The sequence below is a fragment of the Bos mutus genome, chromosome 22, assembly GCF_027580195.1.
Source record: "Bos mutus isolate GX-2022 chromosome 22, NWIPB_WYAK_1.1, whole genome shotgun sequence".
Taxonomy (NCBI): Eukaryota; Metazoa; Chordata; class Mammalia; order Artiodactyla; family Bovidae; genus Bos; species Bos mutus.
The window spans coordinates 59,327,349-59,452,984 of NC_091638.1; the positions used below are offsets into that span (position 1 = coordinate 59,327,349).

Here is a 125,636-nt window from a genome sequence, read left to right on the forward strand (position 1 = left end):
TGACTCTGGTCCACGTGTACTGAACTTCTCTCGTGTGTTTATCATCTACCGGGCTACATCGGGCCTGAGCTGTGGCGTGCGGGCTCAGCAGTCGCAGCGCATGGGGTTGCTTCCCTGGATGCACGTAGGCTCTCAGCTCCCAGAAGGGGCACTGAGCCCGAGTACCTGATACTGGATGGCAGACTCCTCAACCAGGAAGTCCAGTCCCTCCATCGTGGTTTCAATTGGCATTTTCCTAGTGACTAACAATTTGGAGAACATTTTCTTCTAATTCTTAGAAGACAGTTTGAATGTCTTCTTTGATAAAATGTTTAATTCTAGTCTTTTTCCCCATTTTGTTTTCTTATTATTGAGTCATAGTAAGTTATTACTTTTCATATTGTAGACGCAAAGTCTCCATAAGATACATGATTTGCAAATAGTTCCTCCTACTTTTGGCTTACCTTTTCATTCTGTCTAAAGGTGACTTTTACATGCATGGTTATAGCACTATTAAATATCTATTTAAAAAACAAGGTGGGTCACTGTAAGGATAATTACTGGTTTCAGGAGGTGGTTGAGGTCAGAGGTTCAAGTCCATTTCCCCGACTTGTTCACGGTCAGGACCAGAGGGCTACAGCCTGGTTTGTGAGGTAAGCACCCCTCGGGGTCCACTCACCACCACCCGGCACCAGGGGAGGCCGCTGGGCCCCCAACACCCAGCCCAGGAGGCGGGGCCAGAGCACAGGGAGCCATGTGCCCGACGGGTGCTGTCGTGGTCATGAGCATCCAGGGGGTGAGCCCAGAGCGGCCAGAGGAAGCAACCCGCCGAGGACCTGAGACGTGGGGTGCGTAGAGCCCCAGGCGCGGTCCTGCCATCCTCCACCCTCCCACCGACCGACACGTGGCCGTTTCGTAACACTGATCCTCACGGCATCTGCCATCCCAGCGTGGCTCATCTGTGCTGGAACGCGGGCCCTGCTGCCGAACCCTCCTGTCCTGTCAAGAGTCAGAAACCCAGAACCACACAAGGGCCGCGTGTCAGCAACCACGTGGGCTAAACCACCACAAACCCAAAAGCCGCTCACGCTTGCTGCTCACAGCCCCGCCTCTGCAGGGACAGCGCTCTCCAGCCGGGGTCCCCGGCCCCCCCCCGCCACTCTGATCAGAAACACAGACGGCACACACCAGGGGCCGGTGCTGAGGGGCTGGACGGAGGAGGCCTGCGGACTGTGCCGGCGGCTGCCGCTCGAGAGAAAGCGCCGTGAGGGCGACCAGCTGCATGGCTGCCCGAGCCCCAGGCCTGGAGGAAAAGATGGGGCGAAGACAGACGGTCTTTGTTCTCGGTACATTTTATTGGCATCACGTTCGTCTCTTACAGAAGAACCTGGCCCACACCCTGGGACGCAGGCCCTTGGAGGGGAGCTCTGTGAAGCAGGCTACAGTGCAGGGGGTGGGGGGTGGCCCCGCCAGGAAGCGGGGGCTCGGGGGCTCCACTGGGGAGTCGGGGGGCAGGGGAAGGTGTGCTCACGGAGGACGCCACACCCCAAGAGGAGCGCCTTCTAGAACAAAGGTACCGTCGCTAGGACAGGTCTGGGAGGCCTCCTCTCCCTCTTGGATGTGGATGCGAATCTAACAGGGGAGTTTTAAAGTGTGGAGCAGGAAAGAAAAAAAGGGAAAATGAGAGTTTTAATTTGTGAAACAGCTGTTTCTCCATTGCACACAGCAAAGTATTATGCAAATGGCCTCTTGGAAAATTTAGGTGCAGAGGGAGCTGGACAGTCTCCCCTGGAGAGGTGCAAAGCGTTTGGCTCTGAAGTCTTGATAAAAGGCGTAATGATTCTCGTGTCTACTGTACAGAATACTGCCTCCTGCTGCGCTTCTCACCTCGAGATGCTGAACACGCTGCGGTCCAGACCAGGTTCAGCCCTCGGTCTCTACGCCTGCATCACAGGACTTACACACGTAACCCAAGAATTTCTTACACTGATTTATACATTTTAATTGGTTGCATATATTAACATGTACTATAAGATTCTTTTCTACGAAGCATTACATAATAAATGGATACTGTAAAAAGATCTGATTAGTTAAAAGTAACAAGCATTAACAGGTACATACAAAACTCAGCCTGATCAGACTGGGTGTGAGCCTGTGATGGAGCGCAGGGCACCAGCCTTCCCACATGGTGGCCTTCACAGGAGGGGGTGGGTAAAAAGACCACAAGACGGTTAAAAAAATCAGAACTAATTAGACACAGATTAACTGTAAACAGTTCTCTCTCCAGTGGACAAAAGGAAAAGCTTCCAGCGCAGACTCCACCCCAGGCGGGTGAGCGCAGCCGGCAGTGCTGCTGCCGTGGAGCCCGCGGGGCGGGCGCTGGGCCTGTGGGGCGTGTGCGGGGGTCGGCGGTGTGCTGGGCTCTCCGGGCAGCTGGGCGAGAGATGACTGTCTGTGTGGAGGAGGGGCTCGTGGAAGAAGGCCTGTACGTGTGTTCTCGGTCGCGAAGGACTGTGCGCTCTGCTCTCTGCCTCTTCAGCAACTGCAGCCCTCGGCCGAGGGCTTGGTGCGGTCGTTCTTGTCCAGTTTGATGGGCTCGGGGAACTCGTTGTACAGCTCCACCTCCGTTTCCTGGGCAGGGAGAGAGGTGGTGACTGCGGGCCGGGGGCGGGCCCCGCAGCGGAGGGGCCAGGCGGGCAACGAGGGACGCTGCAGGGCAGGGGCAGGAGGGATAGGCTGATGCCCTCCGCCCGCATGTGCCCGCTCTGGGACCTTCTGCCAGCGCCTGACGAAGGCAGGGTCTGGGGCCCCGGCCCTCACACACCCCGCGAGCTCGCCCCGCGCGTCTCTCTTGGATCCAGGTCTGTCTGCCATCTCTTCCAGGCCTTCAGGAGAGCTTGCCCCCAAGGCTGCACACGCCGGGCCCGCCCAGGACAACTCCCTCACTGTGGGGCCCACAGGACAGGGACTGGGGTCACTTCACGGGGACTGGGGCTGAATTAACGTGTTTCCAGCAAGGGGCAGCTTCCTACTTCCTAGGGAAAAAATTCACCTGTCCCTTAGACATGAAGCACCCGCGGGTCGAGGTCCTCTGGGGAAACCACTCTGTTCACAGGTGCTGTACAAGCGACCGCACCCAGGACTACCTGTATTTTAAGGAGGTCCTCTCCATGAGAAGTGAGCATGTGTGCGTGTGGCCTGGTCTGCTCACTGGTCAGCGCCATCAGGACCTTCCCGGCCCGGAGGCGAGCCGGCTCCAGCAGTGGCAGCCTGTCCCGCCCGCTGCTCCCAGCCCTGACCAGCGCTCATCTGCTTTCTGTCTTAACAAAGGCCTCAGCAGAGATCGGACTTGCTGGCCCCTCGACTGCAGACTGTGGCCCCGAAACCGACAGGAAATAAAAGTGTGTCCGTGAGCCATGCGGTCTGTGGAGTCTGTCAGGGGCCCGGTGCTGGCTGACACAGCTGTCGTGCGGTTCAGTTAGAACCTCAGGAAGGTTTATTTTTTGCGGGGTGGGTGGTGGGGAGAGGACGAGGGAGGAAAAGGTTGCACCTGGAGTGAAAGTCTTAGTTTAAATGGATAACGAACCAAACACAGCCGAGGAGGAGGACACCACCAGCGAGGGCAGAGGCTGCGCAGGGAGCATGCGGACTGCAGGCAGGCCGACGCGGGGAGGGCCCGATGCGGGCAGCGTGCGCCCCACAGAGGGAAAGGCACACCCACCGGCAGGTTCCTCACTGTGGCCAGATGGGCTGAGAAAAAGGCCCGCCACACACAGCTCACCCCCCACCTCTGTGCACGGCTGAGGCCCGGGCAAGGGCCCCTCTGCAGAGTGTGGGCACTGTGCCGGGGTCGCCACCGTGGTGCCGGGACCGAGGGTCACCACTGTCCCCAGGGACAGCCGGGGGCCACCTTACCAGTCGGACAGTCTTACTCCCACGACTCCAGCTCTAGGGGCAAGAGTGTTCAGGGAGGAAAGCACTGCCCTGCCGCTGTGGGGTCAGAAGAGCCTTCACCTGGCACATGCCAACAAGATGCCACTGCTATTTGGGGGGAGGGGGAACATTTGAATAAACACAGAGAAAACGCAGGAAAACCTTACCTAAGGAAGATGATTCCTAGAGCCTTTTGGGTTAACCTTTATGAGGATCGTTTAGGATAATTCCAAAAGTTGGTACACCTCACTGAATCTTCACAAACGCCCTGGAAGCAGGCAATCTCACTGTACAGCTCAGATAGGATTTAAAAACTAGACCAGATCCCAAGACGGGCAGCAGAGCTGGGCTTCAAACTCAAATGTACCCTCAAACGGGAGGAGCGTGCCGAGCAGGGCAGCCCCACACGAGGCGGCCTCAGTGGCCCTGTGGAGCTGACCTAAGGACAGCGGGACAGGGCTGCTCTCAAAGGCCCGCCACCGCCTCTGGCTGCACATACAGCCTGCGGGGAGAGGTGCAGGCCGAGGCAGCCAGGCCGGGGCTCCGGACCCGGAGGTGCTGATGGCTGCACAGAGAGCCCACGGGGAGAGGTGCAGGCCGAGGGTCTGAAACCGGAGGCGCCGATGCTGCAGACACCAACCTGCTTGAGCGCGTTCCGGGCAATCGTCTGGAAGGCCTGCTCCACGTTGATGGCCTCCTTGGCGCTGGTCTCGAAGTAGGGAATGTTGTTTTTGCTGTAGCACCAGGCCTGTGCCCGCTTGGTGGCCACCTGAAGGGAGAGGCAGGGCGCAGGTGCCAGGAAGAGCAGGAATCCCACCGGAAGAACCCCGGGCTGGCCACCACCCACCAGCCCCGCGCCAGCTAAGCACAGTACAGCTGGGCTTTCCCCTCAGCCCGCAACCCTGAGCTGCACTTGGAAGCAGCTTGTGAAGGGAGGCGGCGGCCAGCCCGGGAGGAAGTGCCTGCCGCTCCTGGGGCCGCAGGGTCCCCCGGCCCAGGACAGGCCTGGGAGCTTGGTCTCCAGGTCTACAGCCCCTCCTGTGACTGCTCAGCGCACCTGCCTGGGCCCCTGGCCTGATACACCCAGGCCCCAGAGCCCCCAACCCAGCCACGTCCTGTTTCCTCACTCCCCACCCAAGCCTGTTTTCAGGAACGAGACAAGAACCAATTCACTTAGGAATCGAGTGACTGGTCAAAAATAAGCTCAGCTAAACTTAAGAATAACTTTGTCTACACTCCCCAGAGAGATGCTACTGGAAAGGAAGCCAGAGCAGTTTTACTCAAAGCCCAAAGCACCTCCTGACCCGTGGGATCTGGGGGGGCCCCGCAGCTTAAGGATGACAGCTGAGGGCAACTGAACCCTCCTCCCGGGTCAGAGGCAGAGGCGCCCACAAGCCCGAGTCATGGCCGTGCGGGTGGTGTGGGGATCTCAAGGGGCCTCCTGGGCCCCAGTCCCCAAGGGCAGCCGGCCTGGAGATGGTGCCCCTGTGCACCCCCAGAGCCACGAGGCGCTCAGCACAGACCCTCCATGTGCACAGGGCACCTCAGAGCAGGAGGCCCAGGCGAGAGAGCAGGGCGCTGGGCAGGCCCTCTGGGGCCCCGCGGCCCTGACCTCCGCCCAGGGGTGTCCTCAGCTCAGCAGTGCGTGAGCCAGACCAAGGGTAAGTCTGCCCCACAGCCTGGAGACTAAGGTCCCACAGGGCCTAGAGGTCAATCCCGGACCGGAGCCAGGAGGGCTGGCAGGGGGCCGCTCCACAGGGCGCTCCGACCCCACACCCTCCCCGCTCTGCTCCTGGGGAGCCAGGCGCCACCCCAGGGCGACCAGGTGCCCCCCCGTTAATTGTACCCTTCCCCGGCAGGAATCACACGCAGACAGAAAGATGGGGTGAACCTCGGGGCACGCGGTTCTTTACCAGTTAAACCTGAACACTGGCGCCACCCCCTTTAAAAGGCAGCCCCCCACCAAGGACCCCGCCATGGCCAGCACGCACCTGTCTGTTTTCGAGGTCAATCTTGTTTCCCAGCACGACAAAGGGGAAGTTCTCGGGGTCCCGGGGACTGGCCTGGATGAGAAACTCGTCTCTCCAGCTGTCAAGGGTCTTGAACGTGTTGGGGGCGGTGACGTCGAACACCAGGACGCAGCAGTCGGCGCCTCTGTAGAAGGCCACGCCCAGGGACTGGAACCGCTCCTGCCCCGCCGTGTCCCAAATCTGCCCAAGACACACCGTCACTCCTGGGGGCGCAGCCCTGGACGGGGCGCTGCGGACGGCAGGGCTACCCCGAGACTAGCACCGCAGGACTTGGGGAGTGTGTGGAGCACGCTGACCGACAGCACCTGGGTGCATGTGCCCGAAGCCCAGGGACCCAAGCCTGGGTCCTGATCCAGGTGCAGGTCACACAGGGAGGTACGTAAGGAAAAGCTACACCGAAAACCTAGGCGTTCCGCACTCGGGGAGCTCCCCGCAGGGAGCGTCCGCTCAGGGCACGTTTACTTTATTTGGCCACACCGTGAGGCCGGCAGGATTGTAGTTCCCCAGCCAGGGACTGAACCAGGGCCTCAGCAGTGAAAGCACAAGCCCTGACTACTAGGCCAGCACGGGACCCCCGAGTCGTACGTTTCTTTACATCTACGTATTTTACTGTATGTAACATTCACCTTAAAACACCCTTCTTTTTATCATATCTCAAGAGACAAAGAAAAGCACTGTGTGAGGAGGGGAAGGGGAGGGAGAGAGCAATGAAGGCAAAGGCGGGGAGGACTCGGCACGGAGGGCAGGTGCTGACCGAGGGCACAGCGGCACCCGGCTCTCAGAGCTTCTGACCACGCGCTGCCCCGCCGGGATGCAGGCCGGGATGCAGGCCGCACCTCCTGGATGCCCCAGACCCCAGCAGGGCCCGGGTGGCCGGGAGGGACGACCAGTGTCCCCAGGACAGGCCCCAGTGCCGGGGCAGAAGGCACGCAGTTACCTCCAGCTGACAGCAGTCGCCACCTGCTGGACCCTCTGTCTGTCTGTCTGCAGGAAGCACTTAGCTTCAGGACGGCATGAGACTGAACATCCTCACAGCCCAAGTAAAAACTACGTCCACAGCGCCGGCCAGGACTCAAGGGCTGGGCTTTAGGTCAACACGGAGTGTGGGCTGAGCCACCCGTCTCATCTAACGAACCAGCCTCTGCAGGAGGCGGCCCAGCCTCCGTGCAGCCGGCCTGGCCTCCTGAGACCCGTTGCACTGGCCAACACGCCAACCTGCCGGCACCACACGGACGGCCGGGTCAGGGAGGACGGCCTCCTGCACAAAACCGGACCAGTGTCTGCCTGGAGAGAGCGAGCCCACACGAGGACAGCCCAGCGGCACAGGGCGCGTTAGGGGACTCCCGTTTCTGTCACACCAGCAAGCTGCAATAGCGTTGCGGACCTTCCCCCCTGCCTAGAGTGCAGCTCTGAGGCTTTCTGCACCGAGTCGAGGGAGGCGCACCCTCCTCCTCACAGCCGGGCACCTCAAGGGCAGAGCAGCCTGCCCAGAGAACAAGCGGCAGCCGCCGGACCCACTGCAGCCTCGAGCAGCCTCACCGCTGCACTTCCTAGTCATTCTTGTTCCTCTCGCTGCTTTCAAGTTTATCTCGAATGGATTTTTCTTTCAATGTGGTTTTTCCAGTCTTTTCCTTGGAACGTGGGCTCCCCTGAATCCGTGGATTTGTACCACATCTACCATGAAAACTTCCTAGCAAATACTCATCTTTGACCTTCTCGCTCTTCAGAGACGATGAAAAATCTGCGCTGCTCACCGAGTCCTGTTTCTGCCTTTTCTCCCTTCCCGTCACTCTCCTACCTTTCGGCCCTCATCTGCTGTATCCCATCTGCTAAACACTCTCTAATTTCTAATTCTGGGTTACCGTGCTTCATTTTCAGCAACCCTACTGACCCATGCCACCTGCTTAGCTTCTCTGCAGATAGACAAGATGGCTTGATTTCTTTCAATACAAAAACCACTCTGAACCGCCAGGGAGGTTTCCACTGGTCTCCGCTGTGTTGCCCTTTGTGAATCCTCTCTCTTTTTTTGGCATGCTGCTGAAGACGCATAAAAATAGGGGAGGATTCCTTAAGACCTGGAATGAGGATGCCTTTGTCCGGAGATGGTGTTTTCATTTACTTCCAGTCTTTTAAGCTGGCTGCAGAAGCCTGAGCACCAGCCTTTTGTTTCAACCCGAGGACCACATTTTCTTTCGCGCTGTTTCCAGACTGCTCAGTGCCCTGGGTTCTCAGCGGGTGCACTGATTTCAGAAACTCTTAAGATCTGAGCTGTGGGGCTTCATCAGACTGGCGCCGAGCCGGGAGGGGCTGGGCCTCCCTTCTGCAAGCCCTCGTGGCTATTAGAACCACCGCTGTCTGTCTGCTCCTGCTCTGGGACGCGGGGGTCTCCAGGCAGCATCTGAGCCCAGGACCTGAACGCAGCCCTCGGCCACAAGGCCAAGAGCTCACCTGTCCACCTGCTGTTCCTGCACCCATCTCCTCTCCCCAAGTGCTCTGAGGATTCTGCTTTCTGGCATTCCAGTTTTCTTTGAGGTGATCTGCTCAGCTCAATCCTAAAGCTCACTGTTCCCTTACTGAGTTTAACCTGAGCTTGGCCTGTGCAGTCTGTCTCCGTTTTCTCGGCTGCCCACATCCCATCTCTCAGGGGCCCTCTTCCTCACAGTCTCCATCCCTCGTCCAGAAGCCTCCGGTCTCTGAGCACTTTCTGTGGCACACTACTTCCTCAAGGGCTCATCTTCTGACCGGAAGTTGTGCATCTTCCAACAGGGTGGTCTTATCTTTGTCCTCACCAGGAGTGGCAGAGGTTTATGTCAGATCCTGCAGACAAAGCTCTCCGTGCCCTGCGGACCAGAGACGTGCACAGCGAGACGGGGTGTCCCCCACTAGGAGCAGGGCAGCAGAGCCCCAACCTGCACCCCACAGGCCAGGTGTAGCCCTTCCGGGGGCTGAGGCCTGGGGTCCCGTTTCCACAACCTCCAAGGCCCCAGGAGCCCTGTGTGTCTGTGTCCAATGGGGTCTCAGTTTCGGAGCCCACCCTGTGTAGGCCACTCTTGTCCTGAGGATGGGCAGAACGCCAGGCCCTGCTGTGAATCCACGCACCACCGCGGCAGGAGCCCAAGCTTGCCACCAGCTCCCGCTGTCTGCACCGCTGTCCAGAAGTCCTTTCCCTCGAGCGTGGCTTCCTCAGGCCTCAGTCGCACGCACACGGGGGCCTCGCCGACTACAACGCCGCGTCTGTCTCAGGTGTGCCGCCCTGGGTTTGTATGTTCATGTCACACGAGCTCCACCACAACATCCAGCGCTTACAATTCTGCCACCTGGAGAGCACCCACCCCCTACCGCCTGTTTACCGCACAACCGGAGGTCTGCACCTTGGAACCTGCCCACTCCCGCATGCCGCTGCGTGTCTGACGCAGTGGGCGGGAGCCACGTCGGCCCCACCTGGAGGAGCGCGTGCCCCGGGAGCACGGGACACGCTCCCACCACAGTCTGTACCGTCCAGACGTCTCAGGGAGCGGGGTGTTGGCCAGGACCACACGGCGTGGTCTCCCCTGGGCAGCACTCAGGGCAGAGAACAGGCTCAAGTGCTGTGGCGGCAGCGGCTCCCACACACCACAGCTGGGCCCACAGCTGGGGCTTCCGGATGCCCGAGGCTGGGGCGGAAGGGCCTGGCGGGCAGAGCCCCGAGTGAGCACACGAGGCTGGCGGGAGCTTAGCTCCTTCCCAGGGATCAGGCCCACGCCCTACAGTGGACGCGTGGTCAGAACCACTGGACCGCCAGGGAAGCCCCAGAACGTGAAGCCTCTTAAGGAGCCACGTGAAGGAATCGTGTTTATCCCAGGTGTTGAAAGGGAAGCCCCTGAAATCAGATTAAGGTGCTACGTGAAGAAGCCAGACCGGCTGAACAGAAACACAACTCAAAGGGCCATGGAAAGCGCAGATCAGAAGCCAGGAAGGCCACTGTGACGGCCGCCGTAAGGACCCGGGCGAGAGGCAAGGGTTTTTCCGCCTAAAGCACAGGCAAGGGTGCTGAGAGAGGCACAACTTACACATTTTGGAGACACAAGTCAGGAACCTGTAAGCTGCCAATTTTATAGCAAAAAACTAACCAAAACAACAAAACCCAGGGAGGCCGGTTAAATTCGAACTTTGGGGAAAAAAGGAAAATTGCTGGTGTGCCTCGCGGTGCTGAGGACGCCCTCGGTGTCCCATGCTGTATCTGGCAGGCCGCTGGAAGTGAGCTGCCCATGAACACAACCCTGAGATCTGAAAGGGAGGGCGGCGCCAAAACAGAGGCAGGCACTCAGACGGGACGACCGGGCTGGGCCGGCAGAGGGGAGGCGCTCACCTGCATGGTCACTAGTCTGTCATCCACCATCACCTCCTTCGTCAGGAAGTCGGCCCCGATTGTGGCTTTGTACTGGTTACTAAACTTCTTGTTCACGTACTGGTTCATGAGTGAGGTCTTCCCGACTCTGAAATTGGAGAAAAACCACAATAAGTCAGGCAGGTTGGCACTGCACACCAACTCCGACGTGTGCAGTCTGGAAGGACTGTCTGTCTCGCAGGAGAACAAGGCCTGCCCCTCCCAGTGGGGCGAGGCCTCCAGGTCACCCAGTGCCGATGCGCGCTCACCCGGGACGGACATGGGCTACTGGCGGGGTCAGGTCCAGAGAAGCGCTTCTAAGCTCTGGTGCAGCCGGCAGAGCCTCGTGTTTCCATTTCTCTCCTTAAAAGGAGGCCGGCCAACGCTCTCCTTCTAAAAGAAGCTCCAGCAGGAAGACCCCTCCACTTGTCCCCAAGTGTCTCTGCCGTCTTGGGTCTCTCCGTTTGGTGGTGGTTATTCAGTCCAAGAGAGTAGTGGCCAGAGGAAGCCACTGGCTCCCAGCAGACATTCACACAGCCAGCCAGTCTGCTGCCGTTGGCTTAGTTGCTAAGTCGTGTCCGACTCCTGTGACCCCATGGACTGTAGCCCGCCAGGCTCCTCTGTCCGTGGCATTTTCCAGGCAAGAATTACTAGAGTGGATAGCCATTTCCTTCTTCAGAGGATCTTCCTGACCCAGGAACCCAACCCGGGTCTCCTGCATTGCAGGCAGATTCTTTACCGACTGAGCTATGGGGGAAGCCCAAACCAAGTTTAAAATCTGAAGCAGAAAAAGCACCAATATTCCGCCAAATCGGAGTCCACCAAAGCAGGCTCCCCAGAGGTGTGTTTCAGTAAGAGAACTCAGCAAGAGACTGGGGCGACTCTTCGGGTGACGAGGCAGCAGGACAGGCAGGTAACACCTTCCTTTCCACACAGGCGAACACTCGCTCCACCCGCAGAGGACCTGGGAGCACAGCCCAGGGCCGTGCTCCCCACCCGGGCAGCTGCGCCCGAAATCTCCAGCGGAACAGACAGGAAGTCTGTCTTCAGGCAAGTCTGCGTAACGGGCCGAAAAGCAGCACTTTCAATCCTGACAGTGGAGCAGAGGAACCGGAGCGCGCGAGCGCGGGAGGAGGTCCAGGGAGAGCGGAGACGGACGGAGCGTGTGTGTGGAGGCACGGATGCCAGCCAGCGCGGGTCCGCGGCTCGCGGCGGACGCTCACTTTTAAAGGCTTCTCAGGTGATTAAGGAAGCCAGCCAGGGTAGGAAAATCAGTGCCTTTTAAAAAAAACTTTGGCATAGAAGGCACACTTGCATTATTATATGATTTTTAAAAGCATGTCGCCTCCAGTCTAAGCTTTCAAGGGTCACTTCAGATGCCAAGTCCAAAAACCTCACCCGCACCCGCCTCGAGTCTTCCCAGCGATCACAGAACTAGTCAGTTACTTGGTCAGTGGAGACGCAGGCCCAGCCAGAGGCGGGTGCAGGCATGCCTCACTTTCAGGCGCTCTGCAGAAACTGCCTTCCGCTTGCGTTTTCTCTTTCTTGCAGACTGCACGTCTGTGGCAGCCCTGTGCCAAGCTAGTCAGGTGGTACCACTTTTCCAGTGACGTTTGCTCCCTTCATGTCTGTGTCACCTTTTGATAATTCTCGCAGTAGTTCTAACTCCCATCATTACTCTGTTATGATCTGTGATCAGTGATCTTTGATGTTACTACTGCAAAAACATGAAGACTCACTGAAGGGTCAGGGAATGGTTAGCATTTTCCGGCAGTAAATTACTTTTAAAGTGCAGTATGTACAATGCTCTTCAGACACACGGTTACTGCACACGTAAGTGGTGACAGCATAGTGCGAACACGACTCTCCTACGCCCCGGAAACCAGAAAGCTCACGCGGCTCGCTTCACCGCGACACTGACGCTGCGCAGGTGGTCTGTAAGCGCCTGCAGTGTCTCGGAGCTCTGCCTGTGCCACACAGCATGCCCCAAACCTCCAGCATGGGCATGGCACGCTGCCCACGGCAGCAAATCCACATGAAAACTCTCCTCCCTCCTCTCACCAGCTAGGAAAAAGGAACCGCGTCAAATTATCACTGAGTTCAAACAGCCACCATTTTCTCCAAACTGGGGACCAAGGGCCCCACGGAGACCAGCGAGAGCAGCACCAGGGTGTCCGCTCACGTGCGGGGACACTCACCCAGAGTCTCCCAGGATGATCACCTTCAGCAGCACTTTCTTCCTCGAGGTCATCCTTCAAGCTGGAAGGAAGGAGAAGGCACGTGAGCAGGACGGAACTGCCGAGGGGAGCCCCTCTCTTGGCACATGCACTGATGCGGCCTGGGAGCTCCGCGCCCCAGCCTTCCGGACGGCTCTCCGCTGCACCCGGGGCCTGGATGGAGCGCAGGCTCAGCACGGGACCCGGGCCAGGAGCACGCCAGGGAGCACCCGGAGGAGCCTGCAGGAGTGCGCGCCGCCGGGACGCTGGGGCGGCGTGGGTGAGCCTGAGTGCTGCTCACAGAGGCCTCCTCGCGGTGAGCCCTGCGTCCGCCGTGGAGCAGTCCGCCTCTCCCACCGCTGTCCACCCCTGCCGCCGCCCATCCGTCTCCGGAGCAGGGACCCTGCGTGCAGCTGGAGGCCGCGGACAACCTCACAGCTGGCCCTCGGCACCCGCGGTCCTGCCTCTGCGGCTCAACCACGTGGGCTGTGCAGTCTGCATTCTCTAAAAAACCCTCACGGGTGTCCCTGGTGGGCCAGGGGTTAAGAATCCACCGGCCAGTGGAGGGGGCACAGTTTCCATCCCTGGCCCAGGAAGATCCCACGTGCGGTGGAGCAACTGAGCCCTGAGCCACAACCCAGGAGCTGCGACCACTGCGCCCAGAGCTGAGCTCCGCCCTGGGGAAGAGCCTGTGCGGCGATGAAGCCCAGCACAGCCAGAAACCCTCCTGCACGTGGCCGCGCGGACTTGACATTTTAATGTGTGACATTCGTCTCTCTTTTCCTAACAATTTCTGTCCAGACCATTTTATTCTCTATCCCCAGTGCCCAGTACAGAGTTATCAAATACTGGCAGCAACAGCGTTTGACTCTGCAGCTCGAGACCATCTTTCCCCAGAAAGCCCTTCAGGAAGTCTTCCGGAGCCTGGACCAGACAGCATGGAAGAGGCCCCGCTGACGCTCAACCCCCTGCCTCAGCCTGACCCCGGATCACTTTCCTTATGGGCACAGGCCTTGTGGTCCTCAGGAGTTCCTCAGAGGCCTTCAGGGGGAGAGCGGTGGCAGGAGGGCAGCGGTTCTGATCCTGGACCGGTGTCGGGGCCGCACGTGAGGACCGCGAGGAGCACCCCTCGGCGCTGACCCCCTGGGAGGGCTGAGGCTGCTGCCGCCTCCAGAGGCAGCAGCGTCCTCAGAAAGGACCCCATGCCTTCTGGGGACCCCGAGCCCTGGCCCCTCCTCAGGAGACACCGGAAAGGCCGGATGGAGACGACCAGGAACCAGCAGGGGCGGCGTCCACCTCCCACCGTCAGTGGAGCAGGGACCTCGGGGCTTACACGGGACCGAGCGGGAGGGTGTGGTGTCCTTCCAGTCTGGGAAGACAAGATGCTCCAGATGGGGCCTGAGCAAAGCTGCCTTTGGTCTCTGCTTCACCTGCCTGGCTTCCTGAAGGCTGAGGCTAACGGCACTGCCTGCCACAGGGCCGTGACTCAAGAAGGGGATTCCTGGCCCCACACTCCCCAGCGCTGTGACCTCGGACGCGCCGGCCAACCCCTCTGCTGGGAGAAGGAGAAACAGCTCTTAGGTCGGAGGAAGGGTGTCAGGCGTGGATGAGAAAAACGCACAGGACAGTGATGAGAGCCCAGGCAGCGCTCAGTGAATGCCGGCCTGCTGATTCCAACCTGCACCGAGTGCAGAGCCGAGTACACAGCGGAGTCCAGAAGGCAGCGAGCACGGCAGGAACTCAGAGCCGGCCACTGCGCACCCCGTTTCCAGACGCTGGCTGCCAGCTGCGCTCCACGAAAGGAAACGGCAAGGGCTAGAACGGTCAGCGCCTGCAGGGCAGGGTTAGAGGGAGGGCCCCGTGCCCCTGAAAGCAAGGCTCTCCGCAGCTCTGCTCAGTGTGGGGATGGGAGGCAAACTGGAGGTGGTGAGCAGGCCCCACAGCCGAGCCCGGGGCAGGCTGTCTCAACCCCCCAGTTCCTTCTACACAGCACCCACCCATGCTAGTCAGGAGTGGGACTAGACGAGTCACGCCAGGCCTGCTTCCTGTAGCGTTTTCTCCATCACATCCAGGCTGGCGTTGGCTTTTCCTACCTGCAGTGAGAGGTTCAGCCCCAGCATCTCCAAACACCCATGAGACCGCCAGCCCCACCGGCCTCCCGAGGGACTGCCTTGACCAAAGTTGAAGCGTCTCACCAGGAGGTCTGAGGCTGAATAGGGGCCGAGATCAGAGTGTGATGGCTGGGACACGCTTCAGATGCAAAGGGCAGGTTAAGGAAAGGACTGAAAAGATGACTTTGCAAAGAAATACATCGATTCTCAGAGTTCAGTAAGTTTCACTTCGCATCAAGCGCTCTTTCCTAACATCAGAAAGACAACATAAGAAGCACGCCCCACCCTCGCTGCCCCCAAGACAGCTCGCGTTCCCTCCTCTCGGTTCTGCTCACAGGTGGCAGGCGGCCCCGAGTGCCTTTCCTCCCTGCACACCCCATCACAGGCCTGGGGACCCACCTGAGGCGCGTCCGGGAGGCCCCTCCAAGCTCGTGTGGCCCTGCACACAGGCCGGAACTGTCTCTCCCATAGTACTGGTCAGCCACTGTCTCAGTGTCTGGTATTTCTCTGACTGCACTAAGCATTTAAACAGTCGTTCCTACCTTCTGTTTGACATACCAAAACTCTAGGGAAAACAGTGCCCTAGACAATACCTCTGAGCTTCCACCCATGGGGTCCTTTTCTGGGACACCGCAATGCCCGCTGGGTGGAGGTCTTGTAGGCGCTCAGGCTCCTGAGACCCTTGCCAGCCACACGGAGCTGAGGACCAATGGCCAGTTCACACAGCAGGCAGCCCAGGCACAGGGAAGCGGCCTGGCCTCAACACCTCGACTCTGAGAGCCCTCATTCCTGGGGGCTCCCCACAAGAGACACGTCCAGCACAGGAGCCACTGTGCTCCATGAAGCCCAAGGCTGGGGGCCCATCGGGTACGCCCAGCCCCTCCCCACCCATCAGATGCCATCACGAAGCCAGACACATGACCACAAGCAAGCTTCCCACAACAGAGGCGCTCATGTGCCTTCAACAGGGTTCCCAGGCAAAGGGGTAGGAAGTCAATGAAAGGTCAAATTCTTACTCAGGGGAAAGGTTTCTGTCCATCTTAACCCAAGATGTTTAAGAATGGGATTACTGAGATTAAGAATGGGATTAACTGTTTAAGAATGGGATTACTGAGTCAAAAGTATAAAAGCACTTTTATGACTTTTGCCAATTCACTTTCCTGAAGGAGTTTCCAAATGTAACTGCAGCCACTGTTGCAAAAGTTAACAGAAATAGGATCTAAATGAGAAAAATTTTACTGAGACAAAGAAAATCAGAATAAATGAAGAGATATCTCCTACAGGAAGCCTTACTGTAAAGATAAAAGTTCTTCCCTATTTAAATAACTGCAAGGATTTGGGGGGATGTGATGAAGTCATTCTGTCTGTCTTAGTAAAAAATGAACAAGAATCCCTCCCAATCTTTTCAAAAGAGTAGTGACAGTGAGCTGGCCTAACCATCTTGGAAAGTATGCCATCAACACAGAGTATTAACAGGACGGGCTGGAACTCCAGCAACAGAACTCAGCAGTGCAGGCTGACCCCACTCGGCGGCGAGAGCCAGGCTAACACCCCTACAGCTCGTCTTCCCAAACAGACTCCCCAGCAGAGCAGAGGCGCAAACGCAAGGGACACACAGATCAGAAGGCCTCTCCTGGAGGGCGGCTCACAAATGACTTTCTTTTCTTCATATTCACTTACTGTCATCTTTCCAGGGGCAAACGACCCTCAAACTCAAAAGGCCATTTCCATTTTGGAGGAAAACGTTCACTGTTGACCTTCTGGTCAGTTCTGCTTCCAAGAGCATTCCTGTCCTGCAGGACATGCGCCCCTGCGCGCACCAGTCAACAGGCAAGAGGGATCATGGCCAGGGCCAGCCCAGAGGGTGCCACCGGCTTCACACTGGCAACCGCTAAGAGCTACGCTTTTGTACATCATGTTCTCTGGGATCGGAGCGCGGGACGCTTGTTTCTAGAAAACAGCAAGGAAAAAGCAAAACCAAAGCAACCCTGGACTCTGCCCCAAGGAGCAGCGCCTCCAGAACCCTCACTGGCAGCACCTGCTTTCTCTCACCCTCTCCCAGCACCGTCTCCACGGACTTCTGTAGACACAAACTGCTCTGAAAAACCCTACAGAGTTAAAGTGTCCCCAGGGCCTGGGACCGGGCGCGGAGAGGACACCCACCAGCCCAGGAGTCTCTCCCAGAGCCTTTCTAGAAGAAGGGATACTCGCAGCACATCCCCTTCCTTCTGTCCTCAAACCCAGCATGGTCAGTGCACATCACTGTTCCACGTGCTGCATGGACTCCTTCCCCCAGGGACACTGTTTCTCAGGTGGGAAATCAAAAGCTAGACTCCCCCCCACACACAAACCTGGAGTCACTGCTCTCCTCGCCTTTGAAGCTGAGCAGCCAACTGGCCATAAAAGCAGAGCCACAAGCAGGCAGGACCATCAGGAAAACAGAGTGACCCAGCCCAGACTGTGGGCAGGGCCAGTGAGGACAGCAAGGGGCTGCCAGAGAAGGTGGGCGGGGCCCGGGGACACGGGGCGGGGCGGGGGCGGGGAGGAGCAGGAAGCCGGGCCACCTCCACCTCTGCCGCCAGCCCGAGGGCGGCCCCTCAACCAAGGAACTGCCCCCGTGCCGGCCACGCGGGGGCGCAGCCTGCGCTGAGTCCTCGGGGTTTATGCAACTTGAAACCCGGGGTCCACTGATCATACAGCCTGTGTGCTCCAAGCAAGCCTTCCGCTGTGATGGTGTCAGCCAACAGGCTGCTGCTCTGATGTCCCATTTACTGAACCCCAGGGGAAACGCAGCAGGCAAGAGCTCCCAGAAGGCTTCAAGAGGACACTGGGAGGCCCGAGAAGACGCAGGAGACACACGAGCGAGAGCAGCACACTGCCGAGCTGCGTGGGCACTTCAAGGGCAGTGACCTCAGCTGCGGAGTGAGACAAACTCTGCTCCAGGAGATGACGAGCCTGGACTGGAAGGAGAAAAGGGCACCAGGATGTCCCAGGCAGGACAACCCGCTGACCCGCCAACACTGCCCCCAACACGCCCCGTCCCCCCCAGTGCTCCTTCAAAGGTGTGCCTGCCACTCCACACTGCCCCCCAGGTGCCCTACGCACATGAGGACGGGGGACAATCCCGGAGACGGACCTGAGAGTGCAGGTCCAGGGGCGGCCCCGAGCACCGCCTCCTAGGCTTGGCCTGCAGTGACGTGCCAAGCTCCCCATACAAGCACAAGGTCAGCACTCTCTGAGATGAGGACTTCTAAACCCCCGCCCACTGCTCACCAGGAAAGGCCTGGCTGGCATTCTCACCAGGGCACATTCTCTGGAGCCGCCACAGCATCAACTTACATCATGAGGGAGCTAACGTTGGTGGGGCAGGGCCTCTCTGGCGTGTGGGGCGGGGCCTCTAGCTGCAGTGCACAGACTCTCTAGCAGTGGGGTAGGCTCAGTTTTTGCACCACGTGGGATCTCAGTTGCCCGACCAGAAACTGAATCTGCACCCCCTGCCCTGAAAGGCGGATTCTTAGCCACTGGGGAAGTCCCTATGAGGGCTTTTCTAACAGTGTGAAACACGTACCTAGTCAACCAGTCGGAGAAGGCAATGGCATCCCACTCCAGTTATCTTGCCTGGAAACTCCCATGGATAGAGGAGCCTGGTGGGCTGCAGTCCATGGGGTCTCTAGGAGTCGGACACGACTGAGCGACTTCACTTTCACTTTTTACTTTCATGCATTGGAGAAGGAAATGGCAACTCACTTCAGTGTTCTTGCCTGGAGAATCCCAGGGACGGGGGAGCCTGGTGGGCTGCTGTCTATGGGGTCGCACAGAGTCGGACACGACTGACGTGACTTAGCAGCAGCAGCAGCAGTCAACCAGCATTTCTAGTATTATCACTTCACCTTCCAAATCTCATCACCCCAGCCTCGCACACTAGCGCGCTGGCTCTGCTACACTAGCACATTAACTCACACAAGTGTGTCTGAGGTCCTAGTCAAACATCTAAGACAAACCACAGCTTCATTTACGTGTATCCTAAAGTCACTGTACAAACCGGGACTGCGTCAACACCAGCAAACACTGCGGTGGAGGTGTGTCGCCGACAGAAGACGCACGCTCGGTGCCAGGGAAGGAAAAGCGCAGCTGGCGCGTGGGCACTCGCTGACTACCCACTCGGGTTTTCGCCCCCGCGTCTACTGTTCTGCGGTAACAGTTTAGGCCCATGAGAGCGAGCAGTATGGCTCCCCGCTCTCGAGATCCTAACCCAGGCTGATCAGACGACCTCAGACTAAGGCACCCTACGTCCTGACATCCTCCTCCATGCCTCATACTTAACTACATCCACTCACAAGTCCCTGTCTCTTTCAGGAACACTGGTCACTAACTGCGACCTAGGGTAGCAAGCACACCCACTTTGGCTCAGACACTTTTTCCTCAAGGACTCTTGCAGGAACCATAGTGACTGAGGTGTGCCACAAGGCTAGACTGACTCCTCAACAACTCCTTCCCGACCATTTCTGAGTCAAGATGCCAAAATTAAAAAAAAAAAAATCCAGTCAGCTAAGTGACAGTCTGTCTCCACACCTGGCAATTTTTAAGGCTCCACATCACCCAGAGCACAGAATGCAGAATATCACACGTGTGGTCAGGTTAGATGCTGACAAGTTAACACCACTGGCCATGGGTCTATGACCCGGAGTTCAGACACGGAGGCCCAGGTCACGCGGTACACCACCACCACCAGGACAGCAGTCAGAGAGGCAGGGCACGTTCCACCAGCGAAGAGGAAGGGTGGGAACCGGGGAAGACAGACCCTGTCAGCACCCACGGGGGCACCGAGCCAGCAGAGCGCGCCCCTAGGCCGGCAGCACCCTCCCTGAGCCGAGGCCAGGCCCTGTCAGGGCTCCGTCTCCTTCGGCCCACAGGCCCCAGCAGGACTCGCCCTGCCGGCAGCACCCCCTCCTCAGTGGAGGGCTCTCGGTGGCGCCTGGGACCCTGGAAGGACCCAAGGGCCCCTCCGTTCTGAAGCTGCTCCAGCTCAGGACTGGCTTGTCTCTCCCACACCATGAACTTCAGTTCCCCGTGCCCACTGTCACACCACCACGATCCCGCCACCGCTTCAGGGAGCAAGATCACAGGACTATATGCCTGCGGGTACACGGCATTTACCGCTTTGGCGTGAAGTGGGGCGCTACCCCCAGGGAAAAACAGGTTAGAGCAGCAACTCTCGCCCAACGTTTGGGGTCACAGGCTCCGAACCTCGAGCACTGCCTGCTTCCAAGTCAGATATCAGGAATACAGGAGTCCCAGGAGCCCCACGCTTGGTCCCAGGGCCACTGTCCTCAGAACAGACCCCTGGAGCAAAGACCACATTTCATATCAAGTCATCGAAGTACGTTAAACCAAATACGTAACCACTGGGGCTTTAATTCACAAAGCCTCCTCAACAAAACATTTTTAAACAAGTGTTCAAAAATTTCAGTATTAAACGAAAAAGTAGCCCAATTTAGCATTATGAACTCATATTCTGTAAGGAGACTTACAGCTAAAAGGGCGTGGGATGCCTCCTGTGGTGAACGGTGCACAACTCGGAGCCCAGATTCCAGAGCACCCTGGGGCTCTCGCTCCAGGCCTTCACTGTCCCTGAGCAGCTGAACGTGTAGAAACAATGGCAGAACAAATGGATTCTATCAGGACAAGCTTCTCAGTGGAAAAGCCCGTTTTGTGACCGGCTGCAGGTTCCTTACAACACAGTTGACCTCCATGTATATCCGCTCTTTGTTCATTTCACAAATGACAGTCATGATATTATCTTTTCTTGAAAATCGTCTTTAACAATGCCCATCACCTAGGGACTTCCCTTGGTCCAGTGGATAAGACTCCAAGCTTCCACTGCAAGGGGCACAGGTTCAATCCCTGGTCAGAGAACTAAGATTTCCCACAAGCCACACGATCAAAAACAAACAACAAAAAAACCCCAATATCCACCCCAAACAAGGCTACTCTGATGCCTGTCTCTGAAGAGTAATTCTGTTAAAGTACTAACTGCGGTCGTTCTTCGGTTGCTAAGCCATATCTCACTCTCTGCGAGCCTATGGACTGTAGCACGCCACGTCTCCCTGCTCTTCACCATCTCCCGAAGTTCGCTCAGACTCATGTCCATGGAGTTGGTGATGCCATCCATCCATCTCATCCTCTGTCCTCCCCTTCTCCTCCCGCCTCCAATCTTTCCCAGCATCAGGGTCTTTTCCAATGAGTTGGCTCTTTGCATCAGGTGGACAAAGTACTGGAGCTTCAGCTTCAGCATCAGTCCTTCTAATGAATATTCAGGGATGATTTCCTTTGGGATTGACTGGTTTGATCTCCTTGCTGTCCAAGGGACTCTCAAGAGTCTTCTCCAGCACCAAAATTCAAACGCATCAGTTCTTCAGCACTCAGCCTTCTTTATGGTCCAACTCTCACATCCATACATGACTACTGGAAAAACCATAGCTTTAACTATATGGACCTTTGTTGGCAAAGTGAGGTCTCTACTTTTTAATACGCTATCCAGATTTGTCATATCTTTCCTTCCAAGGAATAAGCATCTTTTATTTCCTGATTGTAATCACCGTGTGCAGTGATATTAAGAGCCCCAAAAAAGAAAATTTGTCACTGTTTCCACTTTCTTGCCTTCTATTTGCCATGAAGTGATGGGACTCGATGCCATGGTCTTAGTATTTTCAATGCTGAGTTTCCCACCAGGCTTTTGCTGTCATCAAGAGGCTCTTTAGTTCCTCTTCACTTTCTGCTACTCACACGGTTATCTGCGTATCTGAGGTTGATATTGCTCCTGGTAGTGTTGATTCACCATGTGAAATACCCAGCCTGGCATTTCAATCACGTGATCACTCTGTAAGGGTGACAATACACAGCCTTGACATATCTCTTTTTCAACTTGGAACCAGACCATTGTTTCATGTCCGGTTCTAACAGTTGCTTCTTGACCCACATAGAGGAGTCTCAGGAAACAGGTAAGGTGGTCTGGTATTCCCATCTCTTTAAGAATTTTTCCCAGTTTGTTGTAATCGGCACAGAGGCTTTACTGTAGGCTTTCTCTATGAGCCAACGAATATTTGCAATTTGGTCTCTGGTTCCTCTGCCTTTCCTAAATCCTGCTTGTACATCTGGAAGTTCCTGGTTCACCTACTGCTGAAGCCTAGCTTAAAGGATTTTGAGCACTACCTTGCTAGCGTGTGAAACGAGTGCAACTGTACAACAGTCTGAACATTCTTCAGCACTGTCATCTTTGGGATTGGAATGAAAACAGACACTTTCCAGTTCCATGCCCACTGCTGAGTTTTCCTAATTTGTAACACTTTTATATTGAGTGCAACACTTTAACAGCATCACCTTTAAGGATTTTAAACAGTTCAGCTGGAGTTTCATTATCTCCACTGACTTTGTTGGTAGTGATGCTTACTAAGGCCTACTTGACTTTACGCTCCAGGATGTCTGGCTCTAGGTGAGTGACCACACCGTTGCAGTTATCCCAGTCACGAGGTTTTTTGTAGAGCTGCTTCTGTGTATCTTGCCGCCTCTTCTTTATCTCTTCTACTTCCGTCAGGTGCACACCGTCTCTGTCCTTTACCGCGCTTAGTCTTCCATGGAAAGTCCCCTTGATAGCTACAATCTTCCTGAAGAGGGATCTAGCCTTTCCTAGTCTGTTGCCGTCCTCTACTTCTCTACACTGTTCAGTGAAGAAGGCGCTCCTTGCTATTCTCTGGAACTTTGCACTCAGTTAAGTATGTACCAGTTAGGACTCTCCAGAGAGACAGAACCATGGATCCAAGGATGAAGGAACAGAAGCTAATTCTCCTGCTGGCACCGTGTAAGAGCCTATGTTTTTGCCAGTTAAAGTGAGATTTCAAATGTGTTGTTAAAAATAAACTTGACATACATGAGATTCACGTTTCTGTAAGGATGTATAAGATCATGGAATGCACACGTGAAATGTAGCATTTAGACTAGTGAGGAGGTTCTCACAAGATTATGGAGGCTGAGATGCCCGCAATCGGCAGTCTGAAGGCCTGGGAACCAGGCAAGCTGGGTGTCAGATCTCAGCTGAGCGGGGGTGGCGGGGGCGCGGGGGCTGGGCTGGGAAAACCTCCCACCGGGAGAATTCTACCCCCGGCGAGCCTCCCGGGCCTTGACGAGAGCAGCGTGCCCTGCTCAGCCCTCATGCCCAGCTGTGCGCCTCTGGAAGCAAGCATTAGCTACCCCTGGGGCCCTGCCGGCCAGTGACACACAGAATCACCAACACACCAGGCAGGTGTGAAAGCCCCACAGAGCTCAGGGCTCGGGCACGTGTTCAGCTCCTCTGACTGAGGAAGTTCGAAGCGTCCAAACACTCTGCCTCCATTACAAAGGCTACTATCTGAAGGTTATTACTGAAGTTTACTTTACAGGGCTTCAAAAGCAGTGTGTGCGAGATCTGGCAAAACACAGATCCACCTGCCTCACAAGATCACTGACGGCCAGCTTGCTTCAGGTAACATTTAGGAAAATCACTGCTAAACACTAACTCAGGGTGGAAACGTGCCAGTAGCCCACTAGAAAGGAGAAGAACCGAACGTCCCATCACCAGGTCAGGTGTGGGTGCTTCTCCACAGATCCACACAGCGCTGCCAGGCACACGCCCCTGCAGACCACGGTCCTTCTCCTCAGTCAGGACAGCTGCTCAAGAGCAGAGCTCGCAGCTTCCCCAGCCGGCGCTGTGACCACCAGGGATGGAAACACGAAATCACATCTCGAGGTCAGAGACCTGCCAGCTGAGATGCCGTCTGGCTCTTATTTGTGAGAAAGACCGTGTCTGAAGCGAGGACACTCATCTTAGTGTGCGCATCTGTAAGAGCCTCACCCGTGGAGCAGCCATCATGACTGTTTCCAGGACCTTTCCGCCAGGGCCAGCAGGAACCCTGTGCGGACTATGTACGCAGCAGCCCCTCCTCGCCTGCCCCCGGCCCTGGCTTCTGCTTGGAATCGGCCTCCTCCAAACAGCGCTCGTGCACGGGCTCCTGCAGTACCCGTCCTTTCCTATCTGGCTTATCTCACTCGGCATGTTTTCAAGGCCTGTCCACCTTGCAGCCCACACTGGAACTTCATTCCTTTACGTGGTGAATAGTACACCCCTGTATCTAGATACTGTCTTTCGCTTATCTATTTCACCAACGGACGGGCACACAGGGTCTTTCTACCCGCTGACTGCTGTGAATAATTCTGCCATAAACCATAATGTATGAGTATCTGCTGGAGATCCTGATTTCAAATCTGGTGGGTAGATGCACCTAAGTGCCAGGACATATGGTAATTTTCTGTAATCTGTGCACTGCTCTCCATACAACTCCAGCATTTTACATTCCTACTAGCAATATTTGAGGGTCCCAATTTCTGTAATTCTCACCAACAGTTTTTTTTTTTTTTAAATAAAGAGCCAGGCTTCCGTTGTGGCTCAGTGGTAAAAAATCCACCTGCCAATGCAAGAGACACAGGTTTGATCCCTGGTCCAGGAAGATCCCACGTGCTTTGGAGCAACTAGGCCCACGCGCCACACCTCCTGAGCCTGCGCTTTAGAGCATGCAAACCGCAACTACCGCAGCTCGAGCGCCCTAGAGCCCGGGCTCTGCAACAGGAGAAGCACTGCGGTAAGCCCACACGGGCAACCAGAGAGGACCCCGCTCGCCAGAGCTGGAGGAGCCCTTGTTCGCCACAACTAGAGACGGCCTGAGCAGCAAAGAAGACCCAGCACGGCCATAAATAAATAAGTCATGAAGTTACTTCGGGCAGGGGAAAACAAGAGCCACCACAGCCCACGTGAAGCGCATGTCACCGTCCTGAGTGCCCGACAGCTAGTTGTTTGTGTTTATTGTTTGTGTCGATTGCGTTGTTTGTTTGTGTCGATTGCGTTTATTGTTTGTGTCGATCAGCCGTTTCCACGTCTTTTTCGGAGAAATGTCTACTCTGATCCTGAACCATCTAAAATCAAATTGCTTGTTTGCTGTTGAGCTGTTCAAACTGTAAATATGTATTCTGAATGTTAGGCTTATCAGATGTACAATTTGTAAGTATCTTCCCCATTCTGTAGGTTGTCTTTTTACTCCCCTAACACTGTGCTTGGAAACACAAAAGATCTAATTTTGATGAAGCCGAGTTTATGTGTTTCCTCTGCTGCTGCAGGTGCCCTTGGTATCTCAGCCACATCACCAAGTCCAGCACCAGGGATCTCGCCCTGTTTACTTCTCAGAGTCTCGCAGCTCTAAGTCTTTTTTTTTTTGCAGCGCTGAGCAGCATGTGGGATCTTGGTTCCCTGACCGGGGATCAAGTCTCCCGCAGTGGAAGCGTAGAGTCTTAAACCACTGGGCCACCAAGGAAGTCCCTCACTTCTTTACTTTTACCTCTTAAGATTGAGATCTTTGGGACTGAAATACAAGACACGACACCATAAAACTCCCAGGAGAAAATGCAGACAAAACATTCTCTGACTAAGTCCTTGCGATGCTTTCTTACCTTAGGTCAGTCTCCCACAGCAATAGAAATAAAAACTGAAATAAACAAATGGCAACTATTCAAACTCACAAGCTTTTGCACAGAAAAGGAAAACATAAACAAAGGGAAAAATCTACAGAATGGGAGAAAATATTTGCAAACGATATGACTGACAAGGGTCTAACTTCCAAAATATACGAACAGCTCACACAACTCAGTAACAGCAACAAAACACGACAAACGACCACAGAGCAACCAAGCGCACGCACCGTAACCAGAGTGCGCGCCTCGCAATGAAAAGGCCCGGCATGACGAAGTGAACACCCCCAGGCCACAAATAAGATCTGACACAGCCGAATAAACTTAAAAAAAAAAAAATGGGTAAAAGACCTAAACAGACATTTCTCCAAAGAAATACAGGTAGCCAACAGGCACATAAAAATATGCTCAATATCCCTAATGTTTCAAGAAATGCAATTCAAAACTACAATGAGGTACTGCCTCACACTGGTCAGAATGGCCATCATTAAAAAGTCTGCAAATAATAAATGCTGGAGAGGGTGTGGAGAAAAGGGAGCCCTCCTACACGCTTGGTAGGAATTTATCAACAAGCTGGTGCAGCCACTAGGAAAGTTCCTCAAAAACTAAAACTAGAGTTGTCATATGATCCAGAAGTCCCACTCCTGGGCAGATACCCAGACAGACTCTAATTCAGAAAGACACACGCAGCCCAGGGCCCACAGCAGCACCGTCCCAGCAGTCAGGATCTGGAAACACTCAGACGTCCAGTGGCGGACGAATGGACAGAGCAGCCGCGGCGCACATGCGCAATGGAGCACGACAGCAGCGCAGGAAACAGCGCCACCGTGCGCAGCGACGGGGGGCGACACCGAGCGAACTGCCAGGACACACCCACTTCCACTCACACGGGAAACCCAAAAGAGGACACCCACAAACCCGGTTATGAAACACACTCACGGACAGAGAAAACAGAGGTGTCTCTGTGGTTACCACGAGGAAGGAAGGTGGGGGGTGGACTGGGAGGTTAGGATGAGCAGAGGCAAACCGTTACCCACGGGACGGGCGACACGGCCCGACCGTGCAGCACAGGGAGCGATCCACTCAACACTCTACGGTAAACCGCGGAAGAGAACAGGAAAAAGAATACAATGTACAACCGAGTCACCTGCTCCACAGCAGAAGTCAAAACAACGTGGCAAATCAACTATTCTTCAGTGAAAAGAAGCTTTAGGTCTCTAGCTTAACTTTGTGTATGACGACAGGCCCAGGTCCAAATCCTCCTGCAGGCAGACATTTTCCCAGCAGCATCAGTCACAGAAGGCACTGCTTTCACCACTGAACGCACTTGGCATCTTTGCCAAACGTCAGTTCACCTTGAATGTGAAGAGTACTGTCTGGGCTTACCAGTCTGTTCTGCTGGTTTACACGCGTATCGTATTCCAGTATCACACTGTTCTGATTACCACAGAGATTTGCAGTTTCAAAATCTCAAAGTGTGAGACCTCCAACTTATGAGTTTTCGAAATTATTTGACTACTGAGGGTCCCGTGGCTTTCAGGACAGGTTTTTCTATTTCTGCAAAAAAAAAAAAGTCATTGGGAATTTTGACAAGGACTGCCTTGAATCTGTAGATGGGTTTCCCAACAATATTAATTTTTCTAATCCATAAATGAGATGTCTTTCCAGTTACTTACATCTTTAACTTCTCTCAGCAACATTTATAGTTTTTCATTTAGAAGTCTTTTTCATTTATCAAGTTAAAATATATTCCTAGGTATTTTATTCCTTTTGATGCTACTGTACATGGAACTGTTTCCTTAATTTCTTTTTCAGATTGTATCCTGAAATTTGTTGAATTAGTTTATTAGCTTTAAGAGATTTTAGTTCTTTAATTTCGGGGTATGAACTCTGTATAAGGTACTCCACACGTAAGATCACATATCTCTTTCCTGTCCAGTCTGGATGTCTTTTCTTTTTCTTGCTGAACTGCTCTGGCTGGAACTTTCAGGACTGTTTTGGAGAGAAGTGGTAAAGTGGGCATCCGTGCCTTGTTCCTGATCTTAGAAGACAAAGTGTGTCCTTCGCCACTGTACATGATGCTCACCGTGGGTGTGCCACATACGACCTTCATTATGTGGAAATAATTGCTCCTGTTTCCAGTATTTCTAGTGTTTTCATCCTGAAAGGGTGCTGTCTTCTGCATCAGCTGAGATGATGTTTTTCCCCTTTCATTCTGTTAATGTGGTGTATTAATGATCGCTATTTGGTTGTGGAACCAACCTAACATTCCAAGGAAGAAATCCAACCAAGGAATAAATCCCACTTGGTCATGGTACATAAATCCTTTTACTAGACTGCCGAATTAAACTTTTACAGGTATTCTGTGAAGGACCTCTGCACCACTGGTCACGAGAGACACTGACTGATGCTTTCCTTTGTTGTAGTGTTTGTCTGACTTCAGTATGAGAGCAACGCTGCCTCATTGGTGGCTCAGATGCTAAAGAACCTGCCTGTAATGCAGGAGACCTGGATTCAATTTCTGGGTCAGGAAGATCCCCTGGAGAAGACAATAGCTACCCACTCCAGTATCCTCGCCTAGAAAATCCCATGGGCAGAGGAGTCTGAAGGGCAACAGTCCACGGGGTTGCAAAGAGCTGGACATGACTGAGTCACTAACGCTTTCACTTCACTGTCAGTACTGGCCTCACTGAATGAGTTAAGAATTGTTTTCCCCTCGGAATTACAGAGTTTGGGATGAACATGTACACAGGGTTATATTTACAACGGATAACCAACAAGGATCTACTGCAGAGCACAGGGAACTCCGTTCAGTGTCATATGGCAGCCTGGATGGGAGTGGAGTTTGGGGGAGAAGGGATACGTGCATCTGTGTGGCTGGGGCCCTTCGCCGCTCACCTGAAACTATCTCAACATTGTTAACAGGCTGTACCCCAATACAAAACGAAGTTACAACAAAAAGAAGCAACGCTCTCCCCTCTTCAGTATCTGGGAAGAATTTGCGAACTGGTGTTAGTTCTTCACCTGTGAGAACTCACCAGTGAAGCCATTAGACCCAGGGCACCTGTGTGTCTGGAAGCTTTCGGTAATGGATTCCATCTCGTAGCCTGACAACAGCGCGACCCGTATTCTCTATTTGGTTTGGCAGTTTGTGTATTTCTACGAATGTGTCACCCAGGCTGTGCAGTTCATTCTCGTACAAGTGTTCCTAGTCAGAATCTTTATTCATATGAACCTTTAAAAAATTCTCAGTTAATCTAAAGGGTTTTCTGCTCTAACCTGGATTATTTCCTTCCCTTTTAAGCTTCGGGTTTACACTGTTCTTCTAGTTCCTCAGGACGTGCAGTTAGGTTGTTGACTTGAGGTCTTTTTAACGTCAGCATGCACGGCTGTAATCTCCCCTCAGTACTCCTGTGCTGGGCCCTGTACGTTTTACTATTCGTGTTTGCAGGGTCATTGTTCCCAGACCAGGGACGGAACCTAGGCTCCCAGCAGCAAAAGCGCTGAGTCCTAAGCGCTGCCAGTGAGGTCCCCATCCCTAAACGTTTTAAGACCTCTCTTGTGATGGCTTCTTTGGCCCAGCGGTTCTCTGAGAATGTGTTGTTTACCATCTATGGCATCTGTGGCTTTTCTAGGTTTCCTCGTTACTGACTTCTAACTTTCTCTCATTGTGGTCCGAGAGGTACTTTGGGGACTTCCCTGGCGATCGGTGGTTAAGACCTTGCTTTCCAGCACAGGGGGTGCACGTTCCACCCCTGGTTGGGGAGCGAATATCCCACATGCCTCAAGGCCGAGAAATCAAACATAAAACAGAAACAATAACTGTAACAAATTCAATAAAGACTTCAAAAATGGTCGACACCACAAGAAGAAAGAAAGGTACTTTGTATGACAACCTACTTTTTAAAACCTTCCGAGACTTACTATGGCTCAACGTGTATCCTATCGTGGAGAACGAGCGTGTCCACTTGAGCAGAACGTGTGTCCTGGTGGCGGGGGGCAGAGACCCGTGCCTGCTGCACGCGGCCCGTCTACTGAGTCGTTCACATCGTCCTCTCTCGTGTCTGCTGTCGGGGTCCATCCCCTGTCAGTGTTATTGTCAAACTTCTCTCCCTTCAGCCCCGTTCATTTGTGCCTCATGTATTTTGACGGCTGTGGAACGGTGTGTAAGCGTTTATCACTGCTTTACCTTCCTGCTCTGTCTCGGAAGCTTTCTCTGACTTGAAGCCTACCTCGCCTCGGATGAGTGCAGCTGCCGTCTCTCCTGGTCACCATCTGCATGAGTCCTTTCCACATCCTTTCACACTGACCGCTTCTCTGTCTTTGGCTCCAAAGTCAGTGTCTTGTGGAGAGCAAGTAAACGGCTCCTTTTTCTACCCAAACTGCCAATCTGTCTTTTGACTGGCGGGTTCCGTGCATTTAGTTAAAGGGATCACCGACAGGGAAGTGCTCGTTTCAGCCCTCTTCCTGTTTGTTTTTCAGATGCCTCATTGCTTCTTTATCCCTCGTTTCCTGCATGGCCATCTTCTTTTGTTATTGATTGATTCTTTATACAAAACACTTTTAATTCCCTTCTCATTTCCTTTTGAGTATATCCCATGGCCAGCTTTTTCCTTGTAGCCATGGAATTACATTTCACATCCTAAAGCTGCAGCAGTTTAACGGGCCAATTTACACCAGCTTAACTTCAGTAACATACAAAAGTGTTTCCATACAACTCGGAGCCCACGCCCTCTCACTCACAGATGTCACCACATCACATCTCTGTGCATCGCATCCTCCCAGAAGATGAATAACTGGGTTAGTGCCTGAAATTGAGTGGAAACAATAAGGTGAGCTGCAACAGCACCAGCTTTTCTGACCGTCCGGGTGTCTCCTTTCAGCAGACCTTTACTTCTTCACGGGCTCTGGTCACTGTCCAGCACCCTCCAACCTGGAGGAAGCGCCTCAGTGCAGGCAGGTCTGTGGTGAGGAACGCGCTCGGCTCTGGCTTCTCCAGAAAGCTCTGTTTCTCTCTCAGTTCTGAAGGACAGTGTTGCCTGTGACAGGTTTCCTGGTTGACAGCTTTCCCCCCTCTAGATTTTGAACACAGCAACACAACTTCCAAGGTTTCTTACGAGAAATTTACCAATAATCTTTGATTTTCAGCTCACTGTTTTTCTCAAAATACTTTTCATTTCATTAGTACCCTGAGAATACTTAGCTTTGTTAACAGGGTCAGCACTCTCAGTGTAGCAGCTGGCACAAGCAGGGCACCTCAGACACTGCAGGTTTGGTTCCGACCACTGCCGAACAGTGAGGCTGCACGAAACCGAGCCACATGGACTTTCTGCTGCGTGCAAGTCACGTTTACACTGTACTCTCGTCTGTTAAGTGTGCAATAGTGTTATGTCTAAGAAAATGTACGTGCCTTTATTTCAAAATCAGATCAGATCAGTGGCTCAGTCGTGTCCGACTCTGCGACCCCATGAATCGCAGCACGCCAGGCCTCCCTGTCCATCACCAACTCCCGGAGTTCACTCAGACTCACGTCCATCGAGGCAGTGATGCCATCCAGCCATCTCATCGTCTGTCGTCCCCTTCTCCACCTGCCCCCAATCCCTCCCAGCATCAGGGTCTTTTCCAATGAGTCAACTCTTCGCATGAGGTGGCCAAAGTACTGGACTTTCAGCTTTAGCATCATTCCTTCCAAAGAAATCCCAGGGCTGATCTCCTTCAGAATGGACTGGTTGGACCTCCTTGCAGTCCAAGGGACTCTCAAGAGTCTTCTCCAACACCACAGTTCAAAAGCATCAATTCTTCAGCACTCAGCCTTCTTCACAGTCCAACTCTCACATCCATACATGACCACAGGAAAAACCATAGCCTTGACTAGACGGACCTTTGTTGGCAAAGTAATGTCTCTGCTTTTGAATATGCTGTCTAGGTTGGTCATAACTTTCTTTCCAAGGAGTAAGCGTCTTTTAATTTCATGGCTGCAGTCACCATCTGCAGTGATTTTGGAGCCCAGAAAAATAAACTCTGACACTGTTTCCACTGTTTCCCCATCTATTTCCCATGAAGTGATGGGACCGGATGCCATGATCTTCGTTTTCTGAATGTTGAGCTTTAAGCCAACTTTTTCACTCTCCACTTCCACTTTCATCAAGAGGCTTTTTATAGTTCCTCTTCACTTTCTGCCATAAAGTTGGGGTCATCTGCATATCTGAGGTTATTGATATTTCTCCCGGCAATCTTGATTCCAGCTTGTGCTTCTTCCAGTCCAGCGTTTCTCATGATGTACTCTGCATAGAAGTTAAATAAAGAGAGTGACAATGTACAGCCTTGACGTACTCCTTTTCCTATTTGGAACCAGTTTGTTGTTCCATGTCCAGTTCTAACTGTTGCTTCCTGACCTGCATACAAATTTCTCAAGAAGCAGATCAGGTGGTCTGGTATTCCCGTCTCTTTTAGAATTTTCCACAGTTTATTGTGATTCACACAAATACTTCATTACTAAAATTACCAAGCACCCCCGAGCCTTCAGGGAGTTGTAATGTTTCTGCAACAGTAACCTCAAAGATCACTGATGACAGATCACCATAACAAATACAACAATTAAGTTTGAAATATTTTGAGAATTACCAAAATGTGAGAGACCTGACCTGAGCAAATGCTGTGGGAAAAAAATGGTACTGGCAGACTGGCTCCACAGGATCGCCACAAACCTACAGTCTGAAAAACCGCACTACTTGCTGGGTGCAATAAAGCAGCGCATTAAAATGAGGTAGGCAGCTAGCACTGTCAGCGCAGCTATGAACAGCAAGCACAGCGGGCAGGTGACCACGGCGCAGGGCCTCACTGAGGCCTCCCTGCTGACAGGAGGCTCCTGTGGACTATTCCAAGCTCCTCGAGATCACTGGCCCATGTAGCTTCACCAAGGTGACACTGACCGGCCGGCCATCAAGGACATTAAGGAACAGCAGCGGAGCTCCTCCACCTCCAAGGCACTTTTCTATGAAGGCCATGGCATGAAGGTTTGGGGGATTTAAAAATTATTATATTCATTAATTTTGGCACACGGGTTTAGTTGCTCCGTGGCATGTGGGATTTTCCCGGATCAGGGATCAAACCCAAGTCCCCTGCACTGGCAGGCAGATTCTTCCCCACGGAGCCACCAGGGAAGCTCTCCTCTATTTTTCACTAAAGTGCAGCTGACGCACCACGTCGCGCATCTCTGCTGCCCGGCGCGGAGCTTCAGTCACACACACGCACATTCTTCTCATGCTCCTCTACCCGACGGCCCATCACAGGATGCTGAAGACAGCTCTGTGCGGCACAGAGGACGCTGTTCCCTTACCCGCCCTCTGGACGGCAGCCTGAGTCTGCCCCCAAAGCCCACGGCTCCCTGCCTCCGGCGACCACAAATCTGCAAGTCTGTTTATCTTTCGCAGTTTCTGCTGTCCTGTTCTGATGACACCGTCTCCTCCGTCCTGGGAGCCTCAGGCCTGAGCTGGGCCGCAGCTGCCTCTGGTCGCCCTCGTCAGTCCAAGCTGGCCCGGGAGAGTCTAACCCACTCACACTCAGGCCATGCTCAATCCTCTCCAGGCTCCTCTGCCCTCACGTGGAGTCGTTTCGGCTTGCTGGCTCACTCTCCTGCCTGCTCACACGGCTCCTAACCCCTCTGTAAGCTTCCCCTTTTGGCTACTGTGCATTTCCGTCTCAGAACTGTCTGCTTCTCTAGAATTACTGTTTCTGGATACCCTCATTTTGTTCAGACACCTATCCCCAATTTCCTTTACTTCTTTGCCCGCACTCTCCTTTGGCTCCTCGAGCACATTAACGTGCTTTGACTAGTATCCTCATGTCACCACCTCCTCTGCGAGGGTTTCCGTCAAACTCATTTTTCCTGTGAATGGCCACACATTGCTGGTTCTCTGTCAGTTCAGTTCAGTCGCTCAGACGTGTCCAACTCTTTCTGACCCCATGGACTGCAGCATGCCAGGCCTCCCTGTCCATCGCCAACTCCCGGAGCTTATTCAAACTCAAGTCCATCAAGTCAGTGATACCATCCAACCATCTCATCCTCTGTTATCCCCTTCTCCCGCCTTCAATCTTTCCCAGCATCAGGGTCTCTTCCAAGGAGCTAGTTCTTCCCATCAGATGGCCAAAGTATTGGAGTTTCAGCTACAGCGTCAGTCCTCCCAATGAATATTCAGGACTGATTTTCTTTAGGATGGACTGATTGGATCTCCTTGCATTTCTTCCTGCGGTTCTCTGTATGGTCCATAATTTTCTGTTGTTGAGAGTTTCACGGTGGTGTTCTGGAGATCTCCCTCCCTCCCTCCGGGGCTGCTGCCTGCTGGGAGCTCAGCACTGGCCTGGTAGAGGGGCTGTGCTCAGGTTTCCCGACCCGTCACTTTGCATAGCGTCACTGTGGTCCACAGTCTTTAAACACCTTGATCAAACTCACCCAAGCCCTCGAATCACTGCTAATTCAGCAGAAAATGCCAGGTACATGCATATCCTTCCAGCATAAGGTATGACGTGGTTTCTGGTGTTGGTAAACCATCGAGATGAGTCATCCTCCCTTCAGTGTAGCTCCTTCTGTAAAACTCTTGTAACCACAGGAAAAGATGAAGGCAAAGATCCGCTCCTCTAACGGCACAGACTCCAACATCACAATCACGGCTCCTGGCTTTACGCTGTCCAGAACACTGGAGGTGGACCTAGCGTTAAGAGGCGCGTGGCACAGAGTCTGCCTCTTGAGTCTTTATTCCAGGACAACTTCCTAGGGCCTGAGACTGCAGCTGAAATCAATACTTCCAACTCTGCGTTCTAACCCCACCCACATTAGGAACCTGAGTATTTGCTACAAGATTCCGCTTGTTTTGTCCTAAACATCTTTCTGGAAATACACATAAGAAAACACAACAGACAGTCTCTACAGGGTAAGCATTTCTCCTACCAGAAGCTTTTTCTGCAGCAGTTACTTTGTATCAGTGAGTAACCCACAGGCTACAATGTTTGAAAAACTAATGTGGCAACAGTCAGCAGATCCCATCCAACAAGTCCTTCCTCCAGTAATAACAGCCAAATGGCATCAACAATTGACCATCGGTCACCCGGGTGTGACGTGAGCACCACCAAGCAGCAGGGGAAGTGAGAGCTCCTGTCCCCAGAGGCAGGGATGGCCAGGCCCGTGGCACGCCGGCAACGCCCAGCACCGCCGCTTCCTCCTCTGCTCCGGAGCAGTGAGCCCGCTTCCTCTCGCGACTGCTGCCGGGCCCTCCCCTCCCCAAAGCAAGTCAAACAGGCTTCGCTGCTTTCAGAGCTTCGACCTGACCGGGCTGGGTCGCATCACACCCCCGCTGTTCCAGCTGCAGAGCCTTTCCACCACAGGGACTGCCGCCTACTTGAACGTGGAGATACGGATTGGCTGTGGTGACCAACTGTGGCTAGGGCGAAAACGAGACCACCACAAAACCGCTTTCAGCCCCATCACGGCACTTCTACCTGGGCTCTCAAATGACCACGCAGCTGAAAAGCGCAGCTCCCCAACCCGCCCCACGCTGCCTGCGCACTGCACTCAGCCCCAGCTCGCCAGACTGCCCTCTTCCAGGCTGACCACCACCTCACACTCAGTGAGGTCCAGAACCCAGGCAGCCTGCTTCCAGGCTCGACCACGACGCCATGCAGGGAGGGTCTCAGGTTCCCTTCTCTCCTCCCCTCCAAGACACAGACTCAAAACACATACGCCAGGCAGAGTCACAGGGACTACTAATGAACATTCTAAAATGTAGTTAGGTTTATTTCTAAGGGTACAAATTCAGCTCTCACTCTGTTGAGCGATGCCTACAAACTGTCCTTTTAGTAGTGAAAACTAAGCCATCGGGGGGTTCACCATGGTCTGCAGGCGGAGAGACTGAGGGACACACACTTGTTTCCAGGGCTTCCTCTGGGCCAATACAGGACACCCTCTGGGACTCCTGGGCACCGCCCCAGCACGGCCACACCTTTTCCAGACCTGACTGCACCCCGCCCCAAAGGACCCCTCGCCAGGCCTCTCCACTGGGCTAATGAGGGCACCAGGCTTCCCCCTTCCCCCTCCCTAGGGACTGCGGGCACCTGAGAGGCTGGAGAGCAGGCAGGGGTTCACGTGCACAGACTCGTCAACAAGCGAGAGAGAGAGGGAAGAACCGGTTGACTAGTGCACTCTCTCCTGTCCAAAAGGTAACTTTTTGCCAACTCAGACTGCTAACATTTCCTTAAAGTCACAAAAATAAAGACTGGCCCAATGGTCTACTCTTTATCTGTGAAAATTAATTCATAAAAAGCAGCATTTTTTTTTAATGCACTAAGATCCTACACGCCACCCCTGGACAAACAATAAATGAATGAAACATTCTAGAAATCCACCCGGAGAGCAGATTATGAGGTAACTGTGTCTGCTCAAACGCTGCAGGAGCCCAGAGGTGGCAGAACGGGGACATGAAGAGCATCACGGACACACGTGAGCCCGGCTGCCTGCCTCCCAGGCCATCTCGCGGCGACGGGGACACACACTGGGACGGAGCCTTGCACACAGGGGCTCAGAGCCAGGGGTTCTCCTGTCTGCACAGCAGGCACGCGACACAGGGGTCGGGCCTTCCCTCCCTCCACCAGGCCATCTGGGGAAAGGGCATCCCCTCAACCTGAGGAAAGACTGTCAGACAAACTGATCAAGGACACAGGACAAGCGGCAGGAGGAGCACCGCTTTATCAGAAGCAGACGCGTCTCTGAGCGCAGCTTCAACAGAGCTCTATGAAGATGGGGAGCTACGAGCTTATCAAAAGGCATCACGAAGCAGAGAAGCCAGCAAGACAGTGGCAACGTCCTGGAGACAAAGACTGGAACAGAGCGTCTAGAAAAGACACGTGGGGGGAGCTAGTGTGTGCGATGACAAATGTTCAGCTGGTGAAGAAAGGATGACAATGCGGTGAAATGCTGGCGCAAGCATGCATGTGCAAAGAACTGTCTGACATCACATCACACAGAACCTTCAACGTGCTCCGTACCAGGGAAAAAACCAGCGCAGGAAAGGAGAAGGCCAAAGCACAACACAGAACCCAGAATATGAAACACAGTAACAGGCCAGACTACTTAAACTTTCTCCAACCAGGCCATCCTAAGGAGAGCAGTCCTGGGTGCTCATTGGAAGGACTGATGCCAGAGCTGAAGCTCCAGTACTGTGGCCACCCCATGCAAAGAGTTGACTCATTGGAAAAGACTCTGATGCCGGGAGGGATTGGGGGCAGGAGGAGTAGGGGACGATAGACAATGAGATGGCTGGATGGCATCACCGACTCGATGGACGTGAGTTTGAGTGAACTCCAGGAGATGGTGATGGACTGGGAGGCCTGGCGTGCTGCGATTCACGGGGTCGCAAGGAGTCGGACACAACTGAGCAACTGAACTGAACTGAACACTACAAAGACGCAGCATCAACCAAACCAAGCCAAGAGAAACAAGCCAGGAACACTGTAACATAAAAAACGGACCATGTTCTTCCTATACAAAAAATATTCTTAAAAACTATTATATAAAAAACATTCTTGCTATATATATTAAAAAAAAATCCTCACCTGGGCTTTCAAGAACAAAAGCCAAATAACAAAATAGCTAATCCCCTTTTTACAAAATTTAATCCATTAACCAACGAAACGTAGATGTTAAACAACAAGGCACCTTTAAAATTTTCCCCAGTAGTTACACTGGCAACCACTAAGAAAAGTGACGCCTATGTAAATAGAACCTTGCAACTACAAACAGCTAAGTACACAACCTTCCTTGGGGCAGGATAACAACAAGTACCAAACTCTAAGGATGTACAATCACGGGATCTTAGGGTCATGATCACGGAAGTGGACAGAGACTAAACGATTCTGTTACGGAGAAGAGGCGGAAGTAACCGAGATGCCCACCGCGGATGGTTACACTCGGTGTGGGCAGTGTGGCACGGTCGGCAGAGCGCACCCACAAGGGAAGGTGCTGTGTGCATGGGGGGAGGCTTTCACAAGCAGCCGCAGAGCGCGTGTGCTGAGCGAGCCCTTCTGGAGGAGAGGTGTACGTCTGGAAGCACGAGCACCCAGTAACCCAGAAGGGGGACAGAGAACCCTCCCCGAGACTCCTATGCTGCGTCTGTCATTTAGAAACAAACCATTTAGGAAGACCTCCCCACCCAGCAGGACGGGAATGAACAGGGCTCCACAGGTGCCCCGGCTTTTCAAATGGCTGGAAGGGTCTTTTGCACTTCAGCAATTTTATCCTGCAAAAGCCACCGCAGGAGGGCAGGAGCCCGAGAGGCAAACTGCAACCGAGCCTGTGCACAGTCGGGGCCCCATCCGCGGGAGACACACACCAGGACTCCAGTGAGTGCCTGAAACCACGGAGAAGCCGGAGCCCACGCACAGCGGGCCCTTCCTGTGCCTCCAGTCTGTGATCACCTCTAAGTTAGGCACAGGATGCTACTAACAACAGACTGTACTGAACGCAAGGGAGTGCGGTCTCTCTCAAGACATCTGGCCGCACCGAGGCCCCCCCCTCCTCGTGTGAGGTGAGAGGTTAGCTGCCTGCCTGATGCAGGGAAGGGAGGCGGGCGACACGGGCCCTGTGCCCCGACCACACTCGGACCCTACAGCAGGAGGACCGCTACGCAGTGAGCTGGGCAGGCCTGGACGTCTGAGACCCCAGGTGGGAGGGGCAGGACGGCATGAAGCTCCACCACACCGCTCACAACAGCACGCATTGTCAAATGACCAACGGTTTACTTCTGGAAGCGTCCGTCTAGGACTTTTGGACCGTAGCTGACCGAAGGCAACTGAAACAGCAAAGAGTGAAACTGGGAATAAAGCGGGGATGCTGAATTCTCATTTTGCAGCCGTGGAAACTTAGGCTCAGCAACTCTCTTCAGAGCCATCCTGTGGCCCTGCTTAAGGAAGCCTCTAAGATGCCCTTGGCTTCCGGTCCACTGGTTCCAGGCAAGCTGAGGGATTCACAGGCATGTGCTACTTTTCAGCCAGGGAGCACCAGGCGGGGCACGGGTGGGGGGGATGGGGGTGGGGGCATGGGGTGGTGGGGAGTGTGTATCAAAAGCCACTTGGGGAATGTATTTTAGTTCGTTCTTTCCTGTGGCTACCTTCTGGGGGAAACCACAGATCCATCTAGGATCTGGAGCTCCCGGCAGCCTAGTGTTAGGATCCAAGCTTTCCCTGCTGGGGCCCGCGGTCAATCCCTGGTCAGGGAACTCAGGTCCCGCAAGCTGCACGGCGCTCCCCTCCCGAAAGGCTTACTGGTTTAAACAAGCAGTCTAGGGTCTCCATTAAGAGCCTCTGAGAGCAGGTGCAGCACCCACAAAACCGGTGAAAGACACGTCTAAGACCCACTCGAGGACTCAGTGAGAGGTGAGACCAAGGGGGACGCAGCCAGGAAAGCTTAAGAAGCGAGGCCGCTGGAGCCGGGCGAGGCGGGAGGCGCACGTGAGCGTGGAAAAGGGACGCAGCGGGGCCTGGACCCAAAACAGCAAGAGCAAAGCGCACTCAGGGCAGGCAGTTTCAGCAGGCCGGACGCGGTCGGCACCGGGACACAGCCGGCAAACTGCTGGAGACCGCCGTGCGGGGCCAGGACCACAGGGGCCCGCGACAAGGACGGGGTGGGCCCTGAATGCGCAGGGGCCCGCGACAAGGACAGGGTAGGCCCTGAATGCGCCGACGGCAGGGGGGACCTGGGCCCACCACTGCCTCCCCACCAATGCTGTGCTCAGCGCACTGCCAGGCACCCGCGCGGGCTCAGCCCTCCCACCGGACGGGACAGAGGGACTGCGAGTGAGGGTGCCAGGTGCCCCAGGGCCAGCGGGCCGGGCCGGGCTGGGAGCCCGCACACCAGGCACCTCGCCGAAGTCAGCGGGCTGCCCTCCCCCACGGCCGAACACAGCCCAGCCTCCTGCTACTGGCGCCCTGACGTGCTCCAGCCAGCCACAAGCGACGGCCGGGACCCTCCGGCAGCGCCCCCACAGCGGCGGGAGGCTGACGCAGACCCCCGGGAAAGCCACACCAAGCACCCGCCCTGCAGAAAGCGAACACCAGATAGTCTGCGGCCACTCGGGGATGGTGTGTTACCACCGAATAAGTAACAGCCGGTCCAGTCAGACGCGGCATGACATTCACTACCCGGAAATTTACATTTCAGAAGAAAAGACCTGTCAAAGCATCCCTCTTTCCAACACACTTTTAAATAAACACACCTTTTCACTAAAATTCAGAGGCTCTGCTTCCATAGGAGGCGCTCTCGGCTCAGTACTGTTGGGGTTAAAGACATGTGTGCCGACCTGTAACACGCAGTGCTGGCCTGTGATACTGAGTATGTTCTTTGAGGCGGATCTCTCCTCTGGAAACAGACACTGACAACTCAGATGCTGCTTCAAGGTGAGCGCTGAGCTCTCTAAAATGTAAAGAGACCGTGTACATACAGACACACACACACTTTCTTCCAAGGCATCACATTCACGTGGAGCCACTTTTCACAGCGAGTCAAGCTCCCTGGAAAGCAATTTTTGTCGCAAGGACTTTGCAGCCCCAATCAATAGACTCTTTTAAGGGACACTCCCACTGTTCTCAAGCAGGTGCCAAACCAAGAGCTAAGAGTCCTCATTAAGAAGCCAGAATGACAGTGCCCTTTTTTTTTTTTCCCTTTTTGGTAAGGCAGACTGGAAAACAAGAGAAAGCTACACACACTATTTTTCAATACTCTGAACATCTGACATCAGCTTTAGATTATCTCAGGCATTTACCTGATAAAACAGCACCCATTCACTATTCAGAAGAGCCCACATGGCAAGCTGGCTGAAGAAGACCAAACCACCTGCTCTCTGTCTCCAGTCAGTCCCCCCAAGCCAGCCCCGGATTTCCCGTGCTGCAGGTGTGTCTGAGGGAGTGCGCCCCTGAAGGTTGATGCGTGCCCTCTGTATCTCAGGCCCAGCCCCACTCATCTCTCCGTGTGTCTTCAGGTAAACTGCACCATCAAAGGCACTCCTCGTGGGTGACTGACACCACCCTCCCTACCCACCAGGGCTGTGCGGGTCAGGGGAAAGATCTATGACCCAGCCTAGCACTTCAACACCACCCTTCACCGTGCACGGGGCTCGTCCACTCCCCACCCGGATGGCCACTCCCAAGTCCCAAGGCCACAGCCCCTCACCTGCCCCATGCCCCCCACTCCCTCTAGTGCCCTCCAGCAGCTCTCCCAGATCCCCCTGCAAGGCACTCTCCCGACGTCTCGGCAGCACCCTCTGACCCAGCCCCTGGCCTCTTCTAACGATCCTGGGACTGGCATCTGTCTCGTTTCTACAACGACTCGGAGACCTCCAGCGCTTTTCATCTGATCGTCCCCGCAGCTACCAGTCGTGCTTTGCTGTAGTACACAATAAAACTGCGGCGAATCAACGCGCAACCTATCATTCAAGAAGGCTATCCATATTTATCACTGGCCCAGAAGCAAATCTTACATGCTACAAATAGCAACCCAGCGTGCAAAGTTAGAACTGGAGAAATATCATCAAGCTATTGAGCAGTATTTCAAGGCTCATCCTGGAGCCGGGACTCACCTCTGCCCTCAAGGTGAGTGTGGGGGAGGGGCGGGGCAGCACTACCCCAGCGATCCCAGGTCTACAGCCACCACTCAGCTCCAAGGCTGCTGGTCAAACACCAGCCACCATCTAAAGGCTCAGTCAGAACACGCAATGCAGGCCAATTCGGAGCATACATATGAGGGAATCCAGTGTTTTAAGGACACAAGTGTCCGGCCAAAGAAGAACTCTCATCTGGCTACCTTTACACCCTACAGCTGGCGCTCTGAGGCAGCTCCACCTCCAGGAGTGAGTCAGACGGTAACTGCAGGAGCCCCCACGGGCCAGCACGAAGGGCCACCTGCTCCCCTGCTGAAGCCACTCTGCTCGTCTATCCCCGGTGGATTCAAGAAGCATTCACAAGAGGCAGTCTCAAATTCTGATGCGTTTTGTTTCGAGAACAACCTCCCCACCCGCTTGAGGACTGCTCACACTACTACTGGACGGGGGTGCAACGCCAGTACCCCAGGGGCAAAACGAAGGTAAGTCAGCAAAGACGCGGAGTATCTGGAGCCCTGACGCACGGCTGGCGGGTGCAGAAGCGGCAGGACGGTGGGAACCTAGCGGGGCCACCACAGCGCCGCACACACGGTTACGACTGAACTGTGCCCCCCACACTCCAGTCCCAACCCCGTCACCTCAAAACGTCAAACCGTGACCGCAGCTGGAGACAGCCCTCACAGGGGGAGGGAGATTAGACAAGGTCCCGCAGGCCCCAGTGGATCTAACTGGGGTCCTGAGAAGAGGGGGCTAGGACGCAGACCCCTGCAGAGGAAAGACAGGGTGAGCAGACAGGGGGAAGACGGTCCCCACAAGCCAAGGAAGGGGCCCCCGAGGAAACCAACTCTGCCAGCACCTCAAACTTGGCCTTCCAGGCTCCGAAATTAAGAGACAACAAATCTGTTGTTCTGGTACAGTGGCCTAGCAATCTACAGATACACGGGCTAGAACCCAGCCTTTCCACTCCTCAGGGCTGACATAACGGACATGTGCACACAGGTCCATCAGCAGATGGACCTGGCACTATTCACACGGAGGTTTGCTGGCCACTCCTCTCACCATGGAGATTGTTTGGCCAGTCCTCTTGCCAGGGATGGAACCCAGGCCGCCTGCAGCGGCAGTGTGGGGTCTTAGCCACTGGAGCGCCAGGGGGCTTCCAGGACAGCACTACTTCTAACAGCCACGCACTACAAGCCACCCAGATGCCCACCAGCAAGTTAATAAAAACATCACGGTGCATCACGTGAAGAAGCACTAGGGAGCAATAAGAACGGCGTCGGGACTGCACCCACCAGAAAATTCCACCGGCAACACCAACTCAGAGGGACAGAGACAAAAGGGCACGGGACTGACGCAGGGACACAGCCGGAGCCTAAGCGCACTGTTTACACAGGAAAGAAAACCGGCAGGCGCGGGTGATGACGCCCGCAAGCAGGCACAAGCGGCCTTCCGAGCTCATGGGAACTCTCCCAGTTTCTCACTCACTTGCACGTGCTTCATATGTCCCACTGCAAATTCAGAGTTTAGTAAAACACAGAAATGACAACTGCAGCACCTTACTATCCACTGTCACCACAGCAGGTCAACCTCACCACCGAACTGGACTCACCAGGCTCTTCCCTTGCTGCCATTACACAGTCAGAATGCACAGCTTGTCTCCTGACCCCCAGCTCCCCTCCCACCTGTCAGAGGAGCCAACGGACACCCACAGTGACTTTCTCACACTATCTCTTTAAAACTCCATCTCATTAAAGGAAGGCATTGAAACATGCATTCATAAAAACAACATTACCAACCAACACTCTGGTCTTCCTCTGGATAGCGAATTACACTTTTCTTCTTTTTCACTTCTGTATTTTCCTAGCTTTTTTTTTTTTTTTAAAGAAGTGACTAGTTTAATAATTAGCAAAAAAAAAAATGTCACTTTAAATAAAAAACAGGGCTTCCCTGGTGGCTCAGATGGTAAAGAATCTGCCTGCAATGCAGGAGACCCGGGTTTGATCCCTGGGTCCTGAAGATCCCCTGGAAAAGGGCATGGCAACCCACTCCAGTATTCTTACCTGAAAATCCCATGGTCAGAAAAGGCTGGCAGATTACAATCCAAGGGGTTGCCAAGAGTCAGACACGACTGGGCAACAAGCACTTTTCAGTGGAGGAAGGATAACATTTTTATAAAGACTCAAAAGTTGAGAGCTTCAGAGCAATCGTGAATAATCCAAAAGCCAAACTGGAGTGTCAGAGCTTCAGTATGTTCCAAGAGACCCCGGCCAGCACTCAAGTGGCCGGCCTCCTGAGCCTGCAGGACAGCTGTGAGACCTGGCCGAAAGCGGTGGAACCGTAAGCACTCCCCAAATACTAATGAAGTAACACTGCAAGACGAGTATCGTGTAGCAAAGTTTCTACAAAAGTGCTCCTGAGCAAGCATCCACAGCAAGGCACAGGTCAGGGGGTTTTAGCGAGTCTCTTAACCTGCGGGCTGCCAGGGCAACCCTGAGCTATTTCTGGGGCCCCCGGACCAGTAAGTGTCCAGAGAACTGTCGGCAGCTTGACTGAAAGCCACATGTAAAGGGCACCGATTTCCCCGAAGTTCTGTGCTGTTACGATCGGGTTTTTAAAAGGTTAATTCATAGTTGCTTTGTTGTGTACTCGCAAACAACTCAAATGGAAATCAATTTTAAAAAATTAAAATTGCCTACGAGAATGGGAAACCAATGGTGTCCGCAGGGTAATGTTCCAAAGACTCCCTAGCGGAGCTGGGTCAGGCCAGGAAGGCCGGTAGCAAGCAGCAAGCCACTCACACCTGACAGGGCAGGAAGACCAGGGAAGGTGGCTCGTGGCACCTGGCGGCAGGTTCGCATGCCAGCCTTACCAGGCCCCCAGTTCCCTCTCACAGACCGTCTCAGAGCTGCTCTGCCGGACAGCGAGCAGTCCAGCGAAGCCAGGAAATGGACAAGGGACTCAGATTGCTCTCCTCAGCAGTGATGACATCACCAAAACAGAGCAGCCAGGCGAGGCCTGCGATCCCCTGCATAAGTGCTGCATCTCCAGGCAGGAGAACTCGGCCAGGACTGCGTGTCACCCCTGGAACCAACTGCCGAGCTCGCTTCCTCCCCCACAGAGGCATTCTGTAGCTATTCTTAAATTTGTTTTTGAAATCGCAGCCTGGAGTGCTGAGACTGAAACCAGTGGGCGGCGGCGCTGAAGAGCCTGCTCTGAGTTCGCCGCTGCATCCCTTTCACCTTTGACTCTCAGGTCACACTGACCACAGCCACCATTAAGAAGCTTTAAAACGTGAATGCAAACTGTTTTTGTATTTAATGCCGTACACGAGAAGCAAAAACCAGAAAACAGAGGGAAGAGACGAGAGCCAGTAACTGAAGACATCAACACCGCAACAAACTGCAGACAGCACAGAGTCCCAAGACGGCGTCCTGGACGCGTGTCTGATCACACACAGGAGCGGATGCTGGCACACAGCAGCGACCCTACAAGGGAGACTCGAGGCGACAGAGAGCCAGGCGCTGCAGAGTGGGGTGGGCAGCAGGGAGCTCATTTCCAGATGCCATTGGCGCAGGGGAACCCCCAACTGGGCCTGGCTCAGGACACCTCCTGACTGCCCCAGAACACCCTGCCGGTACAGCTCCCAGTCCAGTAACTGGTCCAGTTCTCCTCAGTCCTATGTGAACTACTAGGCGGAGAACCAGACAACTCCAGACAGGAGTCATGACAAACATGTAGGTCCAATTTCAGAGAAACAGTTCGTAAAACGATAGTCCCACGTGTGGGATCTGGGTTTGCTACACCCTCGCGTAGAAGCACCAACGCCGAATCAAAGGGGGAGTACACACTCAGTGCAGGTCCCGTTGGAAATTTATTAACAGCTAATCAAACAGCCAAACCCCTCCCTTTTTTTTGCTTTCTTTGGTGGTAGAGTAAGGAACTGCATTCAAAGCCACACTTTACTATAAAGCAATGGTCTTTGATTATGGGGTTTGATGGGGGGCGGGGGGGGGGGTGGTGGCTTAGACTTGTTTGGCATCAAAAAATATTTTTGCCTCAGGAGACTGCTTACAATTACCTGGAAAAATGTACCAATAAAGCTATTTTTAGAGTGTCCTCTACATTCCACTCCCCCCTTCTACTTGTTTACTCATGCAATCCTACAGCAAATGTAAAACTCCCCTGTGAACCAAGCAGAGACAGAGGGCTGGTGGAGATGGGGTGGCGGGAGTTACCAAGGGTGACCGTGGCACATTAAACCTGTGCTGGCAGCCTAAGCAGCCACCTCAGCCCCACAAGAGCATCTCTGCTCAGAGAGCCCCCAACAGCTAAGACTTGTCCTGGAAGGTTCTGGCGACACAAACTCCATGTGGAGTGAACAACAAATGCCCCAGAGCAAAAGAACAAGTTTAGAGCTGAAAGTTACTCTTCAAAAAACACGATCAGTTAGAAACTGTGATATTATCTTCTACACACCCTCTTCAAAAGCAAAACAAACCAAATGCTGCTGTGAAAATTAACAAAGCCTTCAAGTTAGGGCAGAACACCATGCTGTCTGCATTACCACAGATGCACTTGCTGAGATGAAAATAACTCTCCCTTACGAAAAATCTCAGCTTCTGCAGCACCGCCATGCCAGTCCACAAGAGAATTCCGGGCCACGATCTCTCACCAGTTTTAAAGTCCTTGAGGACAGGAACCAGACCTCTCCCTGAGTCAATACTCAGCCATGCCTGATACTCAGTAGATACTGAAAACATCTGATGAATGGATGAAAAGCCACTCGTCACCAGTACTCTGCTCCAAACACAAACAATAGTTATAGCTACCACGCAGATTACTCACTTCAATATATCAGACCAGGTAACAAAAAAAAAAAGAAAAAAACAACTCAGACTACAACAAGGTAGGAGGCACCAACTTCTCAGCCTGGACAGGACCTTCAGGAGAAGCACTCAGGACTCACTTCCCAGCTCTTAGGACTCAAAACTGAACAAACTCTCCCAAGTCTGAAGAGAGAAGCACACTAACAGGAGACTTTATTAATCCATGGATGAGAAGTCATGCGAGGAATCAGCTGCTTCAGTCACAAGGAAGAGACAAGAGCCTGTTCTTTTGGAATCTAAAGAGAAGATACAGTATTTCCAACAGTAAAGAACCAACTGGCCGGACACCCACGCACTAAGGCTTCAGAAAGGTCCACACGCAAGATTGCCAGCCCAATTCACTTGACAAGAAACCAAGGTGACAAAAAATTTCAAACCTCAACCAACAACTCTACTAGAATTTTAGAGTTCCCAATGGACTGGCGCGACACTACAAAAAAAAAAAAAGCGTTGTAACTCACAACTGAAAACGGAATGCTGTGGTTTTAAGGCAGAACTAATGCTACCAGAGGTTTCCAACGTCACATCACCAGAAAGAAAAGACGCGGAGAGAGGCAGATACCCGGTGGCAAGAGACAGATCACAAGCTTCAGGGACCCGCACTCCGATCTCCGCTCCGCGACCTTGGGCCAGTGATTTAACCCCTCCGATCTTCGACTTCGCTATGTACCAGTGGATACAGCAATGTACTTGAGAAGCTGTGCTAAGAATCAAATATAACAATCGGTGCAGAGGTCTCGCCACGCCGCCCGACAGACAGTAAGCACCCCAGTGGCCGCTGTCTTTATTCTCAATCGTCCAGTTTCGCGAACCATTCCTCGCCGGGAAGCCCGAGCTGAATGCACAGGCGGGCCCCGTAGCGGTCCAGACCTAACACGGCGCAGCACCCGGCAGCGGTTCGTCCCCAGCAAGTTTGCAAACTTCTTCCAGGCTTCCCCGCGACCCGTTTAAGAGAAAAAGCTCCGCGTCCCGGGAGCCCGCGGCGCCCGGGGGAGCTGGGGGCACGTGACCGGCTCTCCGCCGACTCCCGGCGTCGGGGACCCTCGGCCGACCTGCCGCTCGGCGGACGGGACGGCGGGCACGCGGCTCGGCCTGGCATCGGGGCGGGGTGGGCGGCGCCCCCGCGGCCGGCCGGCTGGCCACCTCCCGGGCGCGCAGACCGGGCCGCTCCGGTCGGCCGGCCCGAGAGGAGGGCGTGCGCGGCGCCGACCCGAGTCGCGGCCGGCCGCGGTCACACCCGGCCACCTCTCGGCTGGCCTGCCGCCGGGCCCGAGGGCGCGGGGCTCCCCGCGGGTCCGGGCCCGGCCTGCCCGAGACGAGGACGGCTCGCGCCGGCGACCGAGGCCAGGGAGGGGGATGGGGCCGGGCCGCCGCTTACCGCGGCCGCTCCGCAGGGCTCCGGGCCGGGCGCGTCGCGAGGGCTCCGCCGAGGAGGAAACGGGGGCTGACCGGCGCGCGGGGAGGTCCAAGCTGCGGCTCCTGCGGGCTCCCGGGCCTGTCCAAGCTTCCAACGCCGCCGCCGCCGCCGCCGCCGCCGCCGCCTCGGGCTTTATGGCCAAGACTCCGGCTCCGCTCCCACTTCCGCCACCGCCGCCGCCCCGAACGGAAGTACCTGTCACGAGACGCTCGACGCCAGGGCTGCGGGGGCGGAGCCCCACCTCAGCCGTGCGTCACGTTCCGCCGTCTCCGGCCCCGGCCCGAGTCACGTGGTACAAACATGTCTGCCTCCAGTAGCTGCGGCCATCTTGGAGGCCCCCGCCGGGAGCAGAGCGGCGCCATGCTGGACCCACCCACCGAAGCCTCAGCCCCTAAGCAGCTCCTCATCAAACAGAGCGAAGAAATTGAACCCGGAGAGCTCCGCGGAGGGTGGGGCACCCCACCCAGCTCTAGCTCCACGTGCACACCGTAGGAGCTGCTCAGAACTTTGGCTCCGTCTTCAACAACATGCTCCTCTCATAACCTTTTCCTGTGTTGGTTCCTGCAAACTTCATTCTTCTGGTTACTGGATACAATAACTATGGAATCATTCTTGATTACCGTAGTGGGTTGAATAGTGACGCCCCAAAAGGTATGTCCACATCGTGGAACCTGTGGGTGTGATCTGATTTGGAAAAAAGTGTATTTGAAGGTGTAATTAAGGATCTGGAGATGAGACCTTCCTGGATTCCCTCCTTGTAAGAGACAAATCAAGAGGAAAAGGCCACGTGGAGACAGAGTGGCCACAATCGAAAGGATGGCAGCAGCAAGTGGTGGGGGCCGGTGCTGAGGTTGACTTTTGTGTTTGAGAGAATCTACTTCTGTTGTTGTAAGCCACCAGCAGTTCCAGGACACTAAATCTCTCTCTCTTGGACCCCTCACCCACAGCCTTTGAGAGATACCCAGAATGTGACCCCTTACACTCTCTGCCACCACCACCTGCTCTGAACCACCATCCTTTCTCACCTGGATTATGGCAACAACTTGGCTTCCTGCTCCCACCCCATTCCCTATCTAGTATCAACACAGCAGTCACAATAACATGTCATTCTCCTGCTCAAACTATTCCCATAGGTCAGAATAAGAACTAAAGGTTTTACAACCCAAAGGCCCTATCCTGGGACTTGTCTGGAGGTCCAATGGTTGGGACTCCCCACGCTCAATGCAGGGGGCCTAGGTTCGATCCTTGGTCACGAAACTAAGAATCCCACATGCCAGAGCTAAGGCTTTGTGGGCAACTAAAGATTCTGCAATAAAGATCACAGCCAAATAAGAAAAAAAATTAAGTGTGATGAGGAGAAACACAGCAAAGGCAGTGGGTAGGGAGTGACCCCAGCCTGTATCCCCAAATCAGGCCACTTCCTTGTCTGCCTGGTTTGATGCTGAGATGCCAATGCCTGGAACAGTGCCTGAGTCGTGACAGGTACGCAGTGAGTATTCACTGAGCGACTGATAAATTCATTCCTCTGCCATCTCCCTAATTCTCTCCTTTCACATAAGGAGCTCCCACCACTCCCTTGAGACTAGTCCAGCAAGATTATATTAGTAAACATGCAGTCATGGTGCTGTATTTCAGAAAGTAACCCTACCTGCTTTAACAGTAGGCCTCCAAGGAGTCAGATTTCAAACAAGACAGAAGTAGGTGGCTCTCCTGCACACACAGACGTGGGCAACCCTGTGGCCACACTGTTCACAAGGGGCTTGTCACTGTAGAGAGCTGGGAGCAGGGGAGGAGCTCCGTGGAGATGGCACACCTGCTTCTTAAACGCCTGGGCGCAGAAGTGACACACACCACCTCTGCTCACATTCCTTTGGTGAGAGCTAGTTGTGCTGCACACCTGGATACAAGAGGACCTGCAAAATGTGGCAGCGGGCGAGGCGCCAGCTATGTGCTCCGGAAGAGGGAGAACGAACCTGGTCACGAGCTGTCTGCCCTGCCGCAGATACAGCGTGGAGAACACTGGATACAGGACGCCAAGGAGTGAGGGCGGTGCAGGAGAAACAGCTGAGGTTGCCCAGGAGATGGAGTAGCCAAGAAGGGCTTCCCAGAGGAGGTGGTGCCAAGGTGACTCATGAAGGATGAATAAGAACCTGCTGGGCCAAGAGGAAGGTGACTATCCTGGAGGGACGGCTATGTGCAAAGGTTGAGAAAAGAGCATGTCATAACTCGTTCCAGAAATTGCTGACCAGTTGGTGTTCCTGGAGAACAGAGTTGGAGGGAAGGAAGCAGGAGCCGAGAGGAAACTCATGCACAAAGGCTGGCTGGTGGTGTGTCCTGAGTGCCTTTGATCCTGAGGTTGAGGGAGCCTTTTCCTGTTTCCCTGCTATTGACAGTCCAGATCCACAATTGAGGGCAAAGAGTGTGGAGGAGCTGACATTTAGGGAGACTGGGACACCGGCTAAGACGGGTGAGACCCGGCCCTGTCTTGGTGCAGGCGGAAGTGGCAGGACTGGCCCTGCCACCCAGCTCACCTCCCCGCACTGAGGAGAGGGGAGACAGAGAATTCACGGGGCCACAGGGCCGCTGGGGATCACTGGGCTGCCCCCCACCCTGGTTACTGAGGTGAGGGGGCTCTGTGAGACTTACAGCTGGGGTGGGGGGAACAGGACCCATGGGACTCTCCTTTCCTGGGGAATCTCTGAATGGATCCTGCCCTCCAACCCCTGGCAGGGGCAGGAGAGGACTCCAAGACGAGAGGAGGCTACAGGGGTTGCTGCTTGCATACCTGCCTGGCCTGGGCGAGGCCACCCTGTAGGCTTTTCCTGGAGTCAAGAGGTCGGTCCAAAGGGCAGCAGCTTGCTTAAGCCACTGTATCAGCGATCCTTCACTGCAAAACAAAACACCCCCAAGCCTAAGTGACGAAAACCTGTGCTCACCTCTTATCTCATGACTCCCATGGACCAGGAGGTCACACAGTGGGTCGTGAGCATGACCCCTGTATCCTCCATGCTGCCTGGGCCACGGCAGAGGGACTCGGCTGAGGGATGAGCTGAGGGTTCGCCTGGGGCTGGCTCACACAACGGTGACTGGTGCTGACACGTGCACTTCTCTCCACACGGCCTCTCCACGGGGCTGCTCATGTACGCACAACGTGGCAGCTGGCTTCCGCCTGAGAAAACCACCCAAAAGGCCAAGGTGATGCTGCAATCTCTGACATGACCGAGCCTCACAAGTCACCCGTCATCACCTCCACAGAACTCGGTGGGCTCACACGGAGTAGCTCTGACTCAATGTGCAAGGACCACGGAAGGACGTGCACCCCTGGCAGGAGAATCATGGCTGTCGTGGAGGCTGCAGACCACGGCTCTCTTGCTGGCTCTGTGGCTGGGAGGGCTGGCCAGGGACAGGGCACCTGAGGAGGATGAGCTGGAGGGGCAGAAGGGTTCTAACCTGGCCGGCTCTACCCTACGGTGGACCCAGATGAGGGGAAGGCCCACGGAGCTCTGTGGGTAGCTCACCCATGGCCCCACACAGGTGTCGGGGCTCCCAGAGCACAGAGAAGCAGCCACGACCTGAAGGATCTGTTCAAAAGATGCCCTTCCCCCACGGCACTCAGCTGTCACCTTTGTCAGAAGTCAGATGACTAGATTTATGGGTCTATTTCTAGACTGTCCTGTTCCATTGATTTGTCTGCCCAACTTTATGCCAACACCACACTGGATTAATTACTATACTTACATGGGAGGTCCTGAGATCTGGCGGGTAAGTTCTCCAACTTTCTCCTCCTCCCCTTCTGGAAGGCCTTTGCAATCGTTGGCCCTTTGCATTTCTATATAAATTTTAGACTCAGCTTGTCAATTTCCACATAAAAATTCTGCTATAGACTGGAATCATGGCATTTATGATCCACTTGGGGAGAATTTTATTGAGTTGTACACTTATGCATTATTTGAATGCTTTTTCATATATGTGTTACACTTCAAAGTATTTAATGCCATTAGGAAATCTGCTATCCACGGCACATGTGTGTTACGTTGCTCAGATGTATCCAACTCGTTGCGACCCTATGGATCATACTCCGCCAGACTTCTCTGCCCATGGGATTCTCCAGGCAAGAATACTGGAGTGGGTCGCCATGCCCTCCTCCAGGGGATCTTCCTAACCCAGGGATCGAACTCATGGCGTATTTTGTATTTATGTTACACGACATTGAGATTCTTCAACCGATTAACATTAAACTTCTTTCAAAACTTCACTTTTTCCCCAAGGGATCTGTGTTCCCTCAAATTCTATCATTTGCATACCATCTTCATAATTTTTTTTTTTATATATCCCATGCCATCAATACTGCTAGTTATGGAAAGGGAGTTGATTTTTAAAAATTTAAACTCTTTGTAAATAAACCTTTGTATCAGCATCATAAGGGGATGAGTCTCTCCTGCCAAGTGAAGATAACTGGCAAGGCAAGCATCACAAAAATAAGATTGTTGACTTATAACTGGCTGTGGTCTGCTGAAAGTTGAGAAGGAAGCCTACACTTTCTCTATTCAAAATGCATATTTGCAAGTTTTAGAGAAATGCGACATGCGCATTGCCAGCATACCAAGAATTTCTCCCTGAGGTGATCAGGAAGATTGGAAAACTGCTGGAAAAGGAATAATTCGGTCACTTTTTGGTTTTCCGGAGCTAACTGTAGACCCACATGCAGGCGTGAGACACAGTCCAGAAAGACGGCCTGTACGCTTTACTCGGCATCCCCCAAGGGTGCCCCCGCGGGGACACTGACACTGGTGGTATTTTGAGCTCCTCAGTCTTACCTGTACTCCCTTCTGCGTGTGTGTGTGCGTGTGTGCACGTGCGTGTTATGTAAGTTCATCCCCCATGCAGGTCTGTGTATCCACCATCACCCAACTGTGTTTGAACGCCATTCTAACTCAGGAATCCGGGCTGATGGTGCCAGTCCCCACCCCTGCGGGCCCCCTGCCTGCTGTGTCTCAGGTGCAGTGTGGCCCACTCCTGTACTGCCCCTGGAGACCCCAGCCACATGTGAACCGCCATGCCTCCCTGCACTGCCCCCCTCCCCACCCGGGGTCACAGCAACCTCCACGAGGCAGGGAAGCAGGATCTTACCACGTCCCTGAAAGGAGAGGAATCTGAGCGCTAAGGAACAGCAGTGACTGTCCAGACAGTAACTGAATATTAATGACCATCATCTCATGGTTAGACGTTCCTCCCCCTCTGAATGCACTGGTGAGCACCCTAAAAGGCCAGGTCTCTAATCTATTCTTGGAAGAAACAAGGCAAAGAGAACACAGACAGTTATGTAAAACTTTCAAAATGACCCAACGCAGGCATTCCCCACTTTTTAAACAGTTGCTTTATGCCACTCCAATTTTAAGAAAGCCCTACTTTAGTACCTGTTTTTACTAACCAAAAGAAATCCAAAGAGGATTTTCACTTTTATAAGAAAAAGGCAAAAAGTGGAAATAGCGTTTCCCGTGAGTTCTGCTGCAAGCTGTTAGAGGCAGTGCAAGCTCTGAGCAGCAGGAGCGGCAACCCGCGCACCGCCCCCCCCGCCCGCCAGGTCCTTCCCAGGAAGCGCACTCAGCATCTCAGAATCAGCGGCGGCCAGAACTGTGAGCTGTGTCTGCAAGCGTCTGATCCTGACTTGTCTGTGCATCTGAGAGCAAGATGTCTCCTAAGGTGACTGTTTTTCCCTTTATGCCGCTTGGCTCATGAAAGGTTTCTTAGGAACACTTTACTTTCAAACAGCGGAGGAAGCTGTATCAATATTGCATTTTCCTTTTCTGTGTTCTCCAGTGTGGGGCGGTTGTCTGGACCATCTCTCTCTGTCCTCGTGTGAAGCCAGGCACCAGTCCCCTCCTAGTCCTCTCCTGGGTTCAGCCTTTGGTCCATTCCAAACCCCAACCTTCGCATTCCCTATGGCATCCCCATTCCCCTGCTGCTTGGGGCTGGGGTCCACCCTGTCTCCCTCCAGTGTCTGCCAGAGGGACCTTTCTTTACTTTCCATGTTATGGCTAATGCAACTCAATAATTAGACATTGCAATTAACAATGCATTTGCTATTTAAGATAGAGACTCCAAAAGAACTAAATGTTTTGACTTTTCCTGTCCAGGCCTCATTCAAACGCAGATGGAATTTTTATGCAATGATAACAGAATACAGACCCGCACTGAGAAGCTTGTGAGCTTTTAGTTCCCCAGCCAGGGGTGGAACCCAAGCCCTTGCCAATGAGCAAGGAGTCCTAACCACCAGGCCACGAGGGAGTTCCGTGCAGACCATTTTTATACTCCCCATTTTACCAAATGTTGCCCCAAATGCGTCTGTGTCACCAAACAGTCCCCAAGTCTCCTAAAATCAGCTGTCACTTGCACTTTCTCCCTGACTCTGTAAACAGCATAGGTCCATTATTGAACATTTTAGGAAAATTGGGCATCTGTGGATAGGAAAATGAGGCACCAACCATCATTCTGCCTAGAGAGAACTGGGAAAATAGTAAGTGGTGTTCATCATCCATGTCTTTTGTCTATGTTGGACACAACATACCACGTTACTTAACTTCAGAAAATATAAAAATCACCGTAAAACTCAGCAGCTGTGAAAGATGAGCACTCAGCTCCCACGGTTTCGACAAGTCACCCGGCTGCAGCTGCCGTGTTGGCTGAAGCTGTGATCACCTTGCGGCTTGGCTGGGCAAGGACCCTGGGTGCTGACCCACGTGGCTGCTGGTGAGCAGTGGGGCTGAGCTGGCCTGTCTGAGGCCGCAGTGCCCCCCAACGCGGGAGCCCCACAGAGGACTCAGGCTGTGGAGCTGCCCCCCGCCCAGGGGGAGGGATGTGCGTGAGAGGAAGGGCAATGGAGAGGCTCCGTCTTTTTTCAACTTAACGCTGCAGGCGAGCTTCCGCTGCTTCTGCTCTGTCGTGTGTGATTAACCCGTGAGTCGCCAAATGTGACCCGCACCACAGGGTGAGGGATACACGGGGGAAGAAAACCATTCGGGGCCACGTTACAGGCTACCGACCGACCACTTGCAGGCAAGACTGTCTTGTAGCCTACTTGTGTTTTGTTAATTGGAGATAGTTCATATTCCACAAAACCAGTTTTAACGCGTGCAACTTGGTGGCTTCTAGTATGTTCACAGGGCTGTGGGGAGACCACCACTTACTCCACGACATTTTCAGTTTAGTTCAGTTCAGTCGCTCAGTCGCATCCGACTCTTTGCAACCCCATGAATTGCAGCACGCCAGGCCTCCCTGTCCATCACCAACTCCCGGCATTTTCAAGACCCTATAAAAAACTGTGCCGTGAGCAGCCACTCCCTGTTCCCTCTTTCCCAGCCCAGAGACCACTGATCTACTTTATCTACAAGCATTGTCTATTCTGAATATCGCACATAAATGCACACGTGAAGTATCGGATGTTACACATCTGTGTGCATATGAACTGCATACATTTTGCGGCCTTTTGTTCTTGGCTTCTTAGCAGTAATCTTTTCAAGGCTCATCCGTGTTACCGCATGTCATCCCTTTCTGTGACCAAGAAAAGCCCCACTATATGGATGGACACATTTTGTTCATTCAGTCCTCAGTCCATGGACATCTGTTCTCCTTTCCAACCGTCAGGAATCATGGCGCTACTGGTAATATTCATGCACACATGTTCGTGAACATATGTTTTCAACTCTCTTGGATATACACCTGGCTGGTCGTGTGGTAACTCTAAGTTAATTTTTTGAGGAACTGCCAAGCTGTTTTCCAAGGCTGCTGCATCATTTTACATTCTTACCGGCAGCGGATGAGAGTTCTGGTTGCCTGATATCCTGGACAGCACTTGTTACTGTCCACTTTCCCTTTACGCATCCCGGTGGCTGTGAAATGGTCTCTCACTGTGATTTGGGTTTGTGTTTTCCTAGTGATGAATGAAGTTGTGTATATTTTCATGTGCTTGCTGAACTTCTATATCCCTTCTTTGGAGAAATGTCCATTCAAATCCTATGCCCATTTTTCAACTGGGTTGTCTTATTATTGAGTTGTAACTATTCTTTATATATTCTGGGTATTATATCCTTTGCATATATATGATTTGCAAATATTTTCTTCCATTCTGTGGATTTTTTCACTTTTTGACAGTGTTGACATATGAAACCTTTAAAATTTGATGAAGTCCCAATAATTTTATCTTTGGCTGCTTGTGGTTTAGATGTCATACCTAAGAAACCACTATGTACTCTAAAGGCGAAAATGTTTCCATCTGTTTTCTTCTTTTTTGCCCACACCATGCAGCTCACAGGATCCCAGCTCCCCACCCAGGGACTGACCCTGGGGCCTCGGGAGTGAAACCACAGAGTCCCAGCCACGGGGCCACCAGGGAATTCTCATGTTTTCTTCTACAAGTTTTACAGTGTCAGTGGCGACACTTGGGCCTTTGAGCAATTTGGTTTTTTTGTTTTACTTTTATTTGCATTTATTTTTTGTGGCATTTATTCCCGGGCCATAAGTTTTTGTTTCTTCTGGGATATCTTTTTCTTCTGTGCAACCTCCTCTTCTGGTTTAGGAACAATCTGTTCTTTTTCAGTAAGGATCATCTCAATGTGGCAGGGAGAGCTCATGTAGGGGTTGATCCGACCGTGAGCTCTGTAAGTCCTGCGCCGCATCGTGGGGGCTTTGTTCACTTGGATGTGCTCAATGACCAGAGAATCTACATCTAAGCCCTTAAGTTCAGCATTACTCTCTGCGTTTTTGAGCATGTGTAGTAAAAATTCAGCACTCTTTCTGGGCCGCCGACCCTGCGTCCAGCCCCGCTGTTTGGCCTGTGCACACCTACCAGCTCCACCGTTGTAAGGACGGAATGGCACACATCGCTTCTTTAAAGTGACATCCTTCAGGTACTTGGTGGCTTTTCGGATATGCATACACTTTATGGCCTGGGCAGTTTCACAAGTGTTCTTAAAGTGAACACGAAGATTTGAACCTCTTGATTTGCATGATTTTGTGGGGTTTTCTGGGTCAAGTGAATAGCGCACCATTTTTAGGGGTCACCTCAGGCCGCTTACCGGAAAAGCCCTTTGAGCAATTTGAATTCACGTTTGTATACAGGATGGTTAGGGAGTCAACTTCATTCTCTTGCCATGGCCCCAGCACCATCTGTTGACAGTAAATACCATCTGTTTACTGATCCCAGTAAACGGCCTGGCACCCTTCTTGAAAACATTGCCTACAGGTGTATGGGTTTACTTCTGGACTCCCCAACTTGTTCGGTTAATCCACATGTCTACCCTGATGCCAGCACCACACTGCCTGGATTACAGGTACTTCTCAAACTGGGGAGAATGAAGTCTTCCAACTTTGTCCTTATTTTTCAAGACTGTCTTGACTATGATGGGTCCCTTGCATTTCCATATTAATATTAGGATCAGCCTGTCAATGTCTGGAAAAAAAGGCAGCTGGCTTTTGATACAAATTGCATTCAATCTGTAGATCAATTTGGATTTTTGTATGTTGAACCAGCTTTGCATCCTGAGAGAAGTCCCAGCTGGCCATGGTGTATAATCCTCTTTATATGCTACTGGATTCAGTTTGTGAGGAATGGCACCCCACTCCAGGATTCTTGCCTGGAGAATCCCGTGGACAGAGGAGCCTGGCGGGCTACAGTCCACAGGGTCGCAGAGTCGGACACGACTGAGCGACTAAACAACAAAGTACACAGTAATCACAGAAGACACTGGTCTGTAGTTTCCTTGCGGTGTCTTTGGCTTCAGTGTCAGGGTAATTCTGGCTTCAGAAAATGAGCTGGGAAGTGTTCTCGTTTTGTTGTTGCTGAAAACTGAATTTTTTTTTTTTTTTTTTAAATCATCATCCCAGAAGGGCTGGGGGCTGCAGAGCTCTGTGCTTCCCCAGAGCAGAAAGCAGACGAACAACCTAGAGCGCGGCCCCATGGTGCCCACGAAGCCACTCCCACCCACTGTCTGAAAACTGAATATTTTAAACAACTGAATGTACAGCTTTAGAAATAAGGTCTTCTCCGTCCCCCAGGTCCGCTAGCGTTACCGCTGGTGGTCACAGTTGTTTGTCGAGTAACTATGCTGAACTAATGCTATAGCGTCTGTATCCTTTGTCACATGAGGCCACTACCACCTCCCGTCAGTTAGGTTAGTGGTCGGCTCACGGGACAGAGTCTTCTTCAAATGCCTGGAACAAATAGTTCTCCCAGTCTTTGCCACGGGGCTCAGAGTGTGTGTTAGGACAGGCTTTCAGGGTACAGGCAGGCAGTTTACGGCTCCACCTTAGGCTTCGTTGCCTTGTGTGTGCAAGGCTTTGAGGTCAACCAGAGGTGAGTGCTTAGGGCCCTCTGAGCTCTGTCCTGAGCAAGCGCACATCCCTGGGCACACAGACCACAGGTGAGCACGGCCACCCACACGCCCGAGTACCTCAGCGCCTCCAAAGCCCTTAGGGACTCTGTTCCCTAACGTGCTCTTTCAAGCTTTTCCTTTCTTTTAGGTCTGATGTTTGACCGGACTCTTATCTGCTGCCTCTAACAGTCACATAGTTGACACTTGTCTGTAATTGTTCATTCAAAAAAAGTTAATTTTCTTTATCTGTGGCTGTGCCAGGCCTTCGTTGTGCAGGCTTTTCTCTAGGTGCGGCGCACGCGCTTCTCTTGCGGTGGCTTCTCTTGGTGGTGGAGCTCGGGCTGCAGGGCACACGGGCTTCAGTGGTTGTGGCCTCGGGGCTCCGGGGCGCAGGCTCAACAGTTGTGGCCCACAGGCTTAGCTGCCCTGCGGCACGTGGGCTCCGCCTGGACTAGGGACAGAACCTGTGTCCCCCGCGCTGGCAGGTGGGTTCTTTACCACTGAGCCTGCAGGGAAGCCCTGTGATGGCTTCTCCAAAATGCCCTCTATGGAGAGGCCTTCCCACACTGAGTGAGCTCCTAGACAGCCTGGCCCCTGAGGGCTTCTGGGGAACCCCAGATAGTCCCACGAGGGCCCCACTTGAGAGCGTGTCCTGGAGTGGGTTCCAGCTCCACTCTTGTCCCTCTGGCAGCTGGCGGGCAGCCCCAGGAATGCAAGCTGTTGTTTCTGAGGTGACTGTGGACTGGAGAACACAGGATGAGTCTAGAGCAAAGACAAATGTCAACACGCTCTCTGTTCAGCCTTATTCTTGAATAAATGCTCTCCAGGCTGTTTCAACTGTTTGGCTAATTTTCACACTTTTCAAAAAGTTGACAATTTTTGCCCATTTTCCGGTTGACTTTATGGAGGAGGCAATGTCTGTAATCCTTACACTGACATTTTCACTGATCTCGCTCACACTTGCTTGTGTTTTAAACTTGCAAGTAAACCTCAATTTTTCTCAAATATGACTGTTTCAAAAAACCATCGTCTCATGACTGATCAGCGTTCCATTCTATGAATACATTATTATTTACTTAAAACCCCCTCCCAACTGGCCCACACGAAGAGGTGGCAGGCTCTGGGGACATAGGGAGCCAGCTGGTATTGACGCTCAAGAGCCACTTGTGTGCATGTCTTCCCAATTCCCCGTTCAGTAGGTCCCACTGGTGGCTTGAAATCAGCCATGGGGGAAATGCTTACACCACAGAAATTGACAGAAATTACGAAACATTTCTCCGTACTCCCAACTGAGTGGCAGCTGGTTATGCATTTAACTGCATACCGGCGCTTGAAGGTCTCATAGCAGAGAGCCGTAACAGGACCGTGAGGTTTTGTGTTTTTTTTTTTGGCTGCCGCGGCATGTGGGATCTTAGTTCTCTCACCAGGGATCGAACCCCTGCCCTCTGAAGTGGAAGCACAGAATCTTAACCCCTGGCCCACTATGGAAGCCCAAGACCATGTTTTATTAACCTGTGTATCTCTAAGACTCAACAGTCCTATTTTATAATCTTTCTTGATTTAGCATAACTTCAAAGCATAGTATTCATTGACACATAATTGTCATTTTAATGGACGAAATTTTCCTTTGACTTAACGAATTTTTTTAATCTCTCCCATGTTGATTTATTAGTAGATCATTTCTAACATTTCACAGTGCTGAACACTGTCATGTAATGAGCTTTCTGCACCTTGTTGAAACTCCTTTACAGCTGGGAACGGGCTTGCCTGGTGGTCCTGCGGTTAAGAGTCCGCCTGCCAGTGCAGGGGACACGTTCCATCCCTGGTCCGGGAAGATCCACATGCCGTGGAGCAACTAAGCCCGCATGCCACAGCTACTGAGCCTGCTCTCTAGGGCCCAGGAGCTGTAAGTACTGAGCCCACCGCAAGGCAAAGCCTTCACGCTGCAGCTAGACAGGAGCCCCCGTGCGCTGCAACCAGAGAAAGCCTGCAAACAGCAACAGAGACTCAGCACAACAAAAATAAATAGGTAAAAATTAGTTTACAATTTCAAAAATGTATTAAAAAAGACAACCCTCCCTGAGAGAGGCTGGGAACAGGCCACCTTGTCACAAGAAAGCCTGAGACAGAGTAAAACACACACGACCTCCTAGATCGTTAACTTTTACAGAGTGAGTGTCTTTCAACACACCCGCACCGCACAGTCCCAAGCGGGTGCTGCCTCCCGGGTTTCCGTGCTGTCTCCAGGTGAAGTCGCGTCTGCACGACAGCAGTGCCCGTGGTGCTGCACGGTTCCGACCCAGGAGTAATTGGGGCGCTCCTGCAGCTGCTCCCAGAACCAGGACGCGCACACCCGACGCAGGATCCCTTCTCCTCTATCAGCGGCCCAGCTGCGCAGGGAACCAGGCTCCCAGCGCCCTGCTGCTCAGAGCCCCGGCCCCCGCCCTCCCCCCGCCCCCCAGAGCCGGCAGTGACTCTGGGAGCATCTAACGCCCTGGGTTAAATCCCTTTCTGATTAGAATTGCGGGGATGGCTTCTGTTTCCTAAACTGGACCCTGACTGATGCGAGGCCTGCAGTCAGAGCTGGCGATTCAGCCATATTCCACCTAAAAGGTGGCTCAAGTCCAGGCTCTGCCTGCGTTCTGGAGAGCCTCCTGCTGTTATGCCGAAGCAGCAACGTGGACACCCCGCATCAAACAGCTCCCCTGGCCTGGCCGGCCCCCGTGGCGCACAGGCCGCCTCTGAGGGGGCTCAGGGCCAGCAGACACTGCCTGCGCTGCGGAAATCCTGCTGCTTCTGGGTTGCCTCTGTCCACACAGAGGGCAAGGGCCATACCGTCCTGGCCCAACGCCATACGACTCGGGCCTGATGAGAGTCTGCAGCAACACATGGATTGAGTTGAAACGCCTTTCATCCTAGAGACTGGGGGCCTCCTTCTATTCCCTACAGACAAAGCCACCGGAGGTTCAATCAGAGCCTCCGGGGGATTGTTGGGGAGGACTGCTGGTGTGCGGAGCACAGAGGAGGGGCCCCCACGCTGCACCCAGGACCCCACTGGGGACCACAGAGGATTTTTTCAATTTAATCATTATCTACTTATTTTAAGGTGGAGTAGAAAAATATGACATGTGAAACAAGCCGAATTTCATGAGCAATATTTCTTTAGAACATGTTAGAAAGGAAAACCAATTACAGAGAATTATTAGGGAAATAATAGCAGAAGTGGCATGAAGAGATGGCCAGAACCACGCAGGTGGCATGCCAATTCCTAAGATCTGGAAGTCCCACGGCGAGATGACATCTAGCCCTTGTGACAACCGTGAGTCGTTTAGCTCTGCCCCCACGTTAGGATGGAGTGAGGCTCAGATGACTGAAGTGATCTGCCAGTGTCACATGGCTGCCGGCGTTTGGTGACGCAGTTGGGATTCTTCCCTGGCTGCTGCGGTCTTTGCCCCCTCCCACCCCCACCGCATTTGTCATAGGCAGACCCTGAAACACACCAGGGAGAGGGACTTTGGAGAAGTGAGAAACTCTTCCAGGCCACTTCCTCCTGCTGTCTGTCCCATCCCCCAGGTCCTGGTTCCCCTCGGAGGGGCTGGTGTGTTGCAGAGAGCACCCAGGGGAGGTGCCGGGTCTGGGGGATGCATGTCCACGCTGGCCACTTCCTCCAAGGCACAGGTCAAAAGGAAGCGGGCGCCTTCAGCTTCAGCGGCAGAGAGGAGGCAGGGGCCTGTCCCAAGCTTCTTGGCCTCCTCTCGGGGCTGCAGTCAATATCCCAGGAAAACAAGAGAGAAAGTGCAGCTGGGGTGGTGCGGGGGTTGGGAGGCTGCCTGGACACAGGCTGAGTCCCTTCTCAAAAGCCAGGGACCCGCGTGGCCCAGCACTCGGGCTCAGAGCTGTCCGAGCCAGCTTCCTGAGGAGCCAGTGCCGTGGGTACCCCCCCCGTGCCGGGGCTTTCAGCGTTGACCCAGGGCGCCGGCTGGGCACCCACAGGCCGGCCCATGGGGCAGAGGATGTCTGCTGGGCTCGGCTGCAGCTCACTGCTCTCCTCCAACCCAAAAGACTTCTGTTTCCTCTGTCTTAGATTCTCATAACAGCTGGAGGAACACTGCCTTCGCATCACCGAGGCCTCAGCCTTGAACAACTGTGTGCAGGGCCTCCTTCGAGCCTGGCTCTGCTGTACCCAGGGCAGAGATGGACGGGATGCTAGTGGTGACCAAGGGACCTGGGGAGCGGGGGAGCACGACGGATGGCAGGTTCTGGATGCTGGCCTTGACCAGACCGTCTTAAGCGCTTCCTTGTCATTCTCGCCTGGCTTAAAAAAGACGTGTTGGCCGAGTGCCTGGGTAGCTCAGTCGGCAGAGCATCAGAGCTTTACTCTGAGGGTCCAGGGTTCAAGTCACTGTCCAGGCACCCAAAGTAAATAAACAAGTACACAAAGCTGAAAAACAACCTACACGTCCAACAGCAGAGGAATGGACACAGAAGACACCGTATGCACACGCAGTGGAGCACCGCTGAGGCATAAAAAGAATGAAATAATGCCATTTGCAGCAACACGGAGGCACCCAGAGACCACCATACTCAGCAAGTCGGAAGGAGAAAGACAAACGCCGTACGCTGTCACTTAGGTGCGGACTCTAAACTACAACACCAATGAACCGGTCTGTGAAATAGAAACAGCATCACAGATGTGTGGTTGCCGAGGAGAGGGAGTGGGAGATGGCGTGAGTGATAACAGACTGAATAAACCCCAAGTCCTACTGTGTACGAGTATCCTGGGACAAACCCTAATGGGAAAGAATATTAACAGTATGTGTATGTACTACTCAATCACTTTGCTAAAGAGCAGAAATCCACACGCGATAAGTAAAGTAACGTGAACGACAGCCCCACACTCACTCACTCACCAGCGGACAGTAACTTTATAGTGGAGAGCGCTGGCAGACTTCCAGCGCAACCAAGTGACCCCACCTAACATCAGCAATGCCGGGACACAGTGGCACCAGGACCTCGTGACAAGGTGACCTGAGACAGACCCAGTATTATATACAGCGTTCCTGCCGAAAATGCAAAGGCCGCGTGCAACGAGGAAACGTCAGGCAGACCCACGAGGAGGGATCATCTAAAAAGCAACTGGCCTGTGCTCTTTACAAATATTTAGGTCAGAAAGACAAAGAAGGGCTAAGAAACTGTTCCCGATCAAGAGACTCAAGGGACATGAACATGAAATGCAATGTGTGGTCCTCGAATGGATCTTGGAAGTGAAAGTCACTCAGTCGTGTCTCTTGGCGATGCCATGACCATAGTCCATGGAATTCTCCAGAATACTGGAGTGTGTAGCTGTTTCCTTCTCCTGGGAATCTTCCCAACCCAGAGATCAAGCCCAGGTCTCCCACAATGCAGGCAGATTCTCTACCAGCTGAGCCACCAGGGAAACCCAAGAATACTGGAGTGGGCAGCCTGTCCCTTCTCCAGGGGATCTTCCCAACCCAGGAATCAAACCGGGGTCTCCTGCATTGCGGGAAGATTCTTTACCAACTGAGCCACCAGGGAAGCCCTATGGATCTTGGCCAGAAAGGACATTATTGTGACTTGGGAGAACCTGACCATGGGCTGTACATTAGATAACAGGATTGTATCAACGTCCAATTTCTAGATTTTGATGACAGTACTCTGGTTTTGTATCAGAACTCTGCAGTGGCCACAGGACTGGAAAAAGTCAGCTTTCATTCCAATCCCAAAGAAGGGCAGTGCCGAAGAATGCTCAAACTACGGCACAGTTGTGTTCATTTCACATGCCAGCAAGGCTATGCTCAAAATCCTTCAAGCTAGGCTTTAGCAGTATGTGGACTGAGAACTTCCAGATGCACAAGCTGGGCCTCAAAGGTAGAGAGGAACCAGAGATCGAATTATCAACATTCGCTGGATCACGGAGAAAGCAAGGGACATCAAGAAAAATATCTACTTCTGCTTCACTGACTACGCTAAAGCCTTTGACTGTGTGGATTACAACAAACTGTGTGAAATTCTTAAAGAGATGGGCATACCAGACCACCTTACCTGTCTCCTGAAAAACCTTTATGTAGGTCAAGAAGCAACAGTTAGAACCAGACACGGAAAAACTGACTGGTTCAAAATTGGGAAAGAGTGTGACAAGGCAACATATTGTCACCTGGCTTATTTAACTTATATGCAGAGTACATAATGCAAAATGCTGGGCTGGAAGACTCACAAGCTGGAATCAAGATTGCTGGGAGAAATATCAACAACCTCAGATATGCAGATGATACCACGCTAATGGCAGAATCAAAGAGGAACTATAGAGCCTCTTGATGAAGGTAAAAGGAGCAAGTGAAAAAGCTGGCTTGAAACTCAACATGAAATAAACAAAGATCATGGCATCCAGGGCCATCACTTCATGGCAAATAGACGGGGAAAAAGTGGAAGCAGTGACAGACTTCATTTTCTTGGGCTCCAAAATCACTGCAGATGGTGACTGCAGCCATGAAATTAAAAAGATGCTTGCTCCTTGGAAGGAAAGCTATGACAGCGTTTTAAAAAGCAGAGACATCACTTTGCTGCCACAGGTCTGTATAGTCAAGCTTATGGTTTTCCCAGTAGTCACGTGCAGATGTGAGACTTGGACCATCAAAAAGGCTGAGTGCCGAAGAATTGATGCTTTCGAACTGTGGTGTTGAAGACTCTTGAGAGTCCCGTGGACTGCCAGGAGATCAAACCAGTCAATCCTAAAGAAAATCAACTCTGAATATTCATTGGAAGAACTGATGCTGAAGCTGCAATACTTTGGCCACCTGATGTGAAGAGCCGACTCCTTGGAAAAGACCCTGATGCTGGGAAAGATTGAGGGCAGGAGGAGAAGGGGAGACAGAGGATGAGATGGCTATATAGCATCACCGACTCAGTGGACATGAATTTGAGCAAACTCTGGGAGACAGCGAAGGACAGGACTTAGCGACTGAACAACAATCAGCCTGTGATCTCAGGAAATAAACCCTGAGTTAGAGGGTAAACAGAGATGTTTTCAATTCACTCTCCAGTGGTTTAGCAAGAAGGAATGATAAAGACAAAAAATTCACCTAAGCAGTCCGTGGTCACGTCAGACAGCACAGCACGGAGGACAGGTGAGGGTCTCTCCCCACGCTCTGCTGCTGCTCCCGGACACTAGTGCCCGATTTCACGATTCTCGGTGCTCAGATGATCTGTACACAGACTGATGGTCTGCTGGGATTTGGTCTCGTTTTAAAAACGGGGTCAGAGATGACATGTTACTCTGCAGTGTGATCTTTTGCATGGTTTTGAAGTCCTTTAAAAATCAAAGCAACGCATGCCTATGGTTAAAAAATAGTAGCACTAAAGGCCTTTAGTAAAAGCCAGCCACCCCAGCCCTTCTCGACCCCAAGGCTGCTCCTCAGAGCAGTCACTCTTAACTGCTTTCTTCGCTGCTTACCCCATGTGTCCATGTCCGATTGCTCAGTTGTGTCCGACTCTTTGCAACTCCCTGGACCGTAGCCCGCCACACTCCTGTGTCCATGGGATTTCTCAGGCGAGAGTACCAGAGCAGGCTGCCATTTCCTCCTTCAGGGGATCTTCCCAACCCTTGGATGAAACCTGCGCCTCCAGCACTGGCGGGCGGATTCTTTATCACTCAGCCACCTGGGGAGCACTGCTGTGAACATTCTTGTATAAATACCTGAGTACCTACTTCCAGTTCTTTTACCAATACACCCAGAAAAGGAATTGCTGGATCATGTGGACATTCTATCGGAGAAGGCGATGGCACCCCACTCCAGCACTCTCGCCTGGAAAATCCCATGGGTGGAGGAGGCTGGTGGACTGCAGTCCATGGGGTCGCACAGAGTCAGACACAACTGAAGCGACTTAGCAGCAGCAGCATGGACATTCTATAGGTAATTTTGGGGGGAACCTCAAACTGTTTTCCACAGCAGCCACACTATTTTACATTCCCACCAGCAGTGTATAAGTATTTCAACATTTTTTTAAAAATATAATTCCTGATGGGCCTGACGCGTCACTGTGACTTTGGGACCATGGGTTGCAGAGGCAGACGTGACTGAGTGGCTGAGCACAGGCAGGCCTACGGGAGAGAGCACCACGCGTGCCCAGCAGATGAAGGCAGCGCAGCGGGCGCCCACCCACCTCGCTCGGGAGACACGCAGGCTGTGCTGCTCACAAAAGTCAGTGGGAACAGGGCTTCCTCCAGGCAGCCTCCCCAGCTCCCCCCACAGGGGTCTGGGACACGCCCGGCCATTTCCTCGAAGAGGGCCACAGAGAACATCATCACACCCCCTCCCCTAACGTTCAGGAAGAGAGAGGGAGCGCAGCAGACTCTGGTTATCCTACCCCCACCCCCATCAGTACAGTCTCCTGGGGACCTTGTCCCGCCCTTGCCACTGTGACCGGGGCTCCGTGCCCCCCACCAGCCCCGAGCACGGCCCACGCCTGGGGTGAGCCGGACCCAGCATTCCGGCTGCCGCAGCTCCCTACCTACAAGTGAGGAGACGCCAGTGCGGGGCTCTCAGCCCTTGGATCCTGACGCAGCAGCGGGCTGGCTTCGGTCCCCGCTTCTACGCGTCCACCCGGCACTGCCATCCCCCTCAGACCATCCTCCTCTGCTCTCTCGGCCTGTGGCTTCTCTCCGCAAGGCTTCATCTGTTCCTCGATTCTCATGGATTCTCCCACTGCAGACGGGAGTTCAGCCTCAAGTTCCAGCTCCGGTAATTCCCACTCACTGGCTCCAAGTGTGAGGGGGCACCGGGGACAGTCTGCCGGGGACGTCTGGCGTGGCCCCTTTCCCGCTCCGGCTGGCACAGGAGGCTCACGCTCCTTCTGTGCCTCTGTCATCCTTTGGCCATGACCAGCACTCTGACTCTGAGCCCTCGTGCTCCGGTCACTGGAGCTGCCGAGAGCAGCCACTCTTTCATCTGAATACAGTCACTGTATTTTGCGCGTCCGTCACAGCAGAGGCACCCGGGCGGCCAGGAGAAAGCCGTGTCTTGGAGGCAGTGAGCAAGAGCAAGCAGCAGAGCCTACAGCCTCGACCAAGAGCTCCCTGCCTAACCTATCCATCACTGCAGCAGGGACAGGGGACGGCACGCGTTGTTCTCGGGTCCTGGACGGGGGAGAGGACGGCCACGCTGAGGTCTCAGTGAGGCGGATGAGGACAGAGAACAGGAGAGCCGGAGGGGCGGGTCTGGGGCTTGGGGGAAAGAGCTGGGCTGGGGAAGCGCGCGTCACAGGAGTTCAGAGCAGACACTTCAGAGCCCCTCGCTGGTGGTCTTGGTCAGGCAGGTCTCTGAGGAACAGAACAGCCATCAGATCTGGACTCCAAGTGAAGAAAGGCCTTTCCACAGACAGAGCTGCAGAGCAAGGACCAGCTGAGACCAGGCACTGGAGGGGGAGCCGTCCAGAGCGCCAGGAAGTGAACTCCACGACCATGAAGGATGTTTCACCCTCGAGCTGTTGACATTCTCAGCATCTGCTGTGGCTCTCAACTGTGATGTTGTCAACCTAGGATAAAGGACCCGCCCAAAGTGGGACCAGAAGCCATCACGCTTCAGTACCTGTCCTTGCCCAGAGGCCATGGCCCTTCACAGAAGCCAGGGGCCGTTTGGATGAACTCGAGTCCATGAAAGGCCTCAGGTGTTTCTGTGTGTACTTGCTGTGTGTGCTGTGTGCTTAGTCATGTCAGACTCTTGCTGCTAAGTCGCTTCAGTCATGTCCAACTCTGTGCGACCCCATAGACGGCAGCCCACCAGGCTCCCCTGATCCTGGGATTCTCCAGGCAAGAACACTGGAGTGGGTTGCCATTGCCTTCTCCAGTGCAGGAAAGTGAAAAGTGAAAGTGAAGTCTCGCAGTCATGTCCGACTCTTTGCGACCCCATGGACTGCAGCCCACCAGGCTCCTCCATCCATGGGATTTTCCAGGCAAGAGTACTGGAGTGGGGTGCCATTGCCTTCTTCAGGGGATCTTCCCAACCCAGGAATTGAAGCTGGGTCTCCTGCATCGCAGGCAGACTCTTTACTGAGTTGTATTCTATTTTACGTGCTATTTTGATGTGGGTTTTGTTTTTGAAGATTCTTATAACGTGGACCATTTTTTAAAGTCTGTGTCAAATTTGTTACAACAGCGCTTCTTTTTTCTGTTTTGCCTTTTTGCCTGAGGCATGTGGGATCTTCAGCCCCTGACCTGGGATCAAACCTGAACTCCCTGCATTGGGAGGCGAAGTCTTAACCAGCGGATCACCAGGGAATCCCTTGATGCGTGTTTTTGTAGCTCAGTTTGACGTAAACTTACAGAAGAGTTTATAGGAAAGCTTACACGGAACCCCTGTAAATCCCCGCGTTCCCTTCACCTAGATTCACTGCATTCCTTTTAAAAATTACTTGCACACCACGGACATGATTCCACACCCGAGGTCGTCATGGCCAACATCCACTCCTGGCCAGGCGAGCCCCGTGTGCACATGACCTGCGGTGCTCACCACGACCCCAAGATGAACACTCATTATCCAGCCTCACAGATTAGGCCTCCAGTGCTCCCAACAGTTCACCTCACAGTCGTTTGTTAAGGCTCTTTGATTCCTATCTTTGTGCACCTATTTCTTAGGTTTTCAACGCCACCTTTAAATAAGAGTAGCCACAACCTCCCCCAAGCCCGCCGGGGGTGCAGAAGGGAGCTATGACAGTCACGGCGCCCTGAACCTGCGTCCCATCGCCAGCCGCGGCACGGCCCATGAGGCACTGTGACTATGTCTCTTAAACCATCTAATGATCTTGTGAACAGCTTACTACTGCATTTTTCATGATTCAGAATTACTTCATCAAATGTAAGCATATAAAACACACTGTGCCCTCTATTACAATCCTATTGGACATTACTTCAAGTTAAAATATGTATGCACTCAGCTCCGTAGCAGCATTATTCACAAGAGCCAAAAGGTGGACACAACCCAGCTGTCCACTGACAGGTGAACAGCTCAACGCGGTGCTGGGGCAGAAACACGTCCCTTCTCCCCTTGGCTGGTCTAATGGTTAAACTGATAGAAGACAGATTAACTGGAGACAAACCGATTTCATTTCATATGCATGGGAGCCCCATAAAAATATGAGACCCATAGGCAGTCGGGCAACTAAGGCTTATCTGCCTCCCTGAGCTGAGGAAATGGCTAGGGGCTGGGTCTGCAGAGGGGAGGGCCGCCCACAGGACGATGAGAACACATGTCTGGCGATCACATGTTGGTCCTGCCGCACAGGTAAGTCCAGAAGATAAAACATCTATCTCTGGTAATTGCTGTCTCTAGGGGCTGGCCCCCTATTTAAATTCTTTTAGGCAGATAAAGAGGTAAAGGTTTTTCCTAAAAACTGCTGGGTTTTGATTTCCTTCAGCACAAAATAATTCACATGACAATGTGGCATGTTTCGGCTGGTGTATTGTGCTCCCGTCCAGGGCTACACGCAGACAAGAGAACATTACTCCGCCTTTAAGAGGAAGGAAGTTCTGACACTCACTACAGGGGGTGAGCCTCGAGGACACGTTATGCTAAGTGAAATGAGCCAGTCACAGAAAGATAAATAAGTACTCTCGCTCCTCTTATAGGAGGTCCCTGGAGCAGTAAACTTCACAGACGACGAAGGTAGGCGGTGACTGCCAGGGGGTCAGGGGGAGGAAAAATGGAGAGGCACCGTTTACTGCAAAGCTTCATCTTTTTGTGAAATGAAAAGACAGAACAGTGTGAATGCACTTAATGCCACTGAAATGTACACTTAAAAATATTAAAACGGGAAATTCTACATTATGTGTACCTTACCGCTATTAATTTGTTTTTAAACTTTTAAATCTATGCCGTATGAGTTCCATATTAAATGAGCAATGAAGTGTGAGCACTGAGCCTCAGAAACCGAGGCTGATGCCTGTGAAAGGCGCTGGAAGATGCTCCAAAGAGGTGTCTGGGACTGAACAGAGCAGGTGGCTGCTGGCAAGGAGACACCGCCACGAACGGCGTGCAGACCATACCTGCAGCCTCCTCCTGCAAACAGGAAGCCTGCGGCCCTGAAGCCAGCAGACCTGCTCGCCCTCCAACTTCTCACAGGCTTCCTGTGTTAACTGGCACTCTGCGGCCGCCCGCTCCCGCCCCGTGGAGAACACTTCTGAGTGCAGTATTAGTCCCCTAGCCCTGAGGCCGCACTGCAGGCCAGGACTGAGGACCTGTGGTGTGCCCTGCGCGAGGTGCTTCACACACGGTGTTCTAATGGTCATGTTCACAGTGAGGCTGAGAAAGAGGTTTTGTGATTCTCTTACTCGTGAGGAGACTGAAGTCTGGAAAGGTTGTGTAACTGACTAACTTACTCAACATACATAAGAAGGAGCAAAATTCTTTCCATTACACCATGTGGCCTAAGTCGATAAACGCCCATAGGGCAACTGGCATTTTTTAAGCTCCTACAAGGCCCCAGAGGCACAGGATAAAGTGGTTAGACAGCATCACCAACTCAGTGGACATGAATTTGAGCAAACTCCAGGAGATAGTGAAGGACAGGAAAGCCTGGCGTGCTGTACTCCATGGGGTCGCAAAGATTCGGACTCAAAGAGTCGGACTCGACTTAGCTACTGAACAAGAACAAGAACAAAGGCCCTAGACACAGAAAGCAACTCACGGTCGCCCCCAGCAGTGACTGCTGCTTACTGAGCGTTTAGCACAGGTGAGGAGCCTGGCTGACTAGTTCCATTACCATATTTAACACATGCCATAGCTTGGAGTGGCACATGTAAGGGTGCCAGCTTGTCCAGCACCCAGCACACTGGTAAAGCTCAGGAACGGTCAGTGGCTTCAAGGAGGACATTTCTTTCACATTCAAACTGGTGATTCCCAAGATCAACGTCGGTTCTAAGACTGTCACTACTTTATTTTTTAAGCACTGAGAAGACATTTTGGCATGACTTTAAGGCAGAACTTGCTTCAGTTGTTTTCCACAATAGTAACCCTAAAAACACAGGGCCTCCCCCATGTCTCAGCAGTAAAGAATCTGCCTGCAATGCAGGAGATGAAGGTTTGATCCTTGGGTCGGGAGATTCCCCTGGAGGAGGACATGGCAACCCGCTCCAGTACTCTTGCCTGGACAGAGCCTGGCAGGCTATGGCCCATGGGGTCACAAAGAGTCAGACAGGACTAAGAGATTAACACTTTCACTTTCAAGCTGTTATGTATGAGACTCTTGTTCAATCCCTGGGTCAGGAAGATCCCTTGGAGGAGGAAATGGCAACCTACTCCAGTATTCTTGCCTGGGAAATTCCAGAGCCAGAGGAGCCTGGTGGGCTGCTGCCCAGGTCACAGAGTCGAACAGGACTGAAGTGACTGAGCATGCACGCATGCAACCCTAAAAACATAGGAAGATATTCCAGCAACAAGACTCACTACAAATACATGTGTTCATAGCAAGAAGATATTATTATTATTTATTAATATTTATTCGTTCTTTCAACAAACAGGTTTTGAGCGCCTTCTGTCTGCCGGGCCAAACCCAGGTTCCTTCTCCCCTCAAAAACAAAAACATCTGTCTTTCAAGAGGGCTCAGGCCGTCTCATCCACTAACGTTTGCAACAAGTATTGCGGCACTGACCTTGAGGAGCCTGTCCTCACAAACAGAACCTCGTGAATCTTTACTAAATATCGTGGTCTCAGATTTTAAAAAGTCCGTGTTTTTTTTAACGCTGCCTTCCCGCTTTATGATATGACAACCTTACTGTGTGTCTTCAGACGGCGCACTTAAATATTCCCAACCTTCTCGTGTATCCTGTCCCGGTCCCTTTCAGCCCTTGGGAGGGACCCTGCCCACCTAGGCGAGAGGGGGGCATCCCGACCCTCGTGAATCTTTCAGAAACAAAACAAAACAAAACCCGCCGACCATGACGTATCCTCACACTTTTCCCGCACTTTGCTGCCCCTCACTCAGTGTCTGCTGGGTTGGGTCCATGTTAGTGTAGGAGCCGTCCTGCGCTTTCCAGCCACGGCAGGTCACTCGTCCGAGAAGAGGAACGGACTCGCGTCACCTGCTTGTCCCTGGTTTCGCGGACAAGACTGGAAGGTCAGCCTTGGCGAGGCGGCTGAGGGAACTGGCGCTGAGGGGGCCTAAGCTGCTGGGAGGGAATGCCTAACGTGGCCGCGGGGCTTACTCAGCCCCGAGCCGAGTCCAGGAAGGGCAGCAACCGTGGCCCGCGAGGCCGCCCCGCCGAGCACCGAGGCCCAGCGAGAGCACCCGCGACGCCGGCCGGGCCACTTCCGGCCGCGCGGTGGGGGCCGCCATCGTGGGCTCTAGGCCACCTAAACGACGACGAAGACGGCGGGACACTGCGGAAGCTGTCTTTCGCGGGGAGCCTACTGCGATCCCAGCTCTCAGATCGCCGGGTGTCCCAGAAACAGACCGGCCCCTCGGCGTTCCGTACCGCCACACAGGAAGCCGCCATCTTGTACTGCAGAGCCCTCCATTTCCGGGACCGGCCGCTGACGTGACTCGCGAGGTGCGAGCCAACAAAGGCGGCGCGAGCGCCCTCTGGCGGTAGCGTCTCAAAAGCGCCGACAGCTTTGACCCGCGAGGATTCTGCTTCCGGTTCTCCTAGGGGCGGGGCACTGACCTAAGCGCCGGGCAGGGGCGTGGCTGGGGTGGCCTGGGGAGCATACGCATCGACGTTGGGGCGGGGCGGGGCGGGGCGGGGCGGGGCCCGCCCTGCTCGGGTTGAGGGTCCTAAGTGAAAGTGAAAGGTGAAACTCGTTCAGTCCTGTCGGACTCTTTGCCACCCCATGGACTGCAGCACGCCAGGCCTCCCTGTCCATCACCAACTCCCGGAGCTTGTTCGAACTCATGTCCATCGAGTCGGTGATGCCATCCAACCATCTCGTCCTCTGTCGTCCCCGTCTCCTCCCGCCTGCAATCTTTCCCAGCATTGGGCGGGGTCTTTCCCAATGACCCTATAGGACAAGGAGGGTCCGAGTGGTTTATTAGTCCTCCCCCGCCCGTGAGGCCCGTACTCTTACCGCTTACACGCGCCCTCCGTACCCCCTCTGCTAAACCCTGGGGAAGACGGCCTGGAGGTCTCCCCTTTCTGAAAAATGGGGAACATTACCTGGTCGGGGGGTTGTTGCAAGGCTTGAGTTTTCGAATGACAGTATGGGTTCGTAATGACTGCCTGCTTCTTCTCCCTCGGTGATAGTGAGAACAAGCCTATGCAGGACCGCCTGGGCCGCCCTGGGTCACATCTGGAGGAGGCTCCTGGGCAGGGGCAGTTGATACGGCACAGGGGGCAGCGCAGTGCACGCGGTGGGGCCATTGCTGCCCGGAGCTCAGCACGCTTCCGCAGACGGTGGCCCCGGAGCAGACAAGGCGTGAAAGTACCTGCTCAGCTGCCGGGCCCAGCGACGCGTCGGAGGGTGTCCAGGTGGCCGTGAAGCAGACGGTGGTGGTCGTGGGGAGCACTATCCCCAGCCGCACTGAGAAGCCAGACCACACAGCCGTGTTCCTCTCCTGTGGCTGGTGACGGCTTGTCACGGGCTAGCGTCCTGGTACCACCTGGCTACCAGCTCTCTCAGCCTGCAGCGGCCTGACAGGTTGGGCGGTGCCCAGAGGCCGTTCTGGCTCCATCAGGAGTCTGGCCGCCTGGCCTCCCTTGGAGGACTCCTACTTGTCCTCTTCCATGAGGAGGACTGCATGTCTTTGGGATTCACACATCAAGATGCACAGCACCTGCATGCTAAGTAAGAAGCTGAAAGATAGTGATTTAAGGGCTCCTTAGATAAGATTCGGAGAAGGCACTGGCACCCCACTCCAGTACTGTCGCCTGGAAAATCTCACGGACAGAGGAGCCTGGTAGGCTGTGGTCCATGGGGTCGCAAAGAGTTAGACACAACTGAACGACTTCACTTTCACTTTCATGCACTGGAGAAGGAAATGGCAACCCACTCCAGTGTTCTTGCCTGGAGAATCCCAGGGTCAGGGGAGCCTGGTGGGCTGCTGTCTATGGGGTCGCATAGAGTCGGACACGACTGAAGCAACTTAGCAGCAGCAGCAGTAGATAAGATTATTTGCTCTACCTTGCTTCAAACCAGCAATCAGACCACCTTGATTTCCATCAGGGTAGCTTCCTCTTTCTGGAAATTAGGTGCATTCCAGGGCTTCCGGAGACGTCTCTTTAAAGTGGAAAATTACCTTTGTGTCAGTCCCTACACGGTGATGAGTTAGCACCTTAATGGAGGTACAGTGGTTAAGGGCAACTCTGAGTCAGTGTTCACCCTCATCCTCATCACATGACCCAGGGGAGATGCTGTTTCTGTCCTTTGGAAATATACAAGGTTTGACAAGCCAGGTGTGCACATCACAGATATCATGACCTTGCTGCAGGAGAAATGAAGTAAGGAAACCTCATCCTGTTTCTCTGTGATTGTCCAACACTGAAATTGTCTAATATTGTCCTGGACATTCATACTGGACAACACTAACCAAAGCAAACAGGAACATCAGGCCTTCCCACTTGTATCCACATAATGTGAATAATTAATCCTTCGTGCAATTGTCTTTTTTTTTTTTTTTTTGGCTGTGCTACTTGGCTTGTGGGACCCTAGTTCCCCAACCAGGGACCGAACTTGGACCCTGGCAGTGAAAGCACCAAGAGTCCTAACCACTGGACTGCCAGGGAATTCCCCTTGCAGTTGTCTTTTAGGCAAAATAGAATAATAAAAAAGCTACAAACAAAAGTACAGTATGTTATTGCTTACATTTATCTTGATTGGTGCTCTTTTCACCTGTATTTGGAATCAAGTTACGGACTAGTATCATTTCACTTTAGCCTGAAACACTCCCTTTATTATTTCTTGGAATGCAGGTTTGCTAGCAGCAAATTCTCTCAATTTTTGTTTATCTTGCAATCATCATTGCTCTTTCATTTTTATTTTAGCATTATCGGTTCAGGCGCTCAGTCGTGTCCGACTCTTTGTGACCCCATGAACCGCAGCACACCAGGCCTCGCTGTCCATCACCAACTCCCGGAGTCCACCCAAACCCATGTCCATTGAGTCAGTGATGCCATCCAACCATCTCATCCTCTGTCGGCCCCTTCTCCTCCTGCCCTCAATCTTTCCCAGCATCAGGGTCTTTCCAAATGAGTCAGCTCTTCGCATCAGGTGGCCAAAGGATTGGAGTTTCAGCTTCAACATTAGTCCTTCCAATGAACACCCAGGACTGATCTCCTTTAGAATGGACTGGTTGGATCTCCTTGCAGTCCAAGGGACTCTCAAGAGTCTTCTCCAACACCACAGTTCAAAAGCATCAATTCTTCTGTGCTCAGTTTTCTTCACAGTCCAACTCTCACATCCATACATGACCACTGGAAAAACCATAGCCTTGACTAGATGGACCTTTGTTGACAAAGTAATGTCTCTGTTTTCTAATATGCTGTCTAGGTTGGTCATAACTTTCCTTCCAAGGAGTAACTGTCTTTTAATTTCATGGCTGCAGTTACCATCTGCAGTGATTTTGGAGCTCAGAAAAATAAAGTCTGACACTGTTGCCACTGTTTCCCCATCTATTTCCCATGAAGTGATGGGACCGGATGCCATGTTAGTTTTCTGAATGTTGAGTTTTAAGCCAACTTTTTCACTCTCCACTTTCACTTTCATCAAGAGGCTCCTTAGTTCTTCTTCACTTTTTAGCATGATAGTGTCCTGCATTAATTGACTTATTAAAACAATTTCTATTTACTTATTTTTGGTTGTCCTGGGCCTGCCTTGCTGCTCGGGCTACCCTCCAGTTGAGGCGAGCAGGGGCTACTCTAGTTGCAGCGCACAGTCATTTCATCGTGATGGCTTCTCTTAGTGCACAGCACAGGCTCTAGGGCACACGGACTTCAGGAGTTATGGCGGGAGGGCTCAGTGGTTGTGGTTGCTGGGCTCTACAGCAGGCTCTGCACGGCATGGCTCACAGTGTCAGTGAGTTAGACAAGGCTGTGGTCCATGTGATTAGATTGGTTAGTTTTCTGTGACTGGTTTTCAATCTGTCTGCCCTCTGATGGAGACGGATAAGAGGCTTATGGAAGCTTCCTGATGGAAGAGACTGACTGAGGGGGAAACTGGGTCTTGTTCTGATGGGCAGGGCCATGTTCAGTAAATCTTGAATGCAATTTTTTGTTGATGGTCGGGGCTATGTTCCCTCCTTGTTATTTACCTGCGGCCAAACTATGGTGGAGGTAATGAAGATAATGGCGACCTCCTTCATGCATCCCACACGTGTGCAGTGCTTCACTCAGTGCCCTGAGCCCCACAGCAGGCCACTGCCGACCACGCTTCTGCTGGAGACTCCTGGACACCCACAGGCAGGTCCGGGACAGTCTCCTGTGGGGTCACTGCTCCTTTCCCCGGGTCCTGGTGCACAAGCTTCTGTTGTGCCCTCCAAGAGTCTATCTCCCAGGCCTGAGCAAGTTCTGGCAGCTCTATGGTGGGGTTAATGGCGACCTCCTCCAAGAGGGCTTACGCCATACCCACACCCAGAGCCGCTGTCCCTGCAGCCGTCCACTGCCGACCCACGCCTCCACAGGAGAAGCTCAAACACAGTTCTGTCTGAGTCTCTGTGGGGTCCCGTGTCCTGGCGCACACAAGGTTTGTTTGAGCCCCCTGAGTGTTTCTGGCGGGTATGGGGTATGATTCTAAATGCCATTTTGCCCCTCCCACTGTCTTGCTGGGGCTTCTCCTTTGCCCTTTGACCTGGGGTATCTCCTCACAGCTTCTTGAGCGCTGCACAGCCACTGCTCCAGCACCTACAGTCTTGCTGGGGCTTCTCTGCCGTGTGGGGCCACCCAAGACAGACCGGTCATGGTGGAGAGTGCTGATCAAACATGGTCCACCGGAGAAGGGAATGGCAAATCACTTCAGTATTCTTGCCTTGAGAACTCCATGAACAGTATGAAAAGGCAAAAAGATAGGATACTGAAAGAGGAACTCCCCAGGTCGGTAGGTGCCCAATATGCTACTGGAGATCAGTGGAGAAATAACTCCAGAAAGAATGAAGGGATGGAGCCAAAGCAAAAACAATACCCAGTTGTGGATGTGACTGGTGATAGAAGCAAGGTCCGATGCTGTAAAGAGCAATATTGCATAGGAACCTGGAATGTCAGGTCCATGAATCAAAGCAAATTGAAAGTGGTCAAATGAGATGGCAAGAGTGAACATCGACATTTTACGAATCAGCAAACTAAAATGGACTGGAATGGGTGAATTTAACTCAGATGACCATATTATATCTACTACTGTGGGCAAGAATCCCTTAGAAGAAATGGAGTAGCCCTCATAATCAACAAGAGTCCAAAATGCAGTACTTGGATGCAATCTCAAAAGTGACAGAATGATCTCTCTGTTCACTTCCAAGGTGAACCATTCAATATCATGGTAATCTAAGTCTATGCTCCTATCCATAATGCTGAAGAAGCTGAAGTTGAACAGTTATATGAAGACTTACAAGACCTTCTAGAACTAACACCCCAAAAAGATGTCCTTTTCATTACAGAGGACTAGAATGCAAAAGTAGGAAGTCAAGAAACACCTGGAGTAACAGACAAATTTAGTCTTGGAGTACAGAATGAAGCAGGGCAAAGGCTAATAGAATTTTGCCAAGAGAACGCACTGGTCTAGCAAACACCCTCTTCCAACAACACAAGAGAAGACTCTACACATGGACACCACCAGATGGTCAACACCAAAATCAGACTGATTATATTCTTCTCAGCCAAAGATGGAGAAGTTCTATACAGTCAGCAAAAACAAGACCAGGAGCTGACTGTGGCTCAGATCATGAATTCCTTATTGCCAAATTCAAACTTAAATTGAAGAAAGTAGGGAAAACCATTAGACCATTCAGATATGACGTAAATCAAATCCCTTATGACTATACAGTGGAAGTAACAAATAGATTCAAGGGATTAGATCTGATAGACAGAGTGCCTGATGAACTATGGATGGAGGTTCCTGACATTGTACAGGAGGCAGGGATCAAGACCATCCCCAAGAAAAAGAAATGCAAAAAAGCAAAACGGTTGTCTGAGGAGGTCTTACAAATAGCTGTGAACAGAAGAGAAGAGAAAGGCAAAGGAGAAAATATAAGATATACCCATTTGAATTCAGAGTTCCAAAGAATAGCAAGGAGAGATAAGAAAGCCTTCCTCAGAGATGAGTGCAAAGAAATAGAGAAAAACAATAGAATGGGAAAGTCTAAAGATCTCTTCAAGAAAATTAGAGATACCAAGGGAATATTTCATGCAAAGATGGGCTCAATACAGGACAGAATGGTATGGACCTAACAGAAGCAGAAGATATTAAGAAGAGGTGGCAAGAATACACAGAAGAACTGTACAAAAAAGATCTTCATGACCCAGATAATCATGATGGTGTGATCACCAACCTAGAGCCAGACAACTTGGCCTTGAATGTAAAGTCAAGGCGGGGGAAAAAAAAACAAAGTCAAGTGGGCCTTAGGAAGCATCACTATGAACAAAGCTAGTGGAGGTGATGGAATTCCAGTTGAGTTATTTCAAATCCTGAAAGATGATGCTGTGAAAGTGCTGCACTCAATATGCCATCAATTCTGGAAAACTCAGCACTGGCTGCAGGACTGGAAAAGGTCAGTTTTCATTCCAATCCCAAAGAAAGGCAATGCCAAAGAATGCTCAAACTACTGCACAATTGCACTCATCTCACACACTAGTAAAGTAATGCTCAAAATTCTCCAAGCCAGGCTTCAACAATATGTGAACTGTGAACTTCCAGATGTTCAAGCTGGATTTAGAAAAGGCAGAGGAACCAGAGATCAAATTGCCAACATCTGCTGAATTATCAAAAAAGCAAGAGAGTACCAGAAAAACATCTACTCTGCTTTATTGACTATGCCAAAGCTTTTGACTGTGTGGACCACAACAAACTCTGGAAAATTCTTAAAGAGATGGGAATCCCAGACCACCTGACCTGCCTCTTGAGAAATCTGGATGCAGGTCAGGAAGCAACAGTTAGAACTGGACATGGAACAGACTGGTTCCAAATAGGAAAAGGAGTATGTCAAGATTGTATATTGTCACCCTGCTTATTTAACTTATATGCAGAGTACGTCATGAGAAATGCTGGGCTGGAAGAAGCACAAGCTGGAATCAAGATTGCCGGGAGAAATATCAATAACCTCAGATATGCAGATGACACCACCCTTATGGCAGAAAGTGAAGAGGAACTAAAAAGCCTCTTGATGAAAGTGAAAGAGGACAGTGAAAAAGTTGGCTTAAAGCTCAACATTCAGGAAACAAAGATCATGGCATCTGGTCCCATCACTTCATGGCAAATAGATGGGGAAACAGTGGAAACAATGAGAGACTTTATTTTGGGGGGCCACAAAATCACTGCAGGTGGTGACTGCAGCCATGAAATTAAAAGACACTTACTCCTTGGAAGAAAAGTTATGACCAACCTAGAAAGCATATTAAAAAGCAGAGATATTACTTTGCCAACAAAAGTCCATCTAGTCAAAGTTATGGTTTTTCCAGTGGTCATGTATGGATGTGAGAGTTGGACTATAAAGAAAGCTGAGCCCTAAAGAATTGATGCTTTTGAATCATGGTTTTGGAGAAGACTCTTGAGAGTCCCTTGGACTGCAAGGAGATTTAACCAGTCCATCCTAAAGGAAATCAGTCCTGGATATTCATTGGAAGGACTGATGCGGAATCTGAAACTCCAATACTTTGGCCACCTGATGTGAAGAACTGACTCATTTGAAAAGACCCTGTTCCTGGAAAAGATTGAAGGCAGGAGAAGGGGACAGCAGAGGATGAAATGGGTGGTTGGCATCACCGACTCAATGGATATGAGTTTGAGCAAGCTCCGGGAGTTGGTGCTGGACAGGGAAGCCTGGGGTGCTGTAGTCCATGGGGTCGCAAAGAGTTGGGACATGACTGAGCAACTGATCTGAACTGAACAGCACAGGCTCAATAGCTGGAGCCTATGGGGCCTATTTGCTCCACAGCACGTGTGATTTTTCTGGGACCAAGGATCAAACTCATGTTTCCTGCACTGGCAGTCGGATTCTTTATCACTGAGCCACCAGGGTAGCCCCGTTACTCGACTTTTGAATGTTAAACCATGCTCATATTCTTGGGAAAGCCCAGTTGATCATGGTAATAATTATATGCTGCTGGATTTGGTTTGCTAATATGCTATTGAGAATATTTGCATATATATTCATAAAACATACTGATCTGTAGTTTTTTTACTTATAATGTCTTTGACTTTGACCCCAGGTTACTAATGGCTGGGTAAGATTGAAGGTAGAAACAGACAGAATTGGACTCCATCTTAGGCCAGACTGTGAACATTAGGCTACATGCATGGTCACCCTCCCAGTGGTCTCTGAAGTTTGTGCCTGGAGTCTATAGAAATGGCATACCAATGGAAAACCAGACCCCCGATGAAAGAGCCTCAGGACTTGGACTCTGTCACCTAAAAGAGTATGCTAATGCTCTATGTAACAGAACAAAGTCGTAAATTCCATCATGTTTATCAGGATATGACCACAGGCCTATTGATAAATGTCTACTGTTTAACTCTCGAGGCTTATGACACGTGAATCTTGGGTTAACTTTGATCCTATCTCTCTTTTACCTTGTCCAGACTAGTTTCAGGGAATTTGGGGAGGTGGGTTTGAGCGTGTACACTTAGGGCATATAAGGTTTTCACAAAAACTGGTCGGGGTCCCTCGCTAAGAGGACCCTCGGGCCCGCCGGTGTAATAAACTGCTCTCCACTATCTGCATTGTCCTTCTGAGTGAGTTTGTTTCCCGGAACGCGTGGCTACAACATTTGGTGCATTGGCCGTGAAACTCCTCACTTTGAGGAGACAAGTCCCATTTGGGACTACTCCACGGCCTTGCAGCCTGAAGCTTCTAGAGGGGGAAGGCGCCTCACCCTTCTGGAAGGATTCTGCTTCTCATTGCCCAGACCTTTCACGTTAACGGGTAGTGGATGGCAGCAGGGGAACTGAGTGCTCAGGTGAGGAGGAACCCACCCGGCAGGGTGGAAGAGGGGGCCTGATCACCCCCTTGGGAGGGACTAGAAGGAGCGGGGACCCACAGGGGCCTGGAGTAGAGAGGCGGCAGCGATTGCTTGGTACACAGGTCGACGAGCGTGTTAGGGCTTGGGAAGGGAATTTGTGAAGGTCATTTAGGAGGTGTGTCCACGCCGTCTTGGGGAAAATTATTACGAAGCGATCACCAGGAAGTTTTAGGAGGAGAAACTTGGTCCTTGTGTGCTCATATTCCTCATTCCCCCAGGAGGTGCCCTATCTGCTGAGAAACCCCCAATCCCTCAAACTAGCTAGGGTAGAAAGAAAAAAAAGTATATCATTGAGTACAAATTGGCCTTTCCAGGAGAAGCCTGGGACGTGGGGTGTCTAACCCATCTGTGTTTTTATCCTCATCCAATGAAGCCTGCCGGCACAGGAGTGACATCTAAACCATCAACAAGAAGGTAAGAAAAATGGGAGGAAGCGGATCTAAGGCAACTGTACTAGAAAATATGATTAAAAACTTCCAAAAGGGATTTGACAGAGTCTACAGGACAAAGATGACACCCAGCCAGCTCCGCACTCTCTTCGACGTCGAATGGCCGGCAATGGGAGTCGGTTGGCCACCAGAGAGTACCATGGACTTAAATTTAATAAAGACAGTCTATGCCATAGTTACAGGAAAACCTGGACACCCTGATCAGTTCCCACACATAGACTCTTGGCTAGGGATAGCGCAGGACATCCCCCGCCCCGAAATGGGCCCTACTGTAGATCCATAATGGGGAAGGAAAGATATTAATGGCTCAAAAAGCAACCAAAGATGAAAAGGAAATCTTACAGGATCCAGAGGGGGAAGAACTTCCCCTGCCACCATACGGATGATGATCCCAGCAACCGATGCTCCTGCGGGCCAAGAGCCTCCCCACAGGGAACTGACCAGAGGCCGGTAAGCCTCCCAGAGTCTCCACTTTCACCAGTCCTCCTGACAGTCCCACGGGTCGTAGAGCCGCCATTCCGGCAAGCTCCAACCTTAGTTGAAGGGGCAACCCACTGGATTCAACCACTGCTGACGTCATATGCCCCAAGCTCTGTCCTCCACTCCCATAAGTACTACCGTAGAAGGGAAGGGAGACATTGGAATGAAGCAGAGACTGCGCTCTGCCAGAGCGCCAGATGGAAAGGCGCCACTACAGATGCCTCTTAGAGAAGCCCAGCAACCTCCGGTGCAAGGGGAGGACGGTAATTCCCATCAAGCTCCTGTAGCTTATTACTACCAGCCCTTCTCATCAACCGACATACTGAACTGACAAAAGCATACCCACCCCTACTCAGAAGAGCCACAAGCTAAGACTAGATTGATGGAAACCATCTTTTGCACCCATCGACCAACCTGGGATGATGTCATGCAATTATTGACATCTCTCTTCAGTACTGAGGAGAGGTATAGGATTAATATGGAAGCAAAAAAAATGGTTACGAGAGATGGTTCCAGAAGGTGCTGCAAACCTAGAAAGGTGGATAGAGCAGGCCTTCCCCGCTGATAAACCTAATTGGGACCATCACACAGAAGACGGGAGGATTCAACTAGACAGATATTGGACAGCCATTATACATGGGCTGAAGAGGGGAGCCTGTAGCCAATGGACATGTCAAACCTGCTGGGGTAATTCAGAAGGGGAATGAATCACCTTCTGAATTTTATGAAAGGCTCTTCGAAGCCTATAGACTTTATACGCCCAAAGAGCCGGAAGGTGCGGGCTCTCAGATTGTTGTAAACTCGGCGTTCATCTCGCAGGCATGCCCCGATATTAACCGAAAGTTTCAAAAGACAGAAGGGGTGCTATCCATATCCAGCTCCCAATTAATTGAAATAGCAGACAAAAGTGTTCCGGAACAGGGACACAGAAACAGAAAAGAAATAAGAAGAACAGAGGACAGACGGAGATTTGCAATGCTAGCCACTGCACTACGAAGGTCTATCTTGGGCCCTCCCAAAAACCGCCTCCTGCCCCAGGGACAGGACAGCCCTTCAACCGGTCCCAACAGAAGCCCTGGGCCCCGTTACAGCCACACCAGTGAGCCTGGTGCCGAGCTTTTGGCCACTGGAAGAATGAACGCCTGAGGCAAGGAAGGCAGAGGAAGCGCCCGCAGTGGTGGGGCTTGCTGACTTGGAAATTAAATAGGGCTGCCGGGGCTCAGAGATACCAGGTCCCCGAGAGCCCACGGTGGCCTTACAAGTGGGGGACCAAAACATTGACTTCATGGTGGATACAGGAGCCGAACTGTCGGTAGTAAAACCTGTGGCACCACTGTCCAAAAAGACTACCGCTCTAACTGGGTATCGGGAGAAGACATGATTAGATCGTTCTGCCAGCCCAGAAAATGCCAGATGAGGGGGCACCAAGTGCTTCATGAATTCCTCTGTGTTCCCAAGTGCCCAGTACCCCTGTTGGGAAGAGACTTGCTCTCCAAACTAGGAGCACACGTGACTTTCTCCCCTGAGGGGAGGCCCACCTTCTGGGTGGACACTATGACTTATTTGCTCTCTCTCTCAATACCACCCCAAGATGAGTGGAGGTTGCATGAGCCTCCGAAGGCAGAGCCGGGTGGCTGGAAGAGAATGAGAGAGAGCTAACTCAATTATTCCCTGAGGTCTGGGTGGAAGACAACCCCCTCTCCTCCCAGGCTGGCTAAACATCAAGCCCCAGTGATAATAGAACTCAGACCAGGCACCATCCCGGTTAGAAAGCTCCAGTACCCGCTACTGACAGAGGCCTGGGCCGGCATACTGCCCCACATCAATAGATTGAAACAAGCGGGCATTCTAGTAGAGTGCCAGTCGGCTTGGAATACGCCGACCCTGCAAGTCAAGAAGGAAGGAGGACAGGACTAGAGGCCTGTACAAGATCTCAGGCGAGTCAACCAGGCTACCGTGACTTTACACCCCACTGTTCCAACCCCTACACCTTAGCCTCCTCCCGCCGAGGACTAAAGTTTATACTCGCCTCAATCTCAAGGATGCCTTCTTCTGCGTACGCCTCGCCCCAGCGTCATAGCCCATCTTTGCCTTTGAATGGGAAGATCCAGTCGGGGGCACCAAACAACAGCTCACCTGGACTCCCCCACAAGGGTTTAAGAATTTCCCAACCATTTCTGGGGAAGCCCTGGCTTCTGACCTGGACTCATCCCAGCCGGAAAATGACGGATGTTGGCTCCTACAATACGTGGACGACCTGCTGCTGGCTGCCGAGACCAAGGGAAAATGCTGGGAAGGGACAAAAGCACTGCTCCAGCTGCTGATGGAAGCAGGTTCCCGGGTGTTGAAGAAGGCGCAGCTCTGCAAGGAGGCGGTCAGGCATCTGGGGTTTGTTTTAAAGAAGGGCACAAGGTTATTGGACCAGTCCAGAAACGAGGTGATCCTGAGAATCCCAACACCTAAGACTCGTCGGCAGGTCTGGGAGTTTCTGGGAGCTACTGGGTTTTGCAGAATCTGGATTCCAGGATATTCCCAAATGGCCCACCCTTTATATGAACTCCTGATAGGGCCTAAGGAAAGTCCACTACATCGGACTGGAAAACAACAAAAAGCCTGTGATGAACTAAGTCTGGCAATTCTACCAGCCCCCGCACTGGGGTTGCCAGACCTTGCCAAGCCTTTTCCTCTGTAAGTGACTGACAAGGACAGAACAGCAATGGGAGTGTTAACTCAGTGTTAAGGTGAGACAGGCCTGTAGCCTCTCTCTCAAGGCAGCTTGACAACGTCGTCACCTGGTGGCCCGGACGCCTGCGAGCCATCGCCGCAGTTGCCCTACTTGCACGAGAAGCTACTAAATTGACTTTAGGCCAAGATCTGGTCATAAGAGTCCCACATGAGGTCAACGCAGTCTTACGAGGAGATCCCCACAAATGGCTATCAAACTCCCGGATTATTCAATATCAAGGGTTGTTATGTGAAAACCCTAGCCTCCGTATTGAGCCTTGCCAGACTTTAAACCCAGCCACATTCCTTCCAGCGGGAAAGGGTGGACCTCCTCAGGACTGTGGGGAAGTCTTGGAAGAAGTCTACGCTAGCAGACCTGACCTCCAAGACCATCCGATTCAGGACCCTGACTGGGTCATATAAACTGACGGCACTAGCCTGATGAAACAACGGCAGCGGCTGTCGGCTTACGCTATAGTCACAGAAAAGACTGTCATCGAGGCTGGCCCCTTGCCACAACACTGGTCTGCTCGATGAGCCGAGTTATGGGCCTTGGTTTGGGCACTCCAGTTTTCAAAAGGCAAGAGAGTGAACATCTCCACCGACTCCAGGCACGCCTTTGCCACACTGCAGGTACACGGGGCTCTGTATAAGGAGAGGGGCCTCTGACAGCCAGTGGAAAAGATACCAGAAGTAAGGAAGGAATTCTGACCCTGTGAGATGCTGTCTGGGAACCGGAAACGGTTGCAGTCGTACACGGTCGAGGACATCAAAAAGAGGATACCCGCCAGGCTCGGGGACACAGACTGGCAGATAAGACCACTAAACAAGCAGCTGAGGGCATGGGGATCACAAGTGAGGCCCCTGTTAAAGCGCTCGTATTGGCAGAACTTCCTGAGCCAGCATTGGACTCTCCAAAATACGCTGCAGCCCATAACCAACTAGCCAAAGCGGAAGGGGCTATTAAGACTGAAAAGGGACAGTGGGAATTGCCAAGTGGCAAATTATTGGTACTGGAGGAGCTGGCGCCCACCCTGGTAAGCCAAACACACCGAGTGACCCACCTGGGCCATGCTAGACCGGAAGAGCTAACTCGAAACTATTCCCTGGCTCCCCGCCTCTCTTCCCTACGCAGGGCAGAGTCTCAGAACTGCGCCGTCTGCTCACAGGTCGATGCTGCCTCTCGGCGCAGACAGAAACCTCTGGGGATTCAGCTGAAAGGCACGCTGCCCTTTGAACACCTGGGAGTGGACTTCACTGAAATGAAACCTCACCGACACTACCGTTACATGCTGGTCACGGTATGTACTTCTTGGGGTGGGTAGAAGCTTTTCCTACCTGGACTGAAGGAGCGTCAGAAAGTAGGCCGGTGCCTGCTTAGGGAGATAGTCCCCAGATTTGGATTTCCTACCAGCAGTGGATTGGACAATGGCCCGGCTTTCGTAGCTGATGTAGTACAACAAGTGAGTAAAACTTTAAACATCAAATGGAAACTGCACACTGCATAGACCCCAGAGTTCTGGGATGGTGGGACGGACCAACCGGACACTTAAAGAGACTCTCCAAGTGGATCATAGAGACTGTTCCTGGGTGGATTTGCTTCCGATGGCTCTACTCAGACTCAGGATGACCCCTCGGTCCCATGGCTACTCTCCATACGAAATTGTATATGGGAGACCCCTCCCATAATAAAACAGGTATCAACCAATTTGCCTAGGATAAGGGGGGATGGGATTTCGCAGCAGATGGAACAGTTAGGTAAGATAATTAGTCAGGTAACTACGTTTGTACAAGAAGGAGTGCAGTTCCCTTTGGGGGAAGAGATTCTTGAGTTTACGCCTGGTAACCAAGTATGGGTCAAAGATTGGAAACATGACTCACTAGCCCCTCGGTGGAAGGGCCCTTATGTTATTCTAACTACCCCTACTGCAGTTAAAGTTGCAGGTATTGCCCCTTGGATCCATCATACGAGGGTGAAGAGAACATACCACGCAGACCCCAAAAACGCTGAGTGGACTGCACAGAGGGACCCCGCTGACCCTCGAGAGACTAAGACCATCCTTAAGAAGAAGGAAAAGAAGATCCTGGACGAGCCCCTTCAGGATGAAGCCTCATAATCAACTCCTGCCGCTTGGCCTCATCAATGTGATTTTGAATTTAACTTCAGTTTCAACTCAGAACAATGTTTTCATCTCATGGGCACATTCCTACGCGGACTTCCACAATACCTCCAGCTGCTGGGTGTGTGGGGCTATGCCTCTGTCTGTGATGGATGGAATTCCTTGGTGGGTGTCACCGCTCTGCCAAGGAGATTTTTTAAACCACTCTGCTCTTTTCTGGGACGACAAAAGGACACTTTCCTCACTCTTGTCAACCATAACCTCTCCTGCTCTCTTGCTGTAAACCAGACGTCAACAGACTCGGGTCATGGGGTTACATGTGATACACATGCCAGTTTCATAGAAGTAATAAAAGCCTATACCTCACATTTAAAGAGCAAAAAGGAAAAAGGCTCCCTGACCAGCAAGGGAGGACAAGCCTCTAGATATGTTGAACAATTTTACCAAGTCTGGGATGAATACTTTTGGATGGCCCCAGAAAGTTCAGTTCAGTTCAGTCGCTCAGTTGTGTCCGACTCTTTGTGACCCCATGAATAGCAGCACGCCAGGCCTCCCTGTCCATCGCCAACTCCCAGAGTACACTCAGACTCACATCCATGGAGTCAGTGATGCCATCCAGCCATCTCATCCTCTGTCGTCCCCTTCTCCTCCTGCCCCCAATCCCTCCCAGCATCACAGTCTTTTCCAATGAGTCAACTCTTCGCATGAGGTGGCCAAAGTACTGGAGTTTCAGCTTCAGCATCATTCCCTCCAAAGAAATCCCAGGGCTGATCTCCTTCAGAATGGACTTGTTGGATCTCCTTGCAGTCCAAGGGACTCTCAAGAGTCTTCTCCAACACCACAGTTCAAAAGCATCAATTCTTCGGCGCTCAGCCTTCTTCACAGTCCAACTCTCACATCCATACATGACGACAGGAAAAACCATAGCCTTGACTAGACGAACCTTTGTTGGCAAAGTGATGTCTCTGCTTTTGAATATGCTATCTAGGTTGGTCATAACTTTCCTTCCAAGGAGTAAGCATCTTTTAATGTCATGGCTGCAGTCACCACCTGCAGTGATTTTGGAGCCCCAAAAAATAAAGTCTGACACTGTTTCCACTGTTTCCCCATCTATTTCCCATGAAGTGATGGGACCGGATGCCATGATCTTCGTTTTCTTAATGTTGAGCTTTAAGCCAACCTTTTCACTCTCCACTTTCACTTTCATCAAGAGGCTTTTTAGTTCCTCTTCACTTTCTGCCATAAGGGTGGGGTCATCTGCATATCTGAGGTTATTGATATTTCTCCCGGCAATCTTGATTCCAGCTTGTGCTTCTTCCAGCCCAGCGTTTCTCATGATGTACTCTGCATATAAATAAGCAGGGTGACAATATACAGCTTTGACGTACTCCTTTTCCTATTTGGAACCAGTCTGTTGTTCCATGTCGGGTTCTAACTGTTGCTTCCTGACCTGCATACAGATTGCTCAAGAGGCAGGTCAGGTGGTCTGCGATTCCCATCTCTTTCAGAATTTTCCACAGTTTATTGTGATCCACATAGTCAAAGGCTTTGGCATAGTCAATAAAGCAGAAATACATGTTTTTCTGGAACTCTCTTGCTTTTTCCATGATCCAGCGGATGTTGGCAATTTGATCTCTGGTTCCTCTGCCTTTTCTAAAACCAGCTTGAACATCAGGAAGTTCACAGTTCACGTATTTCTGAAGCCTGGCTTGGAGAATTTTGAGCATTACTTTACTAGCCTGTGAGATGAGTGCCATTGTGCAGTAGTTTGAGCATTCTTTGGCATTGCCTTTCTTTGGGACTGGAATGAAAACTGACCTTTTCCAGTCCTGTGGCCACTGCTGAGTTTTCCAGAATTGATGGCATATTGAGTGCAGCACTTTCACAGCATCATCTTTCAGGATTTGAAATAGCTTAACTGGAATTCCATCACCTCCACTAGCTTTGTTCGTAGTGAGGCTTTCTAAGGCCCACTTGACTTCACATTCCAGGATGTCTGGCTCTAGGTCAGTGATCACACCATCGTGATTATCTGGGTCATGAAGATCTTTTTTGTACAGTTCTTCTGTGTATTCTTGCCACCTCTTCTTAATATCTTCTGCTTCTGTTCGGTCCATACCATTTCTGTCCTTTATTGAGCCCATCTTTGCATGAAATGTCCCCTTGGTATTTCTAATTTTCTTGAAGAGATCGCTAGTCTTTCCCATTCTGTTGTTTTCCTCTATTTCTTTTCATTGATGTGGTCCACTGGAAAAGGGAATGGCAAACCACTTCAGTATTCTTGCCTTGAGAACCCCATGAACAGTATGAAAAGGCAAAATGATAGGATACTGAAAGAGGAACTCCCCAGGTCAGTAGGGGCCCAATATGCTACTGGAGATCAGTGGAGAAATAACTCCAGAAAGAAATGAAGGGATGGAGCCAAAGCAAAAACAATACCCAGCTGTGGATGTGACTGGTGATAGAAGCAAGGTCCGATGCTGTAAAGAGCAGTATTGCATAGGAACCTGGAATGTCAGGTCCATGAATCAAGGCAAATTGGAAATCGTCAAACAGGAGATGGCAAGGGTTAATGTAGACATTCTAGGAATCAGTGAACTGAAATGGACTGGAATGGGTGAATTTAATTCAGATGACCATTATATCTACTACTGCGGGCAGGAATCCCTTAGAAGAAATGGAGTAGCCATCATGGTCAACAAAAGAGTCCGAAATGCAGTACTTGGATGCAATCTCAAAAACGACAGAATGATCTCTGTTCGTTTCCAAGGCAAACCATTCAATATCACAGTAATCCAAGTCTATGCCCCAACCAGTAACACTGAAGAAGCTGAAGTTGAACGGTTCTATGAAGACCTACAAGACCTTTTAGAACTAACATCCAAAAAAGATGTCTTTTTCATTATAAGGGACTGGAATGCAAAAGTAGGAAGTCAAGAAACACCTGGAGTAACAGGCAAATTTGGCTGTGGAATACGGAATGAAGCAGGGCAAAGACTAATAGAGTTTTGCCAAGAAAATGCACTGGTCATAACAAACACCCTCTTCCAACAACACAAGAGAAGACTCTATACATGGACATCACCAGATGGTCAACACCGAAATCAGATTGATTACATTCTTTGCAGCCAAGGATGGAGAAGCTCTATACAGTCAGCAAAAACAAGACCAGGAGCTGACTGTGGCTCAGATCATGAACTCCTTATTGCCAAATTCAGACTGAAATTGAAGAAAGTGGGGAAACCACTAGACCATTCAGGTATGACCTAAATCAAATCCCTTATGATTATACAGTGGAAGTGAGAAATAGATTTAAGGGCCTAGATCTGATAGATAGAGTGCCTGATGAACTATGGAATGAGGTTCGTGACATTGTGTACAGGAGACAGGGATCAGGACCATCCCCATGGAAAAGAAATGCAAAAAAGCAAAATGGCTGTCTGGGGAGGCCTTACAAATAGCTGTGAAAAGAAGAGAAGCGAAAAGCAAAGGAGAAAAGGAAAGATATAAGCATCTGAATGCAGACTTCCAAAGAATAGCAAGAAGAGATATGAAAGCCTTCCTCAGCGATCAATGCAAAGAAACAGAGAAAAACAACAGAATGGGCCCCAGAAAAGGGCCAATTAATTACTCCCGCTGCTATAGGCTGGGAACAAAAAGAACAAAGGGTAGGGTTTGGTGACTGTCCCTTAGACTCGAAAGAACTAAAATATATGGGATACCTATCCCCGAACAATGTAAATGAACATCCGCGGTCACATACCACCCCACCAGTCCATCCACTGGCCAGGCTCTGATTGGAATATAACCCTGGAATCTGCTGGGTGGCGCCCAATGGAACCCAATGGCTTTGTGGGCCTAACCTTTGGCCTTGGCTACCAATCGGCTGGGTAGGGCGCTGCATACTGGGATTCGCTTTTGCCCATGGCAGCATAAAGCCTAACCTACAACAAGCCTCAGTAACTCTACCTTATTTACATGCTAGGTAGACAAGATCTGTGTTTCAATGGTATGAATATATTGCTGCCTTATTTGTACCCTCTATAGGGACAACAGATGTTATGATTGAAGTAGAGGCCTTGACTAATTTCACAAAACAGGCCCTCCTAGATAGTACAAAAGCCATCCAAGCCTTAAATGAAGAGCAAATCTAAATGAGAAAAGCAGTAATTCAAAATAGAATGGCTTTGGACATACTCACAGCTGCTCAAGGAGGGACCTGTGCTATAACCAAGGTTGAATGTTGTGTATACATTCCTGACTTACCTGGCAGTGTATCGACTGCTTTAGATGACATGAAAAACCAGGTAAAAGCACTGTCAAATGAAAACATTCCTTTCTGGACTTTGGTCCTATCTTGGATGAAGGACGATTGGTGGAAAATTATATTTACCATTGTTGTAGTTGCCTTGATGGTTCTGCTTTGTGGACCCTGCATTTTACAATGTATTAGGAACTCTGTAACCCAAAGGTTGGTGTTGTTCTCTCAAATTGGCGGTCGGAGAGCCAGGGTGCAATATATCCCTATGAGTGATGCTCATACCATGAGTTAAGAGCATCAGGAGAGGGGAATTAAGGAGGAAACAGACAGAGCTGGACTCCATCTTAGACCAGGCTGCGAACATTAGGCTACACGCATGATCACCCTCCCAGTGGACTCTGAAGTTTGTGCCCGGTGTCTATAGAAATGGCATACCAATGGGAAACCAGACCCCCGATAAAAGAGCCTCAGGACTTGGACTCTCTATCGCCTAAAGAATATGCTAATGCTCTGTGTAACAGAACAAAGTCGTAAATTCCAACCTTGTTCAGACTAGTTTCAGGGAATTTGGGGAGGTGGGTTTAAGCTGTACACTTAGGGCATATAAGGTTTTCACAAAAACTGGTCAGGGTCCTTGGCTAAGAGGAGACGCTGCCTCGGGCCCGCCGGCGTAATAACCCGCACTCCGCTATCTGCATTGTCCTTCTGAGTGAGCTTGCTTCCCGCAGCGCGTGGCTACCACTGGATGAGCTCGTGCTTCCTCGGGTTTTGAGAAGAGCTTGTGCTCCCAGGGTCCAGGGAGGTACTGAAGCAGCACACACCAAGAAGCTGGGGCCCGAGGCAGCCCTGAGGCCTCCCGGGCAGACGAGTCAGTCCGCAGTTTTCAGGTGTAATTGCTCCCTTCAGGTTCCAGATTCTGGGACAGCGAGTCTGGCCTAGACTGGGGTCTCGTTCCCTTCGAGCACCGGTAATGTTTGGCGCACTTTGACTCACAAACGGAAGTAATCAAAGTCCCTAGGACTGCGGAGTTCTATGGCCCAGGTTGCCCACCATCTTCCAGACATCTTCCCTCCTTCTTCCTCGCCAAAACTAGGTTCTCCGCTAAAGGGATGTCTTCCTGTCCTTTCTTCAGATGGGTATGCAACTCAAAGTTCAGTCAAGTCGCTTCTTGAGACAGTCAATGAAGAGAATGCAAGTGTCTTCAGGTTTACAGGGAATTTGGGGGCAGTATTTTCTAAGCTAAAAAGTAACAATGCCACCCACTCAGCGGCACCACTTCCTGGGGAGGGACGCAGAAGCCGCTCCGCCTTCCGGCGGTGGGGCCAGCAGGCGCCGCCCTCCGGGACACGAGGCCGCCGCGCGCGCAGGCAGGCGCTCGGCGGGCCGCCCGTTGCCATGGAGACCGGGTCCTCGTGCGGGCGCCGCCATCTTGGGCTCCGGCCGGGCCAATGAGCGGCTGCGCCGTGGCGGACGCGGGGCGCGCGCGGGCGTGCGTGGGGCGGGCGCCCTGCGGCTCAGCTCGGTCCTGGCCATGGAGGCACCCGCAGCCCGCCTGCTGCCGCCGCTGCTGCTGCTGCTCGCGGCCTGCGCCCCGGCGCCGGGCCGCGCCTCCTCGGACGCGCCGCCGCTGGTCAACGAGGATGTGAAGCGCACGGTGGACCTGAGCAGCCACCTGGCCAAGGTGACGGCCGAGGTGGTCCTGGCGCACGCGGGCAGCGGCTCCTCGCCCCGCGCCGCCTCCTTCCTGCTGGCGCTGGAGCCCGAGCTGGAGGCCCGGCTCGCGCACCTCGGCGTGCAGGTGAGCGGGGCGGCGGGGCGGCGGGGCGGCGGGGCGGGCCCGGGCGGCGGGGCGGCTCGGCGTCCGCCCCGGACACGTCAGCACCGGCCTGCGGCGCGGGCGGCCGGGCCCCGGCCCTGCGGGGTCACGGGGAGCCGCCTGTGGTCACAGCGGTAGGAAGCTCCGATCTCCTGCTTCCAAGGTTGTGCCTCTTTGAAACCGTTGCACACAGAACGCATTTCTTACGGCTGCGAAGAACTCTTTAAAAAAAAAACAGTTCTCTCTTCTTTAAGTTAGTTTAAAAGCTCGTGCGAGTAATACGGTACAGAAGAGGAAAGTCCCGTTCTCTGCCCCCCCGGCGTGTCCTCACTCTGACAGTAAGCAGTAAACGGCTCCCCAGGCGGCTTCTTTCTTGCAGGCACTTCAGTCGTCAGTTTACGTCTCTCGAGGAGGCAGTGCTGGCTTTGGGCGCAGGGGATACGCATGCACGGAGGTTTGCCTTTCATTGCTGTTCCCATTAGACAACGTGGATTAAGTGGTTACTCAATTATGAGTTGGGAAAATAGTCATTACAGTGTCGTACTTCTGAACTTGGAGCTGTAAAGTTGCCTTTATAGAGGTCATGCTTCCGAAATGACTCCTGTTCCCTTTCAGGCCTCCTCCATGATGTAGGACGCAGTTTTACTTCAAGCTTTGTGGAAGCATGGATTAAAACTTCACTTTTCTGTTCTGAACTGTTAAGTCCTACTCTTTTATAAAAGCTCCTCCTACCTAGCGAGGTTGCCAGAGTGTAACCAGACAACAGCAGAAGCTATCTGGCCATCGTGCCTGGAGAGCGCGCTTCCGACCTGGATTACTGTACTGGTGTCTTACTGAGAATTCACCTGCTGTTGGGTGTTGTCGTCGGCATTTTAAGGACATTCTCATTTAACTCTCACGACAGCCCTTTGATGTGTAGGTACTCTAACTGCAGGTGAGGGCTGGAGTCTGGGGGCTGAGTTGTTAAAACCCCTGCCTGCAGTCTTAGGGTAGAGTCAGGGCTTAGGCTAGTTTGTTTAAGACTTCATTTGTGTTCTTCAGCACACTGCACTGCCTCTTCTGGCCTAGGTGAGAAGAGGCAGGGTTCTGCAGGAGTATGAAACCTCGCGGTCCCATCACCAGATTTATCCAGAGTCTTTTTTTTTTAATTTGGAGTCCAAAAGAGAGGCTCTTTTGTACCTCTTTCTCAGTGGGGGACATAACCAGATGATGAACTTAACCAAGACGATGTGTATTTTCCAACAACTGACTGGGAGTCTTGGTGCGGTTGCTTGAAGTATTTTCAGGGAATTATCTTCACCCTTACATGTAGAATTTCAGAAGCTGGTGGAAGGGACTGTGGGGATCAGTGACTAGGAGCCAGTGGTTCCTTGTCTCCTTGCCACCAAAGACATTTTTCCTTTCATTTACATCCTATATTTGAAACCTTTTGTCTCTAATCTTTTGTTAGTTCAGGCAGTGAATCTGATAAATACTTAAAAATGAAGAGGAATAGTTCTTAAGACAAAATCACCATATAGCTGAACAGTGAGAGTTCCTGATAAATAGGAATATACTAGAATGTTCCCATTGTGCTAAGAGTGAAATCGGTTGTGTTTATTAGGCTGTTTGACTCTGTTGAGGATGATCGTATGATAACTTTTAGGCTTTTGAGATACTACAAACAGCTTTCTCATGATAGCTTTGCATACTCTATTGGGGATCACTGCTTCAGTCCTCAAAGGTAGTCTTAAATTTTTTTCTTTTGGTGGAGTTTGGGTTGGCAAAGAGATAGTGGTGGGTGTATAAGCTTTCTCCTTAGCACCTGCTCCACAGTCTCATTCGAGACGCCTGCTCTCCTCAGAAGGACCCTGCAGCCCGCTGGAGTTGGCATGCTCTTTGTGGTTGTACACTGGGCTGCAGGGAGGGGTGAGGGGAAAGGAGTGTGTCGTGGAGGGAGGGCTGAGGGGAAAGGAGTGTGTCGTGGAGGGAGGGCTGAGGGGAAAGGAGTGTGTCGTGCCGTTCCAGCACCACTGTTAATGCCTTTTGTGCAAGTCAAGTCAGTTTTCATTACGCATGAGGCTTTTCTACTATACCAATAAATAATGCTCAGGTTTTTCCCACGCATGTTTGAGTGTAAATGAAGAACAAAATCTCCAGAAAGAAACCTTTCCGGCCTTTATATTTGGGCGTGTGAACTGTATTTGGAAGTATATCTTTAATTTGTACGTGTGTATTTTATCATTCAGGAAAATATTATGGTTTTATGGAGCATATTATACAGCTTATTCAGTGAAAAAGTCAGTCTTTTGAAGTGTTCCTGTATTTTGGTTGAAAAATTGTTACTGAATGGTGAAGAATTCGATCTTCACAAAGTTCTGGCAGCAGGAATTCTTTAACGTGGACATTCTGAGGCAGTTAATTGCTGACTCAAAATTTAGAGGCTAAAAGACAAAAAAGAATAACTTCCTTTGTCCTGATGCAGGTGAAGGGAGAGGATGAGGAGGAGAACAATCTGGAAGTGAGAGAAACCAGCATTAAGGGTCAAAGGTAAGGTGGCAGCCAGCATGCGTCCGCCTCGCCGCCTCCGGTTGCACGTTATCCGCAGGCTGGAACCCCAGCAGCAGAGTGGCCTGGCGCACCCGGCGTGTCGGGGGCTGCCTCAGCGCGCCTGGACGCGTCTCCGTGTCGGCCGGCCTTCCGTGCGGCTCTACTGCAATGCTTTCAGCACTTACCCTGTTGTTGGACATTTGGGTTGTTCGACACTCTAAACAACCTTGAGATGAACATGTAGACATTTGTGTTTTTATTTTGTTTGAGGTTTTTGGGCCACACTGCATGGCTTGCAGGATCTTCCCTGAGCCACCGCAGTGGAAGCCCAGAACCTAAGCCCTCGGCCACCAGGGAACTCCCTGGACGTTTGTCTTAAAAGGCTTACATTAATAGGTTGAAGGTAGTCTCTTAGAGGCCAGTGGTGTCACCTTGGCACAAAATATCGCTGTGCCTTTGAGCCGCTCTTTTCTCAGTGTCTCAGTCTCTTGTTTCCCCTCGTTCTTTCTGCAGCGGGAGATTCTTCACAGTCAAGCTCCCAGTGGCTCTTGATCCTGGGGCCAAGATCTCGGTTATCGTGGAAGCCGTTTATACCCACGTGCTTCAGCCGTACCCAACCCAGATCACCCAGTCGGAGAAGCAGTTCGTGGTGTTTGAGGGGAACCATTACTTCTACTCGCCCTACCCGACCAAAACGCAGACCATGCGTGTGAAGCTCGCCTCCCGGAATGTAGAGAGCTACACCAAGCTGGGGAACCCCACGCGCTCCGAGGACCTCCTGGACTACGGACCCTTCCGTGACATCCCTGCCTACAGTCAGGTGGGCCCTCGCCACACTTGTCAGCTCTGGAGTCCTAGAGGGACTGCTCATTGAGAGGCTTGGGTGGGACTCCAGGGCCCTTTGTAAAATCAACCCCAGGATTTAAACCTGCTGAGAAGTGACTCCGTGGGGCTCACCCCCCTCCTCCTGGGAGTTCAGGTAGAGGCTGCGGCTTGAGGAAGGCTTTGTAAAGGAGGTGGGACTTGGGGCAGAGGCAGATAAAGCGTCATGGGCAGAGGTGTCACGGTGGCATCCGAGCTCTACCTTAGGCTTCAGCTGGCCTTTCTCTTTTTTCGCTCTATACTCGCAGTAGATTTTTTTTCAAGTTCTCAAAGCAAAGCATGAAAGAAAGTGAAGTTGCTCAGTTGTATCCGACTCTTTGCGACCCCATGGACTGTAGCCTACCAGGCTTCTCAGTCCATGGGATTTTCCAGGCAAGAGTACTGGAGTGGGGGGCCATTCCCTTCTCCAGGACCACCTGTTTGTTTTCTCCAGGGGATCTTCCCGACCCAGGGGTTGAACCTGGGTCTCCTGCATTGTAGGCAGACGCTTTACCCTCTGAGCCTCCAGGGAAGCCCAAAGCAAAGCCTGTGGACATTTAAAAATCTCTGGTGGTGTACTTTCAAATGGTTTCTTAAATAATTTAGCCAGTTTGTTATGGCACCAGCAGTATGTGACTGCCAGCTTCCCCACATCCTTGTCAGTACTGGCATTAAATGCGATCACATGTGATTAATAATTCAGTTGGATTTTTGAAAATCTAGTTGTAGAATGAATGAAGTGGCCATAGCTATAAGAATTAAAATACACCTTATCTTGTTCATTTCTTGGACTTCTGGGAAAGAAAGGTATCTTGGTTTTTTCCTTCCAGTTTTATCGAGGTATAATTGACATACAGCCCTGAGTAAGTTAAAGGCTTACAGTGCAAAAATTTACTTCCTCATGAAACAGTTATCGCAAGGAGCATAGCGCACATTCCTCAGCTCACGCAAAGTTAAAGAAACAGGTACTTGTTCAGACCTGGGCTCCAATTGCGGGTCTTCAGTTATAGAGTTTATGGGGTGAAGGGCTGTGAATTTTAAAAAAAAATTAAAAAACTCTTTTCTTGTGATGAGAACTCTTAAGATTTACTTTTAACCTTCATATATAATGTACAGCAATAGTAATTACATTTTTCACGTCGTACATTACATCCCTAGGACTTATTGATGTCGTAACTGGAAGTTTGTACCTTCTGACTGCCTTCATCCAATTCCCCTTCCCTCCACCCCCCCATCCCCCACGCCCCGCCTCTGGGGGCCACAAATCTGGTCTCTTTTTGTGAATTTGTCTTTTGCTTTTTGAAGTTTAATTGACCTACAACACTTCATTAGTTCCTGTTACGCAACATAGTGATTGAATATTTCTGTGCATTTCTGAATGACCACCAGGGAAAGCCCGGCTATGACGTGTCACCATACAAAGACACTCAAGCTGCCGACTGCACCCACGGATTCTGCATCTGGAGTGCTGCTCTCAGTGGCCCTCGCCTGTGCCCCTCCTCCCCCCGCGCCCCTCCTCCTCCCTGGCCCCCCCCCCTCCTCCCCCAGTGCCCCTCTCCTCCTGCCTCCCCCGGCGCCCCTCCCCCTCCCCGGCCCCTCCTTCCTCCCCTGGATCCCCCTCCTCCTCCCCCAGCTCCCCTGGCCCCCCAGCCCCCTTCCTCCTCCCTCTGCGCCTCCTCTCCTCCCCCTGTGCCCCCCTCTCCTCCCCCGCCCCCCTCCTCCTCCCCCAGCTCCCCCTTCCTCCCCTGGCCCCCCACACCCCCTCCTTCCCCTGTGCCCCCTCTCCTCCCCCGCCCCTTCCTCCCCCTGTGCCCCCTTCTCCCTGGGCCCCACCCCCTCCTCCAACTCCCCCTGCCCCCGCCTCTGGGGCCCCCCTCTCCTCCTCAATGGCGACCACCTGTTTGTTTTTCGACTGTTTCTATTTCCTTTGTCCATTTGTGTTTCAGAGTCTGCATTTAAGTGAGACCATGCAGTGTTTGTCTTGTCTGAGTGATATTTTACTTGGATACTTGGCTGTACCCTCTAGCTGTATCCACGCTGTCACAAATGGCAGGCTTTCCTTCTTTCCTGCCTGAGCAGCGTTCCACTCTGTGTGTACCTCACATCCGTTCGTCTGGTGATGAACACTGAGGTTGCTTCTGTATCTTGGTTATTGTAAATGATGCTGCTGTGAACTTTGGGGTGCAGGAATCTCTTCTAATTAGTGTTCTCATTTTCTTGGATAAAGGCCGAGAAATAGAATTGCTGGGTCATGTGGTAGTGTGCGTTCCATTTTTTAAGGAATCTCCTGTACTATAGGGCGTCCCCGCTGGTTTCCGTAGTGGCTGCCCAGTTCATATTCCGACCGGCAGTGCACAGGGCTCCTTCTCCACATCCCCGCCAGCACTTGCTGTTTGTTATCTTTCTGGTAACAGCTGTTCTGACAAGTGATCTCTCCTTGTGGTTTTGGTTTGCATTTCCCTGATGATCAGTGACGTTGAGTGTTTTTCACTTGCCTTTGGCCGTCTGAATGTCTTCCTTGGAAAAATGTCTGTTCAGCTCCTCTCCCCATTTAAATCGGGTCATCTGGTTTTGATGCTGAGTTGTACACGTTCTTTCTGTGTCTTGGATGCTGACGCCTGACTGGCCATGCCGTTCGCAGATGTCTTCGCCCGTTCGTAGGTGACCTTCCTTCTGTTGACAGTTCACTTGGCTCTGCAGGTTTGCAGGTTTATAGTTTATGTTTTCTGGTCCTTTCCTCATTTTACCTTTAAGATTTTTTTATTCAATTTATTTAAATTAAAAAGAAACAAAATAGTTCACCCATTTCTGCAACCCATGTCTCTGGCAACCACCAATCTGTTCTTTGTATCTGTGACCAGAAAGATTTCCTAATACTGACTTCAGGGCTTCTGGGTGTTTTTATTTGTAAAATGGGGATAAGTAGTACTTACTTCATTATGCTGTTCTGAAGACTAAATGAAACGGTTTGTTTATTTAGAGCTCATAAAGGAGTGACTGTCATGTACATACAGGTTAGCCACATAACAATATATTATCCTAAAACATCTCTTCTGTGAATTTTTCCAGATAACTTTTCTCCAGGAGAGAAAAATCCAGTAATGCTCTGCGTCTTGCTCAGTTTTAGGCTATTTGTTAACTCACCGGCGACAGATGATGTCTTCATTAGCTCTTACATATATTGATATTTCCCCGTTACTGTTTTTTCTTTATTTACGACTTAAGATTTTTAAAGAAGTTTTGTGGAGTTTTGTTTTTAACCATCCTGGGGCTGAGGTGTAGACTGTCTGCAGTCAGTTTGCCATGAGCTAGTGTTGATTCCTGTTCCCTCAGATCCTTGACCTCCTTGTTCCTTCCTCTGCAGGACACGTTCAAAGTGCATTCTGAGAACAACAGCCCTTTCCTGACCATCACCAGCATGACCCGTGTCATCGAGGTCTCCCACTGGGGTAACATTGCCGTGGAGGAGAACGTGGACCTGAAGCACACGGGCGCCGCGCTCAAGGGGCCTTTCTCGCGCTACGATTACCAGAGGCAGCCGGACAGTGGGGTCTCCTCCGTCCGCTCGTTTAAGGTGTGGGCTGATGGGCCTGGACACTGGGAGACACTGTGACTGTCTAGTCAGAGGGAGAACGATGGCCCAGCCTCAGGCCCTGGTCGGGGAACTAGCAGCACAGCCCGCCCCCCCCCACCAAAAAAAGCCCCATTCATGTAAGTCAGCCATTTTCTTTTACAGAAAATGGGAATAATGGAAAAAGGAACAAAACCAGACCCTAGCATTGCTAACACTTATGCGTATTTCTTTTTTCTTATAATATCGTTTTTAAAAAACATTTGATCGTATTGCATATACAGTTTTATATCTTCTTTTGTCTTATAAATGAAATCTTATAAGCATGTTCATGTACCTGCGTAATACAGAAGGGCTCATTGAACAGACAAAGGCATTGTATTTCCCCTCGATTATCAAAAGGTGCTTACAGGTTTGGAAGTAAATAATTTAAAAGTAAGTGAAAATTTTTTTAAATTGTAAAAAATACTAGGTGGAGAAACCCCTTTTGTAAATAAACCATAAAGCGTGTAGTGATTTGATGTGCTTTCTTCCATCTTCAGTGTCCCTTCCTGCAAAACAACTTACAGGTTATTTTTAGCTTTGTACTTAGCCCTTAGCATCTGCAAAGGTATTTATGGGAATCTGGCTATTTGCCACCCTTGACTGAGAAGCAGATGAGGTATCTAGAACGCTGAAGCCGGATGAGGGAAGTTAGGCTTTCCTGAGGTGGTTCACATGGAGATGGTCTCTTTATGGCGTGCTGTGCTGAGGAGCTTGGGGCGGGACATCTGTCCTGGGTCCTTCTGTGGGTGGTCCTTCTCTGGGTCCGTTTCTGGGGTCTCCAAAAAAGTGTGCTTGCTCTCTGCAGACCATCCTCCCCGCTGCGGCCCAGGACGTGTACTACCGCGACGAGATTGGCAACGTGTCCACCAGCCACCTGCTCATCCTGGACGACTCCGTAGAGATGGAGATCCGGCCTCGCTTCCCGCTCTTCGGTGGCTGGAAGACCCATTACATCGTTGGCTACAACCTCCCAAGCTACGAGTACCTCTATAACCTGGGTCAGTCTTCAGTAATTAGAGGGTGGAAAAGGCAAAGCCTGTCTTTTTCTTTCCTGTGGGGTTTCTCGTTGTTGTGTGTGATGATCTGATGGGGAGAGCGTGTTCTCCTCGTTCTCAGGAAGGCTGGCCTCAGGAACCCCTTCTCACGGGTGGCTTCCGTGTCTTCAGCATGCTGACAGCTGTCTCTGGAGCCCCATCAGACGCAGGGCGCTCCTTGAGCGAGAGCTGGCTGACGCGGCCTTTCATTAGTGGCGGGCACTTGGCAGTGGCCGTTGCTCCTTGTGGCGCGCAGGGCCTGGGTTCTAGCACTTGGAAAGGAGCACACGAGCCACTCACCGCTGTGTCTGCTCGACCCTTAGGAGACCAGTACGCGTTGAAGATGAGGCTGGTGGACCACGTGTTTGATGAGCAGGTCATAGACTCTCTGACCGTGAAGATCATCCTGCCGGAAGGGGCCAAGTGAGTGTGCCCTCCCTTCCTGCCCCTCCTGGTCCCACCCTCTTGTGTCTTGGGGACTCTGGGTTCCAGGGTGCAGAGGAGGGGCTCCTGGCGGTTTAACCTGGAACATCCACAGCAGGCCTGGGTGATGGCCCCAGGCCGACGGGTGCCCACCAGCAGGAAAGAACTCAGAGTTGAGGCAGGCGGGTGGCCTGTGCTGTGCTCCTCACAGAGGGAAGGACAGTGGAGACAGTCTGTCCTATCTGGGCTGGTCAGACCAGGTTCAGAAGGCCAAGGTCTCAGATGGTGTATCAGGTTCCATGGTTATAGACAGAGGAGCTGTCTTTGGCCGATTTAAGCAGAAAGCAAGGAATCTGGAAGGGAGAGGGATCTCATCAAAAGACAGCCTCTGCTGAACCAGGATGGGGCACACAGAGCCCAGCATCTCCATGAGTCCAGCCGGTAGAAACCAGTGGACCCTCACAGGGCCGCCTGCCCTTGGCACGGGGGACGAGACGTGCTCAGGCAGGCTTTTCTGGCAGTGGGCCCCCGGTTTCGGGGCCAGGTGGAACCCCTGCTGGGCGGGGAGCGGAGTGGAATAGGACCGGGGCCCTGGGGGGTCCCTGGGCCTTGGGATCCTCGCTGTAGGAGTGTGGTTTGTCAGGCCGTCACACCCGGTCTCCTCCAGGAACATCCAGGTGGACAGTCCCTATGAGATCAGCCGCGGCCCTGACGAGTTGCACTACACCTACCTGGACACGTTCGGCCGGCCCGTCATCGTGGCCCACAAGGAGAACCTAGTGGAGCAGCACATCCAGGACATCGTGGTAGGCGCGCACGCTGCCCCCGAGAGTGGCCGCGGCACGCGCGCACGCCGGGCCCCCGAAAGCGGCCGCGGGCAGGGCAGGGCGCGCATGCTGGCCCCCCTGCAACCCCACTGAGGGTGGCCGCGGGCGGGGCGCGCACGCCGACCCCTGGGAGCGGCTACGGGCAGGGCACACACAGCGGCCCCCGGGAGCAGTCGCGGGCACGCGCACGCCGGCCCCCGAGAGCAGCCGCGGCCTGGGGAGGCCCCTGCCCCGGGCTCTGCATCCGGGCGCACCCCCGTCAGCAACGCTCCCCCTTCTCAGGTGCACTACACCTTCAACAAGGTGCTCATGCTGCAGGAGCCGCTGCTGGTGGTGGCCACCTTCTACATCCTCTTCTTCACCGTCATCGTCTACGTCAGGCTAGACTTCTCCATAACGAAGGTACCCGGCCGCCTGCGTGGCGTGCTTGCCCTGCGTCCGTCTGGACAACACACTGTAGCCTGGACAACCACCACCCCCCCCCCACCCCCGCCTGTGGCCCCGGCGATCCTTAACCTTGGAGCCCCTCCTCCTGTTGCTGTCATCATGGGCTGTGATGTTGTGAGGTCAGGCTGCCGCCAGGCGGCGAATGCCGTGGAGTGGGCAGCGGGCAGAGCGCCTCTGGAGCAAGGCGCCCCACCGGGCAGGAAGTGGGAGGTGTCTGGCTAGACGGAGCAGCATGCAGACAGCAGGGCGGCCTTCAGTGGGGCCGTGGGTTTGAACAAGGACCTTGGTCCGGCTGGTTCTGTGGTCCCCCAGGCTGCCCGGGGTGGGGGTGCGCCAGGCAGTGGCCAGTTAGCCCTGTCACGTGGGAGGGCTGAGTCCAGGTTTTATGATGACATATGCCCATTTCCTAAGGTATAAAGACTGCTCATTCTTTCATTAATTTAAAGTGCTGAGTTTTAAAATAATTCTACATGTAGACATTTTGCAGAACCAGTAAAGACAAGTCGTGTGCCCCCATCACCCCGACGGAGCAGTTAACACTTGGGCCAATGTCTGTGTGTAATTTTCTCCCTGGGCCATCTGAGGGGGAGGCGCCGACCGTCCGTGCACGCTCAGGTGTGCGTGCAGCCTGCGGGCGCCGCCTCCAGTGGCTGGAGCACACGGATCAGCCCCGGGAGCATGGAGTCGTGTGAGGACGACCAGCGCGAGCCCTGCGCCTCCTGCCCCAGGGCGGCCTCTGGAGCGCGTGGTTTTCATGCTTGAGGCTCTGTTGATGCTGCGCTGCATTTAGTTGTCATATTTCCTTAGTCTCCTTTAATCTGGAACGTTTGTAATTTAGGTTTCTTATGGCTCTCCCTGAGAATTCCTGTTACGCGTTTTTGGTGAGAGCGTGATAAACTGGAGCCGTGTCTGTGGTGCGTGATGTGGGAGGCGCCTGGTGTCAGCTGGCCCAGGGCTGGTGGTGGTGACTCCTTGGATGACTTGGTGCCTGTCTGGTTTCTTCACCAAAAAGTTACTGCTTTTCTTTTTGCAATTAATACAGTCTGTTTGAGGCTATATAAATACTGTATACGTTCACCCATTAGGTATCAGTGTTCATTATCGGTTCTTGTCTGAACCTGTTAGCGGTTGTGGTGGCTGGAAAACTGTGGGGCCTTTTACCTTAGCAGTTGGCTGTCCACTGTAAGGAAAAGCATCCCTCATTGGTTGGTTGTTTGGATTCAGTGTTCTCTGTTGGATCACTGTCCACTGCTCTCTGCAGTAGGCCCGTGCTGAGAGGTTCTGGGGAGTGTGCGGGGCCATGTCTAAAGGGCTGTGGTGGCCATGGAGCTCGGGCTTCATCCTTAGGCCCTGAAGACACGTGGAGGTGCTGAGCAGGAGGGAGCCACAGTAAAGGCCCTGGGAGCCCCCCTGCCGCGGGCTCTCCTCCCTCAGCACCTCCCTGCCCTTGCGTGGCCCCCGGCGATAGCGTACCTTTCACCCCGTCTGTCTCTGCTGCCAGACCTGGATGTGACCCTGTGCCTCGTCTTCCCGGCCCATGCTGCCCACTGCTGAGCTGTCCAGCGCCAGGGTCGGCGAGTGTGCTTCTCTGGCTTCCCAGGAAGATGCTTTTCTGGCTTCACAGCTGGGGGCGGGTGCTCCTTGGGAGGTGACGGTCAGACCGGGCTCAGGCCCAGATGTCGTCACACACGATGTCTCTCCCCAGGACCCGGCTGCGGAAGCCAGGATGAAGGTGGCCTGCATCACAGAGCAGGTCTTGACCCTGGTCAACAAGAGGCTAGGTCTCTACCGTCACTTTGACGAGACGGTCAACAGGTACAAACAGTCGCGAGATGTGTCCACTCTCAACAGCGGCAAGAAGAGCCTGGAGACGGAGCACAAGGCCCTGACCAGCGGGCTGGCGCTGCTGCAGTCCCGGCTGAAGACCGAGGGCTCCGACCTGTGCGACAAAGTGAGTGCCTGCTGCCGCCGCGCACCCAGCTCACGTCTGCCTCGGCCCATGCAACCGATGGTGTGGGACACCCCGACTCGCCGCCAGCTTGTGGGGCGAGCACTTCCGTCGTGTTTCCGTGTTGCGTGTGCCCCCCTGGGGGTGTGAGATCTGGGGTCTCGGGGCCTGCACAGCACTGTCCACGTGGCCGCTGTGGAGCGCTGCCCCTCCAGCTGCTTGGGCTGTGGGGAGGAGCACTTTGAATGATGGCTTGGAGTCCAGGCTCTGATTCATACTTTGTGAACCAGGAAAGTTACCTAACTTGGGTGCCTCAGTTTCCGCATCTCTAAATTGGGGGCTGAGGGGAGCCCTCGGGTCCTGGCTGAGCTCGCAGCCGTCGTGGCTTCAGGCCTGTCAGTGTGTGTGAAGTGTGGGAAGCCCAGGGGTGAGGCTGAGAGCCGACCACTGCCCCTCCTGTCGCCCTGCGCTGCTCTCGCACGCGCACCTGCCCTTTCTGACCCATCAGTCATATACATCCTCAGGTGGGTGCTGTCTGTCGGCTTCCACGGGCGGGGTGCCTGTCTGTCGCGTCTGCTGTTTTCCAGAGCGTAGACGCGTGCCTGGCACCGTGGCTCATAGATACTCGCTAAGTGTTGGACGAATGTGGCTGTTAAAGGCCTCAGCTTGATGCCCAGTCAGTGGTAACGCACATTGCCTGCCCTGCTGTCCGTCCTTTGCCTGACAGTCCCTGGCCCAGTCTGGCAGTGGGAGGGAAGAGAACGGATGTTCCCCGAGTGCCTGCGTGTGCCCAGCACCGTGCAGGGGGCTCACGTGTTGTCACACTTGATGCTCACACTCTCCACGGCCCCAGGGCCAGAGACTGAAGGAACAGGGCTTGTAGGGGTGAAGGTGGCCTCTCCCCCCAGCGTCCCTGCCTTGGGAGGTGGTGCAGGGACACACTTGACCCTGCCCTGCTCTTGCCTTGGCCAGGTGAGCGAAATGCAGAGACTGGACGCGCAGGTCAAGGAGCTGGTCCTGAAGGCGGCGGTGGAGGCCGAGCGGCTGGTGGCCGGCAAGCTCAAGAAAGACACATACATCGAGAACGAGAAACTCATCTCGGGAAAGCGGCAGGAGCTGGTTGGCAAGATCGACCACATCCTGGATGCCCTGTAGCCCTGCAGACGCAGGCTTGGGCGTGAACGGCAAGGCCAGCACAGACCGGCTTCTGGAGTTTGCAGAATGCTTTCAAGGAAGACAGAAGTCAGGCCCTGCCTCAGGCAACGCAAGAAGCTTCATTTTTGTCCCTAAAATATCCCTTTAAAACAACAGCAAAACTTAAACGTCATGAACAACAAAATATCTTTGTGTTCTGAACAAAGAAGTTTTTGAGTTTTGTTTATTCTGAATCCTAGGATATTTTTGGCACCTGTAAGCCCCTTGTTTATGGCCTTCTAATTCCTGATGTGTGGGTATTTTACAAGCGTGTGTGTTTTTTAAAAAGTGTGTGTGACCAAGTGACAATAAAGTTGGGACTGTGAACTTGGGTTTCGTTGTGCTGAAAACCTCTCATAACTTATTTCTTAACTTTGGAGATAGTACTTTCATCAAGTGCTTTTTATCCACTAAACAATGGATTTGCAAAAAAAAAAGGGATTTGCTCCTGGGAGCAAGTTTGTGTGGCCAGTATAGGTTAATTTTACATCTGGGAACCCCGATGCCACAAAGGTAAAGTGGCCTGGGTGAGGCCCCGAGCCGTGTGGAGGGGTGTGGAGCACCCGGGGCACGAGTTCTTCCCGGCGCTAAGGCGACAGTGGAGCAGAGTCCGCGTGGAGAGCAGTGACGTGACGGCCAGACTCAGTCACAAATCGGCAAGCCCTCCGAGGGTACACACGGGAGGGCCCGGGCGGGATGGCCGTGCCAAGGCCCGGGGCCTCTTCAGGCTGCGGGCTGCACCCTGAAGTCAGGCGAAGGGCAAGCAGAGAGGGGGACACGCTCAGCTTTGACTCCAGCTGCGCGCCCGATGTCTCCCAGGCACAAGACGCGGGACCGGCCTCCGCGGGAGCCCCTCGCCCGCCCAGTGAGGTCCTGCCCTTCCTCCCGGGGCGTCTTCCCCGAGCCATTTTCCCGCACCGTCCGCCGGGAGCGGGGCAACGGAGCCGGCCGCCGCCGAACGGGCTGCAGCGACCCCGGCCCGCCTCGGACGGAGGGTCCCCCCGGCCGGCCGTCGGGCGGCTTCTCTTCCAGCCTCCCGCCCCCTGAGCTCGGGTAAATCTCTCACTGCGGAGCAGGAAGAAGAAGAACCGCGGGGCCAGGGCCGAGGGCTCGTGCCGGAGGGCGCCCTCTGCCGGGCCGGCGGGCCGCGCCGAGGCCGCCGAGCCCACCGTCCGGAGCCGAGTGCGCAGGCGCAGAGGGCCTGCCGGGGAGCGCGGCCAGGGGAGCCGCGCATGCGCAAGGCCCCACCCGGCCTGGAGGCGAGGGCGCCACCTAGGGGCGCGCGCCGGGAGCGGCCGCCTGGCCTGGACCAGAGGTGTGCCGGAGCGGCGGGCGGCCGGGCTCGTCCATCACCCCAGCGCGGCCCGGCTGAGGCCTGGGCCCGGCCGCCCCACCTCCGCGCTTCCTCAGTTCCGGGCCGCGGGCTGCCCTGCGCCTCCCTGGTCCTGGCTTCCCCCGTGGCCAGTGTGGCCTGGCGCCCCCTGCTAGTCCAGGGGCGAGGGTGGACTGGGCCGGCCCAGCGTGCCCGGAGAGGTGCTTTAGACGCGGACACGTCCACTGGTCGCGGACAAGCCTCCTCCCTGGGTCTCTGGTGGGGGGTGGGTGCCCCTGGGCCACGGGCGGTCCAGGCCCCCAGGCCAGCCTGCCGTCCGGCCCATCATCCGGCGCCGCTGTCCAGCCCCGTGATCCAGCCCGACTCCTCCGTGGCCGGGCCTCGAGCTGGCCCACGGCCGCGGGGGGCCAGCGGAGGAAAAGGGGGCCGAAGAGGCGGGCCGGGTGTCAGCCTCCCCCTCCATTTGTCTTGGAGGCTGACACGGAGAAACCCCAGAGGGCCGAGTGCGCCCTCACAGTTTCACCACAAGTATCCTGGCCGGGCGTCTGGCGCCGCGCTGATAGTGCAGCCCGCCGCAGGCCCGCCGGAAGCGCTGCCAGCGGTTGGGGCCGCGGCCCAGGCAGGAAAGGCCCCCGCGGCCGCCTGTGCCGGCTGTTGCCCGGACGGCGGGGCCTGAACCTGGGCACCCACAGGTCACCTGCCGGGGTGGCCAGGGAGGCGACTCAGAGGGAAGACGGAGCCTGCAGACCGGGCCAGGCCTGAGCCGGCGCTAAGGGCGGCTTTCCCTCCCGTGGTGGAGCCCCCGTGGTGCCCCCGACCCGGCCCTTCACGTTCGCAGCCTCCCTGCGGTCACTGGTCCCATGATCGCTGCGACAAGCCAGAACCAAGTGCAGGGAAACGTGTGAACAGAGAGCCTGGGTGGGCTGCAGGGAGAGCCGGCGGATGGGGCGTGGTTAGGGAAGCGGTCTGCCCGTCCGGAAGATCTGCAGATGCCCGACTCCAGCCCCGTTGTGGCCTTCTATTCAGGAGGCGGAATCCAGGAAGATCCATCTTAAGATGAGAAAGACAGGAGCCCCTTTCAGTGCTGGAGGGGAAGAAGGAGGTCCCTGGGAGGGAAAAGTTGCCGATCAGGAGAGAAGGGGCCAGTGGAGGGAAGGGTCTCGAACCACAGGGCCTTGAGGGCCGAAGCGGGTTTCACGGGAGATCTCTGAGCGCTGGGCTGTGCCTCCCCGCAGCTCCGTGCAGGAAGCCAGTGTAGACCCTGTGGGGTCATTTCACAGTTGTCTTCACTGTGAGTCAAGGAGAGTTTTAGGCACTGGGGACACAGGAAATAGACAAGACCCTTTGTGACTTTCAGAAGGATGAGAAACTGGAAAATAAATCCTTGTAGGTAGTGCTGAGTGCTCTGAAGGAAATGAAATAGGTGATGTGATCAACAGAGCTGGCTGCAGGCTTGGGAGGCTCCCAGGGCTGGCTGGAGGGCTGAGCCAGCCCTGCGGGTCCTGCTACCTCCGCCCTAGTGTCTCTCCGCGCCCCCACGCCCCGCCCCCCACCAGAACCTCATGCCCCCAAGTCTTCCCTCTGGGTGGCTCCCCGTCCTTGGGTAAGTCCCTTCCCTCTGGGCTTGAAGTCTTCCTGCACAAGCCAACATCTGAGGGCCCTTCCAGCCCTGACACTGGGGTGGATGTTGGACCAGCCTCTCCCGGGGAGGGGGAGGCACAGGCCTTTGTTTCCCGGACCGTGGGCAGCAGCTGGGTGGTTGGAGGAGGGACCATCAGCCTGCTGGGGTTCTGTCTGGGTTCTGCAAGTCACCCGGGACCTTCCCACCCGTTTCCTGACCCAGACAACAGACCCCATCTTACCCGTGTTACAAGCAGGAGTCTGGACAGGCGGCTGTGACTCACTCGTGTGTGTCTCTGGGGAGGGCGTCGGGGCCCTTTCCAGGCTTGTGGGTCACAGGTCCCAGCAGAGCTCGACTCAAGGCCCATCCCAGGGCGCGTCCACTTGGCTCAGAGCTCACTGTTTCTTGTTAGTGTCTCTTGGGTCAAGTTTGGGGTCGACTCTCGATGCCACATGTACGGTGTACACCAGGATGTCCTGACCCAGAGAACCTCGCCATGTGTCCCCTGCCTCTGGACGCCCCCGCCCACAGCACTGGCCCTCACAGGCCTGTCGGTCCTCACAGGCGGGCTCACAGGCTCCACCAGGATGGCCACGGTGTGCCCCCTCCTCAGGGCGCCCCCCCGGCTTGATGCAGTGTGTACCTGTTGAGTCCCTACAGCAGACCTGGGGAGGGGGTGTCACTCGTTTCCATGAGAACAGGATCCCAGGAAGGAGAAGCGGCCCTCCTGGGGCCACGTGTCCATCAGGCAGGTCCGGGGCCAGGCTGGTGGCAGGGGCTTGCGGAGCAGCCACTATTAGCTGCTGCCCACCCAACGCTGGGAGCCACCCCTGACCTGACCTGGCCCGAGACGGGCCCCCTGCAAAGTTCTGGGCTGCTCTCGAGTATCGTCCCCAGAGAGCAGCCGTGCCCACTGTTGGAAAGGAGAGTCTGGCGGTGACTTGAGGGAAACCCTGATTTGGGTGGGGGGCTCTGGGGGCAGACCCGGGCGCATATGAGCCTAACAGCAGCACAGCATCTCTTTCCAGGTGTTCATCAGTGAGGCGAGTGATACGGGCCCTCCACTGGGTGGGCATACAGACTAGGGAGGGGACCAGCGGCCGCAAGCTCCAGGCGGGCTGCTGGGCTGCTTTGCTGGCTCTGCCACCGCTCAGCTGCCCTGTACCTTCACGTCCCCACCTGGGAAACAGGGTAACGCTCACTGCTGAGAGTCGCTGTGAGTCACTGCTAAGGCTCGGCAGAGCTGGCGGGGCGGGCATGGCCCGCAGTGCGCTCTGGGTGGGGTCTGTTGTCACGGGAACATTTGCACGGTGGCGGGGGAGGGGCATGTGTTGGCCACCCTGCGACTCGGCCGCCGTTTCCCAGGGAGCTGACCCCCTTTTCTCAGGTCCCAGACTCCCCTGGGCGCCCGGCCCCGGAGCCTCAGATCCCACACATGCGATGGGGTGCCCAGGGTTGCTGTGGGGGCCGACACCCCGAGGAGGGGTCCTTGTCCACGACCAGAGCCCGACCCCGCTCCTCTGAGCCCCCTTCTCCCCTGGGCCTTGACCTTCGGGCTTGGGTGTGTTCCTCTCTGCACTGTCCGGGTTTATCAAGAATCCTGCCAGGTCTGTTCAGCAGGAACCCCCCCACCCTGTGTATCTGATGGGCTCCTCACCGCTCGCCACCCTGCCCTCAGCGAGGCTCTGGGGAGGTTGGTTTGGCCAGAACCCCGCCCGCTGGTGTTTCCTCTTAGTCATTGCCACCCACTGCCCGCACCTGCTCCTTGCCTGTAAATTCCCTTCTCCTGGCTGTGCTGAATGCCCCATCTCTTCCCCTATTGCAAGACGCCCCGATGTTGGGGCCTCTGGAATAATTTCTTTAATAGGGGTCCTGGGAGACCATACTTGTAGAGCACACAGCAGGTGCTCAGTAAATGCCGGAATCCCACTAAACACCCCCGCCCCCAGGCCAGCCGCTGGACTCCGTCGGCTTCTTGTCGTTCTCCCGTGGACGGGTTCTGGGGCCCTGTGTGAAGCGACTGTTCTGCCGTTGGGGCCTGATTTCCCCAGCAAAGTCACGCGGCTGGGCCCTGACCCCTGAGTGGTGAGCGAGGCTCAGGTTTGCCCCAGAGACCCTCCGAGGCTGGTGGGGACTGCGACCCACCCCCCATCACCGCCAGAGGGAGCCCCTGCCCGGGAAATGCGCACACTGTCTCCTGGGCGCAGAGACCGCGCTGTGCCTTTGGGGCTGTGCCCTGCCCCGCCCGCAGGAGCTCTGTTTTGGGGGGACGGGGTTCTACTTATAAGGGCGAAGCAGCGTGGTGCCCGCCCAGCAGGTGAGGTGCTGCCCGCCCGGCCCCCTCCCACACTTCGCGGGCCCCCTGTCACCTCGGGGCGTCCAGGAACCGTTGTCCAGGGGTCTCTGCAGACCGAGCGAGCTGGCGGTGGAGGAGCTCTTAGATAGCAGCCAGTCCACGCTGGCAGTTACTGCCAGGTGCCTGCTGCCCTGCTCCAGGCAGGGCCCGCGTGGGGACCTGGAGCCTCACACCCCAGGGTCCTGTCTGCCGCCCGGCGGGAAACTGGAGGTTAGGGAGGGTCGGCTCAGGGTCCCACATGATGAGTGCGGTTTCCAGCGGGATCCGGGCCCCGTGACTGGCTCCCAGCAGGGGCTGGTCACGCCACATTGCTCAGGCCTCTGCAACAACCAGCACCTTTGGCCCAGGCTCCCTTGGGAGCCCGCGGGCATCCTGTGGGCAGAGTGCCTGAGGCGGCCCCCTGGACTCCGGGTGGCAGCTCCGGGCCAGGTCCTGAGGGGACCTGGGGACGTCCCTGGAGCTGTGGTACCCACTCTGGAGGTTCCCTGCGGTACCCTGGAGGTTGTGGCTCGGTGATGGGACAGCTGGTCTGGGAGATAACCTCCCTGGGCCCCAGCTGGCATCCCTAACTTGTGACAGGCTCATTCCTCGGTCCGGTCCTTACTGGTCTCAGGCCCACCCCCTTGACGCCTCTCTCACTGAAACCTTTCTCTCCTCCAAGGTTCAGCTGAGGTCCAGCCCTCCATAAACTCCATGAAACTCCATCCAGTGACCGCGACAGCCACTGATTTCCTTGGTCTGCCACGATGCGTCCCCCCTAGTCTGCCTGGAGAAACTCCTATTCATTCTCTAAAGCCCAGCCCCCAGCCTGCCCCGGGAAGGCTGGCCCCTCTTTCCTAAATGGAGACAGGTGTGCCTCGCCGGGCTTCCTGTAGGTTTGAACTATGATGTTGTGTCATGGTCAACTGCATCGGTTTACATTCAATCGTTAAAAAACGCTTCCTGTGTCTTAGAAATTGTGAAAGTAATAATACCTGCTCGTGGTAAACACTCAAGCGCCTGAGAGGGCTGGGAAGGAAAGGCGGACGCTCCCACCTTGCCAGCAGCCCCCAGTTGCCAGCGCCCCTCCCAGAGGAAGACTCTTGCCGCACTTCCTTGCGCTTCCCGCAGGAACTCTCCAGGCCCGCGTGACAGGGCCCGCAGTTTCTCGGCTCTGCAGCCATCTGCCTCTGCCCCTCTTCCACACCCACCTCCCAGGGCCTGGGGTGGGCTCCACCTTCCGCAGGTGCCCAGGGCTGCTCTGAAGACGCCACCCCAGCTGGTTGTGCGTCCTCCCAGCGCTGATCGGCCACATGTAGCCTGGGCTCTGGTGGATCACCTCGTCTTTTCTTGCAGAATGTTATTATCATTATGGAAAGCTGAATTCGTTTTCCACCTTCAAAAGTCAGGAGATGGTCCCCAAGAGATTGAGGCCGGGGGCTGGGGCTCAGAGCTTCCAGAACAAAGCTGGGAATGCAGCTCAAGAGTGGACTCAGATTTAAAGATGGAAACCCTGTTACCCCAGCAGCAAACCAAGCCTACCAGTGGGCCTTCGGCCAAGGACCCCGCAGGGCCGGGAGGAGCCCCAGTCACCTGAGGCCTGGTGCTGCCTGGAGGCTCAGGCGCCCAACCGACCGGCCGCAGGCAGCTTCCAGGCCGAGGGGGTCTCTGGAGCCAGCCCCCCACCACGCTTTGCACGTGGGGGGCCCGGGGCCCAGTGCTGCGGGTCGGGGAGCCAGGGCCCCCCTTCTCTGGCCGTGGCCCCCGCTAGCTTTCCTTGCCTTGTGCGCACTCCCCACCCCCATCTGCCCCTGCTCCGTGGGGCGGGCAGGGGAGGTTGTTGACGATTTGTGCCTTGATCTCTCTGCCCCGGGCCTCCTGATCAGGTGGTGCTTATCAGGGTTCCGCTCCTGTCAGATGGGCCTTCCGGAGCCCGTGGGCGCGGGCTGGGGGGGCAGCGGGAGCCCCCCTGAGGGCCTGGAGGCTGCCTCGCGTCCCTGGCCTTCGCGTGCCCTGCCCCCACCCCGCCCCCGTGGGCTGCCCCCTTTACCACATCAGGATACAGAACATTGCATGAATTCCGGTCTCAATGGAATTATTTCAGAATTCTGGTCAACCGCAAACTCGGGGTGTTTCACAAACTGCCCATCACTGCCATGTGGTGGGCAGAGCCGGGCTCGGGGCCGTAACGGATGCAGGGGGCCGGCCACCTTCCGGGGGCGCCCCGAAGCCTGCGGGCAGGTGCCCCCCGTGTCTGCCGGGGGCTCAGGCCCGGGGCAGGGGCGCAGGAGTGGTGGCTGGGGCCAGGCCCCAGGAGGGGAAGGGTGGATGGGGCGGGGGGCACGGCCAGATTGGGGGTCCACTCGGGGGTCCACCCCCACCGTGGTGGGACCTGGGCCAGGCCCACGTGTGTCTCCGTTGCCCCCGGGGCCGTGGAGACGGGGCTGTAAGGCTCACCCCCCAGCTCATTCATAGGGAGTCCTTTCGACTCTTGAGGACAGTCTCGGAGACGCACCTGTGAAGGGCCTGCCCCAACGTCGAGGGCTTGCTCGAGGGCTCCCAGCTGCAGTGGGAGCGGCCGTCACCCAGTGTCAGTAACAGCCGTACTGCTGACGGCGGAGGTCATGCCTACAGCCGGGGTACCCGGGGAGACCCCGCTGCAAGGACAGATGTCCGTGGTGGTCATTCTGGTGTCCATGCTGGGCAGCGGGGCCCACTGTGCTGGGGCCACCCCGTCCACCCAGCGACGAGGCCCGGGAGAAGGAATGTCAACTGGTGGGTGCCAGGTGGCAGGCCACAGGGCCCCTTCTGCCTCCTGCTCCCCAGGCCCTCTGAGGGGCCTCGAGCCTGGGCCCCGGGAGGACAGGGCCTGCGGGGGCCACGTGCCCGAGGTGTGGGCTGCGGTCTGCAAGGGCCGCCTTGGGGCCCAGCTGGCCCTGCACAGGGTGCTGGCCAGAGGGGTGGACGCAGCCCTGCAGTCACGGTGGTCCCGGCAGACCCAGGCGGGGCCTTGTGGCCCACTCTCCTTTCCGCTGTCTTTTCTCCCTTCCCCCCGCGGATGACCGCCCCCCACCCCACCGGCCCCCACTCTGCGTGCTCTCCTGTGGGCTCAGATCCACGGCTCCCCATCTTTCCACAAACAGCGGAGGGGACACAGCTTACGGTCTGCAGCCTCTGGCCCCTTCCCTTTATTTTGGAGAAAATGTGAAAGTCAGTTATATAGAGATAGAGCTTTTTTCCAAAACAAACAACTTTTCACTGAAGTATAGCTGGTTTCCAACGTTGTATTAGGGTCAAGTGGACAGCAAAGTGACTCAGCTGTAAATATATAGTTATCGTTCCTCAGATTCTTTCCCTGTTGTCGGTTATAAGGTATTGAATGTCGTCCCCATCTTTGTTGTTCATCTTATGTGTGTGTGTCTCTTAACGCCGAGCTTTTAATGTATCCGCTCCCCGCCTTTCGCCTTTGTCAGCGTGTTTGCTCTCCACGTCTGGGAATCTGTGTCTGTGTTGTGAATAAGTGCGTTTGTATCATATGCTAGATCTCGCATACAAGTGATATCGTATGACGTTCGTCTGACTCGCTTCACTCCGTATGAAAACCTCTGGGTCTCGTGGACACGTTTCCATGTCTTAGTGGAACAGCCACGTCTCCGGCTGTTTCCATGTCTTAGTGCTGTGAATCCTTTTGAATGAGTTCTCCAGATACGTGCCTGGAGTGGGATTGCTGGACGTAAATAGCTCTCCTGGAAGTTTCCCAGGGACCCTCCTTACCCCTCTCCACAGTGGCCGCGCCAGTTCACATCCCAGCAGCAGCGCAGGCGGGCGCCCTTTTCCCCACACTCTCCAGATGTTTTGTTTGTAGGCTTTTTGACGATGGCCATTCTGATGATGGGGTGTGGGGTACCCCACTGTACTTTGGATCTGCGGTCTTTGTCACCCAGGTCTTTCCTCCTCGGCCATCACCCGCAGCCGCAGCTGAGAGCCGTGTTCCCGGGTGAGCTGCGTTTGGGCCGCCCTGGGCCGGAAGGTGGGCCGCCTGTCCTGGGAGGGACACGGATGATGGCATCGCCGCTGTTTGCACCGTGAGGGCAGCGGAGAAAGGCTTGCTGAGAGCTGTGTCTCCACCTTTGTTAACTCATTCGATGCTGTGGCAGCCTCGTGAGGTCGGTACTGTCGCTGTGCCCCTTCGACAGTAAGGGAGCTGAGCCAGAGAGGTCACCAAGCTCCTGGACACTCGAAGCTGGGAGTGAAGGGGAGCAGGGCCCAGGCTGTCCAGCTCGGAGACCCGCCCTGGGGACCTTGGGTGGCCTGGAGTCCTTCAGTCACATCAGGCCATGAGCTGGCATCAATTTAGTCCTAGTTATCAAACTAATGTAACATTGTAGAAAGTTCTCAAGGACACGGGAATAAAATGAATAAAAATCTTTGCCTGCTAAACTACATGCCTGCCGCTGCTACTGGGCGTGATTTTTCCCAGTGGACTTTTTTCCTGAATGTACCTTCCCATCTCCTCCCTCCTTCCCTCCTTCTCTCTTTTTCTTTTTATGGCTTTCCGAGACTAAATTTCCAGAAATCGGTGACCATGGCAAGGGGGATAAGTTAAAAAATTTGTAAACGGTTCCCGGCAGCGCGTGTGTGAAGCCCAGCCTTAAACGAGGGGATCCCCATTGGCGGAGGCTGCGTGTGGGAGTCGCCGATCAGAAGCTGGATCTTAGATCGCTCTTCAGAGGCTGATGGGAAATGCCGGGCTCCCAGGCGTCCTTATCGGCGTGGTCATCCGCATCGCGTTATCTGAGGCCCCTTCAGGAAGCGCGAGGGCGGGCAGAGACTTGGCCAGAGTCAGCCTCGCCCCGGGGGGACTTCTCGTGAGAGTCGCAGGCTCCCACGGAGGGCGAGGGTGGGCCACACAGAGTGGCCGTCCCGAGCGCACGGGCGGGGACGGGGGTTGAGCCCGGGGCCTCTGCTGGCTCAGCTGTGCGGGTGCTGGGCCCCAGGAGCTGCTGACAGGGCCCTGCAACGAGCAGGGCACAACCCGGGCAACCTGACGAGGCGGCCCTGGCCGAGCTGGCAACGCACGCGGCGAGCAGCAGCAGCGCAGCGTGCGCAGGTGCACGCCATGCGCGCGAAGTAACACCCGCGGCCCCTTGGCTGCCTTTCTGGTTTCCAACTTGCGATAGAGATGGGGCACCGAGAGCCGTGTCTTCGCCGTAGGAAGAACAGAGTGTACAGGCCTTTAGGCCTCAGAGAGCATCTCAGCTCCGGTGCCGGGGTGACAGCAGGGAGTGGCGGGGACTGTGCACCCGTGGAGGGGGCCGACCCGGAAGTGCTCTCTCGGAGGATGAAGCCGCTGCCCCAGAGAGGCCTCTGCCCCAAGGGGACCTGCTGGGGACCTTTCAGGTGGTTGGCTGTCTTCCTGGGCATTTCCTCCTTAAACGGAAGGGGCTCCAGGAAATGGTGGGAGGAACGCCCTCAAAAGCTACAGCATCCTGCTCCTTCAATTTGGTTTTCTGAATGAAAGAAAACACGTGACTATTCTTGACGCACCCTGGACACCCTGGTAGCGACTTTCATTGACTCGTGAATCCGTATCTCAGCGTCTCTCCATGGAGAGCTTCTTTATTCCCTTCCGTTTAAAATCTGAATATATTTTAAAAGGTAACACATTTTGGTGACCTGAGATTCAAACGGCACAGACGGGCACATGGTGGGACCCCTCCTCCCACTGCCTCCCCCAGTTGCAGTCCGTAGACACAGCCAGCGTCTTGGCCCCTAGCGAGTTCTAGTCATGGCTTTCCCACATATGAGCGTATGTGTACATAGATCTTCTCTTTAAATTGGGATGTAATTGACATGCAATGTTATGTTCATTCCAGGCGTAGGACGTGGTGATACTGTACACGTGTACATTATAAAATGATTGGGCAGGAGGGCTAGTTAACACCCATCACTACACATAGTTACATTTCTTGGGACCTTCTTTTTTTTTAATTTTTTATTATTTTTCGGCCCACCTCTGGGCATGTGAGATCTTAGTCCCCCAACCAGGGACTGAACCCATACCCCTTGCAGTGGAAGCACAGAGTTACCCACTGGACCGCCAGGGACGTGCCTCTTGGGAGGATCTTCTTCGAGTTCTACTGTCCGAGCAGCTTTGCAACACACAGCGCAGCGTTGTTAAATGACTCTAGTCACCGCTGGTCTTCTGGGCTTTCCTGTGGCTCAGAGGGTAAAGAACCTGCCTGGCAGGCAGGAGACCCAGGTTCGACCCCTGCATCGGAAAAATCCCCTGGAGTAGGAAACAGCAACCCACTTCAGTATTCTTGCTTGGAAAATCCCAGCGACAGAGGAGACTGGCGGGCTTCAGTCCATGGCACTGGAGAGAATCGGACGCGACCGAGCGAGTGACACTTTCAATCTCGTAGTCAGTGGGTCTGCGTTGCGTTCCCAGGGCACGTTTATTTTTATTTCCTTTATAACTGGGAGTTTGTGTCTTTGACCTCCTTCACCCGCTTTCCCCACCCTCCCACCCCTCGCCTCTGGCAACCACCAGTCTCTGTTTCCATGAGTTCAGGGTTCTTTATTTGTTGTAACGTTTTCCATGTACTCGAGGTGGTACCGTATTTTTCCTTCTCTCTCTGACTCATCTCACTTAGCGGTTTGCCCTCTGGTTCCATCCATGTTGCTGCAAATGGTGGGATTTCGTCTCTCTCTCTCTTCTTTTTTTGCTGAATTGTATCTCTCTCCCCCTGCTTCTTATACCAAGGTCCTGCATCTTGATTTTTTTCTCTTGAACCATGTCTCTTGAAGACTCACCGATAACAAGTTTCTCCCCTTTCCAGCTGTGTCGCGCTCCATCATGATATGGGCACCATCCCTTATGTCTCTTGTTTGCATCTGTCTACGCTGACCTCTGTGTCTGTACGTGTCCCAGAGGAGATCAGAGCCTTGAGGGTGGGGTGCTGGGCGACGGCACCGGGGAGGCGCTAGGGGCACGCGTGCCTGCGGAGGTCAGGTGCCTGGAGCTCTGGGGTCTCTGCCCCCTTGTCCGGGGTCGGGGGGGCATCAGCGTGCTTCCTGCCTGTGACATCTGCAGGTTGGTGACTCAGATGCTCCTAGTGTTTATCTGACTTCCTTTCTGAGCTTCACTTGTTCCAGCTTCTCCTTCTTGCATCCTTCCACCCGGGGATCGGCACCCAACCTGAGAGCCCGTGAGGACCTCCAGGTGCTAAGAAGGCGGCAAAGTCGTCCCAGAGCAGACCTGTCAGAGTTCAGGCCCCTTGCTGGGTTCGCTTCTGGGCCTCTGGGGGCTGAGGACACTTGGCTAAGATCTCCGCCTTGAGATCTCGTGATGGGGGCTGGGGGCCACCCCTGTTCCTCCTGGGGCGGTGCAGATAGAGCCGCGGTTCTGCTGTGACAGTTGACGGGCGTGTGCAAAATTGGCAACAGCTCAGGCCCGGAGAGACAGCTGGACTCCAGCCCGGAGTTACGTTTACCTCCTCGATTATTTTTGGCGATGTGGGTTTTGAGAAGGGAAATCAAATGCCAACAATTTCATGGGCGTCCCGAAAGCAGCCTGTTCTGTCTAGTCAGGGAATATTTCGGTGACGGTTCTTCCAGGGGCCTGGTCCCCGACTCGGGCCTCGGGGATGGTTGGAATTGGGGTTCTGGTTTACGCCCAGGGCGCAGGGCGTGGGGGGAACGTAGCGGACCCTCACCTTGCACTTGCTTACAGGCCCTTTAGGGTCTGACCCGTGGAAGCACCGGGGGTGATGGCCTTCCATGCAGCCCCAGTGGCAGGAGCCGGCTGGCGCGGCACCTGGACGAGGCCCTGAGCAGCTGGAGACGGCCCCCTAGTGGCAGCGGAGGGCGGTGCCTCCAGGCCTGGTCGGCCCGCTCCGGGGCCTGCTCCGGGGCCTGCTCCGGGGTCCGCTCCGGGGCCCGCTCCGGGGTCCGCTCCGGGGCCCGCTCCGGGGCCCGCTCCGGGGCCCAGTCCGGGGTCCTCTCCAGGGTCTTCTCCAGGGTCCAGTCCAGGGTCCTGGCAGAGGAAAGCCCCTGTGGTTCCATCTCCAGGACATCCCAGCCTTGTGGACAAAGGCCTCACGTGGACCCTGTGTCCCGCCAGGCCTCCCTGCCTGCCCCCCGGGCTGTCCCCAAGGGTCTCCTCATCCCCCACCCTCTGACCACACCCACATTCAGCCTTTTCCTCCGAGGGAGGAAGCCGGTCCCTCCCGGTGAGGACTAAGCATTCCTTCACGGGCCCTCCCCAGAGGGGCTTCGGGGTGTGGGGAGGGTGGGGGTCCCACAGATACGGCGTGTGTGGGTCTCAGCCTCAGACCTTCAACATTTTCCGCGAAAGAGGTTAAGCACCAAGAGGATGAGAAGACAAGCTGCAGAAAAAGTCTTCTCAAAAGACGCATCTGATAAAGGACAGCCGTCTAAACTATGCAGAGAAGTCTCAGTGGGAAAGCGAACGACCCGATTGTCCAGACCCAAGAGGCCTGGACAGTCAGCTCACCAAAGAAGATGGACAGAGAACAGATAAGCCCCCGGAAGGACGCGGCACCTCGTGTGTCATCAGGGAAATGCGATGGGAACAGGAGGCCCCACTGCACACCTGTCGGAATCCGGACACAGACCACACCCCGGGCTGGCGAGCGGGGGCAACCTGCACTCGCGCCCTCTGCTGGCAGGGAGGCAGGCGGCTGCAGCCTCGCCGAAAGCCAGCTTGGCAGATTCTTACAAAGCTGAACTGACTCACCGTACGATCCAGCAGTCATGCTCCCTGGTACGCACCCAAAGCAGTTGCAAGTTTGTGTCCTCAAAAACTCTGCACAGGAAGGTTTGTAGCCGCTTTATTTATAATTACGGAAGTCACCTAGATGTCCTCAGCAAGTGAAGGAGTAACGTGCACACAGGGGTCCCTTTCACTAAACCAGAGTGGAGTGTGTGTTACAGTTAAGGCACTTACACTTCTTCGGTGAAAGAAGCCGATGGGAGAAGGCTCCCCACTGTGTGGTTTCAACTGTTATTTCATTCTGGAAAAGGGAAGACTGTGGAGACAGCAGGAAAGGTGAGGAGTCACCGGGGCCGCGGCGGTGGGGAGCGATGAACAGGCGGAGCCCGGAGGCATTTCGGGGAGCTTGCACTCTATGTGATGCGGTGACGGTCAATGCGTGTCCTTCTCCTTCTGTCATTTACTAATATCCCAGGATCTGCATCGCCGAGAGGGAGCCCTCCTGGAGCCTGTGGACTCCGGGCGCCTATGTCGTCCTGTCCTTGTGGCTTCATCACTTGTAACAAAGCCTCCTCATTCGGGCTGGGGGGACACTGATCACGGGTTGGTGGGGGGGGGGAGCTGTGTGTGTGGCAGGGGAAGGAGTGTGTGGAGACGAGTACTTACCACTCGTTTTTGCTGTGAATCTCAAACTGCTTGAAATATAGGGTGGTTTAAAAATTAAAAACAGAAAAAAAAACCCAAAACCAAGATTGAACAGAACGGCAGAAGCCCCCCGACGGGGCTGCAAGGAGATGCTGCTCCTCCCTGGGGCGTGACTTTGTGCCTCTCAGCAGCCCCCTCTCCCCTAGAGCCTCTCCAGGCTAATATACGCCGGTGCGCGTACCTGGGCACTCAGCATCTCCAGGCTAATATACTCCTGTGCGCGTACACCTGGGCACTCAGCCTCTCTGGGCTAATACACTCCTGTGCGCGTACACTGGGCACTCAGCCTCTCTGGGCTAATACACGCCGGTGCTCGTACACCTGGGCACTCAGCCTCTCCGGGCTAATACACGCAGGTGCGCGTACACCTCGGGATTCAGCCTCTCCAGGCTGACACGCCTGTGTGCATACACCTCGGCACTCAGCCTTTCCAGGCTAATGTACGCCTGCGCGTGTACACCTCGGAACTCAGCCTCTCCACGCCAAGACATGCCTGCGCGCGTACACCTCGGCACTCAGCCTCTCCAGGCTGACACGCCTGTGCGGGTACACCTCATTGCTTCCGTGAGTATCCCCCCAGGTAGCATATTTTAGTTGCTCTCCCAACAGCTCTAGCTCTGTTACACTAAAGCACGTGAACTAGACGGCCCCTGCTCAGTCCCTCTTACGGGCCGGTGTGTCGGTGTGTCCGGCCCTTGGGCCCTTCTCCCCCTCCCCGCTTCCCACGGCCAGCCGGTCTGCCCCCGAAACGCCAGCCTGACGCCGTGTTTGTCCTCTTGGGGGCAGCCACCGCTCAGGGAAGAGACAGCCCAGCCCCGGAGCAGCTGCAGCTGCCCTGGCCCTCTCCTCTTGGTCCAGGGCAGGCCTGGCGCCCTTTGAAGGGACAGTGGCTTGGGGACCAGCGTTTCTCCAAGAGGAGACTCTGGCGTGATTCTGCTTCAACTCGGATCTCCCCAACCTCTCCGGGGGGCTGTCCAGGGGGCCCCCCAGGGCCTGGCCTCAGGGACCCGGCCTTCAGGCCTGGTCCCCTGAGTACCGGCGGCGGTGGACGCGTAGCTGCAGCCACTGTGTGTGGGACCCTCTGCTCTGCTGGGGGACACGGAGCACACGGAGCGGGGTCCTTGCTGCGAGGGCTGGGCTGGCTGGACGTATCGCACCCGAGCCCTGCGGCTGGGGGCAGTCAGAAGGCGGGCGGTCGGCTGGGCGGTCCTCACGCAGGAGGAAGGGCAGGTGGGGGCGGGAGCCCAGGGGTGCAGCGTGAGCAGGAGGGGCGCAGCCTGGCCCCGACCCGCGTCCCCGCACCGGCAGGACAGAGCTGCCGCCGGTTATCTGGCCTCCTGGGGCTGCAGGCTCATCCCCGCATCGCGCTGGTATTTTTCATCCTTTCTCTCTCACTATCATTTTTTTTTTAATAAAAATAACTATGAAGGGTCCAAGACGCCTTTCTTTCTCGACATCCCAGCCCTTAGGTCCCAGCAGCGCGTCGGTGGCAAAGAATGTCCCCTGTCACCGCGGCCGCTCGCCTTTATTTGAAGTGTCTGGCTGAGCTATCTCCCTGTGACATGCTTCTTTCAGAGCGAATTATTCATGGGGCCCGGCCCCCGCCGCCCTGCACCCACCCCCACCGGCCGCTCGGTTCTCCCGCAGGTGTGAAGACAGGCCTGGCCTTTGTGCCGAGGAAGCCGCCCCCCCACGCTCCCCCCTGGAGCCGGTCCAGGCCTGTCAATGCTCCCGCGCTGCAGCCTGCCGGGCGTGCGGGGCTGACGGCTCCTGTCATCCCGGGAGGGCTGCACGGGGCCCCCGCCCGCCCCAGGCTCCCCTCCACCAGGGGCGGCCCCATCACTCGGGGGCAGCGGGCACGTGTTGGTGCGGCCACCTCACCTCAAGTTGGGGGAGGCGGCCGGGCAGGGGCCGGGGACCGTCCGGGCCCCCAGTCGGGGTGTGGAGCCTCCGGTGAGAAGAGCTGATGGCTGAGTGCAGAGCTGAGCGGGGCAGGGGCCCAGTCCCAGCCAAGCCAGCCGGTAGTCAGTGCGGGCTCCCAGCGACGGTCTCAGGCCATCCCAGCAACGGGAAAATGGCCCCAGGAAACAGGTCAGCGTCCCCAGCCTCCTCTGGACCCCTGAGCACATGCCCCGCTTCTTGGGGAACACGGGGTCACTTAGATCCGGCGGGAACACAGCGGGCACACGGGCACAGGCTTGCCCGCCTCTCTGGCCTCCCTCTGCTGCTCTGTCCCTTGGAGGGGAGCTGCTGCAGGGGGACGGGGTGCAGAGAGCCTGAGGGAGCACCGTGCGTGCTGCAGCTGTGCGTCCTTGTCACTAGTCCGAGGCACCGGCCTGCTCTGACCTGCCCGGTGTTCGGTGCCGCCCACTAAGGCGGGAGCACATGGGGGTCCACACGGAGGTCAGGCCGCAGGGGCAGCTGCTCCAACGTCACCGTAGGCTCTCCTTGCACCCCCCGGCCCCCTTCTTACCTGCAGCCCATGCTTCCCCTCGGGGTGCCCCTCAGGGTGCCCCTTGGGGTGCCTTGCCTGGACCCAGGAGGGATCTGAGTTTGCAGGAGAGCCCTGAGCCCTGGGACAGACTTGTGGTTGAACCCAGCACTTCTCTTTACCACCTGGGTGGTGGCCTCTCTGAGCCTCGGTTGTTTGCCAAATGGGACCCCCATGCCCTCCCAGTGAGGCACAGAGGGGCGTGAGAGTGCCCCCCACTGCGCCTGGCACAGGTGCAGCTCCCCACAGGAGGGACAACGCAGGCCCTGATGTTTGGGTGTCCTTGCTTATTATGGGGCCAGAATCCGTGCTGTCAGGCCCGCGAGGTCCCAGCCCCTGCCGCAGCCCAGGGGGGTCCGGGGGCCCACGGGCCTGCGAGACAGAGGGGGGTCCCCTCCTGAAAGCCCCTGGGTCCGGAAGCAGGCCTCTGGGCAGGAAAACAGACGCTGGCACGCTGCCCCCGAGGTCCCGCCGTCAAGGCAGCCACGGGAGCGACTGGGGACGCAGGCTGCAGGAAGCCGTTCCCTGCGCACACCTGCACCCTGGTGTGCGCTCAGCGTTGTTCTCCGCCCAGAGCTGAATAGGGGGGCCTTTCTCTCAGGAGCCTCCAGGTCGACCTGGAACGGAGCCCACGGAGCCTTCCCTCTGCCCGACGCGCCATTTCCTGGGGACGGAGACCCTGGATGACACGCGTTGAATAAGCCCCCTTCAGCTCAGGGTCCACGGCTCAGGCTCAGAAAGGCCCCCCACCGGGCACAGGACGTGGACCTGAGCCGGCTGGTCACCCACAGGTCTCTCCCACCAACTCTCGTCTACACAGGGCATGTCATGGCTTGCGTGCTCCCCGCCCGGGCACCCCGGTGCAGGCAGGCACCCAGGTGACGTGCCCACAGGCCAATTCAAGCATTGGCACTTAAAGATGGGTACAGGCTACCATCACCCCGCAAGGAAGGGACTTCTAACCCCAGAGGGAGTCCTTGCTCAAGCAAGACTCAGACCAGCGTCGTTTTCTTAGGCCAAGTGAGGTCGGGTCAAGGCCGGCTCCCTTAAGTGAAAGCCGTGCAGTCCCTGTAGACTGGAGCGTGCCAGGCCCCTCCGGTAACCTCCCAGGCGGACGAGCGGCCTGGAGTTAGCTTTAGGGGTACAGCTGTATACTCCTGCCCCCGCCACAGCGCTAACAGCCATTCTGCCCCAGGTAGACGCTGGGTATAGGATCACTGCATCTTTTCCGGAAAAACAGCACCGTGCCTTCTTAGGGAAGGGGAGGAAGCAGGCCAATGTCTGGTTGGAGGGCCTGGGAGGTCCGTTGCGAAAGGCCTGGGCAGGAATCAGGCCTGAGGGCTGCTTCCATTTCTCCTGCAGGATATCTGAACTGCCCAGGAGGCTGCCCAGAGCCGCAGGACAGGGTGCTGGGTGGACAGGCCTCCTCAGCCGGGCTGGAGGGCTGCCCTGGGGCCTGGGGCTGCGGAGGAGCGGGGGAAAGTACTCCTAGGCCGGGGTCGCGGGCCTTCCGTTCCCTTCTCCGGGTGGCGTCCCCACGGCCAGCTCCTCCCGCTCTCAGCCCGGGAGGGGCAGGGCGAGGGGGCGGTGTCCCAGGCTCAGGGCCGCCTTTCCCGTGCCCCGCCCCCTTCGGGAAGAACTGCGATGAACCTCTGTGTGTGTCTCTCTCTTTTCTCCGATTGGCCGTCGGAATCAAAGAGCCCTCTGGTGACTCAGGCGTTTCCCATTGCCCTATTGAGCATCCTCTACCCTCAGCACCGAGAGTGTTTCACGTCCTATTTGGAACTGATAGGAAACCCTTTCATTGTTTCACTACATGGATATTAGCGCTGATGAAGGAAGCTCTCCATCAGATAATCGGCGGCTGCAGGAGCTGCTTTCCAGCGTCCGGGCCCCTGCCTCATCGCGTCCCTGGGCCCCGCGCTCCTGACGCCAGCCCCCGCCCCGGGCACCCCCGGCCGGAAGGAGGGGCCCTGCCAGCTGAGACACGCGGGGTCCCGCCCCTCCACGCCGGGTGAAGCGGGGCCTCGTGTCCCCCGCTATTAGAGAGGGGTGATGGTCCCCGTCGTCCCCCGTGCCCACCGGGCTGGGACCGCTCGGCCCCCTGCAGACGCTTCCTGCCCTCGCCCTCCACCCGCGCCAGGCTCCCGCTGTAATCCTCCGAGGCGTGCCGCCCCCTCCCCGCCCCCCGCCCCCCGCCCGGCCCGAGATCCCTCCCAGCAGCTGCCCTTTGATCTACTTTTCACTTTCTGTGCTGAACGAAGGGGTCCTAACAAGTTGTTGGAAGAACGTTTGCCTGACCACAACTTTCTAGCTGGGTGTGATGTGTGGCAGTGACTGAAGCTTGACCCTCCCCGGAACCGCCCACCCCGCCCTCCTCCCACCCCTCACCGTCTCCCCTGCCCCCGGGTTGAGGGCCCGACCTCACAGACTCTCAGTAAAAACGTGCGTGAATGAATGCTTGTGACCTTCCTCCCCTGAGTTAGAGATGAGGAGCTCAGACTCAGAGAGGGTCAGCGATTTTCCCAAAACACACAGCAGCTGAGCCCCAGCTGAGCCTCCTCTTCCTGGGAGAGGCCGCGTCAGGGGAGAGACCCAGACAGAGCCGGGGGAGAGAAAGGAGATGGTCTCTCCCTGTCCGCTTCTTGACAAAAAGGCCCGCTCCTTGACAACCTCCGCTCCATTTCTCAGAGCTACAGTGTAAGCCACGTCCTGGACCTTGGTGGAAGGTGCTTCCCCCCAAGGAAACAGGCGCACTCCGGGTGGGCGGAGCCTCTGGGTGAGAGCGCGGGGCGGGGCTGGGGCGGCGGGGAGAGGCTGGCTGTGGGCTGCTCCGATGGCCTCTTTGATGTCCCTGGAGTCCCAACCTCAGTACTACTTGTGGTGTGTGTGTGTGTGTGTGTGTGCTTGTGGGGTGTGTGTGTGTGTGCGCGCGCGCGTGCGCGCGCGCCCGGCATCATCACAGCCCTCAAAATTAGCTCTGCACCCGCAGGCGCGTCTGTGCCCGGAGCAGAGGTGGGA

The 125,636-nt window shown here is 54.0% G+C and overlaps 3 protein-coding genes and 1 non-coding gene across 4 annotated transcripts; 2 read left to right on the forward strand and 2 right to left on the reverse strand.

Moving 5' to 3' along the window:
• Window positions 1–1,312: 1,312 nt before the first annotated feature.
• RAB7A (RAB7A, member RAS oncogene family) lies at window positions 1,313–47,320 on the reverse strand. Its single transcript, XM_070359696.1, has 6 exons — window positions 47,092–47,320; window positions 12,507–12,567; window positions 10,291–10,417; window positions 5,904–6,122; window positions 4,553–4,681; window positions 1,313–2,610 (listed from the first exon to the last, which is right to left on the reverse strand). The coding sequence occupies exons 2-6, from the start codon at window positions 12,557–12,559 to the stop codon at window positions 2,515–2,517; spliced, it is 624 nt and encodes a 207-aa protein (XP_070215797.1). The 5' UTR covers window positions 12,560–12,567; window positions 47,092–47,320; the 3' UTR covers window positions 1,313–2,514.
• An 8,311-nt stretch (window positions 47,321–55,631) lies between these two features.
• On the reverse strand, window positions 55,632–56,206 carry LOC102270342 (large ribosomal subunit protein uL22-like). Its single transcript, XM_070359145.1, has one exon. It carries the CDS (start codon window positions 56,175–56,177, stop codon window positions 55,632–55,634), a length of 546 nt encoding a protein of 181 aa, XP_070215246.1. The 5' UTR covers window positions 56,178–56,206.
• Window positions 56,207–61,840: 5,634 nt separating this feature from the next.
• TRNAK-UUU (transfer RNA lysine (anticodon UUU)) lies at window positions 61,841–61,913 on the forward strand. Its single transcript has one exon. It is a non-coding gene; the product is annotated as a tRNA-Lys (tRNA).
• A 30,278-nt stretch (window positions 61,914–92,191) lies between these two features.
• RPN1 (ribophorin I) lies at window positions 92,192–105,725 on the forward strand. Its single transcript, XM_070359074.1, has 10 exons — window positions 92,192–92,496; window positions 94,979–95,043; window positions 95,557–95,863; window positions 99,269–99,478; window positions 100,326–100,518; window positions 100,878–100,977; window positions 101,645–101,783; window positions 102,087–102,206; window positions 103,957–104,202; window positions 105,172–105,725. Exons 1-10 carry the CDS (start codon window positions 92,230–92,232, stop codon window positions 105,352–105,354), a joined length of 1,830 nt encoding a protein of 609 aa, XP_070215175.1. The 5' UTR covers window positions 92,192–92,229; the 3' UTR covers window positions 105,355–105,725.
• Window positions 105,726–125,636: the final 19,911 nt, after the last annotated feature.

Bases quoted from the DNA above. Each gene is read 5' to 3' on its own strand.
- RAB7A (XM_070359696.1), bottom strand. From the start codon at position 12,559: ATGACCTCGAGGAAGAAAGTGCTGCTGAAGGTGATCATCCTGGGAGAC. The intron at 6,123-10,290 runs GTGAGCGCCTCC...TGTCTTGGGCAG, and splicing joins ACAGACTAGTGACCATGCAG to ATTTGGGACACGGCGGGGCA. The intron at 2,611-4,552 runs GTTGGTGTCTGC...CTCCCTGCCCAG, and splicing joins CCCGGAACGCGCTCAAGCAG to GAAACGGAGGTGGAGCTGTA.
- RPN1 (XM_070359074.1), top strand. From the start codon at position 92,230: ATGGAGGCACCCGCAGCCCGCCTGCTGCCGCCGCTGCTGCTGCTGCTC. The intron at 95,044-95,556 runs GTAAGGTGGCAG...TTCTTTCTGCAG, and splicing joins ACCAGCATTAAGGGTCAAAG to CGGGAGATTCTTCACAGTCA. The intron at 102,207-103,956 runs GTACCCGGCCGC...GTCTCTCCCCAG, and splicing joins TAGACTTCTCCATAACGAAG to GACCCGGCTGCGGAAGCCAG.
- LOC102270342 (XM_070359145.1), bottom strand. From the start codon at position 56,177: ATGGTGCGCTATTCACTTGACCCAGAAAACCCCACAAAATCATGCAAA.